This window comes from Hyaloscypha bicolor, assembly GCF_002865645.1.
Source record: "Hyaloscypha bicolor E unplaced genomic scaffold K444scaffold_53, whole genome shotgun sequence".
Taxonomy (NCBI): Eukaryota; Fungi; Ascomycota; class Leotiomycetes; order Helotiales; family Hyaloscyphaceae; genus Hyaloscypha; species Hyaloscypha bicolor.
In genome coordinates, this window is record NW_020194555.1 from 1 (window position 1) to 106,861 (window position 106,861).

The 106,861-nt window shown below is 46.1% G+C and overlaps 32 protein-coding genes across 32 annotated transcripts; 18 read left to right on the forward strand and 14 right to left on the reverse strand.

Annotated features, from left to right (window-relative positions):
* Positions 1–8,882: 8,882 nt before the first annotated feature.
* Positions 8,883–10,114, forward strand: K444DRAFT_661419 (uncharacterized protein; the record flags this gene model as incomplete). The annotated part of the gene is made up of 2 exons (XM_024886583.1): positions 8,883–9,497; positions 9,545–10,114. The coding sequence occupies 2 exons, from the start codon at positions 8,883–8,885 to the stop codon at positions 10,091–10,093; spliced, it is 1,164 nt and encodes a 387-aa protein (XP_024739076.1). The 3' UTR covers positions 10,094–10,114.
* Positions 10,115–11,030: 916 nt separating this feature from the next.
* On the forward strand, positions 11,031–11,459 carry K444DRAFT_627140 (uncharacterized protein; the record flags this gene model as incomplete). Its single annotated transcript, XM_024882765.1, has 1 exon — positions 11,031–11,459. The coding sequence occupies one exon, from the start codon at positions 11,031–11,033 to the stop codon at positions 11,457–11,459; it is 429 nt and encodes a 142-aa protein (XP_024739077.1).
* Positions 11,460–12,570: 1,111 nt separating this feature from the next.
* Positions 12,571–13,509, forward strand: K444DRAFT_716515 (uncharacterized protein; the record flags this gene model as incomplete). Its single annotated transcript, XM_024888387.1, has 2 exons — positions 12,571–13,069; positions 13,130–13,509. The coding sequence occupies 2 exons, from the start codon at positions 12,571–12,573 to the stop codon at positions 13,360–13,362; spliced, it is 732 nt and encodes a 243-aa protein (XP_024739078.1). The 3' UTR covers positions 13,363–13,509.
* Positions 13,510–13,673: 164 nt separating this feature from the next.
* Positions 13,674–15,704, reverse strand: K444DRAFT_336475 (acid protease). The gene is made up of 2 exons (XM_024871988.1): positions 15,603–15,704; positions 13,674–15,534 (listed from the first exon to the last, which is right to left on the reverse strand). The coding sequence occupies exon 2, from the start codon at positions 15,371–15,373 to the stop codon at positions 13,715–13,717; it is 1,659 nt and encodes a 552-aa protein (XP_024739079.1). The 5' UTR covers positions 15,374–15,534; positions 15,603–15,704; the 3' UTR covers positions 13,674–13,714.
* K444DRAFT_557104 (acetyl-CoA synthetase-like protein) lies at positions 15,547–18,349 on the reverse strand. Its single transcript, XM_024876769.1, has 5 exons — positions 17,085–18,349; positions 16,847–17,041; positions 16,473–16,800; positions 16,130–16,417; positions 15,547–16,081 (listed from the first exon to the last, which is right to left on the reverse strand). Exons 1-5 carry the CDS (start codon positions 18,332–18,334, stop codon positions 15,989–15,991), a joined length of 2,154 nt encoding a protein of 717 aa, XP_024739080.1. The 5' UTR covers positions 18,335–18,349; the 3' UTR covers positions 15,547–15,988.
* A 140-nt stretch (positions 18,350–18,489) lies between these two features.
* Positions 18,490–20,248, reverse strand: K444DRAFT_336481 (uncharacterized protein). Its single transcript, XM_024871989.1, has 4 exons — positions 19,768–20,248; positions 19,255–19,720; positions 19,074–19,142; positions 18,490–18,964 (listed from the first exon to the last, which is right to left on the reverse strand). Exons 1-4 carry the CDS (start codon positions 19,831–19,833, stop codon positions 18,792–18,794), a joined length of 774 nt encoding a protein of 257 aa, XP_024739081.1. The 5' UTR covers positions 19,834–20,248; the 3' UTR covers positions 18,490–18,791.
* Positions 20,249–22,040: 1,792 nt separating this feature from the next.
* K444DRAFT_661423 (uncharacterized protein) lies at positions 22,041–24,128 on the reverse strand. Its single transcript, XM_024886584.1, has 4 exons — positions 23,912–24,128; positions 23,687–23,861; positions 23,290–23,639; positions 22,041–23,231 (listed from the first exon to the last, which is right to left on the reverse strand). The coding sequence occupies exons 1-4, from the start codon at positions 24,025–24,027 to the stop codon at positions 22,193–22,195; spliced, it is 1,680 nt and encodes a 559-aa protein (XP_024739082.1). The 5' UTR covers positions 24,028–24,128; the 3' UTR covers positions 22,041–22,192.
* A 1,073-nt stretch (positions 24,129–25,201) lies between these two features.
* On the forward strand, positions 25,202–27,571 carry K444DRAFT_641633 (Cupredoxin; the record flags this gene model as incomplete). The annotated part of the gene is made up of 7 exons (XM_024884647.1): positions 25,202–25,284; positions 25,445–25,717; positions 25,771–26,654; positions 26,713–26,841; positions 26,891–26,940; positions 26,993–27,434; positions 27,549–27,571. 7 exons carry the CDS (start codon positions 25,202–25,204, stop codon positions 27,569–27,571), a joined length of 1,884 nt encoding a protein of 627 aa, XP_024739083.1.
* A 496-nt stretch (positions 27,572–28,067) lies between these two features.
* K444DRAFT_336527 (uncharacterized protein) lies at positions 28,068–29,295 on the forward strand. Its single transcript, XM_024871991.1, has 3 exons — positions 28,068–28,170; positions 28,233–28,855; positions 28,900–29,295. The coding sequence occupies exons 1-3, from the start codon at positions 28,167–28,169 to the stop codon at positions 29,128–29,130; spliced, it is 858 nt and encodes a 285-aa protein (XP_024739084.1). The 5' UTR covers positions 28,068–28,166; the 3' UTR covers positions 29,131–29,295.
* Positions 29,296–29,460: 165 nt separating this feature from the next.
* Positions 29,461–31,130, reverse strand: K444DRAFT_641635 (putative amino acid transporter; the record flags this gene model as incomplete). The annotated part of the gene is made up of 5 exons (XM_024884648.1): positions 29,461–30,299; positions 30,362–30,604; positions 30,665–30,780; positions 30,835–30,943; positions 31,001–31,130. The coding sequence occupies 5 exons, from the start codon at positions 31,128–31,130 to the stop codon at positions 29,461–29,463; spliced, it is 1,437 nt and encodes a 478-aa protein (XP_024739085.1).
* A 1,339-nt stretch (positions 31,131–32,469) lies between these two features.
* K444DRAFT_610289 (uncharacterized protein) lies at positions 32,470–33,732 on the forward strand. Its single transcript, XM_024879719.1, has one exon. It carries the CDS (start codon positions 32,562–32,564, stop codon positions 33,600–33,602), a length of 1,041 nt encoding a protein of 346 aa, XP_024739086.1. The 5' UTR covers positions 32,470–32,561; the 3' UTR covers positions 33,603–33,732.
* A 4,351-nt stretch (positions 33,733–38,083) lies between these two features.
* Positions 38,084–38,456, reverse strand: K444DRAFT_511252 (ribosomal protein S28e; the record flags this gene model as incomplete). The annotated part of the gene is made up of 3 exons (XM_024873458.1): positions 38,084–38,133; positions 38,244–38,327; positions 38,396–38,456. Coding segments are annotated over 3 exons (195 nt in total), but the record flags the coding sequence as incomplete, so codon positions are not given.
* A 290-nt stretch (positions 38,457–38,746) lies between these two features.
* K444DRAFT_585227 (HisG-domain-containing protein) lies at positions 38,747–40,672 on the forward strand. Its single transcript, XM_024877902.1, has 6 exons — positions 38,747–38,887; positions 38,957–38,999; positions 39,070–39,104; positions 39,156–39,713; positions 39,760–39,900; positions 39,951–40,672. Exons 2-6 carry the CDS (start codon positions 38,983–38,985, stop codon positions 40,181–40,183), a joined length of 984 nt encoding a protein of 327 aa, XP_024739088.1. The 5' UTR covers positions 38,747–38,887; positions 38,957–38,982; the 3' UTR covers positions 40,184–40,672.
* A 925-nt stretch (positions 40,673–41,597) lies between these two features.
* Positions 41,598–42,825, forward strand: K444DRAFT_610295 (uncharacterized protein). The gene is made up of 2 exons (XM_024879720.1): positions 41,598–41,959; positions 42,007–42,825. Exons 1-2 carry the CDS (start codon positions 41,864–41,866, stop codon positions 42,493–42,495), a joined length of 585 nt encoding a protein of 194 aa, XP_024739089.1. The 5' UTR covers positions 41,598–41,863; the 3' UTR covers positions 42,496–42,825.
* Positions 42,826–43,179: 354 nt separating this feature from the next.
* On the forward strand, positions 43,180–46,967 carry K444DRAFT_627152 (uncharacterized protein; the record flags this gene model as incomplete). The annotated part of the gene is made up of 3 exons (XM_024882766.1): positions 43,180–43,364; positions 43,427–45,588; positions 45,721–46,967. 3 exons carry the CDS (start codon positions 43,180–43,182, stop codon positions 46,965–46,967), a joined length of 3,594 nt encoding a protein of 1,197 aa, XP_024739090.1.
* Positions 46,968–48,076: 1,109 nt separating this feature from the next.
* On the forward strand, positions 48,077–50,236 carry K444DRAFT_525007 (alpha/beta-hydrolase; the record flags this gene model as incomplete). Its single annotated transcript, XM_024874405.1, has 4 exons — positions 48,077–48,205; positions 48,419–48,936; positions 48,986–49,037; positions 49,088–50,236. The coding sequence occupies 4 exons, from the start codon at positions 48,077–48,079 to the stop codon at positions 50,234–50,236; spliced, it is 1,848 nt and encodes a 615-aa protein (XP_024739091.1).
* An 89-nt stretch (positions 50,237–50,325) lies between these two features.
* K444DRAFT_661432 (uncharacterized protein) lies at positions 50,326–52,890 on the reverse strand. The gene is made up of 7 exons (XM_024886585.1): positions 52,722–52,890; positions 52,635–52,658; positions 52,012–52,573; positions 51,663–51,958; positions 51,178–51,612; positions 50,890–51,125; positions 50,326–50,841 (listed from the first exon to the last, which is right to left on the reverse strand). Exons 1-7 carry the CDS (start codon positions 52,827–52,829, stop codon positions 50,415–50,417), a joined length of 2,088 nt encoding a protein of 695 aa, XP_024739092.1. The 5' UTR covers positions 52,830–52,890; the 3' UTR covers positions 50,326–50,414.
* Positions 52,891–53,298: 408 nt separating this feature from the next.
* Positions 53,299–55,321, forward strand: K444DRAFT_716536 (ERG4/ERG24 ergosterol biosynthesis protein; the record flags this gene model as incomplete). The annotated part of the gene is made up of 4 exons (XM_024888388.1): positions 53,299–53,345; positions 53,577–54,341; positions 54,427–54,991; positions 55,049–55,321. 4 exons carry the CDS (start codon positions 53,299–53,301, stop codon positions 55,058–55,060), a joined length of 1,389 nt encoding a protein of 462 aa, XP_024739093.1. The 3' UTR covers positions 55,061–55,321.
* K444DRAFT_610298 (HET-domain-containing protein) lies at positions 55,197–57,510 on the reverse strand. Its single transcript, XM_024879721.1, has one exon. It carries the CDS (start codon positions 57,268–57,270, stop codon positions 55,459–55,461), a length of 1,812 nt encoding a protein of 603 aa, XP_024739094.1. The 5' UTR covers positions 57,271–57,510; the 3' UTR covers positions 55,197–55,458.
* A 1,047-nt stretch (positions 57,511–58,557) lies between these two features.
* Positions 58,558–59,015, forward strand: K444DRAFT_525247 (uncharacterized protein; the record flags this gene model as incomplete). Its single annotated transcript, XM_024874428.1, has 2 exons — positions 58,558–58,807; positions 58,864–59,015. The coding sequence occupies 2 exons, from the start codon at positions 58,558–58,560 to the stop codon at positions 59,013–59,015; spliced, it is 402 nt and encodes a 133-aa protein (XP_024739095.1).
* A 1,096-nt stretch (positions 59,016–60,111) lies between these two features.
* K444DRAFT_585235 (eukaryotic translation initiation factor 3 subunit B) lies at positions 60,112–62,879 on the reverse strand. Its single transcript, XM_024877903.1, has 3 exons — positions 62,331–62,879; positions 60,737–62,282; positions 60,112–60,665 (listed from the first exon to the last, which is right to left on the reverse strand). The coding sequence occupies exons 1-3, from the start codon at positions 62,597–62,599 to the stop codon at positions 60,252–60,254; spliced, it is 2,229 nt and encodes a 742-aa protein (XP_024739096.1). The 5' UTR covers positions 62,600–62,879; the 3' UTR covers positions 60,112–60,251.
* Positions 62,880–63,292: 413 nt separating this feature from the next.
* K444DRAFT_610300 (t-complex protein-like protein 1) lies at positions 63,293–65,434 on the forward strand. The gene is made up of 4 exons (XM_024879722.1): positions 63,293–63,336; positions 63,392–63,401; positions 63,449–64,872; positions 64,923–65,434. The coding sequence occupies exons 3-4, from the start codon at positions 63,475–63,477 to the stop codon at positions 64,977–64,979; spliced, it is 1,455 nt and encodes a 484-aa protein (XP_024739097.1). The 5' UTR covers positions 63,293–63,336; positions 63,392–63,401; positions 63,449–63,474; the 3' UTR covers positions 64,980–65,434.
* Positions 65,435–65,954: 520 nt separating this feature from the next.
* Positions 65,955–69,981, forward strand: K444DRAFT_585243 (uncharacterized protein). Its single transcript, XM_024877904.1, has 2 exons — positions 65,955–68,587; positions 68,637–69,981. Exons 1-2 carry the CDS (start codon positions 66,253–66,255, stop codon positions 69,779–69,781), a joined length of 3,480 nt encoding a protein of 1,159 aa, XP_024739098.1. The 5' UTR covers positions 65,955–66,252; the 3' UTR covers positions 69,782–69,981.
* An 852-nt stretch (positions 69,982–70,833) lies between these two features.
* On the forward strand, positions 70,834–71,920 carry K444DRAFT_627161 (SWIB-domain-containing protein; the record flags this gene model as incomplete). The annotated part of the gene is made up of 3 exons (XM_024882767.1): positions 70,834–70,840; positions 70,924–71,672; positions 71,732–71,920. 3 exons carry the CDS (start codon positions 70,834–70,836, stop codon positions 71,918–71,920), a joined length of 945 nt encoding a protein of 314 aa, XP_024739099.1.
* Positions 71,921–72,599: 679 nt separating this feature from the next.
* On the forward strand, positions 72,600–75,429 carry K444DRAFT_557142 (uncharacterized protein). The gene is made up of 2 exons (XM_024876770.1): positions 72,600–73,215; positions 73,269–75,429. Exons 1-2 carry the CDS (start codon positions 72,748–72,750, stop codon positions 75,282–75,284), a joined length of 2,484 nt encoding a protein of 827 aa, XP_024739100.1. The 5' UTR covers positions 72,600–72,747; the 3' UTR covers positions 75,285–75,429.
* A 1,126-nt stretch (positions 75,430–76,555) lies between these two features.
* K444DRAFT_524239 (uncharacterized protein) lies at positions 76,556–78,250 on the reverse strand (the record flags this gene model as incomplete). The annotated part of the gene is made up of 1 exon (XM_024874345.1): positions 76,556–78,250. One exon carries the CDS (start codon positions 78,248–78,250, stop codon positions 76,556–76,558), a length of 1,695 nt encoding a protein of 564 aa, XP_024739101.1.
* Positions 78,251–82,520: 4,270 nt separating this feature from the next.
* On the forward strand, positions 82,521–84,802 carry K444DRAFT_661440 (uncharacterized protein). The gene is made up of 6 exons (XM_024886586.1): positions 82,521–82,745; positions 82,821–82,834; positions 82,911–83,244; positions 83,398–83,666; positions 83,729–83,850; positions 83,907–84,802. Exons 1-6 carry the CDS (start codon positions 82,625–82,627, stop codon positions 84,721–84,723), a joined length of 1,677 nt encoding a protein of 558 aa, XP_024739102.1. The 5' UTR covers positions 82,521–82,624; the 3' UTR covers positions 84,724–84,802.
* A 6,589-nt stretch (positions 84,803–91,391) lies between these two features.
* On the forward strand, positions 91,392–93,405 carry K444DRAFT_661441 (uncharacterized protein; the record flags this gene model as incomplete). The annotated part of the gene is made up of 5 exons (XM_024886587.1): positions 91,392–91,401; positions 91,461–92,111; positions 92,184–92,449; positions 92,502–92,623; positions 92,673–93,405. The coding sequence occupies 5 exons, from the start codon at positions 91,392–91,394 to the stop codon at positions 93,403–93,405; spliced, it is 1,782 nt and encodes a 593-aa protein (XP_024739103.1).
* A 1,822-nt stretch (positions 93,406–95,227) lies between these two features.
* Positions 95,228–96,237, reverse strand: K444DRAFT_627167 (NADP-dependent alcohol dehydrogenase; the record flags this gene model as incomplete). The annotated part of the gene is made up of 3 exons (XM_024882768.1): positions 95,228–95,476; positions 95,507–95,929; positions 95,992–96,237. 3 exons carry the CDS (start codon positions 96,235–96,237, stop codon positions 95,228–95,230), a joined length of 918 nt encoding a protein of 305 aa, XP_024739104.1.
* A 520-nt stretch (positions 96,238–96,757) lies between these two features.
* On the reverse strand, positions 96,758–98,898 carry K444DRAFT_716557 (kinase-like protein). Its single transcript, XM_024888389.1, has 8 exons — positions 98,230–98,898; positions 98,137–98,181; positions 97,890–98,020; positions 97,784–97,791; positions 97,602–97,730; positions 97,484–97,545; positions 97,359–97,400; positions 96,758–97,260 (listed from the first exon to the last, which is right to left on the reverse strand). Exons 1-8 carry the CDS (start codon positions 98,844–98,846, stop codon positions 96,786–96,788), a joined length of 1,509 nt encoding a protein of 502 aa, XP_024739105.1. The 5' UTR covers positions 98,847–98,898; the 3' UTR covers positions 96,758–96,785.
* Positions 98,899–100,434: 1,536 nt separating this feature from the next.
* Positions 100,435–101,020, reverse strand: K444DRAFT_490062 (uncharacterized protein; the record flags this gene model as incomplete). Its single annotated transcript, XM_024873192.1, has 2 exons — positions 100,435–100,597; positions 100,644–101,020. Coding segments are annotated over 2 exons (540 nt in total), but the record flags the coding sequence as incomplete, so codon positions are not given.
* A 2,833-nt stretch (positions 101,021–103,853) lies between these two features.
* Positions 103,854–105,184, reverse strand: K444DRAFT_610311 (peroxisome biosynthesis protein-like protein). Its single transcript, XM_024879723.1, has one exon. It carries the CDS (start codon positions 105,150–105,152, stop codon positions 104,046–104,048), a length of 1,107 nt encoding a protein of 368 aa, XP_024739107.1. The 5' UTR covers positions 105,153–105,184; the 3' UTR covers positions 103,854–104,045.
* Positions 105,185–106,861: the final 1,677 nt, after the last annotated feature.

Genomic DNA, 106,861 nt, shown 5'->3' on the forward strand with positions numbered 1-106,861 from the left:
TTTAAAAAGCTAATATAATTTACTAATTCTTATTATTAATCTATTTCTTATTATTAAATATTATCTAAATAATTCCTATATTCTTAATACTAATTTGAAATACCTAATCTTTTTATATTTTATATTAATTTTAATATTAATTATTCTAAACTTAATAATAATATTATAAACTCTATTTATATTATTTTATAATTCTTTTTTTTATAAATTTTAATGCTTTTAGTATTACTTTTATTAATATAAATATTACTTTAAAATCCCAAATAACTAAATAGTTTTATATTATTTAAAGTTAATTCTAATAAATACTAAATAAATATAATTAGCTTTCGGAAAAGATATAGATTAGTTTTAGAAGAAGTAATATCTTATTCTAAATTATTTCTTAATTCTATTATTCTAATTTCTTTTTTATTAATACTTATTTTATATTTTTCCTAATATCTTTAATATATTTATATATCTTATCTTTTATATATTTCCTATATTATTTTCCTTTTTTTATACTATTTTTTGAATTAATAGAAATATTTCTAAATAAATAAGAAATTAGGATATACTTATATTATAAAATTTTTATTATTTTCTTTTATATTCTAATACTTTAAATATTATTACTATATCTATATTTCTATTATATTATTTTCTTATTTCTCTATTATTACTATTTAGTTTAACTTGCCTTAATTATTTCCTTAATTATATTTCCTTAGGTATATATATTTATATTCTTTTCTATAATAAAAGCCTAATTCTATATTTTATTTTCTATAATTATTTCTAATTTATAATTATATTATCTCAAATATATCTAATTATTATACCTATTTTCCCTATTATATATACTACTATTTTAGCTTTATTTTCTTATTAGAAAGAAAGAAAAACACGAATATATATAATATATTTATATAATTTAAAACTATTTCAATTTACTTTTTATTTTGGAATATATTTAAAAGAAATCCTTATAATCTCGAAAACCTTTAATTCTATAACCTATAATTATTATACTAATAATATCTTTATAATTTATTAAGAATAATAAAATGGCCAAAAAATAGATTTCTTAAGTTAGTAAAGTATAATAGCTAGTTCTTATAAGCTATAGTATTATTAAAAGCCTATAAATTAATAATATTAAAGTTTAGAATATTAAAAAAGCTTAAGTAATTATAGAAGGTCTACTAATACTAGAAAAGATAGCTATAATTACCGAATTTAATACAAATATCCTAGATAAGCTAAATAATATATATAATAAGCTCTTAAAGTAGAAAACTTTTATTAGAGATAGAACTAGACTGGGATTAACTAAAGAGGAGCTAAAGAACTACTAAGCTAATAATAGGGAATTTAAGAATATTATTAAAGGCATTTCTAAAAGCAAATAAGAGAAGCTTAATAAGATTAAGACTATAGTAAATAGTCTTAATATTAAGGGTCAGAATAAAATTATATTATATAATAAAGCTTTTGGCTAATATATTAATAATATCTATAATAATCTTAGTAAAAATATTTATAAGAAGTTATATTCTCTTTTTAAGATAAAAGCTTTAGTATATGAAGTTATTTAGTTAATTAATAAAGCTATTTTAGAGTATATTAAGGATAAAAAGTATTAGAATACTAGTATATTTACTAAATTAGATATTACTAAGATACTTAAGTATACTAAAGCTATTTCGGAATATAGAGAATTAAAGTTTAAGCTACTATTAGCTAATAACCTTAAAGCTAAATAGTATATCTTTAATACTTCCGGAATTCTAATTAAGGAAGTTTATAGTAATAAGCCTTTTCCTGCTTTCCGAAATAAGCCTAAAAAATAGGCTCCTATTATAATTTTAGTTTTAACTTAACCGGATCTAGCTAAGAAAAATAGAGCTAATTTAGTAGAGCTTAGTAAGAAAACTACTAGTAAAGCTAGTAGAACTAGTATAATTAGATAAGAAGAACCTAATAAGAATAGAAAGTAAACTGAGCCTAAGACTTCTAATAAATAATAGAGATCTAAATACTAGACCAAGTATAAAATTAGTAAACTAAAGAAAAGTAAAAAGAAATCCTCTATTCCAAAAAGAAAAATACTATCTAAGAAAACTCCTATAACTATATCTAGAACCAAGAAGCGGAAAACTAAGAGTATTAAGTCCGGAGAACTTAATAAAGATATCTATTATACCTATAAGATACTAGCTAAATAGAAGTTAATACTTACTTAATAGGATAAATATTCCTTTAAAGAGATATATAATAGTATTATAGGACTTATCTATAAGCGAGAATACTATAGGATTAATAATAGATTCCTTAAAGCTCTTTATATAGTATATATTTAGTAACTTACTAATATTCTTTCTATTAATATATAAGAGATTAAGAATACTCTAAAGCTAGTTACTAAGATCTATAAAGTTATTAAAGGCAAAAAGTATATTTCTATTACTTGAGTAAATAAGAAAATACAAGATTTCTTTTATAAGAACCAGGAAATTAAGAAATATAAATATAAATATTATATTTCTAATTAATTCCGCCCTAATCTATAGCTCTAATTCAATACTATAGTTCCTATTCCTGAGTCTAGTATTACTAATCTGGATACTAATAGCTATATTTATAAGAAGAATTACCTAAAGTAAATTAAGAAGCTTAGTATTTAAGAGCTTTTAATAAAAGAAATAGAAATACTATAGTTCTATTTCTAAAAAGATAATATATTAATATATAAAGATCTTAATAATAGTTATTTTACTTTAGCCTCTTAACTTTTAATAGTAAATCTATTAATATAGCTCGGATTTTATAAGGTATTAAGTAAGTATCCTATTTATCTAGTTATTTACTTTTAGCTAGCCTAATACTTTACTTCTAGAAATATTAATTATAATTAGTATAAAGGTAATACTAAAGATCTAGCTATTACTAAAGCTTTAAGTAGTAAATTCTATCTTAGTAAAAAATATTAGAATATTAGCTATATTTTCCTTATAGACTATAAGAAGGCTATTACCTTTAGTAAGAAATTCTTTAAAGATATTAATTACTCATCTATTTCTAATAAATTTGAGCCGGAAATAGCTAAGAAAATAGGCAAGTATTTACTAAAGGTAATAGGAGAAAAGATTTCAAATATAGTCTATTTAACTAGATAAATAAATGCCTTTAGCTAGGTAATCTATAAGTCTAGAATTATAGAAAAGTATTAATTCTCGGATAATATATAAGTTAAAGAATAGCTTAATAATAATTTACTACTTAATAAGCCTTTTACTATAGTTCCTATAAGTCTAGTTATTATTAAGAATAAAATATATAAAAATAAAGTCTTTTATAAGGTTATTAAAGCCTCTTATCTAGAGCTTTCCCCTTTTATTAAAGGTTAATTTAAGAATATAATAGATAATACGAAATTTAAAGAAGCTATTTATTTAGAATATATTAGTATAATTTATAATATAATTTACTATAATAAGCCTCCTTAATACCCTATAGTAAAGGCGGAAATTAAGTAATAATTAAAGGCGGATACTAATTAATATAGAGAACTATATTAGATTTAGTATAAGAATATAACTAAGCGGGTTCGGATTACCTTTAAGTAAGTTCGGAAATACGAAATAAGACTATTTAAGAGTAATAAGTCTTATTTTAGGTATATAGAGAAGAAGTTAGATTAACTAATAAAGGAAGATTCTAAATATTTTATTATTTTAGACTCTAAATAGGATTTTTCTATTATTTTTAGTATTTAGGGAATAAGTATAAATAAATAAGAGGTCAGATATAGTATAATAGGCCATATTTATTAAAAATTATATTATTTTGGCGGTTTTGAGATTTAGGTTATATAGTAAAGGCTATGGCCTTTTATATATAACTTGCAGAAATTATATAAGAAAGCTAGTTTTTCTATAGACTTAGAGAATAATTCTTTATAAGTATTTAATTAATTAAGCTTTTATATACTATATACTATTTATACTTTACTATTTATGCTTTTAATTTATTATTTTACTATTAAGTTATGTTTTATATTCTGGTATACTTTATATAGGTTTTTGTCTTATTATAGTTTCTCTCTCATATTATATAGTTTTAGAAAAGAATATTACCAGATACTAGAGTTCTATCTAGGGGGCTTACTATAAGAGAATACTAGCTATAACTCTATTTAATATATTTGTTTTAATTATAATAAGAAAGTTTAGGTTATAGTAATATAGAATTAGTATCGAGAATATAGCTTATTTTAGCTTTATAAAACCTTCTTAATACTAATCTATTTATTTAAATAGAACTTCCTTATATATTAGAGCTATTAGGGGCTTTATTATATAACTATATTCCGTAATAAAGTATTAATAAAAATTATAAAAGCCTAGAAAGCCTTATATTTCCTTAATTATCTTTAGTAATTATTAGTTCTTAATAATTACTATTTTATCTGAATTTACTTTAATGCCTCTAATAGAAATAATAAAGCCTAGATACTTTATATAAGTAATTTTAAGCTCTAATTTCTTAATATTTATTTAGAGGCCAATATTCTATAATTACTAAAGAATCTTTTATATATAGTCTTTATATTTTAGGAAATTATTCGAGTAAATTAGGATATTATTTAAATAAGCTATATAAAAGATATTAAGGTAATTAAAGAAAATATTATTTATATATCTCTAATATATAATAGGGCTATTAGTTAGGCTTTTCTAAAGAACTTTATACTTATAGGCCTTATATTTTATATAAAATATTATAAGTTCTTCTAATTCTGAGTCTATTTGAATCTAATAAAATACTTGCCAGATATCTAGCTTTATATAGGCCTTGGCTTGAACTAGTTATATAAAAGTTTTATAAATAAAGAAAAGAGAATAATAATTCTTTTATATTAAGTTATTTAGCTTATAATAATTAATATAGAATTAGAGAGCTCTATTAGTCTTTTTTATAAAAAGAATTAGGGATATAAAAGGAGACTAGCTTGGCTTAATAAAGCCTTATTAGAGGTTCTTTTTAAGGAAATACTTGACTTCCTATAGCTTATAAGTTAATTATTAATAAAGCAAGAAATATTCTAGGCTTTCTGGATCTTTAGAATTATTAATCTAAATCTTATAATTATATAATTAATACGAGAATAAGATATTTAATATTTCCTTTAAAAAAAATCTGTAAAATTCTTAAATTCCTTTAGTAAAACTCTTATTAGCTATTATAGCTCTATTTCTCCTGGCTATTACTTGCCCGAAATAAACTCGTTCTCTTATTATAATTTTAGCTCTTTATTAATCTCGAAAAACGATATTATAAAAAAAAGGTTCTTTTTTTTCTATAGGTTTATTTAGAAAACAGCTAGTAAGATATCTATAATATTAACTATAAGCCTTAACTAGGTCTTAGAGCTTTCCTTTAGATAATATGGCTTTAATATTCTTATTTCTAGCTTAGGAGAAACTTTTATATTCCCTAAGGCTACTTGTATTTTTCTATAATATTAAGCTTAATCTTTTTATTATATATGGCTTTCTGAGCCCGGATTAGAAAAAGAATAAGGGGATTTTCTCTTTATAAGCTAAGGTTTCTAGGACTTATTCCTGGCTATAGCTTTATTTCTTCTATTTATATCTTTTTAGTACTAGTTACTTTTCCTAGATTTCAAGTTCTTATATATAGTAATTAGGACCTTATCTTAATTCTTTTTTCTAGGCTAATTATCTAGCCAGATTAATCTTCTATTCTTATAATTAATTAGAATACTAGTACTTATAAATTATTATTATCCCAAAATTATATTATATTTATCTAGTTTTATAACTAGTATAAATACTAGAACCTTTCATTTATTAATAAAGAATATAAGCTTAATATAATAAGTAATAGATATAGCCTACTTGCTATTAAACCCTCTTATATTATAAGATAATATTAATTAAGTAAGCTTAATATCTAGAAATTATTTAATTATTCTTATAAACTTAGAATTAATAAAAGTATATTTATTTACTCTAGTATTAATAAAAGAAGAAGTCTTAATACCTAGTTTATTATTACTAATTATATAAAGAAATATAAATGCTTTATTTCTTAATAGCTAGCTTAAATTAACTTCTATTATATCTATATAATATAGCCCTAAAGAGAAGACTTTCTTTAAAAGTTCTTGTTTCCTTATTTTATATTTTTAGACGGCTTATTTATAATAAGTACTACTAGTTTAGCTACTAAGACTTGCTTTATATACTTGGTTTTAGGCTCTAGATAATTTCTAGATATATAATTAAATTTATTATAATTATAGTATTTGAGATCTAAGAATCTAGGCTTTAGAATAATAGGCTTATTTATTACTAGGATCTTAAGAGCGGGCTTTATATAAAGGGCACTTTCTAAACTTAGCTTATTTATATTTTTATTAGCTTTTTTAGATATCTAGTCTTTCTTTTTATAATAAGCTCGGATTTACTAGTTATTTATAATATAGTATTATATGAATTTTATAATATAAATAGCCGGGTTATTATAGTATATAGCTATAGCTTTTTAGAGCTTTCAGGTAAGCTTATTATTTAGATTATTCTTAAAGTCCTATAAGTTAATATTTTCGTCTATTATATATCTTAGAAATAAGATATAGAATTCCTAAAAAATCTGGCCCTTTTTTATAAATAGCTTTTTAAAGGCTTACCGAGTATTATATTTCTTATTTGGGTTACTATATAGCTTTTCTAAGTAAGTATATAGTTCTCTAATAGTCTTATATATATATTAATTATTCTGGTTTAGATAAGAAAAGATTAAATAAAAATATAGCTATTTATATAGCCAGAAATATAGATAATCTTAAAGTTCTCTATCTAGTAAGTATTAGAGTTATTATAGAGCTTATTCTTAATCTAAACTAACTAATTATTAAAAGTAATACTATTCTTAGTTATATTTTTAAAAATAGAAAAGTCAGGAAGTTTAACTAAATATCTACTTTCTAAAATAGGGGAACTAGTTATTTCTATAGGCTATATAATAAGCTTCTTAATAATAGCTTTATTTTTTTATAAGGCTTATTTAGTTTCTCTTAGCTAATTATAATAATTCTTACTATAAATAAGAATATTATATATCTTTAGAATTAGTTTAATAATCTTCTTATATAAAGCCTCTAGGCTTCGGAATAACTCTTAGAAGTCTGCCTTTAATAGGGCAGATCTCTCTTCTTTCTTGGCTCTCTTAAAAAAAAGTATCTTTCCTATTATAAGTATTAATAAAATATTCGGACTTCTTAGAAAACTTAATAAGAGGCTCTGGTTTACCTTCTAGTAATATACTAGTAGTATCTCATACTATAGCTTCTTCTAACTTGCCTAGTTATTCTAGGACTTGCTTTCTTATAAGTCTTTATTTAGTAATAAAGTTACTAGCCTATTTACTTATCTAGCTAGTCTAGGGCTTTCTTGCCTAGTTATTCTAGGGCTTTCTTTTATTCTAATATTAGTTAACTAGTACAGGAGTAGCTACGGTATATTATATCTATACTTATCGAAAACTAATTAGATAGGTATTATTTAAATTCTCTATAGAATTAAGAAGTAAATAAGCTTTAAATTATATTACGAGTATAAGATCTAAGGCCTAGAAGGCATAGTTAGACTATTTCTATTTTAATAATTCAAAGCTAAAGAAAGAAGAGGATCTCGAAGGAGCCTCGGATCTAAATAATCGCAAGCTATATACGGGCCTATATACTAGCTTAAGCTCGGGGTCACATGTAACTATTAGGTAATTACAGATACTATACTCAGATACTAAATACCTCGCTTAAGTCTAATTCCTACTAGTATTATATATTATAATAACTATAATAAGTAATAGAAAAAGAAAGAAAAAAGATAATAAAGAATCTAGAAATATAGGCTAGAAAATAAGTTCTTAAAATTAAGATAATTATTTCTTTTAAGCTTCTAATACTAATTTATAATTCCTAAAACGAATTTATAAAAAATAAGATTAAAGCTATTTAAATTAAGTACTAATTACTTTATAATAAAATAGCTAAGAAATAAGCTAAAAACCCTATAATTTTTATAGATATTTCTATTAATCTTATAATACTTATATTAGAATAAACCTATTATATAAAAGTAATATTAGTAGAATCTGGGAGGTTAGATAAGAAAATATAAATAATAAAATTAATAAAAAAAAATTAGTTTTATATTTTTTATTATCTAATTTAATAATATTATCTAATTTAATAGCTTAAAATACAGATTTTATAATATTAGAATAATAAAATATTATATCTTTAATTACTTATAAAATAGGGAATTATCTATTATATAATAATTTTGGTTTAGTACAGGCCATCCCGCTTTTGCGGGCCAACTCGCTTTCCCCGACTAAAGGGAAGGGCCCCTTTAGCGCGACGTCAAGTCCGACTATTATAAGTAATTATTTAGATATTATTAAAACTCTAAAATCTGTTAATACTTCTATTTAATACCAGCGGTAGTTGGGGGGCCTTTGGGGAGCGTGTGTGCGATTCTAAGGCTGTATCGGTTCCTTAGTAATAAACTCGGGAAATGCCAAGCGCTAAGCCAAAAAAAGATTCTGCCATCGGCACCCCTAATCGACACCAGGGGGTGGGGCGGGGGGCCGTTTTACTTTTTCCCGCAACTATTGAACGGGAAAGTTGAGGTAGCACAAGTGGCTTTGAGGCTTTCAGCTATCACTGCAATTTTTGCCTTTTCGCCGAGACACTCACCACTGCCAGAGCCTTGCGGCAAACCCTTTTTATTTAAGGCTCTGTTTCCCACGGTCGCTGGTTGGGAGACTCAATTTATGTGTACCTCCGCAGATTGACTCTCAAAAATATGGCAACTCCAAGTCATGCGCAAGAGATGTCACAGACTATTCAGACAAGAATCGAGGCGACTAGCCAGGAGATAAATCAAAATCCTCGCATGGAGGCCCCGGTTCCTTCTGTTGCCGCATTCAATGGAGGAGAGTCCGAAGAACACAGCGGGAACCCAATTAAGGATGAGAAGAGTCAACGAGCTCCCCATTATCAACCGGAAAATTCCACAGAGATCAACGAAACAGACCGGCCTATCATGTCTCAAGCTGGTGCAACACATCCTTGGGCACAGAAATCAAGCAATGGTGGCCCAGACTCAGACCCTCCAATTCCAATCTCACATGATTATTTTTCCAAGGCAACTCGCGACCAGCTTTCATCTGTTGAGATACTCTCAGAGCTATCGAGGCATCAACTTGCTGAGCTACGGCAAATGGTTGCCCTCATCGAAGTTTCGACCACCTCAAAGGTAGAATTCATTTGGGGTTCGGTCCTCCAACTTGTTGGACTCATCTTCGTTGTTGTTTTTGGGGTGTTCGCCGCGTTGGCATACATTGCTGCAGGTGTTGCGAACACACAGGCATCTGAGGCGAATCAACTTTCTCTCCTCACTTTTTGCATGTTGAATCCGGTAATAAGATTGCCTTTCCTCCTCAAAATGTGGCTAAGCCAGTTTAGAATACAACGGGGGATACTTGCGCCGCAGTTTCACAACACGGCGTAGACGCGCTCCGTGCACTTGCAGCAACCATTTTGGGCCCAACTGCAATCATCACGGCAACTTCTACGCCTTCTTCAACGTCAAGCTCAACAAGTAAGAGTTCAATATCAATAACTTTCACAAGTCCCATTACAACAAGTGCAAGTTCTTCAGCGACATTAACTCCGGCGTCAAGTCCTATAGATTCAACAAGTACGAGCTCATCCAAAATACTTGCCAGTCCCAGTGGTAATCTTACATTGGGTGTCACCCCGACTCCTTCTACTGGGAATTCTGCAACGCATTCATCCAATGATCTAAGCACACCTGCGCTGGTGGGAACCGTTGTGGGCGCAATTCTAGGCATGACGAGCATCCTTGTCTCTTGCTGCACCTTCTTCGTAAAGTTTCGGCGCATGAAAAATCACGAAAGCAGGCCAAGATTGCCCACGCCAGAGGCCGGTCAACCAGAAGGAGAGTCGGAAACTTGGAGAACTACAAGATTCAGAACGCCCCTGAATGTTTGATCTGGGTTCTCGAAGTAAAGGGAGTCTTGCGAGGAATAATTTGTCACAATGGTGGATAGAATGAGGCCCATTATTTTCTCTTGCCATATTCGAGCTTGGATCAATCCCTTTGCCTCTTCTGCAGCCAACCACATGTAACCCTTCGCCTCCTCATCCACCTTCATGTCAATTTCACTATCTTTGAGAATGAAGGCCCCAAATTGCCAGCCCCCACCTGCTTCACTGTCTGGAACAACCAGTACCAATATTTTTTTTAGAGGTTATATAGAGCCCTAGGCTCTCTAGAGGCTAAATAATAGCACTAGCGCATAGAGTCGCAGTCCACGACCTAACTCTGGCCTATAGACGATAACATCGCGCTAATGTAATTGTATGTTTGCTTTTAGACCAAAGCCTATCTAGTAGTACGTTTTCTCGGTGTGGTTAGTTGCCTCGCGCTCCTGTATTTTGGTTGCAACATATGGTCCTTTTGGTGGTGGCAATGCCGCATGCGCCACTCGTCGGCAGCAGCCGTACGCGTATCTCAATGACAGCCTTATCGTCAACACGCCTCATTCCTGTTGATTTGTCTTCCTAGTGCTTTAGTAGCTTTGCAGGCAGTATGAAATCACACAACACTGCAGCTGCACTGCCTCCACAAAATCAAATTCTAGCCCTGCCCGCACACAGCTTGCGCACAGCCCGAAGAAAGGGAAACAAATACCTCCACGATGGTGGTTTCCCAAACACATAACTGCTCACTTTCTCTCCCTACAAACATTGCCCACATTACTCCATGGCACTGCCATTCTAGTTTCACGTTTGCTGTTCAGAAACCGATATTAAACCAAACTTACACTATTTCTGTCTTCGCAGCTAATATTTGATGTAACTAATGTTTTCCTTCTATTCGCTCTTGAGCTATTTACTTATCTTATAAGGGCAACTGTGGTTTAAAATGCAGAGCGGCGACAAAGTCGAAAGGGGCAAAACTACATTAGCTCTGTATAAATACGCACCATTGTCTAGCTCGGATTTCAGACTCCTGGTTGTGGAGGGAGGAAAAGCAGATACTCCTATTATCACAAGCCTTCGAAGAACGAGTTACTTGCCAAGTCAGACAACTGGTATCCTCTCAACTATCTCCCGAATTGACCTAAATGACGAGGCTGCAATGCTTTTGGACTGGGATGCTATCTCCTATGCATGGGAAGGCCAACAACCATCAGAGACCATACTTGTTGATGGTCAAGAGCTTGGAGTTACGCCAAATGTCATGGGGATTATCAAGGATCTCCGGAAGCTAGACCAAGGGCTGTGCTATGGATTGATGCTATATGCATTAATTAAGCCGATCAAGCCGAGAAAAATTTTCAAGTCTCAATAATGAGAAGCATATAAGGTTATCAAAACGCAAAGCGTGTCGTTATTTGGCTGGGGCCAGAAACATTCTTTGGCGAAGATCGGACCGGTGCTGCCTTAGATGCAGTCTCATGGCTGCACTCTAAGATCCGAATGGGCCTAGGGGAATCCTTTACTAGCTTATCACTTGGAGAGAGGCCTCAGTTTGAGAATCTATTCGACTGCTTTAAGAGAGAAAGAAACTACGAGATCAGAGAGATACTTCCATCACTTTCTAGAAACATCTCTCAAAGACCAGCCACACCTGCTGGTTCGCCTTTTGAAACCGCTGTACAATGCCCTTGGTTCATATGGATCTGGGTTGTTCAGGAAGCAATACTGGCAAAAGTTCTTTTCGTCCAGGTCGGCTCTCGATGCGTGCTCTGGAGGGAGTTCGCAATAACTGCATTGAGATTCCTCACAAACTCTGAAGCAGACATTGCACTGAAACTTAATTCAGATGATTGTTATACTCGATACTTCCATCAACAGTATAGCGAGAGCACAAAGTCGGGAATTTCTATGATTTATCTCATAGAAACGCTGAGAAAATGGGCTCGGTGGTCAAAGTACCCAATTGCTCCTTCAGTGGTGGCTCTCATGTGCAAAAACTGCCAGGCAGTGTGAGAAATGAATAGATTAGATTAGATTAATGGCTATTAATCTAATCTAATCATGAAATATTCTCATTAGTCATATTCTATTCACGAATTGATTAAGCTCATCATGAATATGTATGAATACCTCGATTGATACACACGTGACTGGGTGGTCAGGTGATAGACTAACCTAATTAGGCAAGGATCTTGCTCTAGCACTGACTTAGCGAGCTTTTCTCTCGACTATTTAGGAGCGCTAGAGCTAGATCCTTACCTAATTAGATTAGTCTATCAGGTACTGCGGTCACGTGTGTATTAATCAAGGTATTCATGAATATTCATGATTAATTATTACGTTAATTATATTCTAATCAACTTATTCATGAATATTCATGATTAATGTGATTAATTTTTTTCGCACACTGCTGCCAGGCAACAATTCCGAATGACAAGATATATGCTGTTATCGCGCTTTTTGGACTAAAAAGCTCTTTGTCGATGGTTGGACTGAGCGCCGATTACAACTTATCTGCGCCGGAGGTTTACAAAGACTTTGTCGCCTGGTGCCTCCGACGAGAGCTAAGCTTAGGCATCTTAGCCCAACAGCGGTACAATAACGGTAAAGTCAAACCATCGCCTGATTATCCAATACTTCCTTCCTGGGCTACAGATTGGAGCGGAGTTAGCGGGTCCCTGAATTTCAACACTACGGAGACTAATCCCCTTGGTGGGAGGCTGAAGCATAGACAAAGAAATTGGGTTGATCATTGTTGCAGACGAGATGGAGATACGTTAATTGTTGGAGGTTTCACGATTGACACCATCAAGGAGCCAGCTCCCCCAAGAGTCTACTATGACCGCGACTCACAAAAGAAGTGGATTGAGTCCATACCGGAGGGCCGGGAAGAAAATTCTATATTGTTTCCCTGTGGACCACACAGTGCCGCTCAAAGCACCGCTGAGAAATTTCTAGATATGCCACATATGTGGCGAGATGGTAAGACATTATCTATTCCGAGATCAACAAAGTTTACTCGTACGCTCTTGACGGTAAAAGGTTGTCTTGCTGTTACATTTCCATATATGAATTACGAGAACAAGCCTAAAGTGTGTGCTCTATACGGTGGACGAGCCCTGTTTATTCTGCAACCAGTCCTCGGGAATACTTCTGGAACGCCACTTTACAATCTTGTCTGTGGCGACTGTCTTATTGATGGGTTTCAGAATGGCAAAGGGATTCAAATGGCGAGAAGGCTTGGCTTGCAAGAAATGGAATTTCGCATAGTGTGAGCAGTTTCTGAAAAGTATATCTGCTCCATCGCAAGATGCGACCCGCATCAAGTAATACATACATCACTGTTGCAGTAACCTAGTCATTTGGTGACATGGTCCAACATCTTCTCTTGAACACATGTTAGTTTAAAAGGATAGCAATTGCAATGATATCACAAGCATTTGTCACTATTCACAAGTACACAGCCGCAAAAGTGAATTTATATTACAGAAGATGTCTTCCTGTCTACATTTTCGAGGCCACTCACTGAAAATGGCCTGCCGCTAACCCCACAAATGCACCAGATACCTGCCCATGAAACCATCTGTTCAAGTATTTTCAAAGAATTCTCAAAATACATCAATTAACTTAAATGATGAGTCCCGCGCCAAATAACGAAGCTGCGGTGACAAGTAACCCCTGCACCAACAATCCCCTCCACCATCCACCCATGAAGTCCTTGACACTTCCAGCCGAAGCATTCTTCTTCGCAGTGCTAGTTGACCCAACGCCCTTCGCAGTCGTCGTCGCACCCGTACCCACAAGATTCGTAGCCCGGTTAGAATACGTCGTCTTGTACCCCGTCAGTGCACTGTCGCCATTCCCAGTTCCAATTGCCGTTCCGACAAAGGTGGGAACACCGCTAATGACCGTTGGCTGAGGAGCGATATCTTGCGTTGCCGTCAGAGCAGGAGTAGAAGCCACAACCGCAATAGTGCCAGGGAGGTCCTGGGTATCGGTTGCTGCGGTGATGGCTACGAGGTTGGAGCTCGTTACGTTGAAGATCGTTTGCGCAATGCCGATTTGTCGGTTATCGATATCATAGACGACGTATGCGGAGCGCAGGAACGTGTCTCCTAAGAGCAAAGGCTCGTTTGGTTGAGAGGGCGCTGAGAGACCCAGTCTGCAGATTGCGTTGCCTTTAGAGTCTGTGATGGGGTTTCCGGTCCTGAAGTTGATAAGAGGAGTGGCGAGCTGGTGGAAAGGTACTGAGATGACGGGTCCAGTTGGGCCGGCGAACTGATAGTCGAGAGTTCCTGTCATGCCACCGAGATCGCATCTTATGACCCAAGAGTAAGTTGGGTCATCCACAGCACCAAGGTAAGCTACGATCTCGCTGAGAAGGTCTTGAGGAATGATGGTGAAAGCAGTGCCGCTGTCGAGAATCACAATGTTGGGCATGTTGCTAGTCGTCAGGACAGTTGACCCCGTGCTGTCGGTCACTCCCACGGAGCTCAGGACAACTCCAAAAGAAGTGTATTGCCCTGACTGGGCGTCTGGTTGAATGTCCAGGATGCCAAGATCACCCTGGAATTTGGCCTTGTCATAGCCCCCGAACACGATGGATCCCGTAGCGGCATCCAGATCGTCCAGGTACAAGCTGTATGAACGAGTACCGACCAATCCTTGACTCTTCATAACATCCAGTAGGTTGGGGTAGGGCGTGGCGTCCATGCCCTGTGCTACTTTCGAGGCATAGAGCGCTTCATTTGTGTTGAAGCCAATGCCCATAATTCCCGTATTAACAGACACAGCCAGGGACGCAACTCCCATAGTAAGATTCTTGACCGTTTTCTGTCCGATGCTGAAAGTGTCTGCAATATAATCTCCTTCCACGCCAGAGCCTTGGGTAAAGTACTGGATCTTGAAGGTGCCTTCACTGAGGAGAGTGAGGGAAGTAGATGCAGTCTCATCAAATTCTCCTCCAGAACACGTAGATGTGGTGCCGTCGCAAGAATTTACTCCGAACATCCACACATCCGACGATCCTGTGTCGATGTCCAATGCAACCTCTTGGGGCGGGGTTCCTACACTGGCGTTGACATAGTAGAATCCGCCGCCAAGAAAGGGTACGTTTCCGAGATCCACTGTAAATGGAGCACGCTTTCCCAAACGCTCCATATCCCGCTTCCGAAGAGCCTGGGCGTGCTTCTCGTGGTTTCTGTATGTTCTGAGAGAGATTGTGCCTGGTTCGGCGAGGCACAGGCTGCCAAGGCCTAACAATACCCAGAAAACGATCGCGTGCATCGCGATTCGGGGATTGACGTACGGGGGGAAGAGACTCAAATTGTACAACCGGTTGGCGAGATCAGGTCGGAATAATGCTTTCCCCAGTTGCAAGAAGAGACTGATTTAAGGTTAAATGGGCCGTTAGGATATATGAGACGATCACTTCATCTTAAAATTTTCTGTTTGGTAGCCTGGTCAGCTGAGATATGCATGAGTAAGGCGAAGCCATCCGACAAACTGGGCCTACTTTTGTCTCATAATCAGCCCAAAGGGCGCCACTTCGCGAAACTCAGGGAGCTGAATGGACGCCAAACTGCTCGATTCGGGCCAGGCACCCAGACGAGGGAGGCTGGGGCGAACGGGGGGAGATGAGCCCAGCCAAGCACCCGCATCAACTTGTCGCTTTTTTCTGAAAACGATTGGCGGTCAATAAGAGTGCGGTATTTAAGCTTTAAAACAATTTCCCCACCTCCATGCAGAGTTGAGGCTCCGGAGGAACCGATAGGCGGCCACCTGGAGCAACTGGGTATTTAGTATTCCTTGCAAAACACGAAAAGTATTTCGGGACAAACGGTCGACTCCAATCTCCAACGATAAAAGGAACCTATAGTACGAAAGTAGTTATTCCATCGCCTACTTGTTCTTCGCGTACGCCATCTCGATGGTTTTCCGATGCCTCTCAAAAATGCCCCTCCTGTTCAGTTTCAGGGTTGCGGTGATCATGTTCTGTTTACTGTTAGCACTGAACTCGGGAAAGACGGCGCCTGGGTCTACATTTTGAGGCGTCCATTCTTCATCCGCAACCACCACACCAGCAATAATTTCGATACCCGCGAAGGAAGCTTTTCTCCCCACGGCTTGCAACTGCTTCAATACTTCTTGCTGAATTCTCTCATCATAGACCAGATCACCGATTCCGTGGCCCTGCACACCAATTGCATCAGCGAGCTTCTTCAGAGCAGGCTCAGCAGGAACGATAATGGCTATGGGATGCGTTTCTGTGATCGATGCGTAGACGCAGATGTTGGCCACCACGGTTGCTGAGCGATACACGGATTCCAGCTGTCCAAAAATCAGCACTCCCACATATCGAAAAAGGCAGGAGAAATTGAAATACCTTCTCTAAGGCAATGTACTCTCCATTCAACGTCTTCACGAGATTCTTCTTCCTATCGATAATCTTGAGATGTCCGTTTGCATCCCACTCCCCAATATCTCCCGTCTTGAACCATCCTCCCTCAAACGCAGCTTTCGTCTCTTCCTCATTTTGATAATATCCTTCCGTGATGCTAGGCCCTCGGATCCAGATTTCTCCTTGCGGTCGTGGGGTATTTGTTGCGAAGTAGCCCGCATCTGGGAAATCGACAAGCTTGATCTCAATGCACGCCGGAATGCCGCCAAGAGCATCGACCGTCCAGGCTTTGGGGTCACATAGTGCACCCATTCTGCCAGAAATTAGCGCCGGATTTGAAGGAAAGGGGGGATAAGTACGCCGCCGTCTCAGTCGATCCGTATCCGCTGACCATCGGGGTGACGGCCAAAGAGATGAACTCCTGTGTTTCCCTTGCAATGGGAGCTGCACCGTTGAAGCAGAATCTCAACCGTCCTCCCGTTGCTTCCTTGACCTTGTTAAAAACAATGGAGTCTAACAAGAAACTTCCAGGAAGTCCATTCGCCATGAGAAACCTGGCTTCATCAGAATTGCTCTCCAAAGAAAGGGGTCTCATACCTCTTCGTATAAAACGCCGACCAGAAAAGGCTCTCCACAATCCTTCCCCCTCGACTCACGTTCGCAATAATCCCCTTCTTAACAGTCTCCCAAACAGCGGGTATACCAACTAACAACGTCGGTTTCAACTCCTGGATATCACCTTTGCAATTCCTGACATTGGCTTCCGACAAGGTCCGAGGTGAGCCATAGCCCATTGTTCCACCCCAATAGATACATAAGTTCTCAAACACGAATTCAAATATGTGGGCTAGAGGGAGATATGATAGCAAACAATCACCGGGGCCTATGTACTCCCCGAAAACACTGTTTCCTCCGGCGACAGCCGCTACAACATTTGCATGCTTCAACTCCACTCCTTTTGGAGTCCCGCCGGATCCAGAAGTGTACATGATACACGCCAGATCTTCCGGCTTCGGCGGCGTTGCAGGGACAGGATTCGATTCTCCAAGTTGACGCAACTCCTCAAAACTGATGACCGTCAAATGCTCGTGAGAGTTTTTGAGGACATCTAAATCCTCCTGTCGAATCTCATGTTCGCTATCTGTGTTGTGAATGATGACTTCGATGTCCTTAGCATCTTTCAGGGTGTTGATCAAAGTCTTCAGTAACTGCGGTTCCAGGAAAATAGCCTTCGCCTTCGTGGCAAGCAGTGAATGCCGGAGTCCTTCCTCACCGAGGGTTTCGTAGGCAGTGACGATAGCCATGGATTGAGACATCGCACCGTGTGCAACGGCGAGCCAATGTGCACTCGTCGAAGCAAACATGTGCACCCTGTCCGGGGCCTCAAGACCGAGTTTCCGGAATCCAGCCCCCAGTTGCAACACCTGCGTCTCATACTCCTTGAAACTCAGATACTTATACCCGCTCAGCTCAAAATAAGTCCAGCTTTTATCGACATCCTGCACTTCTCCATTGACCATCTTCTTGACCTTCTTGGTCTCGTGATGCTTCTTGATTAAAGTCCGTGATCCTATCGCTTTCTGGTCCCCGAACTTGGAGGCTCCATGCTTCACTATGTCGTATATCGTCGCGATGCTTTCTTCGGGCCGAGAAAGCAGTTTCTTAGCATAGTTGGCATTGCGTCTAGGTATTGTCTCGCCCTCGACTTGAGGGCTGCCTGATACCTCCACGGTGAAAGGTGGCCGTTTGACCATTCGCGGCTCAAAGACCGTGGATTTGGAAGCCATGTTTGGGAAGAACAGAAACGACAAGACTAGAAGAAGAAAGGAGAAGAGGAGAATACCCATGGTAATGTAACGAACATTGTCCCTACTTGTATGTGTCAACTTCCGAGTAAATTGTTGAGAGACAGGGAGGTCAGGGTCGGGCGGGGATTGCCCCGCTTGATTATGAATTGAGAAAGGCCGAGGTTGTTAGAGGGCATTTTCCGGCCACTGCACGTGAAGCTTCAAGGGGCACAACGGGGTTTGAATTCGCCCGCAAACTAATCATTCTTCTTAAAGTTCCTCTTGTGTGGGGGAATGTATTATTTTTGAATCGTATAACACTGTACAATGTAACATCCAAGATTTCGCTGAATTAAATTGTCCCAACAGTTTCCAGTCCTTCAGAGCGCCCTACATTTCCAATTCCCAAGCAAAAGAGCACAAAGCCTGAAAATAACTAACAAGGTAACGATGACCTGTCCCAATATTATACAGAGAGCTAGCGTAATTCTCTAACGGATAACAGACAAGAGCTATCTCACTCCCCTGCAATACCTACCCCTCCTTGCCTCCCAACAATATGATCCAAAATAGCAATATGCTGCTTCAGCTTTACAACCTCCCTCTCTAGAACATCGTTTCGAGCTTCAAGTTGCTGTAGTCTTTCTTTGGCTCGGGTCATGATGAGGGATTTTGATGGTTTGGTACGTGCTGGTTGACCATGTTAGCTGGGTGGATTCCATAACTGGAAGTTGAAAGTAGAGAGTGTGGGAAGGAATTAGTTTGGGGAGGAAAGAGGTAAGGGTTCAGGGGAGCTTACAGTCGGCAGGCGTTTCAAAGAGATACAGTCCAAGCTCGGAGATTTTGTCGTTTAATCGGTCGCGATAGTCTACAGGGGATCTGTTAGCAATTTGGAATTGACTAGAAATACATCGAGGGAAGGATGAGCGGGTTTATAGAGTGGGAGGTGAAGACAAGTGTCGGCCGGAGATGGAACATACTTCTCTCCACGACAGTATGTGCCTTCCTTGCATTACTCAGCGAGGCCTCGGTCGTAGACTTGCTTCTCCGATGCGCCGGTCTCGACGTCAATTTCGGAACAGGATCGCATTTCCTTAAACTCGGGCTCCAAGAGTAATCATCTGGATCCACTTCGACCATTTCTTCATCGTCGCAGTTGCCGGCGCGATCGACTTTTTGTAATGGGGCGTTGGATGGTGGATATCGGCCATCATAAACAGGAATAATTGGCTCCACTCTAGCCGATCTTGCGTCAGATGGAAAGGTTGCATTGTTTGGACTGTTGGTTATCGATGGTAGAGATGCGGTGTAATTCGAGTGGGGAGATTCGAGTGGGGTGTATGACATTCCTGGCGGGTACCCAAGGGCTGCCGTTGTATATTGCAAAAGTGGAATATCAATAGATCTTGACATCTCCCAACCCAACGCGGAATTGCTCCATTGGTGCTGTGTGGGATTAGCAAAGCAGTAACAAACTGAGGGGCGTGACTTACATCCCAGCCAGCACCTTGAGTACCTCCGCGTGCAGGCAACGGGAAATAATTAGGTCTTGGTTCCATGTTGTACGGTCACGAATGAAAGACTGAGGTGGTGTTGTCGTAAGCTCGCCTGCTTTCGATTTGCTTCGATGCCCTCGCCTTATGGGATCCTCAGTGCTTCTCTCCTCAGCCATCTTAGCCTCCATAGCCTGCTGTCCGATTCGATTCGCTTGACAAGAAAGTTAGTTGAGGACTGGCGTTGACCCCACGGCACTAATGTGGGTCATGGGCCAAGTGTTCAGCCGCTCTTGTGCCGCCACTGGGAAGGACTGTGACGGGGACCTGCCTTGCGCAGATCTCGGAGGCGAGAGAAAAGCTTGACTAAAACATGAGAATCAACGAATGCTGGAATACCTTGCTTGGAAACGAAAGAAAGAAAGAAGAAATAGCTCGTAGCCCTGCCCAACGATCCATTCACAGTGTCCCTTAACAGCGATTGCCACGTCCCCAAGATGAAGAAACAAGATCCATAGAAAGAGCCAGACTGGAAGTGGAGGGCTGTGCCAATCGGCTCGTTCCCAACTTTGCTGAGCATTGGCTGCTGTGGGGCGTCTCGACGCTTGGCATGCGGGGTTCCCGGGTCAGCTTGTCGCCACAACTCCAGTTACTGGAGAAGGTCTTTCGGTCGGGACCCCACAACCTGTCTGACGGGACAACAGGCTACCAAGTCCAGTATCACCAACGGGAGATCGACGCGATCCTCCCTCCTGAGGGAATCCGGGACTTACTTAACGGGTAAATCCAGATTGCGCTAAATGCTGCATATCACGTCTTGGAGGACCCCGCAAGGACCCGAAAGGGTGGACAGAAGAATCGGTACTCATTTTCAATGTCCCAAGTCAACCATGGGCATTCATTTGAACTCTAGCGGTGCAGGAACTGATATTCTAGAATTTCCAACAACAACTGAAAGGAGTAGACATTAAGGTACAATATCGCATGTGTACATTGAGTGGGGAAGCATTTGCATTGCCCAGCTTGACTTGGAATGTTGCAAAGGAGGGCCGCTTTCCCGTCCATCGCGAAGCTTGTGAAAGGGAAGCCGAGAAACTCGCCATCGTCGAATTGATGGGACTGGGTGGAAGCTTGGCCTGGTGCTGAACTCAGCCGCTCCATTCGCAAATCGTGCGAGGCTTCCCAAACACGGTCCAAGAGATCCGGCTTGAGAGAGCATGAATATATTTGGTGAGGGGAACTAGGATATGACAGGTCCGCCCAAGCATAACTAGACGAAAACGGAATACTTTGACATTCCTCCGTCCCAAGCCACGAGTGCCAAGCACTTGGCGAGGTCTCGCGCACGGCGCCGCCAAGGGAAATCTTGACTTTTTGGGATTGCAAAAAAGCGCCATCGCTCGCTAGGGACTTGCATCCCATCCTTATCTCATGCGCATCCTCGTATTGAGTACTCGGAGAGCCAAGTTTGGCTGAAAGAAACAAGGAATATCTTGACACGCCGATTGGTGCCTTGCACCATAACCTGGGGACTGGACGCCAATAACTTGAGACAAGTCTAAGGGCCTGTTTTGTACGATCATATGTCTTTTAATTGCTAGTAATTACCAATAACTATTACTAGCTTTTAATACTCGATATTCAAAGCTCGTATATACTTTGTATATAGATTAAAAGTGTTTTGCAAGATATTAATTGTCACGATAAGGTGATGTTGCAGTGGTGGTAAAGAGCTTGAATTGAGCTGAAGGCTGCCTGCCAGGCTAAAAGCACTGGCTACACGCTAAGTCACGTGCAGTGGTACCACGTAACATTAATACTTAATTGTTATAAGTATTATTAATTATTAGAAAATGAAAAATAAGAAATTAATAAAGTTAAAAATGAAAAATAAATAAGTTAATAGAAATAATATTAAAACTCTTATAATTATATTAATTATTAAGTACTTATATCTTATAAATATTAGTTTTAAATATTAATAAATTATTAATATTTAAAGACATATTTAAATAAAATAAGCTTTAATTACAAATTTTAAAGCTTAGGATTTATTTATTATAAAAGTATACTATAATTAAAAAAATTACTTTTTTCTTTTATATTAAAACTAATTTTTATATAAAATATAATTTTTATAATTAAATATAATTTTTATAATTAAATATAATTTTTATAATCAAATATAATTTTTATAATCAAATATAATTTTTATAATCAAATATAAATCTTATAAAAGTAATAATTACTAGTATATAAATATATATAAAACGCTTTTATTTCTAATAGTTGAAAGCTAGTATTTGAAGGTTGAGACACAGGCCCTAAGATAAGTAAGGAAAACAGAAAGGGTAATCAAGGAATCAAGCTGAAGCGAAGTTGAAAGGCTGAATTTTTATGACGAGAATTGTTGAAACACCTAAGTCTACTTGATTGCAACTGTTGTTGATCCTCCGAACTGACTCGTGATCGTGACGCTGGTTCCTTTGCTCTTCACACTGATACTCAGGCTAAATGTTGATCCGCTTTTGGTCATCGCCGTGGCGGAAATTGGGTTGGAACCAGCAACAGCCATCGAGAGCAGTGCATTAGGGTTGTTGCTTGACGCACTGGCCGTCACCGTAATTACTCCTCTGGTGGAGCTCTGAGACGCCGAAATAATTGTTATTGTGTCTTTGGGAACCACTGAAGTGGTTGTGGCAGGAGCTGAGGTGGTTGTGGTCAGAGTAGAAGGTGGCGCTATCGTGGAAGTTGGCCTTGGTGCACAAGACGTAGTTGCGGGTGCCGAAGCACCGGGCCAAGGGCTCAGTTGTCCTACAATCACTTCACTTGCCGGAGGAGGTACTTCAAAGGATCCTGGAATGTACGGACCGGATCCTTGAGAAAGGTAAGGAATAACATCGAAGAGGTTCGGGAAAACCGGGGTCCCAAATGCTGTAAGTTCGGGAAAAGTGTATTCGAAGATGGGCTGGAAATATTGCCCTGCAGTGATGTTATTGGATGTGAGTGAGGTCCCGGTGCGGAGGCGAAAGCCCACTTGCCGTGTTGCAGGGCTGGCGTTGGTAGTGCCAAGTCGATAGACGGCTCTGCCTGTCGGAGCGACAGTCGTAGGTTGTTGCAGAACAAGGTTACGCTCAGTCACGCTTCCGGTGCAAGGGTCGACATCGACGGCAAACCATTGAATTGGTGTGGTGGGGTCAGAGGTCCATACCACCGCTCGAGTCTCCCCATTTTCGCCTCCTTGATTCGTGACAAGGCCGTAGATTGCTTCTTCACACCACAGATATGCGGGCGTTTTGCCCGGTGCGGTGAAGAACTGTAGATTGGCGTTCAGACTGTAAACTTCAAGGAGCCCGGACCCTGTCAGAGTCCCGGAAAGGTCAACATAGTCTCCAACAAGAAGAGGAGCCATCAACCGGGCATCTGGATCAGAGCTTGTAATAGTAGAAGGGTCTTTGAAGGTGCTGTTGACTGTCAGAAATAAGGATACATCTGCAGCTCTGTCGAAGACCCAGAACTTACTAAATGGATAGTGGAGCACCAGCTGAGTTCAGCGGACGATTCTTGGATGGACAGAGCAGGTCGGAACTGTCTCTAGGAATGCACATCGGAAAACCATTCTGTGCGTGGATGCTTGGATTATCCGTGTCCGCCGCCCAAAGAGGGTTTGCAGTATAGGGACGTCCGTAACGGCCAACAGGATCATTAATCACGCAATCAATGCCCCCTGAGCCTGTTGCATCGCCGTTGATTTTGAAATGGCCAGTCAAGAGATCGATTGAGGTGATGAACCCTTGGACTGTTTGGGTTGATCGCTGGGAAATGTAAACCAAGCCCGCGATGAATTGACCATTGACACGATTCCCAATCACCTAGGTCTGTTAGCACATAACTTCATGAGACGTCCACAAGAACTCGCATTTGCTTCCCATGAGATACCGCCCGGTAAATTTGCGACTCCATTTTTGAAGAGCTCTCCCCAAGCAACACTGACTGACGGAAGCGTGGCAAGAAGGTTGCTTGGAACCGTGATCATTTGGCCATCTACAATGATCGAACCCCCTGCTAAGGGACCACCTGCATTTAATGTCATGCTATCGAGCCCAAGTTAGCAGAAGGCGACCCCAACAAATTTGATACGCACCCATTGATAGTGCCAACGATGTTGAACGGCGTTGGATCATATGGAACTTGTCCTAAACCAAAAGAGACGCCGCACACGAGAGTAATCAGAACTCCCACGAAGAAGTTGATATGCATGATGAAATGTGGATCTGCCGTATACTTTGACACTTGAGGGAAGTAGCTGCTCACAACCTACAGAGGAATTGAGACAGCTTTGTATACAAGCCAAAAATGAGATTATGACGCTTTCAAAATGCCTTACCTGACAATTATAAAGAGTCAGAAAAAGATCTGTAACGTTGCCTCAGATCCATCAGCCACGAATCTGGACTGTTCACGTCACCGTGGTATGAAAGGTTGTCACGTCCAGGCCGGATCCGGATCAAGGCTTGAATGCCCGCTGTCGGCGTCTGAATATCGAGAGACTTCCCCGTACGCGCAGCTTGGCAGTCTCGTGGACGCGAGAACTCGAGACATCATGATCAATTGGGCCGTCGAAACCACCAACGACATTGTTGTTGATGGATTGTGATGGGGGGACGTGACCAAGACGTCAAAATATCGTTTATTACATAACCCAAGCTAAACCTGGAGTGGTTAGCTTCGAGGGAAAGATTTGAGTTCTGGACCACTTGGCATCATGAACAAACAACCCACCACCATTGACAGGCCCCTCAAAAGACTACTTTTAAAATCAACAGCAAGCTATTGGAACAAGTGCATGGCTGCTGCAAGCCTGCAACCTGGGAATCGTGTGAATTGCCCGGAAAACCACTCGACTGCAGACGCACTCTACCTTTCTTGGACCCACAAGGACCCCATGGAGCATCAGCCGACACCTTCCCTATCGCCACCGCAGTCGGTACGGCCTATTTTGAGATGTCAGGAACTGTGATGCCATGGGAGGAGCCGACGGACCAGAATCTCTCCGGCTGGCGAGCCTGCTAGCAATCGCCATCTCATTCTGCATGCATCGCTGGAGAGGAAAATATTTTGTCTCAAAGTCTGCAAACCTCCAGACACGGGAAATCACAGCATATTCTCCCCAGCCTGCGCACCTAGACCGGCGGCACGGCCAGGGCCAAGAATTCAGCTCGAATCTCGAGCATTTTTGTGGATCAAGCTTTCGAGAACATGACAATGGAATACGTTTAGATACGCCATGATATTGGAAGTATTCCATATGCTGTAGCTCTGGCTCCTTTGGCCGAGTATATATTTCAATTTCTCCTTACTCGACAAGTGTCTCATCAGTTCGCTCAGATATTGCGGCTTCATTCACGAGACTTCTCACTCAAACCAGCTCACCATGCTTCGTCAAGCTTCGATTCTCTGGGGTCTTGTCTTGGCGGGTACTGTAAGGGCAGGTATCAATTCCTGGGTATCGCCTGAGTACGTCAGTTGTTGATTTAACCCTGTCTCTTCATTTATGCCCAAGCTTGGCCGGCGCCTTTGCTTTCTCCCCAAGTTGTCAAAGGCTTTTGATTTTAATTGATTCATGGCTGTCGAAGCTTGGACAACACATCACGACCGATCACTGACATTTGCTCAGATACAAATACATATTCCAATTCCCTCTCCCCATACCTCCGCCTTTACCACCATCGGCAACCTATACCAATGAAACGACCGGAAAGTCTATCGACTTCTATGAACTTGATATTCGATCGTTTGAAAAGCAGGTCTATCCAAATCTGGGGACCACAACCCTTGTGGGCTATAATGGAATCGCACCTGGTCCTACCTTGTATATGACACGCGGCCGAGAGGCTGTTGTCCGATTCGTCAACAAATATGATCGGCCCTCGTCTATTCATCTTCATGGGTATGTCACCGAGTCCCTTCCTTGCGGCACGAGACTTTGCTCAAGATTAAAAGGTCTTACTCGAGAACCCCATTTGACGGATGGGCTGAAGACGTCACAGGACCGGGTCAATATAAAGACTATTATTACCCAAATGTCCAACCTGTCAGGACTTTGTGGTATCACGACCATGCAATTGGCATCACCGCCGTCAACGCATACTTCGGGCAGGCTGGCTTTTACATTCTCTCAGATTCCACCGTTCAAGACAAACTAAAACTCCCATCCGGTGATTACGATGTGCCTCTCATGCTGGCGAGTAAGCAGTTCCTTCCTAGCGGGAAACTATTATCTCCGGAGAATGAACGAGACAGCTTATTTGGTGATGTAAATACCGTCAATGGTCAGCCATGGCCATACATGAATGTCGAAAATCGAAAGTACAAATTCCGTCTAGTGGATGCATCAATCTCGAGGAGTTACAGCCTTTATCTTGTAGCTGATTCTAATCCCAAGACTCGACTTCCTTTCACAGTCGTCGGTGCTGATGCGGGTTATCTTGATCACCCAGTACCCACCACAAACCTGGTGATTGCCATGGCCGAAAGATACGAGATCGTGATCGACTTCGATAAATACAAAGGTCAAAACATGACCCTGATGAATGATCGCAACTTCCAAACAAACCCAGATTATCCGGCCACTGACAAAGTTCTTCGATTCGTGGTCGGGACAAGTACGAGCTCTTCGAATGGGAACGGGGATATTCCTAGTCTCTTGTCTGATCTTGTCATTCCAAATCCGCAGACTACAGTCGATAAGACTTTTGAATTCGGGAAAGGTAGTGGCGGCCAATGGTTGATCAATGGTATTGGATTTGAAGATGTGAAGAATCGTGTCATTGCATACCCGTCGCAAGGTAAAACCCAGCGATGGCGTCTTGTTAACAAGGGTGGCGGTAAGATTCCAAGAGTTTCTGGATAGATGTCTGAGGTCAACACTGACTCGGGTCATAGGATGGAGCCATCCAATTCATATCCATCTCATCGACTTTCAGGTAGTTGCACGGACTGGATCGGGTCGACAAGGAGTCACACCATACGAAGCAGCCGCCCTCAAAGACGTGGTCTACTTGGGTACCAATGGTAAGCTCGCAAGTCCTACCCACGAACCGCATTGCTAAAAAGAGACTAGAACAAGTTGACGTCATTGCAAACTTTGCTCCTTGGTCAGGGGTCTACATGGTAAGCCCGAAAGCTCGTGAAACTCCCCACAATGTCCTGAGAATTCATCTAGTTTCACTGCCATAACCTCGTCCACGAAGATCACGACATGATGGCCGCCTTCAACGTCTCCCAAGTCGACCTCTCCACCTACGGCTACCCCCAAAAAATCTCCTTCAACGACCCCATGGCATCCCTCTTCCGCTCAAAAACCTATACCGGGACCGACCTCTCCCAAGTAAAAGATGTCCTGCTCCCCTATTTCCAAAATCTCGACGCATATCCTGACTCTCACGAAATTGAAAAGGCGCTTGATGATTATTATAAGAACCCTCCGTCTTCTTCGAAGTCCTCGACACCGGCGAGCACTACCCCAACAACGCTTCAGACGAGTACCACGGCTACTACGGTGAAGTCTACGACGGTTGGGACTACGACGAAGAGTGAGGATAAACTGAAAACGACGACTAGTGCGAGATCGGAGGATAAGGCGAAGATGGCGACGCCGGTGACGAGTTCGTCGTGCTCTCAAGGCAAGGGGAAGAACACGTGTAAATGAAGCCCGGATAGATGAGAAGCCATGGTTCTTTGAATTTATGAAAGTTTATTGTTTCAAAATCTGCTTCCAGAACGGAAGACTTCAAGATTGTAAGATTGCATTCCACGAGTCTAGAGGGAAGGTATTCGCAACTAATATACCTTCATGATCACATGATCACATGATCCCCCCATTTTTGAATTCCAAATTTGGTAGGTCTATGCGAGCAACATCCTCCGCTCATAGCTTCAGATGATCGCCAAATTGACTCAACTGTCAAGAATATATATCTTAAAGCCGCCTCAACATTCTGTTTCAGGTCGATGATTTGGATACTCATTACGTCATGGACCTCCTACATTTGGGGTTCGCGATGGCTTCACTTTTCATCATTGCCATCTGGGTGTCTCGCCACTATCATCTCAGGTCTTTAATTCGACGGGGGCTAAAATATGAGGTACGAGACCATTATGGAATTTCGCCTTTTCCTTCATTTCGATCAATTACATAAGTCTCAACTTTTTCTCGGAAAATAAGGACCTTTTGAGCGGCAGTTCGCTGACTTCCTCAACAGATCACTCAATACTCCCCACTCGACAGCAAAGATGCCTCTATCGAGCCCTATCATATTGAGCCCCTACTAGACTTCAACTGGCGCACAACCCCACCCTTAAAATTCCGAAATTTCAAATCAAAATACCATCTAACAATGGGCAAGTCGTCCTTTCTTACCTCTCTATTACCACGCACGACCCCTCATTAACGGCCCCCACAGGCCTCACAAACACAACTTTCTCCGAACTCATCCAAATAGACTGCAACTATCTCTCCCGCCTGTCTCTCCGCAAACAGATCATACGAGATCACCAAGAGATAGCAATCCAAGCCCATCCTTCCATAACCCCCGCAGTAAACGAACTGTACACCTGGCTCGTAGGCACTTACCTGCCAACCCGGTTTCCCACCCTGTTTACTCTCTTCCCAGCCTCTCTATACAATACCGCAACATCCCTCTCCCTCGCTCTCGCGCCTCCTTCGGACCCAGTCAAAACCCTAGAAATCCTAGGTGAAAACCTGGACGAAGATTTCCTCCTCCTCCTCCCTTCTGAGGACGGAGACGGGTATAAACTCCGAGGTTACGTAACCTGCTTTCCCGCGGGCTTCAACACCCTCGAGAAATTCGGAAAGAAATTAAGGGATATCCACGCTCCTGTTCCAGGCTACAAAACCAAGTTAGAAAAGAGTATGGATCGTTTCTTTGATAGACTTGAGGTGGGGAAGGTGGTTTTGAGGAGCAATTGGAGTATTACGACGCATGAGAGGTTGTATGCTGTGGGTGGAGGGAATCATCTTTATGAAGGGGAGGTGCCGGAGGATGAGGTGGTGGATATAAATAATGTTTGTTTGCCCCTTTCCCTCAATGCTGGTCTGACGGGAAATAGACTTTCCTGAGATGTGAGCGGCAGACGTTGCATAGACTTCCAGAGAGTAGGGCACTGGTGTTTGCGTTCAAGACATATATGTATCCGATTAGAGAGATTAAGAAGGAGGGGATGGGTAAGGAGTTGGCAATGGCGATTGATGGGTTGAAGGAAGGGAGTGTGCCGGAGATGATGTTTTACAAAAGGGGGGTTGTGTGGGGGGAGGCGGTCAAGGAGTTTCTGAGGAACTGAGGTCGATGGAATATGCAGGCGTCGGAGGTACAGAGGTTGAATAGCTGGGCGTATATCCATTTTGGAGCGCAAATAGCGTCAGATTCCGGAGAGAAGAGGAGATTTGGCTTCCATTTTCAAATCCAGTTTCTGTAGTTCCTGGCCATGAGATTTTGTGATGATCCCCTTGATATATCAAGCAACACGAGTGTTGACTCAAGACTGTTTCCACCGTTCCCTCATTCGAGCTATCTGTATTACTTTCTCTAAAATATTTAATCCTCCCTTTTCTCGAACCTAGTTCAAGTAAGCGGGGTATATGTATTCCTTTCACTCTAATCCATTCATTCCTCAGATAGCCAAATTAGCACAGCTGAACGCCGGTCTCGTTCCACCGGAGTAATCCCCAATAATAGCCTCAACGGCTGCGTACAATCCCGGACCCAGCAAAAACAACCCAACCGCCATAACAAACACATGAATGACAGTCATAATCGACCTTCCAAGCCCCTTAAACAACTCCCTCTTATACATCTCCCAGTAGGCCACAGCGAAGAAGATGAATCCGAAGAACGAATCGAAAGCAGCGCCGAGAAGGGAGAGGAAATCTCCCATGCTGGGAACGACTTCGGAGAAGATGAAGGCGATGATCCAGATTCCGGCCATGACGGCGGCCCAGACGCCCCAGCCGATCACGGTGTTGCTGTGTGCGTGGTGCGACTTGCCCATAATACGGAAGTAGACGAACTTTGCGCTAACATTGGCGTAGATAACACCAATCACCAGTGTAGGCACAATTACAAAGGCAAAGGAAGCTTTTTTATAAGCCACAACTCCGAGGGAACCGAAGGCAGGGGCGGTGGAGTATTGGCCAAGGTATCTGAATCCAATCGACGGGGGAACAATGAATAGAAAGACAGAGATTCCGGTCAAAACTGCGAGGGACTTAGGAAAATCTTGGGGCCGTTCCATCTCGGAGATGAAGGTTGGGAAGAGGATTTGCGGGACCCAGAGGAAGGTGATGTTGAGGACGGCGTTCATGCAGTTCACCCATGTTGTGCCCGGGAGAGGGAAGGTGTAGGTGCGGACTAGGCCGTCGGTGGGGTAGTCGCCGTTGTAGCCGTAGAGGGGTGCGTCTTCGATGCCAGCAAAGACAAGGAAGAGGAGGATAGCTATACCCATGCAAGCAGCTGTGTTCAACTAGTGAGCAGCAAGCCTGGGGTGGATAGGGGCGAGTGTTGTATCCACTCACCTGAGAACATCGACATAAAAGAGACATGCTTCAAGGTCCTTGGCAGGGACATCACAATACCCATCAGCGTGCAAATGACTGAGAAGACAACAGTGCACTGCGAGTGATCTGATAGGGTGTTGAGGACCCTGGCTCCGGTGAGAACATGGAAACCGATTAGAAGGATGTTATTGGCCAGAAGCATGAATCCGGTCCATTCGTAGGCAATTTTGCTCTTTCCGAATACCTCGTATCCGAAGTCACCTATTTGGGGTAATGTTATCAGTCTTGTAGATAGGTGCATAGGAAATGGGATGCGCTTACAGATATCCTTGATCTGGGGGTTTTTCATGATGAATTTGTGCATAGTGATTGAGGTGATCCAGAAGAGGATGCCAGCTCCCACCATGGTTATGATGCCGGGAACCCATCCTAACACGCTATTGAGATATCTGTTAGCTTTGTATTTGAGCTTTGGACCAGTGAAAGCTTACGAGAGTGACCATGTCTGCGCCATAATAGCAAGACAGACCTGATCTCCGGCGAGGAGCCACGCGGCTTTCTGCCACGACATCGTCCGGAGCTTGATCTCATGTTTGTGGTCTATAAACAATAACTGTCAGTGAGGCTCTATGTTTAGGAATTTGCATCAATTCTCACCTTCTTGAATCAATGCAGTGAAGGAAAGATGTCCATCGGATTCATCGCCGGCCTCAAGGCCATCGACCGCGTATTCCCTCTTCTCCTTCTTGTCGACACTCTCAGCGGGGTATTCGTGAATAGCAGACATCGCTGGGGTGTGGTTGGATGGTATCAAATATTAAAGATACGAGGGATACCTTGAGGTCTGGAGAAGAAGGAAAGAAGGAAGGAAGGGTTTGCGGACCTTGCAAGTTTAATAGTAGTTGCATGCAGGGCCTTATCTAATACCAAGCAGTAACAATCCTTGGAGGGAAACCTGGATCCTGGAAGCATGCAGATCTTCTAGCGGCTCCTTGCACTTGCATTGTTGCCTCTAAACGCTGTCCTTGGCCCCGCGCCAGCCCGCCACCAGCCCGCCACACCCGCGGGGGCGGATGGCAGTCGTGTTAGGGCCGAGCCTTGTAGGCTGACTACCTCCGTATTGGTGCGATATGGTGTGCTATCTCATCATTATCACGGTCAGGCTTCATTGGCTGCTAGACCAAGTTGCTGCAGGGAGTGGAGCCGGCTGCGCCGACTTACAGGGTCTGGAGCGCCTGGAATCTGCAGTTGGGTCAGCCAAACAGGGAACTTGTGACCTATTGTACTACTAAGTTCCCAACCACCCAACTTCCGCCCCTGTCTAGTAATCCTCCATTTCCACATCACTTTCTCACCACGCTTCTCAGCTCACTGTCACCTCACTACGAAGTAGCTTACGTTTGATCACTCAAAATTTGGGAAAATGTAAAACGGCAAACCCCCGGGTGTTGATTGGGGGCTGGAGGGACCAAAGTAGAGGCGCTCGGACAGGAATACCAAAAATTTAGCTTTCTCTTTAAATTTATTTTACTTTATAAGAAAGTAACAAAAGTTAATACTTTCTTTATCTTCTTATAGCGCTATTTAAATACATATTTTATTATAAAATATTAAATAGTAATAGTTCTTTAAACTAAAAAAGTTGAAAAAGTTAAATTTTATAACTTAAAAATAAGCTTAAGAAAGCTTAGAAATTTAGCAAATAAGTCCCTAAACTAGATATAAGAGCCTTATAAGTCTTTAAAACTAGAACTTAATTAATTAATATATATATTATTTTTAGGAATTTCTTTATTATAATTTCAGAAATACTTAATTATATTATAAAGTTTATAATATACTAGCGTGTACTTATATTGAAAATCTAACTTAAGGTCTCTAAATACGCTGCCCCCCAATTGATGCCCCAATCGACACCCGGAGGGGCGGGGGGGTTCGTTTTATATATTCCCACCGTAAGGTGCAACTGAAGTGCGGACTTCTGCCTGAGGGTCTTGTCACACGACAGTCGTGATTGCTGGAGCGTCACGGGCTTCTATTGCCTGAGGATTGGTTTTGGCCTTAGCATTACCCCGCTTTTCGATATGTTGCCCACAAGCACTTCTTGATCTGCTTATCAGCTTTGACTTCAACCTCTATTCTTGCAAGGTGCTCGTTATCTTATAATCCTCTATCTGTTTAAGTGACGAAAAATCTATCTAATTCTCCTACCGCTATCATGGCATCTCCAGCAGATATTGTGGCCTCAATGAGGAGTCTAGATCTTAGTCCCTCTCCACATCTTTCAAACCCGAAGGCCGAGTTAAACAAGACGAACACGAAGGCTGCTAATTCTCAATCCAAACTCAACCCCCAGATTTTCAAAACAAATCCGATCAATGTCCCAAATAGGCCTTCAAGATCTCAATCGTCAAAGTCCCAACCGTCGAAATCTCAACCGAAGTGTCCACTGGCCTTCCCGGTATATACTCCTTTGAGGCCACTACCCAAGATCGCAGATGGGGGAAAGGCGATACAGTTTCAAGCGAGAGCTGAGCTTGGTGCCACCCCTGCATCGCCCAGGGAGATTAAGAGAAATCCACGAAACTATACCAAGAGATCGAACTCGGCTGCTATTGCAACTCAACCAGTACCCAGTGCGGCTCCCTTGTCGAGTCGGCCGCTATCGAGTCCAGTACAGCCCAAACCCCAAGCAACATCACCGCTCCAGGGATTGACTGAGGAATTCCCTCAGCAGACCTTCAGATATGTCGTTCAAGTTTCAGGGGACTCGGACAGTTTGGAGGGCATCGTCGGAGTGTATAGCGAGCTTGAGAGAGCGAATGAATGTGCAAAAGGATATGTTGGGAGGTGGGGAGTTGGGAAGAGCGAGATTGTAGATATCCAGAGCAGTTTTGGGCATAGATCCAAGGTGATGAGGAGGAGTTGGAAGAATGGGACGAGTGAGATTAGAGTTGACGGGGCGTGGGTTAAGGTCTTGCCTAAGGAATTCACAGCTCTAGAAGAAGGAGATGATAAAATGTATCTGGCAGTTGATAGGAGTGGTAGTGGGTTGTTTGTTATTGGTATTTTTTCCAAACAAGAACCCGCGGGGGAAGCATGTGAGAAATATCGAGACCAGTTGGCTTATTGCTCTGCGCTTGAGGAGAAGGAGCAATGGTTTGATGGGCAGGGGATCTTCCATTCGAAGGGGAAGATTGGTGGTAAGGGCCACCATTGGTTTGTGGTGGAGTATCCCTTAGATGGGAAGGTGAAGTGATGAGGTCCTGCAAGCCGGCTATCAGAGGTTCAAAATAATAATTGGGCATAGTTGCAGACAGATTGGCATAGATCGACCGAGACTTTTCAAAGTTCAAACGCAACCAATTTCGCTTTCTACAGGAAACATTATTTAGAGCTCTTTTCCAGCGAGCTTTAATTAATTCTTTTACTCTTAATATAACTTTCTCGAGAATTTGTGCCTGCTCAAACAAGATACAAGTTCCCCATTCATCGGTACGCTGAACTAGAATTTCCAATAGGGAGAGGCTCGCCGCATCTGTAGGAGACATTAAGAAAGAGCCTTTGCTTGATGTCATGTTCCAACTCAGGCACCCAGCCGGCCCATTTACAGCCGTTGCAGCGTTTAATGATTGGCTTGCGACGCTTAGGAGGGGTGCACCTCCGGGTCTAAATGTAGACCTAGGTCCTTGGCGTTCCGGATTACTTGATGACATCCCCATTGTCTTCACGCATGCTGATTTGCATCGCAGCAACATCTGGTATCCCAAGACGCAAATGGAATACCCCGCATTACGGCGGTCATTGATTGGCATCAATCAGGATGGTATCCAGCTTCGTAGGAGTTTTACAAAACACGTCTCACGTGTAAGTTTCCAGGAAATGATCAGTGGGAACTTGAATTCATACTAGAGTTTCTGCAGGCTTCCGAGGATACATCGCTTGGGATTATTTTTTACAGGGGGTTGGTCTTTAGGGCGGTACGACTTTTACTCTGCATAAACTTGTAGAGAGAGAAGTTTCAGGCGCGAAGAAGTCTGAGACGTATGCGAGGGCAATGTCAATTGGCTCGCTCGCTGATACGTTGCTACTCCAATTGTAAAGCTGCCTTCGCACCTTCGTCAATCTCATTGTGATGCTCCGTCCACGCCCGCCAAATTTAGTTGCGAATCGAACCTGAAACTTAACCCCCCCGATTAATTTGTTAACAGCAGCACACCCGGCTTCCCTTTAAAACTTATATCAAACGATACGTAGTTTATAAAGCTATACTCCACAAAATTGTAAAAATCTAATTGCAATTATTATAGGAGTTATTATAGAAAACGTTGATTTTCGGGCCAGATTTGTGTGTATCACGACTGACCAGGGCGCTGATCCATCCCATCTGTCAATACGAGCGGTTTGGAAATCGGGCGCTATTTGGGCTAAGCGAGGGGCCCGATTGCTTAATCGTCTACTTAAGCGAGCTCCGGTTCATAAATCCGAGGTCGGATACGAGCGAATTTTGAAAATATCATAATATTTTCAAATTAATAAATTAATAAAATTCTATTAGTAGGATCTATTAAAAATGACTTAGTTAATAATACTATTTAAGTAATTTTAGCTAAAGTCTTTTATTAGAACTATATATAATTTTAATTATAAAATAGTTTTTTAAAATATATAATTATATAAATCTTTTTATCTTTAATAGAATTTAATCTAGGTGATACTCCTCTAAGTTTCTTATAAGCATTAATGTTTTTTATTTAATTAAAATTTAGCCTTTGCTTTTTATTAGAAAGTTATATATTATTTTAAAATTAGGCCTTTTTATTAGCGAATCGGGCCCCTCGCTTAGCCCAAATAGCGCCCGATTTCCAAACCGCTCGTATTGACAGATGGGATGGATCAGCGCGTGCCCGTCTTCGGCCCGTCTTGGCATGGGGTGGTTTCGCCTGTTCGGATCGGCAGCCTCTTTCGGCGCGGCGCGGGCCCCCCCTCCGATGCCCCAAGGTCATAACAAGTAAAATGGAGGACTCCACCCACAACCAGCTGTCGTTTCGCCCATTTCCCTTCGTCACCACCATCCCAATCTTTGAAAAGGCTGTCTCTCACTACACGCTACTATTGCTACTATTGCCACTATTGCTACTATTGCTACTATTGCTACTATTGCTACTATTGCTACTATTGCAGGATGCGTCTCATCAATGTCAAAACACGAGATTTAGAGCAGCACTATGGCTGCGACATCCCGCACTATGCCATTCTCTCGCATAGGTGGGAAGATCAAGAGGTCTCATTTTATGATTGGCAACATAGCCGCGACGAAATCAAGCACAAAAAGGGATTTCTTAAGATAATCCACGCATGTGAACAAGCCGAGCGTGACAATCTCGACTATCTGTGGTGCGACACCAACTGCATCGATAAAACGAGTTCGGCTGAGCTGTCAGAGGCGATCAACTCGATGTTTTCCTGGTATCGCGACTCTCAAATCTGCTATGCTTATTTAAACGACGTGCCCCAGCTCTTTCGGTCGGATTTAGATGAGTTACAACGATATGGCCTGGATCCTTCTCCGGACTTGAATGGTATCAATGGGGCGGGGGCTTCGGCTTTCCTCCGTAGCGAATGTTACTCGAGGATGGACTCTTCAAGAGCTTTTGGCGCCTTGTAAAGTCCAATTCTATTCGCAAGAGTGGATGTATATTGCAGACAGGGCCTTACTGCAGAGTCAATATCACGGACAGCGCATATAGACTGCAACGCACTTACGGACGATCCTAAACCTCTGAGGAACTATTCAATCGCCGTCAGGATGTCATGGGCATCAGCGCGGACTACCACCGTTCTTGAAGATGAGGCATATTGCTTGCTAGGTATTTTTGATGTCCAAATGCCTCTGCTGTATGGAGAAGGTGCGAAAGCTTTCCAACGGCTGCAAAAAGAGATCATTGGACAGGGGCTCGCTGACCAGAGCCTTCTTGCGTGGTGGGAAACGCCTCAGAATCCTGATCCGCAGAAGACTTTTTTCCTCCCCGCCCTCGCACCGTCTGCAGCCGCTTTTGCCAAGAGTGGAACAGTTGAAAGGGTTGGTTCGCCGAAAATGAGCTGGACTAGCGAAGGGCTATCTACGAACGTATACATGCTGGGAACTCTAAAACCTGATTTATTCTTCGCCCTACTTGGTTGCCGAGAATCAAACTCCATGGGATGGACAGCGCAAGAAGAGGGCATATGGATTCCATTGCCACGTCGTGGAAAGTCAAACATCTTCGGGAGGATACTGTACGCCTCCAACAGAGTGATCTTGCCATGGCGAGAAGCATCGAGAGCGCTCAAAGCCACAAACTCCCTTCACCATCACTCGATAGCGAAGATCTTTACAGGATTGGTAGAACCGATATCGTGTGCTATGTGGAAATTTCAGTCTTTATTTTTCGATTTTGAAGGGAGGGAGGGTTTGTTATCCTTGTGTGTTTGAGGATCCGAGTTTCGGGCTTCTATTCCGCAGCGCCGCCGAGCGATACTTTGGGATTTTGGAGGAAATTGAGAATGCAATTCTTCGCGAGCTCTATACGCCGATTTTGAATCCGCGTGTCAAGGGAAGGGGTTCGAGAAAAGAGTGCATCTATGTTAGTTTCGAAGAAGCAAGAGCGGAGGCAGTAAAGATCCATGGTGGTGAGGGGAAGATGCTCGAGTTTGTTTTTGGGGTCCAGAGCGAGGATTATGAGGTTGATAGTCGCAACAGAGGTACTCGTCGACTGAGTTCTGCAGACGTCCTAGACGAGGATGAAAATCTTCGAGCAAATGTGAGGGGGATGCCACAGTTGGGAGATTTGGAACCGTTAGAGGATTTGCCGAAGTGCTTGGCGTTGAGAGGGTGTACCTCGTTTCCATGGTTGGATGAGAAGAGGGGCTGGACGGAGGAGGGCGTGTGGTGTAAGGGTGTATTAAGGATGCAAAGAATCGGAGGCGGTCTAGGTGGAGCGGCGTGATACAGAGAGATTGGGTTTTGGCGGAGGCGAGGGTTGCGAAGAGGGCGTGGAGAAAGGAGGAGTGCGTGTTGCATAATGAGTGTTTGGAGGCGCAGAATATTTGCGCAAATCGAGTGATACAGGAAGCGAGATGAGGTACATTGTGTAGAGGATGAGTGCCATGACTTGCAAGTGTGAAAGGACCTTGAAGACTCTAGTCTCGAGAGCGTTTTGGTTATTGCTGGAATGGATGGGAAACAGCCAGTATTTAGTGAGCTTTGAAGAGGAACCCGAAGCCTGTCAAAATGGTTCTAATTGAAAAAGGAAATTCTTTATATCCGGAGGAGAGACGCCAGGGCAGGGGATTCGGAACGAAAGCTCCTCAGGACAGAGATGCATCTTCCCCCCTCTTTCGCCCCCTGCCGCCACAGCTTGAGAAGCAGAGAGACCACTTGATCAAGCTATTCCTTGCCATTTGAAACTCAGTTCGAGAAATTCTTCCCCATTTCTTACGCCCAGGAATGCCTTAATCCACCTCCACCCTGCGAACAAGTCCGAATCCCACTCTAGCTGTACTCGAATGTCACTCACACACAGCCAACATATCGAAATATTCCCTAAAGAGCCTTGTATTGTGATGAAGTGCCTTGGCTCCCTTCAGCAAACGTCTCGTGGTACAAACAGCCCCGCAGCAAATGCTTTCACGAATCAAAGAAATCACTTCCCGCACTCCATATCCCAGTGTGCACGCCGCCTCCCCTTATCTCAATCTTCTGGCTTCACGTTCGGACTCGAGCAGGCAGAGAATGTCGTCTTCGCGGACTGTGGACCCACATATTAGCATTTCTCCTCTCTTCCTTCTAAACCGCTTGGGAAAGCAGCCATTTGCGAAATTTCAAGACGATGATGTGGAAGAAAAGCTGGAATCGTACCTGGACCCTTGACGTTGCGGATAATGCTTCGGGTGGTATCGTCCATGAACTCGACTCTGACCTGAGTGACACCTCCTCGCGAACCTGCAATCATCAGCCTCTTTCCCTTCCATTCCCCATCTCCGCCCCTCCTCGCGACCGTGAAAACGTACCAGTTCGACCCAGAACACGAGTGACCTTGACAAGCTTAACGGGGACCTTTGACGTATCCATGTTTGCGATCTGCTCCAATCAGTGTCTCCTCCTCGTTCCTGCAATATCGATGTACTGACTGTGAATGCGCGTGGATTCGAGGTGATTTCGGTGTGGTTTGGCTTGGAGTCGATGTCGTCGAAATTATGCCTCTTTTCGAGAAAAATCGTCGTGGGATTTCAGAGCTCGCTAATCCTTAGCGCAGAATTGGCCTTGCAGCACCGCTAAGACGTAACAGGCAAAGCGCAATGCTCGGGCATGACGCGGGACAAAAATTGCCAAAACGTGGGGGGAGTTCCGCAAAAGAATCTGCGGTGCACGCAAAGGGCGCAGATACATTGTGGCCCAACGCCTCGTGTGTAGTCCTCATTCGGTGATTTTGTGCATTGCGCAGTGACACCGAGGTTCCGCCTGACGCAATTTCCCTTCATCAATAGGCTGGAGAGAGGATACAGAAGGCTCCGATCGCGGGGTATATCAGCCTTCCAGAAATAGCCAACGTATTGCTGACTCGTACAAAAGAGGAGAGAGCTCAATTCTAGCGACGATGGATCTTGTGAATCAGTAAGGAGTCCATGATGCCGTCTTTTATTGCTGAAGAGTTGGAGGGAGTCACTGCTAACTGCGCTGAAAGTTTAGAGGGGAGGTTGCTCTTTGCGGTGCCGAAGAGTGAGTCAACCTTGGAAACTTGAGTTTACGCGGACTGATGGAGGAATACAGAGGGCAGACTTTTACAAGCGGCATTGAATCTGCTTGAAGGTGCAGATATCCAGTTCCGACGAGAAAATCGACTCGATATTGCGCTTGTGAAGAACCTCCCCATTGCTCTCATTTTCCTTCCCGCGGCAGATATTCCCACTTTCGTTGGCGAGGGTCGGGTTAGTCTTGGCATTACGGGACGAGATACAGTTGCTGAACATGAAGCCGGAGTTATTGCGTTGAGAAAGGAACAAGCGGAGTCTGGGAAGTCGACACCACAAGAAGATGAGGGTGGCTGTGTTGAGGTTATGGACTTGGGGTTTGGCTCCTGCAAATTACAGGTGCAGGTTCCTGAGAAGGGGCAATATGGAAAACCTTCAGATTTGATTGGGAAGAACATTGGGACGAGCTTTGTTCATTTGGCCGAGGAATATTTTGCTGCGCTGGAGGCGGAGGCGGAAGCGGAAGCCGCGAATGGGACCAAGTCGAAGAAACTAAAGACGAAAATTATTGAATTGAGTGGGAGTGTTGAGGCCGCATGCGCCCTTGGTGTTGCTGACGGAATTGTGGATCTTGTTGGTAAGTACACCTCTCCCCGTTGAAGCTCGATCACTCACATTGGCAGAATCTGGGGAAACAATGAAAGCAGCAGGGCTAAAACCCATTGATACTGTTGTCTCTAGTACCGCCGTGCTCATTAAGTCGAAGAATCCTACGAATGTTGATACTGTTGAACTGGTTGCGGCAAGAATACGAGGGGTTATTAGTAAGTTTTCTGTTCTGCATCCTAAACATTTACTTACTGACTCTCTCAAGCTGCACAAAAACACGTCCTATGCCAATACAACGTCGAGCGAACAAAGCTTGCAGCAGCGACGAAAATCACTCCAGGAAAACGAGCACCGACTGTGAACGCACTGGAAGGCGATGGCGCTTGGGTGGCTGTCAGTTCAATGGTTGAAAAGAAGAAGATTGCGACGGTTATGGATGAGCTGACGGAAGTTGGGGCGCAGGATATCTTGGTATTGGAGATAGCGAATACGAGATGATTTGACGCAATATGGGATTGCGGATACCCTATAGATCAGTGGTTGACTTTGGGATCGGACATGAACTAGATAGAAAAAAAGTCAATGGGTATGATGATGCTTTATCTGTCAGTCTTGACTTCGTTTACTAGAAGACTTTCTACCCATCGTATTTTTGTTTTCGTTCTTGCCGTCCTTATTCTTCGTCTCGACTCTTGCTTGAAGTAGCGGATTTTCAGCGATTGGTACGTGTATCAGACGCCATTGACATCGCCCTGCAAAACGGTGATGTCTCTTGCATTCTTGCTTGTTACAGAGAGGTGGCGGCTGAAGCCCCAATATTTCTATCTCCTAAGAGTTTAGCTTTCTCAAAATATCCTGACTTCGCCTCCTTTTATGAGATGACTGCTGCAGCCTCACGGCGAGGAACGCTGGCCTGGGACGAAGAATGAATGATATTGTAGCTTAGTATCAACTCCTAGATTTTAGAAAGAGCAGTTGAACTCTGTGACTCTGCTTCCCCTCCCTCTCAGCGAAAGTGAGCCAGCCTCGCAACGTCTCGCTTACGGCACAAATTCCTTTCCCTATAATATAGTTTAGAATAAGAATTTCGCCAATACTAGGTTAGATGGTGTGACGGGAGTGGTCTGTAAGGCTGTCGCGGCAGTTCTTCTTATCTTTCGATGTTGGGTCCGAGTAGTTGAGTCCATCTCTTCTGCGATGACTGGTGCGCCCACTCGATACCCGCTTTACTGGATACCAGCTGCAGACCGATCCCTGGCGGGGTGCAATGGCTTCGTGGTGAAGTCGCACTTTCTGGTCGACGGGTGAATGCAAATGAGTCCAGCACAGCCGAACAGTTCCCAGGGCGGAGGGGTTCTGAGAGAAGGACGGTCCTGGATGACGGGACATGTCTTGTTCACCACCCGAAGGGGAGTAAATTGAGGGCTCTCACAAACCGGCAGACTTTGACCATAGAGAGACTCTTGCCCATTCTGGCTTGAGTAGAACTCGTGCATCATCGTCAAGGGTTATCATTAGCCGACTGTCTAACCACCTATTTTTTTTGATATTTTTTTTTGAATAGGATTTGGACGTTTAGCGAGGGTGGAAAGGAGAACCTAACCCACTTTTCAAGCGAAGGGGGTGGCAAAAAGGATTGCAGAGAAATCGGACAAGAAGCTTTAACTTAAGTAGATTATAATTGAATTCTTAGAGACTCTAAGTTTGTCGAAAACAAATTGAGACCCGTACCGAGTTTCAAATTATAGCGCCAGGTTAAATCCAAAGCCCAAAGCCACCGCGTTGCCCTTCAGCCTTGCGTGGTGCACGCCATAAGAGAAATCTATCTTGCAAGGACCTTATGCAGCTCTCTTAAAATAACACACCAAACAAATTCTTGGTTCAAACCACGGGTAATATGCGTATTTCGACGATCGTCTCGTATCTGATACGTATCCGTACTTCTACCCCTTGCTCAGCCTTGATGACGTCCCTTGCATCTTGGCAGAAACTCTATTCCTCCGAAAAAGCCGAGGCGGCGCGGCGATCGTGGCACAGCCTCGCGAGCCACGAGTCCAAAGCAAACATATTTTACCCAAATTCCTCCGCCTCCACCGTTCGCCTCTTCTTAACTATGGTTGATCTTTTCAATCCATCCCAAGAGTCTGCGCTTCTGAGTATTTAAGAAGAAGAGACGAGATGGCATCCCAACGCTCGTCTCCAGCCCGATCCCCCGCCTTAGCATTCAGCTCCCCCATCCCGCCCGAAGCACCGAAGGAGGGTGCCGTTTCACGGGTACGTCTACTGCGTTTTCCACCAAACCTTGACTAACAATGGAATAGCTGTTAATCGCACCGCTGACATTCATCTCCTTCCTCCTCTCCCTCGCGCTCATCGACTCAAGGAACCACTCTCTACGAACACATTCACATTCCCACTCTCGTCTTCCGCCTTCTACCGTCTTTGGGCATGTGAAAGAATTCCTGCACTCCTTGGTGTACCAATCGATGCCGTCATCTCCCTACTCCTACATCAAATCACCCAATTCCCAATCCTCGTTATCCAAAGAGGGGAAAGAGAAAGAAGAGCCATGGCACTGGCACACAAAGCAACGACATATGATGAAAGCGGAGATGGACGATGCCTTTCGAGTTAGGAAATGGGTTGTTGTGTTTTTGGTTGCGTGTGCGGTGTTGGCGGTATTTGGAGTGGTGGGCGTGCTGAGGTGGGTGGGGTATATTTGGAGGAATTGGGATCAGATTGGGAAGCCTGGTCCATTACATATTAATAGAGTGACGGGGATTATGTATGGAGATTATAGGGAGGTTTAAGGGAGGATGGGGAAGAAAAGGGAGGGCTTTTGTTAAAGGGGAGTTTGATGCTGGGAGCCCAGACGATAAGGAGATTTTGATGCATATTCGGGGACTTCGGATGGGAAGGAGGGACTTGGTGTTTTTTGGAGTTTGCATAAGCTGGAAAGCTGGAAAGAAAGAACGAATATATGGATGTGTATGAATAGAAGTGTCCAGTCATAGCAGATGCTACCGAGAAAGGGGTTACGAATTCCAATATACCGGCACTCCAAGATTGCAGGTCAGCCTCTTCAGGGGATGCTACCAATACCATGGAACTGGCTTCTGATCAAAGTTGACCAGAAGAGAGGGTGTGAAGTGAACGGGTTTAACTCACAAAACTCCTAACTTAGGTTACCATGAAGTCGAATTAAGACAGCCAACAACGTTTCATAAATTTCGAGTAAAAGTCCCGAGAAACAATGGGGAAGATGTCTCACCCCAGCCCCCCTTTGTTCAGCAGGCTCAGCCGCTAATTTGCCGAGCCCAAACCTTAAAATTTAACGCGGATCGCGTGAAGCTTTTATCGTTCACTTTTCCACCGTGAACGCGACTTCCCTCCCAAGCTATCGATGCGTCCTTCAACTCCCATGAAACTTCTCCCATCGCAGTCTCGACCAGGAGAGCTTGCGATCGCACCTTCCAAACGTCATTTATAGCAAAATGGCGACCCCAATGGGCCCTCCAGTCCTTCCAGGCTACTCACTCCGCGTGCAGCTCTTCTCACCACTTGCGCATGCCTTGGGCGACAAGCCGATACGATGCTTTCGAGTTGTTACCAATCCCGAGGCTACGATACGGGAATTCTGCCAGGAAGCTTCACGGATTCATGAGATCAACTATGGAGAGTAGGTTCTGCTTCTGCGCAAGCTCCTCAAACCCCTCTGGCACCGAGTCTAACGCTCGACAGGCCACTTGCGATCAAAAAGGTGCAAGACGACCAGGAATTTGATATCACACAGAACGAGATTCTAGGACATCTCTTTACGAATACGGCTACCATCCGAGTGATTCAAGCTGCTGCGAACCCCAGCATCCGCGACTCTGTTCCTCCAACATCGGCCCTTCGATTCGATCCAAACGTAACTCGCAAGAGGGAAAGGGAGGGAAGTGTGCGACCTAATGGAACATCCCCGTCAAGTGCTTGGAAACCCAACAAGAGACAGAGGGTATCGGAACTGGATCCAGACGAACCTCTACCATCCCGAGAAAATGAACCTGAGCGGAGGAATGGTCGTGCACCAGAAGTCAAGGTCATCCCCGATTCACAAGATGAGGGACCGAGTCCTAGGCAATTCAACCCTTCACGTCAAGTAAGACAAAACCTTCCTCGAATCCCAGAGACCGCTTCTCCATCACCTCCACCAGAAGTGCAACACTCCCCAAAACTTGCGAATGGCAACGCTGACCAGCATGGCATAAAGTCCGAGAAACAGAGTCAAAATGGTGTCTCGAACCACAGTACCGAAATGCAGAACTCAAGTCCCCTCGTACAAGCTTCGGAACGAGCACAATCAAACGGTTCACAAAGAGCGAAGAGTTCGAGCTATCATATTTCGAGACCTGCGGATCGCGGAACGTCAGTCTCCACTGCAGCCACCAGCCCATCTTCTGTTGACCAGCAAACCCCCACTCAGAATGGCCTCATATCAGCGAACAAGCGCAAGAGAACTGACCCTCCACCAAAACCACGCCCAAATGCAAATCGATCGACGAATGAGGATACCATCTACGACAGCATTGTGTCAGAGGATGAGGGCGCTGCGATTCTGAGAAAGAAGAAGTCGTCGTTGAAGATGCGGAATAGTCCGAGCAATGGTCTTCCTGGAATTGATTCAATTTGGTCCAACAACACATTCAATACGCCACCCAATGGAACCCGACGCCCGGTTCGATCCCGGGAAGGTTCTTCAGCTGGCGAACTGCCTCTCACTCCAAACAGCAAAGAACGCGAAAAGAGACAACAAGAGAAAGGTGAGGCGGACGAGGCTAAGAAAGCGCGAAGAGCTGCAGCAGAAGCTGCGGAACAACGAAGACTCGAGGCGGATGAGGCGCGGCAAGCTGAAGAAGCTCGCATTGCTAAGGAAGAACGGGCGAAGAGAGAACAGCAAGAACGGCTTGAGGTCGAGGAATCCCAACGAGAAGCGGCCAAACGACAATCTGTGATTGAAAAGGCAGCTCGCTTGCAAAAGGAGTGTGAGGAGAAGAGAGAAGCCGAGGAGCGAGTTGTTAAGGAAAAGGCCGAATCAGAACGGCTTGCAAAGAAGAAAGCAGAGGCTGAGGCAAAGAAGCTGCGAGAAGAGAAAGAAACAGAACGGCAAACACAGGCTGAAGAGGCTAAGAAGCTGGGTATGGTAGAAGAGAGAAAAATGCAGGAAAAACGAGCTGCTGAAGAGGCACTAAAGAAGAACTCAGCGTCACCCGAAGAGCAGAGACAAAGGCACCATTCATCACCCATTCTTCCTAGAGCAGCTCCTTCATCCGCGGCCAAGACCCAATCATCTACACCGTATATTCCGAGTGGTCGAAAATCAGCTCTCAAGTTCTCACTATCTTCTCAAGCCGTTAGCTCATCCCCAAGCTCTCCTGAGGTATCTCGAGGCGTTGGTATTGAAGCCCAGATGCCATTGCCGTCGAAAATGAACAGAAAGGTTTCTTTCGATCTTCATGAACGCAAAGAGACAGCGATCAAACCACCAACCAGGATCTTACCTCCAACAAAATCAGCGACACCCAAAGTTTCAGTGTCAAAAGTTTCAACTCCAGCTTCGAAAGACTTGACACGGAAACTTTCACAGCAAGGATCTGGTAACCACCTCAAATCCTTTTTATCCAAGATGGCTAACCATGCTCACGTTCTAGTAGCACCAGTGAAGCACCTTAATACCCCGATCCCGGTCCCTTCCGCTTTGAGACGATCTAGTTTGGAACGGAGCATAACGCCAATTGGACGTGCTGCAGTGATACCCCCGCCCAAAGTGCAATCTCCGCAGATCACTAGAACGAAAATCACTCCTCCAACTCGTTCTGCATCACAAAAGAGTGAAACACCTGTGATCCCTCCTGAAAAGCGTATGTTTCATTCCGGTCTTGCTACACTCTTGAAAACATCTCCAATCATTGCTTGTGCCATATTTTATGTTCTGCATTGTTATTCTCGTTGCTTTTGCAAGTTGGTTGTCGACGCGGCTAACATCTAGATAGTGATTGTAATCGAGGATAGTGCTAGTTCTGATTCAGATTCTGAAGAAGATATCCCTGCCGTAGTCAGCCCTGCCAAATTAGCAAAGTCCACTTCTCTGTCATCAAAACCAACTTTACCCACCCTGGTTGCCGCTAAGACGGAACAGTCGGAAGAGGAAGAGGAAGAAGAGATTGATGAGGATGAAACACAGAGTCACAATCCTTCGACCCGTGACAGTCGGTCACCAGTCATCTACAGCCAACACACGAAGACAGAACCAGTGCCTGCTTTGCGACCTGCGCTCGAAAGCCACATCGGAAAGGACGGCGGTGACAATGAATCCTCTAAGAGCAGCTCGGAAGACTCGGAAGAAGAATTTAACGAGCCAACTCCGAAACCAAAGTCAAGGGAAGTCCCGATAAAAGATGCGGAAGGTGAAGAAAGCGAAGATTCGGAAGCTGAAGCTGAAGCCGCAAAAGCTGAAGCCCAGGACGTTGAGATGGAGGATGATGAAGAGGAAGAAACGAGCGAGGAATCTGCATCTGAGTCTGAAGGCGAAGGCACTGAAGTCCAAGTCCCCAAGTCCAGTCCTCCGATTCTCCCTGCGGCCAAGCCTGCCAAAGTATCAGCGCCAAAGCCAACTCAAACCAATAACTGTAAGGTCTCTACCACACCAGAGGAATTGAGTACTCAAGACGAGATCGATCAACAACTAACCTCTTCTGTGTATGAAGCCCGCTCGGCCATCAATTCTTCTGCAGTACCTTCCTCAAGTGCCATTAGACCGGCGTTCAAAGTGGGAGCCAGCCTGTCAGGCTTGAATTCCGCCAAACAACCACTCGGATCGAAGACCACGAAGCCTTCGACTACGACGAAGAGTTCGCAGCAACCGAAAGTCAACATGGATAATGGAAGCGAAAGCGAGGAGGAGGAGGAGGAGGAAAGCGATGAACAGAGCACATATTCTTCTGACGAAGAACCGAGGAAACCAATAGCTACCAAATTCGCAATGAAATCTCAGCCGAAAGCAAAATACTCGGACTCGTCGGACGAGGATTCCTCCGAGAACGAGGACGAGAAATCCAAGGCACAAAAGGAGCTTACGGCGATGATTGAGGGCCTGGCGAATGGCGATAGCCAGGTTAGCCTGCCGAGTCCGAAGGCGTATCGAAGCTCGACGCAGCAGGAGGTCAAAAAGTATGGGAAGAAAGGGGAGAAGAAGGTTGACAAGTATACTACTGGGTACAAGTTTTCAATGCCTAAGTGAGCTTACTTTGTATGTTTGGAGATTTGGAGCTCCTGGATATGAGCTTGGCAATGAGGGTGAAGGAATGTTCATAGATTCTGATATGAAAGCAAGGAGAGTGGGGTAAGGTTGACTTGGCTCGTGTGTACAGGGATAATTATTCAGCCTTGGATGTCGTCGGATACCAGATTCAGAATTGATGAGCTTGTTGAGGTAACTCCTTTTCTTCTTTCGCGTCTTGTGATTAGAATCCGCTTATTTCTGTGGCAAGTACTACTCCGAGCCGCAGTCAGAGTCATTCCGAACTCAGTTACCTGCTTCATGAGATGTCGAGGTTGATACTTTGCCAAGCCTCCTTGCTCCAGGCAATCATTCGCAGCAATGTTGTACATTTTAATTTACAAAGCCTTTAAGCCAATCTTTTGGCGAACTGGCCTATGCCAATTGATTTGGATGCTTACACATACTCGGCTTACGTCTCACAACAGCTCTGCTTCTCTACAGACAGGGACCTTCTTCCTCAGCCTTGCGCCAAATTGGGTTTTGCCTTTCTATTGCTTTATTCTTGCAGCTGCATGACGTCCGCACGAGGTGCAACTCAATGTTTGGTGATGCCATCATAGCTTTTGGCAGGAAACCATCCACCAAGTCATGAACTCCGAACTCCGCGAGCACAGCACTCCCTATCCCCGGCCCCTGCCTTTGGGCAGTGCGTCCCCGTGGATTCACTGACCTTCAGCAGTGGCGCAGCTTATTTCGCGGATCCATTCTGTTCATCGGTTCTTCGTTGACAAAGCCGAGGTCTTGGGGTTCTGGAGTAGAACTGAGAGAGTGTTCCTAATTGGACCGCTCGCTTCTCTGTCAGCGATGTTTGGAGTGATATATAACATTCACCTTTTCAAGACGGGTTCTGGTATGTTGTGTTCGATACTGTTCTTGGAGTTCTCTTTCCTCGTCTTTTTCCTTCCACACTCGTCTCTTTTCTCACAAATACATCTTCCCCCTCGCGACCCTTGGACGAAGTGGAAGAACTCCTCACCTGTTCTTCCATCGTCCCTTCGATTCCTGTACTAGGTGGACGATTCTTCAACTCTTTTGACAGCGCTCCTTCGATTTCCGGAGCCCCCGTTATGAAGGTCTTCTTCGGGTTCCTTCTGGCCTTGGCCGCCACAGCACTGGGTGGTTTCCCTCCGAAGCCACAAGGTGTGACTATAGTCAACTCTAAGAGAACTCCTGGTGTATCGATCACTTACAAAGAGGTATGTTCTAACGTGTCTGTGATTCTTCTGCGATCTCTTCTTTTCCAATTTTTCAGTTGGGACGAACCTCCGATGCTTGCCCGATCTCTTTGCAATTCCCATTGGGACGGCTCGGGCTCGGACTGTTTTTGATGCTTACCAAATCTCGTTTGAAATTACAATTGCGCAAGCTCTGACATTGGTACTGGTCACACGTTGACTGACCGAATCTAGACACACTTCTGCGAGACTACAGCCGGAGTCAAATCACACAGCGGCTATGTTCACCTCCCAGCCTCTGTCCTCCAACAATCATACAACAACTCCATGTTTTTCTGGTACTTCGAAGCTCGCAAGAATCCCCAAAACGCTCCCCTGATAATCTACCTCGCTGGTGGTGTTGGCGAGAGCTCAATGTTCGGTGCCACGATGATGGGCGGACCTTGCTACATCAACGACGATGCCAACAGCACCACTCTCAATCCCTGGTCCTTTAACAACGAGGCCAATGTGCTTTACATTGACCAGCCAGTACAGACCGGCTTTTCTTATGATGTACTCGTCAATGGGACCCTCGATCAAATGCAACAACCGGGTGGATACTCTGTAGCTGACTTCTCGTCTGGTGTTCCTGAGACTAATGCTACGTTCTTGGTTGGAACTTTTCCCAGCCAGATGGAGAGCCAAACTGCAAACAGTTCGGTTGATGCATCTCATGTGTTGTATCACTTTACCCAGGCTTTTGTTAATGAGTAAGCACTTTCCTCCTTTTCGAGCTTTTGCAACTAACAAAGCTGCAAGTTTCCCGAAGTACAAAACCAAAAACAAGAAGATCAATCTTTGGGCCAATTCGGTAGGTTCCCTGAGCCCTCGTCACTGATGCCGAGTTTCTGATTTATTTAGTGGGGTGGCTTCTACGGTCCTTCAACACTTGCTTATTTCGAGATACAAAATGAGCTCCTCAAAAGCATTTCCAGCAACCCCCAAAAGTACTCAATCCTCGACGTTGATACCCTCGGTCTCTTGAACGGCTGTGTTGACACCCTCATCGAGCAACCATTCTACCCTCTCTACCTGCTGAACAACACGTACCTCCCCCTCATCACGGAGCAGAACTACACCGACCGTATAGACGCATTCGCAACTCCGGGCGAGGGCTGCAAAGACCTCATCAATATGTGTCGAGGAAACGCCGCCCTCCTGGACCCTCAGTTCCTCGGCACGAACCAAATCGTCAACGACATCTGTAATATCACCTTTCTCACCTGCTTTGCGGACGTGCAAGGAGGCAGCGACATCCCGAACGCCACCGACCCCAACGCACTCCATCGCAGCGCCTTCGACATCTCGCACTTCCAGCCTGAAGCCTATCCCTACACCCACATCTCTACGTTCTTCAATCGCGAATGGGTCCAATCTTCTCTCGGCGTTCCACTGAATTTCTCTGCCTTCTCGAATGCGGTGTGGAGCTACCCCTATGGAGCCTTTGCGAAGACTGCTGACGGTATCCGTGGCAACAAGTCGAACATCGAATACCTGCTTTTGCGGGGCAAGAAAGTCGTGCTTGTATACGGCGACCGTGATTACCGCTGCAACTGGCTCGGTGCGGAAGCTATCTCCAAGTCCGTCTCCTTCCCTGGGCAAGAAAGGTTCAAGCAAAGTGGATATGCAGAGGTGGTTGTCAACAGCATTTACATCGGTGGTGTCACACGACAAGCTGAGAACCTTGCTTTCGTTCGGGTCTTTGATGCTGGGCATTACCCACATGCTTCTCAGCCTGAGACGGTGTACAGGATTCTGGAACGCAGCTTGAAGAACGTGGATGTTGCGACGGGCAATGAGAAAGCTGGTAAGGGCTGTGGATATCAGACGAAGGGTCCGGGCGACGCTTGGGGTTGGAGAAATGTCCTGCCGAAGAGTCCCGAGCCTATCTGCTCGACGTGGTATGCTGATATCACTTGTAGTGATGAGCAGTATGCTGCGTTGGAGGATGGCAGCGCGGTTGTGGAGCATGATTTGGTGGTTAGCCCTGCTGGAGCTGTTTTCAATTGAGGAATAGTTCGTTGCGGATACTGTATGGTCGAGAGAGCGTGTTAGATGCACTAGCAAAGACTGAGCAAGTAGAAATCTCATGATCAATCAGAGCAGAGTAATAATAATTCATTGAGCAGAGAGCATCGCATGGACTTGAGTAGTAAAGCCCGCCCAGATCTGAGGAGTGGTAGCCGTGCTAGAAAGTCCCAGATTGCGAGAAATCCATGTTCCAGAATCCACTAATTACTTGATTTTCCCCGAGATACGTCCCCAGGAATGCCGACATGGGGAGCAAGTCATCCTGCATACTCTCGAACCCGCCAGCTGCATCGAATTCAAGCATGGTATTGTGGTCACTTGTACCCATGAGAGGGAATGTAATGGAATCATCTTCCTGGTTATAGGATCCAAAAGAGTTCTGTGTTGACCGGACGAAGGCTGTGGCAAACCTCAGGAAGGCTTTGCAGTCTTCGTATAACTGGTTGGTTGCTACGGAAATGTTTCGCCCTGCTTCGAGTGTTTGCAGAACTTGGCTTAGAAGCTCGACGTCGCCCTGGCTGTGTGATGCGATTGAGTGGGTGAAGACGACGAGAAATGGAGTGAAGGAGGAGAAAAGTAGAACCCTAAACATTGAGTATTGTGCCTCCGGTGGAAAGGATTGGGGAACTTACCAACCAGAATATACTCGCATGCTTGGTGTTTTATTTGCAGACAATTTCGCGCAATTCTCTACGTGGCATTGCAAAGCCATCCTTGCTGCTTGATATCTTTCGGAGCTGATGTGTGTAGCAGCTGCTGGTGAAGTTTTCGCCCCGTATAAGAGCGTCAAAATATAGTAATAGAAGAAGTCAGACCAGCTGATGATGAGGTCCAAGTCGTTGCTATCTTGTGCATGTTGTGTATCAATCTATTAAAGTCAGTCCCTTGAGTACAATCACTATATGGGAAGTGGGCTTTACCCTTTTCAAGCCAACGTGCCAAGCAAAAAGACTAGAAGCCCGCTCGTCAATTATCCTCGATCTGATCTCTGGCGATTGGCGTCGAGCTCTCGCTGAGTACAGCTCATCATACATCTGGCCTTGCAACTTACAAAGCTCAATAAATGCAACCAACACCTTGTCCCAAGCGCAGAAGCTCAGGTCTCGATTGAGGACGAAGATTTCCACATCAATATCATAATCTGGGAAACTTGATGCACGGCCAAGATTGAGAGACATGATCTTGTCGATCATGTATAGCATCCAGAAGACGTGACGCTTGGCATCTGCGAGCTCAGGCGGGCCGCGGGCAACTTCGGCTTCTCTATGGTAACCTAGGCTTTGACACAGTCTGGCGCCGGTGGAGACGATGGCCCAGCAGAGTGCTGGTCGGGCATCAGCCTGTGCTTTCATTGCCTGTTTTAAGGAATGTTAGACAGATTAACGCGGGCAGAAGCATGGCTCACCCCCATCATCAAACACTGAATATTCTCTAACGTTGGTGTTACCAGACATTCGTACTCCTGAATCCCATCACAGAAGTTCTTCTCGCATAGCTTGGCGTATGCTGCACACTCCGAACTTGAGAGGTCCGGACTATTCTCTTGGCTGTAAGTATCGAGGAGATAGAATAGGAGGCCGTTGAGGAGCGTAATTTCTCCTTTTGAACATGGTCTTGTGGGAAAATAGACTTTCTTGCATAAATCCTCGAGCATCATGTGATCTCTGAAGCCATTATGCAAGATCACTGCAGGTAGTTTCACTAGTTACAGATCAGTTAAGGAAATTTGAGCTGACTAAGTCCTGGGTACTGACCTGCCGCTTTCTTTAAAGCAGCAATAACTACAGATACTGGTGGGAGTTCAACATTCTGGGTTGACAATCTCGAAGATGAGCAAGGAAAATAAAGATGATTGACCGACGACGGAACATTTTGGCCTTGCAAGCGGGACTTCAGTGATACCAAAGACGACTGTATCTCCATGTTAAATTCGGTGACATTCGCTTCTTCCGCTGAGAGCTCCGCTGAAATTGATGCTTGTGCTGACTGATTGTTGAAAGACGGTTCATTCTGGAAAATTGTGGTCGCCCCGGACGAAGCGTTGCGCTCAGTAGCCACTACATGAATCTCGAAGGGTGATTTCGGTTCCTGCTGACTCTGTTCGAGCTTTCCAAGTCTGTCTTTTATTTCGTTGAGAGTCTCCTGGATGAGGCTGAAGTGGCTTTCTTCACTAGACGAAGTGAACGCTGGTTGAGCAAGCTGGGTAGCCGGAGGCACATTCGCTGGAGTTTCCGCCGTAGTTGCAGTTGATGTGACTCCACAAGTCAAATGAGCAGTTCGACAGCTTGAGCATGGCGAGGTCTTATCACAACGAATCTGTAGAAGTGTTAGCTTCCGTACTCTGGTCGCGCGACGTGGCTGATAGACAGTCTATGACCTTTCTGATTCTGCAATTTCCGCACTATCACCCAAAGATGTACTTAATTAGCCGACTAATTTGCAACGGATCTCAAATAGTGCATACCGACTTAGGGAGAAATGAGGTGTCACGCCGGGACGGCTTGCTAACCCTGTCTCCTACCCTGGTCGCTTTAGTTCTCTCGGCGGAGCCGTTCCTGGCTGAGATGTCCATCTGGGTTATTCCTTGAAGGATGGAACATGAAAACTTTTGGATATTGGGATGAACATTTGCAAAGGTACCGGGAGTTGAGAAATTGAAGAGTTGGTTAGCGCGGATGCCGTGAGACGCGTGCCCCGCGCGGAATCCGCGAAGCGAACCCCCTATTACATAATGTGGGGCCATAGAAAATATCTACGGGCAATTTATGGCAACATCTCAGGCTCAAGAGTAGTGAGGTGTAAGCTTGTAACCTAACGAGTAAGATTCGCCTTCCCGCGGAGTGCGCGGAGCCATCATCTCAGGCGCTCAAAGCAATCCCATAATTTGCTGGGGTTTAATCGTTCAGCTTTGTGGATGGTAAGACATTGGAGGATACATATATGCATCTTGCCCCCAGAACAGAAGAATAGTAAACACTTTCTCCGCCCTCGATCTTGAGAGTCTTGGGTTCAAGTTTTCGTTCCAGGCCACATCTGTCACCATGTCTACAGGTCCTCAAGTGTGTTCCTTTTCTGGCGATCTGCGGAGGTACAGCCTTCTTCTCAAAGTTTTCTCCTAAGCTAACGAGACACTACTTGCACAAAGAAAGGAAATGATATTACTGGGCCCGAGATCTCATCTACAAGACCAGACTACATATCAAAACTCACCAACACATATTACTCGAACATACCCTCTCTCACGAAACACCTCCCTGAAGACCAGCAACCCGAACATCGAATCTGTCGTAGATGGATGGCAGCCAGGGAAAGACCCCAGAGTAGATCATTCTGGCCATTTCGAGTTCTGTGGCTCTTGGGGAACAGGTGCCATGATGGTCGGATTTCCGTTGCTGATGTATTACATGTGGATCGGTGCAACATTCTACAAAGGACACTTCCCGGCACCTACTTCCACTCAGTCTTTTGCCAGCTTCTGCAGACACCTGGCGAATTTGGTATACGAGCATGCATTTCCAACTTTGCGAGCCTGGAAGATCTACTGGTCGTTCTTCCTCGTTGAATCCGCGTTTTACTGCTTCCTCCCTGGCGTTCAAGGTTTTGGAAAGCCTCTAGATCACGAAGGAGGAAAACAGCTCAAGTACCATTGCAGTGCCGTCTGGTCTTTTTATATCACCATCCTACTCACTGCAGGTTTACATTGCACAGGACTCTTCAAGCTCTACACTATCATAGACGAATTTGGTCCGATACTCTCAGTCGCCATTCTTTCGGGGTTTCTCGTGGCGATTGTTGCATACATCTCTGCCCGGAGTCGCGATGCTCAACACAGAATGACTGGGTACTTTGTGTATGACTTTTTCATGGGATCTGAGTTGAACCCCAGAATCGGTCCCCTCGATTTCAAGATGTTTTTCATGGTTCGCATCCCGTGGTTTATTTTGTTTGCAATATCCTGTGCTACGGCCGCCAAACAGTATGAGTTTTATGGACATGTTTCTGCAGAAGTCGTGTTCTTGGTTGGAGCTCATTTCTTCTACACGAATGCATGTGCGAAGGGTGAGGAATGTATCATGACGACTTGGTTGGTCTCCTCCTTTCCGAATCTTCCTCCTTCCAAAGGAATTTAAGCAAACCGACAAGCACGAATCAAAGCTGACAAAATGAAGGGACATTTACTATGAGAAATGGGGCTTCATGCTCATCTTCTGGAACTTGGCTGGAGTCCCTTTCAGTTATTGCCACTGCACGCTTTACTTCGCCAATCACCTCGACACTTCATCAGACTGGTCCATTCCCGCGATGCGAACTCCAGCTCTGATCATTCTCTTCACATCATACCTCTTCGTATATTGGATTTGGGACACCACCGGTAGCCAAAAGAATAGGTTCAGAGCACGAGAACGTGGAAAATTTGTGCCGAGGAAAACATTTCCCCAACTCCCATGGCAAACACTTCAAAATCCTCGAATTATCACAACCAAAAATGGCGATACGATTCTTGTCGATGGCTGGTATGGATATACTCGGAAAATACACTATACTTGCGATGTCTACTTTGCGCTTTCTTGGGGCGTGGTGACTGGATTTGACAGCCCCTTTCCTTGGTTTTATCCAGTTTTCTTTACGGTAATGATCTTGCACCGAGCTCGCAGAGATATCCAGAGGTGCAGAGCAAAATATGGGGAGAGCTGGACCGAGTATGAGAAGCTTGTTCCCTACTTGTTTATGCCGGTATGTTTTACTCTCCTGCCGATTGCTCAAAATCAAGGTACTGATATGAGAAACTAGTATGTTATCTAGTTTCAACTGCAGGGGTGGGATCGACTATCGGACATTATACTTGTTTGGTAATAGGACGCGAACGTGGAAGAAGAGACAGCAAATCGCATTGAATGTTGTACGAAGCACGGCGTGGGTTGAATGAGGGGTTGTTATTAGGAAATTATGCTGCAAGACGTAAGAACTGAATAGCTGGTACTTGGAGTATCGCCATCCTTTTGAAACTATGCAACTTTAAGAGCATGACTTCTATGTCTGGCAAATAATTGTGCCGCTCAAACTTAGAGAGTTTATGGGCTAAAAGATCGCATTTCAGCAACTATAAGACAAATTCAAATCCAATTTCCAAGAATGTATTGACGTCTTGTACAACCAGATCATTCCATATGACCGAACGGCAACTGGAAATGCGATATCTCCTACAAATCTCTTATACTGTCCCACATCGTCTCGTCTTCTGGGGGCACGGGGAGGCCGAGCAGGCGCGTAAAGTCGAGTCGCATCTTATACAGACTGAGGTCTGAAGTCTCCTCCAAATATGTCGACAAAACAGATTCTACTACCTGACCTTCTTTCTCAGGATCTAGATGACTAAGGTTTATAGTTCTTGAAACAGCTCTGTGTTCACATTTTCTCGGTAACAGCGGGCTAGGAGTGTCCTGGCGGGAGAGCACAAACTCTCTAGCTTTGCGTGCAACGTGTGGAAAACCATGCGTCTTCTCTTGCGCCAGAATCTTTTCAATAGCGCGACATGTCTCGCCCTGACCCTCTGGTGTATAAATTCCAGCCCAAGGTTTAAGTTCCTTCCCAGAGTCGATGCTTTTGTTCGAAATCGATACCGGTTCAAGTCCGAATATAACGACTGGCATTGGATCGAGCCTGAAGGTGCAATCGTGCTCGTAACCTGAGATTATTTTTGGGATATTCCCTGTGGCATTGATCTCGATTATGCCTGTGAAAGCCTCATAGCCATCCGTAATGAAACTCTTGGTTGCATGATCCCAAAGGTGCAGAGGTTTCCTTTGGATTTCGCATTCTAAGAAAGGCACGTCGGCGATAAAATCAAATGAGAAACGATGCCTGAGTCGTGATCTGATTAATTGAGACTCTGCTGGACTAATAGTCTTTGGGATAGGCAGAGAAGACATTGCACTCTTCTGAACCAGAGAGGGGTGCACAAATGTATGCCCACTGAATTGGTGCCGCACATATCCATGCGCCGTCCGTGCAAGTCTGATAACAATCGTTCCTGTCAGTCCTATCACAGAATCGTAGCTTCCAGCAATGCAGTTTAAGTTCAGGAGGTACTCCCCCTCGCCATCGCTCAACATATTTCTGATTCTGAAACCTTGGTTGGTTATTGTGACTTCCGCCGGTATAATACCAGGATCTGAGATACGCTGAAGGCCACTGCACTCTCTGAACTCAGCGGGGGATTCTGCTAAGATACCCCGAAACTTTCGTCGCCGGTGAAGAGGAAGCATGCGCTCGTTTGGACAAGTCCATGCAAAAAGTGAAAGATCGTTATTCTCTCGTGAAATAGCTTCTTGGAGCCGAATGAATGCTTTCTGGCCTTCCCCGTATATCAACGGAAGATTGACGTCGAAGATGCCAAACATGCAATACGCAAGATCCTCGACCCTTGTGGTCTGCCGTGATGCAGCCCAAGACATTCGTCTTGCCACTGGAACAGCTTGTAACATGTCGCTATCGTTGAGAATTTCCGCGTCAATTCCAGTAATCTCAGTCAGATGTCCCTGCAGGGAATCATTGGTGCCGATCAGATTCCAGCCCCTGTCATAGAACTCGATCTCTTCAGGTGCAATGAGCTCTTGCAATGTCCAGCCCCGAGTGAACCATCTGCATTGGCGAAGGTAACCTCCTATCCGCCAGCTGTCGAATGAGAGAAGATCAGAGAGGAAGACAAAGCAGACATGCGATTGCTTATACCAGCGAAACATCGAATTGATGGCCTCAGTCAACTCAGCGCTGCTGCTCTTATCAATGCAACAAGTGTCAACCCAAGCATATTCGATGTTACGGTCATGGGCTAGCTGGCAGGTGCGCTCGATCTTGGAGAATCCTTGCTTCTTCCTGGCCCGCTCGAGATTCGCCATGTCTTGGAAACCGACCTCGTCATCGCCCCAAGTATGTGAAAGGATTGCATAGATGCAGGTTTCAGGGTCCTCGGTGAACTCAAGAGCTAGAGACGTTGTATTGATTAACCACATCGCCGCGCTGTCGTCTCCGATTCAGGCCGAGGAATGGCGCGCTGTGGGACTGGAAGAGAGCTGCTCCGAGACTTCTCACGGGTTGGAAAAGCAAGACAACTGGGTTGGTTTTGAAATATGGTTATCGAGTTGGGAGCCGGAAAGTATAACAGCAAAATGTTGAAGTATTCGCCTCGCTGGGAGGTCAACACCTCTGCATGCGTAGGCTGAAAACCGAGCATTGGAAGGCATGGATCTGATTGGATGGAGGTGGAATACAACATTTTCAACAAAACAGTGATCTTTCGAGCGAACTGGCTACTAGCCATGGTCTCTAGGTCTCACGGCTAGCTCGAGACAACATGGCAATGATAAGAAGAGAAGGAACGCTCGAGAGCTCGACAAATCTGCTTGCCCATAAACCATCGTCAAACACAATTCCCCGGTCCGAGGGGCTCGAAAGTGGGGCCCGGCGCGGGCAGCCTATGAGAGCTGTAGAGCATGCTGTACTACCCACCTTTTCAATATCCGAAAGAGGAATAAATAGTCGCTAAGAGAGTCCAATTGTGTTTAAAGGATGATAGGATAAATTAAGTTGAGTTGAGTTAAGCTGAGACAAATTAAAACGAAAGCGCGACTCCTTCCCTGTGGTTCCCATCCTAGGGCTGTATTCTGAGGAATAGGACTTGCTTGGAAGCTTGTAAAATCACCCCCTTCACAGTGTCCGACCGATAGCTCTTGAGAATCTTCGATGACCCTGCAAATATCTTACACTTTATGTCAGGGCAAGAAACCTGGAGTTGTAAGGCTTCATAGCGAGCTCAACCCCTCAATTTGCACGCTGTAGTCCACTTAGCGCCCCAAGCGAGTCAAAATGCCCCGTAGTCCCGTCACTTTATGCCGTGATCTGCGTACAGACCCCTCACCCAGCTTGTTTTCTTCCCCTGGAGTATTATCGAGATGCAAACGAATAAGGGCCAGTTTTCTGAAACGAGGGAAGAAGTACATTTCAATGCTAGGCGCTCACCACTGTACCTATGATGGGATAGCTTAACCCAATAGCTAGCATGCTAGAGATCGGCAGTTATTCAATGTAAGTCACCCCTCATGTTGAAAGCTCAGCGTCCTTTCATACCTACTGATATTCTCAGGTGAAAGGCAGAATTATGATCGACAGCAAAGAGTTCGTACAGTGACGACATCCGTGATCCAAAACTTGCGTTCATTCTAGATTCAAGAACTATTCGATCAGTTTTGAAGGAGCACGAAGACAAGTCCAATGATGAATTAATTATTTGCGATTTCGCGATGCCGGGATTCATGTTGTTCACCAAAAGGTGGGGACTGTTCCATATTTCAGGGCTGATGCCTGTGGATTACAACGAAGACGCCTTTGCAGGCCTCGTTCTACCTCCAAATACCAAGAAGACTTTTTCATCTCTGATCGAACTACAGAAGGAAGGCTCGCTAGAATTTGATGATATGATCGCCGGCAATGGGGAGGGCCTGATAATACTTCTACAAGGACCGCCTGGCGTGGGCAAAGCATTTACTGCAGGTCAGTCAACTCAACAAATTTTCTCTAAGAAGACTAATAAGAACAACACATATCAGAGAGCATCGGGGATTTTTCCAAACGGCCGCTCTACACACTGGGCAAACAAGATTTTGGTTGCTCTTCTCTCAATTCATATAAGTCATTGACAGCCGCGCTTGCAAGGGCATCAAAGTGGAACTCGATTGTGCTACTCGATGTAGCTAAATAAAGGGGAGTAAGGGAATCACATGAACAATAAGCAGTGGAGCCTGTCTTAAGCCGAGGGTGACCATAAGTGGCTGAGACACCTGGCTCCGCGATTGTAACAGCTGAGAGATACGGAGTATGCGAGCCTTCTTTTCCACAAAATTTTAGACCAAGTACGTACCCTATCTCCAAACAGAATTGTATTAAGGGGGCGATGAGGTCGTTCCTTTGCTAAATCTGTGAGACTGTTTTCAGCGAAGATGTGGAAGGGTTGGGAGTGTTCGGAGTAAAAAACAAACTCATGTTAATTGACATGGCTGGGGCAAGTTTTGAGTGGTACAGTGCAATAAGGATTACTTTCATTGAAACAATAAACACCAAGGCAAGGCGTTGCCCAATAGCTATCAAATGAGAACTTCCTCGTCTCCAAAACCGTCACATTGAGTTCCTCGCCCACAATCCTCTCTTAGTCAACATCCCCAAGCCTCTCCCTACCTCGCTCCCACTTCCAGCTCTCGCCTCCCCGGACACGCTGCAGACGATGCCCCCCAAACAAATAATTGTGCACCTAGGACACCACATCTTAATCTATAATATTACTTCTAGATTCTAGTAATACACGTGGCTCGATTCGAACAATAAGAGAGGTCATGAAGCACTTCCTTTAACCACATCAAAAACTCTCTCACAATCTTTCCCAATTTCGAGGGCAATGAAGCATTGATTAATAGCTGAATATCCTCCAACTTGGAGTACGATGGTATGAGGAAACTCTTCTCGATGTAGAACTCGAAAGTGAATAGAATAGAGAAGGTGAGGTCTAATGATGTGCAACAGAACCATAACTCCGAAATTCAGTATCCACTCTCCACTTCCAGGAATAGTTCAATGTACCAGAAATTCCTGGGACATTGATGCATTATTCAATAAGACCTAAAGTCTTTGGCTTAAGAGTAGTTAGAAAGAGCTGAGATAAAGTTAGGTATTAGATGAAAGGTCTTCTTGCTTCAAATGTTCAGACAAAAGCGTAATTTGAGGGTAAATACTGTAATCAGTGTATCCAGTGTGGAAATCCACGGGGGAGGCTTCGACTCACGAGTAGGAGAGGGCGAGGATATGACGAACGTGTTTGTATTGCTATGCTTTTGGATCATCTATGCATCATGTCTCTCCACGAAACAAGCTTTGAATCATCCGTGAATGCAGAAGTAAGAAACTCCAGCCCCGTTGAGCAAAAGAAAGAACTTCTACAAAGGCTTCAACCAATAATCTCCTCAGTCTCCTCAACGATCTCCTCAACAATCTCCTCAATAACCTGATCCTCTTCCTCGTCAGTCTTCTTTACCAACCCCTCGATCGGATCCAGCGGCAAGCCTCGCGCCTCCCTCTCAGTGGCGACCTCCTCCTCGATCTGCGCACGCCACGCCAACCACTCGTCTAACAATCGCCGTCTGTGCTCAACGACTGCCAGATCAGCGGACGCGCCGCGGTCGGCGTCTTCTTGGTCGAAGACTTTGCTGTACTCGCGGAGATTCTTGCGGATTTGCTTTTGTTCTTCTTTGGTGAGGAGGGGTGGGGGGCGCGGGCGCCAAAGCCACTGCTTGAATTTCTCGACGGGCTCTTCGCGCAGCTGCTCGCCTTTGAAGTCGTAGAGGTGGTAGCCGTTCTCCATCTGTTGGGTGAATTAGTATCGGGCGATGATTGGGGACTGGGGATTGAGGATTGGGGGAAAGGGGGGCTTACAGCGTGTTTCCAGATGCTCGCGCTTGTTGCGACAAATCGGCCGGTGGGGTCCCAGTCGATATCGGTTACGCCATAGTGATCAGCAGTGTTCATGAGCTGCAGGTTGGCGGTGAGGTCCTTGTCACTCTCTGGTTTCTCGCCTTCGAAATCCATGTCAAAGAACTCCATGTCGAAGCTTTGTTGCGAGTGCACGGTAGCAACGATGACGAAGCGGCCCTTTGGTGACCAGTAGATGGCGTTGCTGTTCTTCTTGTCGTAGGTTCGGATGTGCTTGAAGTTGCCCACACCTGCTCCCTTGACTTTCTCCGGGCAGTAGAATGAGACCGAGGTCTTTGGAGGAACGGCGGTAGGTGCAACGACTTCAGCGGTAGTGATGATGACGAATCTGTCTCCCTTTGGCTCCCAAGCAAAGTTGATGACGGTGTCCTTGATGGAATCGACAACTTCAACAGGAACTCCCTTCTCTCGTACACGGAAGATTTCCAGACTCGTAGCCAAAGATTTCTTTGATTTCGAGTGTCGGTCAACCTTGACGCACAGGTAATCGGCATTGGATTGCCAGTGAAGCTTTGCATCGGTAACACTGAAAAGGTTCAAGGTTCTTACGACTTCCTTTGATGGAACGCTCATCAAACCAACCTTCGCAGGATTGCTGCCAATTTCAGGAGTCCAATAACAGAATAATTGCTCGTACGTCTTGATGCCTTCTCGGTGTGGTGTTGCAGGCGCCCAGTCAAAATCCATGACGCCTTCAATCTTGATTGATGTCTTGTCCAGAAGTCCCATTCGAGGCAACTCGTAGACGGAAATCGATGCGCCTTGTGTCAAACGTGCAACATACTTATCATCTGCTGACCACTTGAATGCTGGCCAAACAATCTTTCTCTTTACAGGTTGACCTGCTTCGTCGGTGGTATTGCTTGGAAGGTCGAGATTTGCGAAGGATCGAAGTGGCTTGCCCGTCTCAATATCCCAGATAACGTAGTTCTTGCCATCATCGTCAACCGATAACATGGGATGACCCTCCTCGGGAATAACAATAGGGCGGTGGGACCAGGTAGTAAGATATTTCTCTCCGGGTGAGAAATCAACCAAGTTGACGAACGGATGTGCAAAACGCTTTTGTCTGGTCCATGATGGTCCACCCCAGAGTTGAACACCTTGCGCATGCATAGATGTCAGATATGTGCCTTGGGGAGACCATTGAACAAATGTTTCCGTCCAGTGTTGGCGATCAACAATGGGCTCAGGCGCGTCTTTTTCATTATTCCAGAAGATCTGAACTCGGTCGTCTTTGTACATCACAAATTGATCTCGGCCACGGCCACTGGGATCCGCCAACCATGACCTCAAGTGCTCCTTCTCCTCAAATGCTGGGATTGCTGGAGCTGTGTAATTCTCATCAATGCGTCCTTCTCGGCCAAATCGCTCAATGTCTGTCATCTTGTTGACTCTCAAGGTGTGCCTCTTGTCGAGGGGGACCATATCAAGTTGTTTGCACGCAGCGAGTGCCTCGGCAGCGGATGAGAACTCGACGAACGCAAACCTAAACCGGTCAGCATATAAATCTGGGGGTATGGATTGTGCTGCCTACTTCTCTGATGTACCATCTGGTCCAAGTGGCATGAATATCGAGTCCTCCTTAACCTTGCCCACAGGATCCAGCTTCCGCTTCAAGAACTTGATCAACTTCGGCTTCGTCTCCTCAGTGACTGATGGCAGTCCATCGATAACCACAAATGCATCCAAGCCTTGCTCAAGTTGGACCTCGAATCGTTCTCGCAGGTCGGAAAAGTCGAGCTCCTCATCCTCATCGTAGTCCTCGTCCTCAGGGTCTGGCAGATGGTCAAAACTCGGCGCCATGATTGCGGGTTACGCGATCGATTCGCTCCCTCTGTATTGTGCGCGTAGCTTTTTTCTCTCAATATTATTGTGGTGTCGTGGTTTCGATTGTGTGAATTTTACCCCACTTGCCTCGTTTGTGTGCGATTTCGAAGATTGTGCGCGTGCGTTTACGATCGAATCTCGAGACGAAAAGAAGGCCTGGAGAAAGAGCAGTATTGCCCTGACCAAGTAGTTGACAGTTGTGAGTCAGAGAAGGTCGTGTTGAGTCAAAGGGAGGAGTTCGATGACAGAATTCGTCCAGGACCTTTTTTCGTGGTTGTGGTTCGTCTTTAGCGATGGATGGTGGGTTGCAAAAGCGGCACTAATTTTCAAAGTTCCAAGCCAAAGTCAGACATTTCGAATCTTTATCCTATACATGTTCCTAAACTTATAGTATGTTTAAAGTCTCCATGCCTTCAAATACTTAAAACTTTAGAGTGTAATTTTAGCATATTAGATTCGTTTCTTTCAATCTAGAAAATTTTCCAAAATATTGAGGTACATTGAAAGCCACTGCCGTTTTTCGGTCGGCCGCTTTTAGCGAGATTTTTAGGCCGTGAGGCAGTCGCGAGAAAATAATCTGGAGACGCGATTTTGAGTTCCCCAAACACAACACCATGGCTTCCTTCAACCCCACGCAGATTTTTGATGATGGAACGACTGAGGAGAAGGGAGAGAACGCTCGTCTTAGCGCGTTTGTGGGAGCAATCGCTGTGGCACGTAATTCAAATCCATTCTTCAAAGACAATGCTAACTCGAAGTCTGGTGTAGGGAGACCTAGGTATGATTTTTGGAGCTCTTTGAGGCCCAACAGCTAAAAAAGTACAGTGAAATCGACACTTGGACCAAAGGGCATGGACAAGATCCTGCAGAGTGCGTCGACTGGAGAGATTATGGTTACGAACGATGGCGCCACGATCCTCAAGTCAATAGCACTCGACAACGCCGCCGCCAAAGTTCTTGTCAACATCTCAAAAGTCCAGGACGATGAGGTTGGAGATGGAACAACATCAGTCACAGTATTAGCTGCAGAGCTGTTACGAGAGGCAGAGAAGTTGGTCGATAAGAAGATCCACCCTCAGACGATCATCGAAGGCTACAGAATAGCAAGTCACGCCGCCCTGGCGGCTCTCGAGAAATCAGCGGTGGACCACAGCAAGGATGCGGAAGCCTTCAAGAAGGATCTTTTGGCTATTGCGAGGACTACTCTGAGCTCGAAGGTATTGTCACAGGATCGGAATCACTTTGCGGAGCTAGCGGCGGATGCTGTGTTGAGGATGAAGGGTTCTTCGGATCTCAGTCACATCCAGATTATCAAGAAAGCCGGTGGAAAGCTCAATGATTCATATCTCGACGAAGGATTCATTCTGGACAAGAAAATCGGCGTCAACCAGCCGAAGCGGCTAGAGAAGGCCAAGATCTTGGTTGCGAATACGGCTATGGACACAGACAAGATCAAGATCTTTGGTGCTCGGGTCAAGGTCGGATCTACTGGGAAGCTCGCAGAGCTGGAGAAGGCAGAGAAGGACAAAATGAAGGCGAAGGTGGACAAGATCAAGGCACATGGCATAAACTGCTTCATCAACCGACAACTGATCTACAACTGGCCCGAACAACTTTTCGCAGATGCAGGCATCATGTCTATCGAGCATGCGGATTTCGATGGTATTGAACGACTGGCGTTGGTGACCGGAGGCGAGATCACATCTACATTCGACCACCCAGAGCAAGTGAAGCTCGGACATTGTGATCTTATTGAAGAGGTTATCATCGGCGAGGATACCCTGATCAAGTTCTCTGGGGTGGCAGCTGGTCAGGCGTGTACTATTGTTCTCCGAGGAGCGACAGAACAGCTTCTCGACGAGGCCGAAAGATCTCTCCACGATGCTCTTGCAGTCCTGTCACAGACTGTCAAGGAGCCAAGAACGACTCTTGGAGGAGGTTGTGCTGAGATGCTGATGGCCAAGGCTGTTGAAGGAGCTGCCCTGAAGGTCGACGGAAAGAAGCAAATAGCCGTCGGGGCTTTCGCTATTGCTCTTCGCCAACTGCCAACCATCCTCGCGGACAACGCGGGCTACGACTCCAGTGACCTTGTTGCTAAGCTCCGAACAGCCATCTACGACGGTATGACGACCTACGGCTTGGATCTTCTCACCCCAGGCGGCGGCATTGCGGATATGCGAGAGCTAGGGGTCATCGAGAGCTACAAGCTCAAGAAGGCGGTCGTCTCGTCTGCTTCGGAGGCTGCAGAAGTAAGTTCCACCCCAACCAGATCGTCTCTTCATCTGCTGATCTATAATAGCTTCTCCTGAGAGTGGACAATATCATTCGCAGCGCACCACGAAAGCGTGAGAGGTGAACGTCGAACAAGCGGGGGTACGGAGTTCTCTGTATTATGATAAAGGGAAAAGTTGGGCCTTGTAACATACCATAGATCATATTGCAGACTCAATAATGAATGGAATGAATCGAGACCGTCGAGTCAAAAATCTTTTCGATGGTCGTTTGTGTAACTTTTGGAAAGGTAATACAGAGATTGGATCGGAGGAGCTCATGATCTGCGGACATGTGAGAATACAGCTGATTGGAGGCAGATCATTTTGCTTTTGTGAACGCTTGGAAGGCGGTGGGCTTGTTCAAATCGGCACATGGATGCCGGCATCAAAATCATCAATCTCTGTGGGGGCAACCGAGGTGCACAGGTGCACAGAGTTCTTACGAGATGTCGAATCGGCATGTCACAATAAGCCGACCTCCCATCCTCTACTGTGCCCAAACAATCTCGGAACTTGAGTTTCAATAAAAGGCATTGCCACAATCCGAAGGCACCTCGTAACCTCGACCTTGACCACGACCGTCTGCTTGATAAGGATTTCTGCATTCTTGGGATGTTTCGGCTAGAGGTTCCCAAGCAAAAGGCAGAGCATAGCCCCTTGCTAATCTGCAGCCTGACGGCGGTGACATGCGAGTCCAGAAGCAACACTCATCAGTCGCAGCACATCTAAACCAGCCAGTACGCTAGTACCTATGGAGCGAATAGTGATCCATATCTGTAAGCTGAGGTGTTGATGGCTCATGGCTGAAGCCGAGTGCGTGCAGCAGAAAGGGATGGATGTGAATCGTCTCCCGGCCGCAAACCCGAAGCTCGCCAGATATGTTGGGCGTGTCTGGTGACCGCACCGCAGCCGCAATTCTGGTGCAATTGTGAAAATCTCATTCGAGGAAGCAGATCCTCCACTCAGCCAAAAAAAGAATTCTGGGGTGGGAAAACCCGCAGACTTGACTTGGTCACTTGGCAGTTGACCCATCTTCAACCTTCAGGGCCCACCCTCAACCCGCCACGCCACGTTAGCTTACCCGCCCCGTCGAACTAGCCCTCGCTTGCGGGCCTCCCTTTCAATGCGCGACCACGACAAGCAGTCCTGAAACATCACTCCAACATCATCCTATATCAGAATCTTCTCCCCCGCCAGGAGACTCACTCACTTCATCGTTCGGACGATCACTACATCAACAGCATCAATTCCACCCCGCGTCGTCGCTTTCTGCGGCACTACGTCGGCAGTGGTCAACGTTCCTTTGGACAGACTCGTTCTGTCTCCCCCAAAATCCAGCAACGTTGAAGCTCCAACATGCCGCGACGGCGGCCACCGCGAGAGGCTCCCGTCATGAATAACTTCCTCCTGTTCGCAGCCGCCATTTTCCTCCTCCCTTGGCTCGTCGAAGCTCAGCAGCAGCAACGACCGGCGGTCCCGCAGCGACAGCGCGAATCTCCCCTCGAGGGCATCGACCTCGAAGCCTCGCACACTCTCGAGGCGACTAAGGTCCCCCATCAAGTCGAAACACCCCTCACACACAACCGACGAAAGAATACCCTCAGCGTCACCAACCTACCCCCAAAGAACGATGCGAGCGCCATCGCAACTTTAGCTCCGGCAGCCTCTGCCGTTGCAGCACCTTCCTCAAGACAGCCCGGGGTGTCCGGGCTAACCTCGCCGCACATTGCGCGGAGTCTTGAGGACTGGGAAGTAGAAGACTTTGTGCTTCTGGCGACCGTCGATGGAAAACTACATGCCAGGGATCGGAAGACTGGAAAGGAGAAGTGGTCATTGGAGTACCATAAGCCGATGGTGGAGACAAACCAGACCCGGAACAATCCAACACCAGTCGACGACGACTACGACCCAACATCAATTGACGATTACCTATGGATAGTGGAACCCAGTCGAGATGGGAGTATCTACATTTACAAGCCTGGCGGATCCAATCCGGGATTGGTCAACACAGGCCTTACCATGAAGAGGTTGGTCGAGGAATCCGCATATATGTCCCAGGACCCACCAATTTCATATGTCGGAGGTAAGGAAACGAATATCATCACCGTGGATGCCAACAGCGGGAAAATCCTCAACTTCTTTGGTAAGGAAGGTGCATTTCTCAACGACGAAAAATGTGTAGCTTCGAGTGGCCCTGTTGACAGCAAGGAGGAATGTCCTAAAACTTCCACCTTGACTATTGGTCGAACAGAATATTGGGTCAGGATTTCGGGAATCGATGGACATCACATTGCAACCTTGACTTTTTCAGAATGGACTCCCAACAATCACGACACCGACCTTCAACGCCAATATCGTGAAACACTCGATAAAAAGTACATTTACACAAGTCATGATGGCGGTGTCATTGGATTCGATCATAATAGAAATCGCGCCGATGAACCACACCCACTCTTCAGGCACAAGTTCACATCACCAGTGGTCAGGGTATTTGATGTAGCCAAACCGTGGAACGGGGGCAGAGATTCGGAACTGGTAGTCCTTCCGCAACCAAGTCCACCAAGCGACGAAGACGAGATAACAGCAAGCCACCGAGCTGGCAGGATCTTCCTCAATCATACCGAAAATGGTAGCTGGTATGCTCTGTCGGGCAAGTCATACCCTTTGGCGGTTCAAGGGCATATTCGACCAGCACAATGCAATCAACATGGATGGTTGCAACACCGCCCTCAGTGGGATCTGATGAATGGCCAGCAGCTCCACGAGGCTCTTGTTGGCCTGCACTCAATCGATAATGGACGATCGGAACCGTTCTTGTCTATCTCTGCTCCAGCAAATGATAACCAGACTGTTGATCCTATTATGGATCAAAGCCCTTCACTGATTGAAGAGCAGGATCTATTTCAGAGAATGCGAAAATGGCCGAGTATAGCTGCGAAATATGGTCGAGATAGTACCCAGAATCCAGTCTTCATTGTCATGCTCGTCGCGATCATATTCGCTTACCAGAAACAAATCAAGGGTTGGATGCATCGTACGGGCGAAAAATACATGAAGTTGTATTCTACTCTGGCCGAACCGAAGAGTCTTCCGGAAGCAGATGAGGTTTCCGCCGTTGCAGAAAAGGATGAGGCCAAAACCGCAGGTGTTGATGGGTCTGATGAAGAATCGGTGAAAGCTGAGAAGGCCCAAGCAGGCCCGGTCCTGGAGTCTGACACACTGGGTCTGGCCCCTTCAAAGGCCAAGACCGATACCCGTGAAGAGGAATCGCCCCCACCGGAAGGAGAGAAGAAGAAAAAAGCACACAGAGGTCGTCGTGGAGGTGTCAAGCACAAGAAGGGAAGAGCAGGATCTACAGATGGTGGTTCTCAGGATGGCAACGCTCCGAAGCCACAACCAACCATTGATGATGCAGTCAAAGATGCTCAAAACATGGGTCCACAGACGAAGCTAGAACCCGACATTATCACGATTCCTAACGATCCTCAGGAGGTGTCGGGACCAATTATTAGAATTGCTTCTCTCGAAGTCGATACCGACAAGCTCATTGGTACTGGGAGTAATGGTACCATGGTTTTCGAAGGTAAATTTGATGGCCGGGAGGTTGCCGTCAAGAGAATGCTTATTCAGTTCTTCGATATTGCTTCCCAAGAGACGAAGCTGCTGAGAGAGAGTGATGATCATCCTAATGGTATGCTCTCTAATCTGTTCCTACTTGAGTTACACTAATCATCTCATAGTCATCCGATACTTTGCTCAACAAGCCGCCGCTGGATTCCTCTACATTGCTTTGGAGTTGTGCCCTGCCTCACTCGCCGATGTCATTGACAAGCCTATCAAATATCGAGAACTCGCCCAAGCGGGAGAGAAAGACTTACCCAATGTGCTCTACCAGATCACCAATGGTCTTTCACATCTGCACGGTCTTCGAATCGTGCATCGGGATTTGAAGCCTCAAAATATTTTGGTTGCCATGGGCAAAGACGGCAAGCCTCGCCTGCTTGTATCAGATTTTGGTCTGTGTAAGAAGTTGGAAGGAGAACAATCGTCTTTCCGAGCTACTACTGCTCATGCAGCTGGTACTTCTGGCTGGCGGGCACCCGAACTCCTCCTAGACGATGATGCCAAAGACGGACAGCAAGCAGTTGTCGATGCTAGCACTGATGGAGGCTCAGGGTCTCTGGTTATCGATGCAGAACTTCTTCCCAACCGACGGGCAACTCGGGCAATCGATATCTTCTCCCTTGGTCTCGTCTTTTTCTACGTCCTCACCAAGGGTGCCCATCCGTTCGACTGTGGCGACCGCTTCATGCGTGAGGTCAACATCCGCAAGGGCTCATACGACCTGACACCTCTCGAGGTTCTCGGCGACTATGCCTACGAAGCAAAGGACCTTATTAGTTCCATGTTGGCAAGAGATCCGAAGCAAAGACCACAAGCTCACCAAGTCATGGCACATCCCTTCTTCTGGTCACCGAAGAAGCGATTGAATTTCCTCTGTGACGTCTCAGATCACTTCGAGAAAGAGAAGCGTGATCCACCCACCGCTGCTCTGACCGAGCTCGAATCCTACGCCCCCTTAGTCTGTGGCTCCGACTTCCTCAAGCCCTTGGGTAAAGAATTCGTTGAAAGCTTAGGCAAGCAACGGAAATACACTGGAACTCGCCTCTTGGATCTTCTGCGAGCATTGAGAAACAAGAAGAACCACTACGAGGATATGAGTGATAAATTGAAACAGGATGTTGGGCCGTTGCCGGATGGGTATCTTGGCTTCTGGACGAGGAGGTTCCCGAATCTGTTGATTATTTGCTGGGGCGTGGTTTATGATGTGCAGTGGGATGAGACGGATCGGTTTAGAGAGTACTATTTGCCGGCTGGCCTTTGAGCAACAAGGTCCAAGATGCGGGGTTCAAAATAGGATTCGGGTTTAAATGGGATTGGAGTGTAAAAGGATAGCGATTCTTGTATACTAATCCTTATACAGGATACAGCAAGCGTTTGCAATTCATGCGTTACTAAACTTTACACCCTGTTCTGTAAAATGTGTGGACTCCAAATTCTGAATATCAAAAACAAAAGAACGGCTCCCTGCATCTTCATCCATTCACCATTATTGTCCCAGGATCTGGGTCTAGATTTAAAGCCGCGCTAGCCGGGATAAAAGTGGCTGGAAGCGGCAGTATTCAGCCACAGTGGCTTACTTCTAACGGAACGCCGACGGAGCGGAGCGAACTTACCATGAACTACTCCCGGCTGCAACCAGTATCACTCCATAATTACAGCTGTCCACGTACCACTCGTTTCTCAATCTTCTGCCTTGCCCCCGAAACTTCTACGGCTTGATGCGCTAGCGATTCCTCCCTGCGACCAGAAAAGCCATAGCCAGCTTTGGAGCGGGTGCGGTGCTAGAGTGGGTTGCATCTGACGCAAGAGACAAAGAGCCGGCGGCTACCAGCAGCATTCAGTCGGTCAATTGAGGCCTTGGGGGCAATCAGAGGGAGACAAATTTGCCGTCCACCTTGGCAATTGAATTTGGCGGACGACGCTGCGACTTGCCGTCCTGCTTTGCTTTGTTCTGCTTGATAAGGCGAAGGCAGAAGTGGACCCCTCTTCAACAACACTCAATACATAGCCAAAGGGCAGCGGACACGCCTACTCAGCGGAAAGAGAGTAGGAAAGGAACGATTTGCTAGTGCTTTGCGCGAAAGAGGAACTGTTCTTGTTCTTTACGAGCGCTGCTCTTAAGAGGGGACTGGCGCAACCAGAGCTGGGAAGCCCAGTACCTTCTCAGCTTCGCATTCGCAGAGGAGTTACCTAGGTAGAGAGGAACAACTTTCGCCAATAGAAGGCTTTGCGCAGTTGTTGCTCTTCTGGAAGATACGTTGCAGAGGGTAGCTGAATACGATCCTGTTTACCACGAAGTTGCCTGAGCGCAAGATGTCTCGTAAGTTATCCTTTGCTATTACCTCTCTACAGAGTACCCGCAGAGAACGGCAAGCAAGAAGAGCAGTAGCTAACGAACGCCAGTCCTCCCAGCAGAACATGCGCAGTACTCTGCCATCATCGACGGTATCCTCGCCTCCTCCGACCTGCAAACCATCTCCTCCAAGCAAATCAGGAAGAGCCTCCAGCAAGAGTTGCAACATGACATCTCCGACAAGAAGGCCCGGCTTTCCTCCCCCACTTCTTCCCTCAACCAGCTAACATTAACCCAGGACGCGGTCCAAAAACTCATCCTCGAACGCTTCGATCATGCCAATAATGCAGCAGCGGAAGCAGAAGATGCCCCCCTTCCTACCATCGAATCCGCACCCCTAGCTACGAATGGTCATGTCAAAGCAGAGCTCCCCTCCCACGCCCGCGTAAAAAACGAATCCACACCTCCCTCCTTCCGGGCAATCTCCACACCCTCCGCCTCCGCCTCCGCCTCAGTCGCCAAGTCCGAGCCAGAATCCGACTCAGACAATATCGCACCCCCAAAAAAGAAGCGGAAGCAAATCTCGAAGCAAGACTCGGACGCCAAGTTAGCGGCGATGCTGCAAGCGCAAGAGAATAGTAGGGTTAGTAGATCTACGAGAGGGGCTGGGAATAAGAAAGTGGTTAAGAAAACGCCAAAGAAGCCGCGGAAGAAGAGCGAGAAGAAGGTTAAGGCCGAGGATGATTCGGATATTGAGGTGGGGAGTGATGGGGAGGTGAAGGAGAAGGTTAAGAAGGGAGGGTTCCACAAGCTTTATCATTTGAGTGCGCCGTTGGCGGATTTGGTCGGGGAACCGACTGTGAGTAATCTCAATTTGTATTCTATTAAGTTTTTGTGAAGTAAAGCTTATGGATGTAGCTCTCGCGCCCCCAAACCGTCAAGAAGATATGGGAGTACATCAAAGCGCGCGACCTGCAAGACCCGAACGACAAACGCCAGATCCGGTGCGACGAGAAGATGCAATTGGTGTTTAAGCAGGACAAGGTGCATATGTTCACCATGAACAAGATCTTGGGGAAGCAGCTTTATGATGTTGAGGAAGAGTAATGGCTTTCCAGCACCTTGCTTTGCCTCTCTTGCTTTCTTTTCTTTGCTTCGATTTTGGGGATCTGAGAATTGAGATCACGGTCATGGTGTAAGATGGGTGCATGGTTGATGGGGAACAGGGAACGAGGGGTGAATATAAAAGTGCTTCTGAAATAATTGTGGATTGTAATGGGGAGAGGCGTTGTGAAATGGGGGTTGGCTTACTTTGCTTCTGGCATGGAATTGCGGTGCTTTCTATCAGAGGGGCATGGATGGGCGGGATGGGCGGGATGGGATGAAGCAACGAGTTTTCTTTCTCTCAGCTGTTTGTAATCTAGTGGCGCATCTGAGATCGTTGCTTCTGAATCCCTTCCTTCCTTCCCTGTGTCTCTTCCTACCTGCCCTTGTCCCTTATATTCTTGACTCACACTAAGCACAGGCTGAAGCAAGGCCAATCACATCACAGCCCCTAAAACATATAATATATAAATATAATTTACAGAAAATCCTACTAGAGTGAGACGAGATAAAGAGAGAATGCCTGGAATCATGCAGCCGTGACTCCTCAGCGGCGAAGAGTCAGAAGGCTGAGCCGCCACACCTCAGTTCAGTCCCTGGTCCGAAGAATTGGTCAGCCTTGCAGCGGGGTCGATCTCGCTTCCGCACCGCATTTCATTTGCAACCACCCAACTGAAATTGCCGGCCCGCCATCGTGCTCATTCCACTTTCCACAAAACAATCACCGCTACAGAGCTCCTGGACCGCGGATTTTGACTTAACACTCACGGGGCGCTAAGTACTGCAATACAAACAAGATTCCAAGGGAAAGAAGACAAAAGGGAGAAGTAATGGCGAGCAATCAAGGTGCAGAGGCGACGGGAGGAATAGTGGGAGAAGAGAGATCGCAGAGAGGCCAGGGCCAGGGCCAGGGACAAGCACAGAGAGGAAGAGGCAGAGGGCGAGGGCGAGGCGATGGGCATATAAGTCAACGGGGCGTTTCTACCACCGAGGTGCGCAGGGGAAGAGGTGGAAGGGGAGGCCGAGGTGGGGCGAATACTGCTGCGATGAGTGCGGGGGATTTGGGCGCCAGATTCGCATCCCAGAGACCTGCTGCTGGAAGGGAAGCGGGTACCGAGAAGAAGGCCGAAGGCGGAGGGAAGAAGCCCAAGGAAGGCGAGGTCGAGGCGGAAGTCTGCTGGATTTGCGCGAGTCCGATTGTGCATGAGAGTATTGCGCCGTGTAACCATCGGACGTGCCATATTTGCTGCCTGCGGATGAGAGCGCTGTACAAGGATAAGAATTGTGCTCATTGTCGGGTATATCCCCCTTCCCTTTCTGCAGAGAAGTGAGGTGTTAATTTGGAATACAGACACCAGCACCATACGTTATCTTCTCCAACAATCCTACGAAACGGTACGAGGATTTCACGGATAGGGATATCGCGAGCACGGACGAGAACATCGGGATTCGGTATGAGAGTAATGATATTAGAGAGGATACGATTTTATTGCTGAGATACAATTGTCCCGATGACGACTGCGATGTTGCTTGTTTGGGCTGGCCGGATCTGCATCGTCATGTTAGATCAGTGCACCACAAGAAGATCTGTGATTTGTGCTCGAGACATAAGAAAGTGTTTACACACGAGCACGACCTGTTTACGGATCAGGAATTGCAGAAGCATATGCGGAAAGGAGACGACAATCCGGGAGCAGTCGATCAAACGGGATTTAAAGGACATCCATTATGTTCATTCTGTGGTTTGAGGTTCTATGGGGAGGACGAGTTGTATGTTCATTGTAGGGAGAAACACGAGCGGTGTTTTATCTGTGATCGGTTGCATGGGGGGCAGCCGCAGTATTACCTCAATTACGAGGCGCTGTACGCGCATCTAAAGAAAGACCACTTCGTGTGCGAGGAGCGAGAATGTTTGGAGAAGAAGCTGGTTGCGTTTGATTCGGAACTTGATCTGAAGGCACATCAGCTGCAGGAACATGGCAACACGTTGAGCAAGGATGTCCGGAGAGATGCAAGGGTCGTCGATATCTCGAGCTTTGATTATCGGGCTCCGTATGTTCAGGAGCGGAGAGGAGGGGGCAGTCAGAGGGAACAGAGAGAAGGGAGAGGACGAGGCAGAGGACGAGATCCAAATACGGATCCTATTCCTGCTTCCTCGGCTCAGCCTTTAAGGAGAGATGAGCAGGCTTTCCAGAGGCAGATGGCTATTCACAGCGCTCAGTCGGTTTCGACTCGGACCTTTGGAGGCCAGTTGACGCCAGCTTCTGCCCCAGCAGCAGCTCGACCACCAGCTCCGGCTGCGATGTCCGTCCCCCGCCCTTCAGCAAGCGTTGAAGCAGCAACACAAGCAGTCAACAGCCTCGACCTCTCCCAAATCGACCTCACACCACAAGAGCAAGCCCGCCATCTCAGACACAGAGACGTAATTGAGCGCGCGAGCCTGCTGCTACAAAATGACCCCATGAAAATAACTCGATTCCGGGACTCCATTTCGTCTTATAAGAACAATGCGATCTCCGCGCCGCTGCTAATAGACTCTTTCTTCGCCCTATTCACTGACACCACGTCCAGTGCACTGGGTACGTTGATAAGAGAGGTAGCAGACCTATATGATGATGCAAAGAAAGCAGATACCTTACGAACAGCATGGAACAACTGGCGCGCAATCAACGAAGATTATCCCTCCCTACCAGCAGCAAGCGATTCCTCATCTTCCTCGATTCCGTTAAACTGGGCCGTAACCTCTTCCACCCCTTCCGCCTCAGCAAATACAAACACGAACACAAAGTCAACACGAGTCCTGAAGCTGAAATCCAGCACTGCACAATCATCCCGCTCCGCCGTCTCGCAAACCCGCTCATGGGGCACCGCATCTCCACCCATATCTTCCTCGTCATTGTCGAGTTCCCTAATAAACAATAGCTACAACAATCCCTTCCCAACCCTCCCACCGCCCACATCTTCCCGTCCGCAAAACACCAGTTCAACGAAAGTATCCACCATTCCTTGGGTTCCGCAGGCTTCTTCGGCAAATAACAGCAATCCGGGGAGTGCGAGACCTACCCCGCCAACTAGTAGACCAGCGAGTACGGGACCGGTTAGAGGACGGGGAGCAGGCGGAGGGGGAGCGGAGTTCCCGGCGCTGCCGCCAGCTGCTAAACCGCAAAGCACGATCTTCGGGTACGGGAGGGGCATGGTGAGACGTGATGGTCTTGGTGGAGGAGGAGCAAGCGTGGCTAGTGCATGGGGGAACGGTGGGGCTAGCACACCGTCTGTCGAGGGGGGTGAGCAAGTGGAGGAGGAGGCAGGGAAGGGCAAGAAGAAGGGGAATAAAGGGAAGAAGCAGGTTTTGATGAATTGGGGGTGATGTGACATGACTTTATGGGTTACAGTTACGCCGTAAATAGAGAACCTTCCGGGTCGAAAGCGGAGCTAGTTGGGCGGCATAGTCAAGGTGCATATAGAGAAAAAGCGCTTAGTCGTACCGAATAAAGTACTATAGAACCTCTCGAGTAGCTTGACTCTGTCCAGGCTGTACTGTTGCGGCAAATACGCCTCTTTGACTAGGAAACCTTTTAATGCACAATGGACTCAAATGTCCCATATTGTTTTCGTACATTAGGGTTCGTCTGGGATTTACCTTAGATGCTGAATCACTCTTAGATTTTCATCTGTTAGATCTTGGTCTCTAGACTCATTCTTCACTCTGGAAATCTTTCTAAGACGTCTCTTTAATGTCCTGAAGTATTTGTTACATTAGGATTTGTGCTTGGTAGTTGAGAGTGAAATCGTGGAAGTTAGGTTTCTGCTCTAAATGAATTGGGGGGATTGCGGGACTAAAGTGAGATAGGTATACGCATGAAGAGCATTTTCATTAGATCGTGGGATGAATATTATATTAATTTAGTATTGGGACGAAAAAAAATTTCATCTTAATAGCCAGGAATGCTCTGGATAGCATTATATATATTCTGATAGGAATAAGTGAATCAGCATTTGCAATTATTTAAGGCTTTGGTATATGCTGTCTAAGTCTTGTGTTTAATTGTACTTGATATTGGAGGAAGTTTGTGCTTGAGGCCGATGGTGTTTGAAGCATGTCACTTCGTGCTAACTCTCTGATATCAAGTCTTCTAGAGCCATCGACTCCTAATTTCGAACAAGGCCCTGCATAAACTTCTCGTATGACTTTCACCCTGCCCGTAGACCCCTCCTCCACCTTCACTTATCCCCCCGTGGCTCTCCCATGAAGCTGCGTCCGTATCTTACATCCCCAGGCTGCACGTTCGCAGTCCAGATAGCCTCATTTCCTGCCTTCGTAAAATCAGATTGTGACCCGTAGAGTCGATCCAATGTCTTTGCATGCAGGATGTTGCCCCATTTTGATTGTGCGTACCAATTCGCAGTGCCAGAGGCGGAGACTTTGGCTGTAGCGAGGAGAAGAGGTAGGAGATGGTGGGTTATGAGCAAATACGGGAGAGCGCCCTTGACCGCACCGTTCAGGCAAGAGGGTGGTATCATAATCGACGCCAAACTGCAACGCCACGTTATGAACAAGCAGTACTATGCAATTCTATGCAGACATCTAATAGCTCCTAAACTCCTCATCACTATCGTCATAACCAACATGCAATCGGTTCAAAGAGCAATCCCACTCTCCCACCATCGTCGTCCCTTATATAACCCAACTCCAATATGCTGCCAGCACCACCAGCTGTCCCCTTCATCACCATATCCTAATCCTCTCAAGATACTGATCGGAATCGGCTCATAAAGCCAGATCCCACCGCGAGCAAAGTCGTCTGTTAACCAGTACCCCGTCTCGAAGAGCCAGCCTATGGTGAATAGTAAATTCCCAGCCTTCCTTACGGACTTTGGCAACCTCTTGATATGATGATGGAAGATGGAGCAGAGAGTGCTTTGAATAAGGATCCCAAGTGCTTGCAGTATGAAAAATATAGTGGCGTGTGTAGGGTGTGTTTCCGGGAGCTGGGAAATAGATCCACCAGAGTGCAGAAACCCCGAGATCCCGAACGCAAAGAAGATAGCTGAGATCTTTGCCGTTGTGGATTTAGGGGAGAAGTATCCCTCTCGGATGAAGTAATTTGTTGGCGCAGAAAAGGCAAAGCGAAAGGTCTGGTGCCACCAACTCCCCCACAGCCCATTGAGACCTTTGGTCAAGATATTGGAGAAAGAGCCCCATGTTGAGGGGTAGTACCAGGATTCAGCACGGAGACCGAAGACGCGGGGGCCGAAAAGGAGCGAAATTAAGAGAGGGGCGATGTAAAAGACCATTTCGAGGGAGATGATGATTGGGATGGAGGATATGAGTTGGCGTAGGAAGCGGAGGGCCATGGGTGAGAGGCCTTGGAGGTGTGGAGGCAAGGCGTAGGCGTTGGGGCCGAAGGTATAGTAGGGGTCGGTTTTCATGACGACTTTTAGCATGTCGAGAGCGAGGTAGCCGAGTATGAAGCGTGGGACTCGAGAGAAGAACAGTTCGCGGCGGGTGTTGAATCTGCGGAGGCCGATGGAGGAGACTCCTGTCCAGGAGGCAGCGTCGATATTCTCTCCCAATTGTGTTTTGACGTGTGGAGGGAGAGCGGGGAGAGGTGGGATTGCCCAGTTCCAGCCTGGCCCTCTGAAGTTGACCAGGAGGTCGATGACCCAGGGGAAGCGTTCTCGGAGGGTGGAAGGGTAGGATTGCCAGTAATATTCCACGCCCGCCTCCCCTCCGCTGGCAGATATCGAAGCTAAGGCGTTGGCAGCCTCCTTCGCTGAGATATGCCCATTGCCTTGCTCTTCTTTGGCATGTCCGTTTGCTTGTGTCCTCTTTCTGATCTCCGCATCTCCATTCTGAACCGAAATTCCAGAGCGGTTTCCCATATTGCCCCCAGCACTTCCATTCGTCACTCCATTGTGTTCAATTTTCGGAGCGACCTTCCTCCTCTGAACTCTCTTCGCATCCCGCTGTGGATTCATCCACACCAGCCAAGTGAAAGCCCACACCACACCCCAAGCACTTATCAGTCCCGTTGCAAAGCCCGTCGCCATACTCACACTTGTCGCATCCTCCAATGTCTTCCACTGCCAGGCACAAATCACCGCTAGCACTACCCATCTTGCCTCATAGATAACCCGATTGTTCGTGTGCGGAATGAGGAGGTAGATAACGAGGAGGAACATGCCGTACAGATGGTATGGCAACACAAACGGTCGGAGAGAGCCTTCTGCAATGCGGGCGTTGAAGGCCGTCCGGTAAGCAGCCATCACCTCTCTCGAGGAGGGCGCCGGGCCCGTCGCGGTGAGGTGTGGGAAGAGCCTTTCCTGCGGCATGGTTGCGAGTTGTCCTTCAGATGGACTATGGGAGAGGAAGTAGAATCGGAGAAAGGGAGGACAAGAGCTTGTCCTCCATGGCAGGCGCGACGGGAACGGTGGACTGGTGGTGTTTTGGTGAGGTAGGGCTGACTGGTGTGCTGTCCGGGTCCAAGGCAGGAAAATAAAGAAATGGAAGACGCGTTGCAGCTGATGACGTCAGAATCTAATTTTATTTGAGACAGAAGGTTCAAACCGCTATCAACAATTGAGTTTCGTTGTAATTCGAACATCTTGAGAGTCTTTATTTGTCTTTTTATGTTCCTGTCGTACCATGTGTAACTTGCAATACCGAGGTGGTAAAGACGAAAAATCGAGACTTGCATCAAAAGTGGCACGACTCGCATCGGACCACCCACCCTACTCCCTGTAAACCAGTGTTCTGCATCCCACCATTACGGTTCAAGCTAGATTGAGATCTACACCGATCGAGCATTTCTCTGCAGCCGAGTCTTTGGCTTGTTTCTATTACTAATCGCCCTCAATTTCAAAACTGGTGGTTGCCTGGTCACTTTGCCTCCCCTTGCTCGTTTCACGCTTCCGATATGTGCTTCTCAGTCACAGCTATCAGATCCCGTGTATATGAAAGCAAGTGCCTTATTTCTTTCCTATCTACGCAGATTCGCCTGTTGCAAAAGTGCAATGCCTGCAAACAGTAACAACGGCCGGTGAATAATCAATACAAACCTGAAGATCAGCTCCCTTGTATCTTCAGCTCAGGGGCAAGGGCCCTGAACCTCTTCTGCTAATCAGTTCTCTCTGCTTTCAATTCTAATCCAATAATATCAAGTATTCAAGAGGAAGATGGATGATCTCAGCTCGGGAGCCAGCGTCCTCGCCGTCGTTACCAATGCAGTCCAGCTTGCAGACAACATCAAAGCATTCAAGCAATCTCTTGAAGAGATTAAGACTACTCTTCTACTTGCCTGGCAATCTTCACCGGACCGGAATAAGTGGCGCTTAATTCGATCATATTTGTTAACTTTGCTAAGTTCTTCACTTCATTAATGTCTCTACGAATACAGACAAATGCTAGTCAGCGTCACAGAAAATGTTGCTTCTCCACTTTTGCAACCTACCAGCCCAACAGCCCACACATCTACAATAACATCAATATCGCTTCAGTCCGCCCTCGAGACCAGCATGAGAAAGGTGATCCCGGACGTACTCAACAATTTGTCACAAGAAAATAGCTTCTCCATGGGAATAGACTCGTGGGGACACGTCAAGAGTTATCATAAGCCCGGACAGAAGTCAGTGTCGATTCGAGATCCACACCGGATGAGCAGGACACCAATCGCGAAGTCTGTGGAGGCAAAAAGTACGATCTTCGGTTCGGTTCGGCTGCATACCTGATGATGCAGGATTGAACGGAAAACGCTACGAGGATGTACAAACAGAACCGCAGAGAAGGAAGAAATTGTATCCTGAGTCACAGTCAGATCGGCACCATGGGTAGCCGCAGCAGGTCTCAAATACGGCGTCCACATGACGAGTACGTCCTAGAAGCACACTCTTCAAACATTGAGACCCGTACCAAAAGATGCCGAGATATTCAAGAATGTCCAGCGGGACAATGAGGAGGCTGTGTGGGAGCTGATTAGCGACAGGAAAGCATCGATCTAGGATATGAATGATGAGGAGAGAACCCGCCTGATGGTATGTTCGGACTTCCCGCCCAAACATAGGAATGCTCACAGAGACTACGGCGCTAGATCACAGCCGCTACCTGATATAGGGCTCTGCAGACGCCTTCTCGAAGCAAGCTCAGATCCAAACCTCACGGATAATTGGAACTGGTGAGAGCTTCCTCCTTGGTATACTTGTCCTAACGTCGCTCACTCGATCAGAACTCCACTCGGAATGCAAATCCATTTCTGGGAGAAGCCCTCTATCGACGCTGTTCGATTCTGGCTCGGTGTAATGGATATCGATGAGTGAGAACTGCTGCACATACTTTGAGATTTTGCCATCTCCGCTCGAAAGGCTGACATCTTCGGCAGGATGGTGTCGTCTTTCGTCTGGCTCTGGAATCTCCTTCAGCTGAAACCCGACATAGAGAGATACGAAGCTCTAGTGTATCACATGTCATACCGCGCCCTACCAGTTGAGAATAAAATCGACAATGGCTTTCTCGCATACGTCGTAGACCTGTTTTGCGATAAGCTCGACTCGATTCCCGACGAAGGGAGATATACCGCCCTGTTCCTGTGCATCCAAATGGAACTCTATCCCTCTGCTCTGCTCTGCTCTTGACCGAAAAAGGGGCGGACTTACATGATTCAGGCTATGACCACGAGGTGCTTCCTCGGTCGAATAATCACCGGCACACTATGACGAGTCAGTTCCTACATACAATCGCCTCCCGCTCTCTGCTGACATCTGCGCGGTTCATCAAGTGGCGTGAGCTGCTCGTTAAGGCAGGAATCAACGTGGCAAAGTTCGCAAAGGCGGCCGCTCAGGAAAACCTCTTGGTGGACGGTGGGTGGAGTGAGCGTGCTTTAGGAGAGGTTTTCCAGCTCGATATTAAGGGTCCGCGGGAAAACTTTTTCCGCAATATGATTCAGACTCGGATTGTGGTTGTTATTTTGGTGGTGGCTGTCGGTATCTGGTTGAGGTCTCTTGGATGGAGATTGAGCGGGTCAGGAAGGACAAGGACTTCGCCGCAATGGAGAACGAGAGAGATGTTGAGTGGATTTGTGTGAAGTGTTGGCACAGATACAGAATAACTTCTCGCTGATTCCGGGAGGCTGACCAAGGGAGTTTTGCACGCTGCGGGGGAGGACTCCCACTTTCTGCTGTCATTTTGAAGACTTCGGGTCCAGGACTGCGAGTTCGTATGTTCTCCTATGGGAGTGCGCGTGAGGCTTTTGCGTGGTGAAAGAGATGAAAATTCCCAAGATCTGCTTCATTTCAAAGTTTGAAAATCTTTAAAGTTTCGATGATTTGAGGTTAGGACTGACGGCTCGTACATTCTCCAATGGGTGTGTGCGGAAGACATTTGATGAGAATTCCCACTTCTTGTCATAATACGTTGAGGACGTTGGTGTGGCTAAGTCTGAGGGGCAGGGGCCGGGTAGGCACTCGACATCTTCAAATATTTGGTATGCACAAGGCGGGAACAGAAGTTTGGCTGACAACGAACCAGCATGGCATCAGCGCATTCGAGCAGGTGCAAGTTGTGATGTCAAATCTGGCAGGGCCATGCGTTATCCAATGGGGGATCTTCTATTGTGTTGCGGCTCACTAGTTCAGCCTTTCAGGGATCTGAGGAGAAGTCAGGTCAGGCATTCTCCCTTTCTTCCCGTAACGCCCACAGGTACCTCGGCGTCTCGTTATCGAATAGGAGGCGGCAATCAATTCCCCGCCTTGTTTGGAGAAGTAAATGAGGAGCATGGGCTCGTATATGGCTATTGTGGCGGAGCCTTCCCACCTTCTGCGCTCTGTTTAAAGTTGTGGTGCCAAATCTTGTGGGGCTTCCCGTTATCCAACGCGAGATCTTTTGCCGTATTAACGGGGGTTGAGTTTCAGGGATCTGAGGAATATTCCAAGTCTCTGCGTTCCGTTTAAAGTTGTGGGGTCCAGATTTGTCCCAGCCTCTTATCCTGCATCTGGAAGATGCTGTGCCGCTTGAGATTCAGGGATCTGGTGAGTGTTTCCTGCTCTCCGCCTTCCTTTTGTAGCTGTGGGGCCCAAGCATACTCAGATCTACTCCGCTTCTGGCGTCCTATCCAATGGGGTACGATTTCGTATTTGAGTAGAGGGGGAGAGCGGGACCAGATCACGTTCGGCTCCACGAGACGAAGTTCCTCAGCCCTACAGGGCCCCTTTCTCGCTTGTCGTATAGCAACCATTACCAGTCCAGCATTATCGCCCTTCCCGTCTACTGGGCAATACCCCTGAACGTCACGGCCCAGAACCAATTCCGGGAATCCGCCGCCTTATCACTGCAACTGGCTCGGCGGAATTATATTCTCAACGGTCAAACACTGTTCTATTCCAGTGATCGTTATCTATTTCAAGGCTAAGTCATTCTTTAAATACCCAGGTACAAAGGTTGTGATTGTTCAGCTGCAGCTTAGGTAAGAACGTGGCTGGTTTCTTTTCCTGGCACCACCTTGAAGCGCTCTTGGCAGCGAATCATTGGCTAGGCCTATATGCAGGTTATTAACAGAACGCAGACTACCTGCCCGGCTGAGAATTCTGCAAAGTAGATAACAGGATCGTGGGCGCTCCTGTTTTGGGTCATTGCTGGCTTATTTGGTCTTGTGGAGTTTTGTCAGGCAAACGGCTCTTGTGCAACATACAGTCAATGTGGGGTTTTATCTTCGACTCATGCGCAAGTTACATCCTCCCCACCGAGGAAGAGGAAAAGCCGGTGACGCTACGAAAAAGCCGCTCGGAACAGAGCTCGTTCCGGTAACGCAACTTGAATGGGTTGAAGAAGATCCAAACTGTAAGTGTTCAATTTTCTCAATTGGCTCTAAATTACCATGTAGCGTCGGCTAACAGAACTTTCGATTATTTGCAGCTGGCTCCCGGTTGGTGCGTTACACTATTTCCACAAGCCTCGAAGAAATAATTCTCTCAAGCAAGAGATGCTAATACGCACTGCCTGTAGGGCCTGCAATTCGTGGCCGAGACAGGTGTTTCTAGACCGCATGGCAGCTTCCGCGACCTGATCCGCTCAAAAGCGAGACGGAAGGGAAAGAAGCAAGGAGAAGATGCCCAGGCTGCATTGAAGAGCTCCAATAGTTGCTTTGCAAGTAGCATGGATACGGATTCAGAAAGATCCAGAACGACAACTCCGACGTCAAGTGGTCTTGTCACTCCGAAAACTCCGCTAAAGACTCCGCAGGCACTCTTATGGCCTGGACTTGAAAATAGTCTGATCGATCCTTTCTTAACATTACCTATTAGCGAGATTGGAGGAACACAGTTTCTGATACATAATTGTAAGTTCCGTCTTTCAGCCGGAGTACTATCCCTCATGAACGGTCCTCTTCGGCTGTGGCGTTCACAAGCCCATTTGAATGAATTTCATCCGAAAGCTGGTGGCTTTCTTCTCACAACTTTCGGGGTTGTCCAACTTTCTAACATCCTCACAGACTTCTCTATCTTCAAATCGAGTTATGCACCACTCTTCCGAAAGGAAGACCTCTTAAGCTTCGCCCTATCTGATGCCGCCTCACTTCATGCATTACTCGTCCATTCAGCACTGAATCTACGAGGGATAGAACAGCTTAAGCAAGATCCGGACATGTTATACCATCAAGGCGAGACTATACGCTTGATCAATGACCGGCTTAGAGATCCTGAGCAGCAAGTTGCTTCCGATGCGACTATCTTCACTGTTGCAAACATGACACATCTAGAGGTTTGTTTCCTCAGCCATCATCTTCACCTAAGTTGCGAAAGCTGACTTTTCGTTTATTAAAGATCTTATCAGGAGAATTAAATGGTATCAAGATTCATATGGACGGACTAGAAGCACTCGTCAAGAGTAGAGGTGGTATACAGGGTCTAGAATCTCACCCATTGACGAGGAAAGTCACAATGTGGTGAGCAAGCAAATATGTCTCTACCCTTGAAGACACAGTACTGAAATCGCATATAGGACAGATACAGTAGCGGCCGTTGCACTCGATGCCCCGCCGCGCTTCACACTCATGGAGCTCTGGCCTCCCTCACCACCACCACCCGAACCCAGTTACAGCCCCATCGCCCACTGCTACAAAACCAAACTATCCGAAGTGACCGGCCTCCCCTCACTCACCGAAGAAACAATTTCCACCCACCTCGCCCTGCGTGCCATTACAGCACTAAAAGACACCATCTGCTTCTGCCCCAACGCTTCGCAGGGGCCACTAGACTTCGAAACCAGCGCCCATACAATCGAGTCCCTCGAACGTCGCTGTCTCTCCATCATTCAATCCCCGCTGCTTGAACCATACTCCCTCACCCCCATTCACACCATCTACTCCCTCTTCGGCCGCGCCTCCTTGATCCACATCATGATCTTCATGCGGGAATCCGCTCGTCGCCTCCCCTTCGCTCGCATCCTCTCAAACCGAATCCGAGATTCCTTAGAAGGTGTCGATCTAAGTGTATTTCAGATCCAGTATCCAGAGTTACTGATGTGGGTGTTGGTTATGGGGGGTCTTGGGGGCGCGGGGACGGAAAATCAGATGTGGTTTGCAGGACTGCTGGCGCGGGCTGCGAGAGCGGTGGGCGTGGTGGGAGTGAGTGACGTGGAAATGGTGTGTAGGGAGTGGCTTTGGACGAGGCTGTATGCGGATGAGGTTACTGAGGGATTTTGGGCAGATTTTGAGGTTGCGCAGGGGATGGAGAGCGCTACAGAAGAGGGAGAGGGAGATTGGAAGGGAATGGAGCTTGATGAGGGCCCGTTTGAGTATAGATTTTCCGCACGATAGGTTTAGAAAGCGTGATTGTATTGCATTGTACCATGAGGTGTCTAGATATCCAATTGAAAAATGTTTCGTCTGAGCGGCGGGTTGCAGTAAGTTACCCTGTTACCCCATTGCCAGAATCCAGTTATCACTTTACTAATAACGCCGCAGTAACTAAGTCACCATTCCAACTCTCTCCCTTGACGAGAAGCTTCGGAAAACATAACGTTTTGAATGCCAACTCCTCTAACCTTAAGAATCACAAGAGATATTTGTATGAAACTGTTGTTCCCCCCTACAGGAGAAGATAACGTCTAAAAGTCGGTGCAGTTTGGTCGACACGAACTGGTTCTGCCATGCCAATAGTCGAACATGGAGAATAAACCGAGGCGTTGGTGATGCCCTAAAGCTAAAGGAAGAGAAGGGCGGAAAAGAGGCGTCCGGAGAACCGAAAATAATTACGGAAGGCTTGTTGGAATGTTGGCGTCGCAGTGGAGTGGCACAATCGGTCTTCAGTTTTCGGTTGATGCCATATGAGCTGATTCGAATCCTTCTCAGACATATATCAACGTCCAATATCTGCTAAAAGTTAGCACCAGAAACAACAAGTCACGAAAAAGAAACAGTCTGAAGAGACGGGGAGCTTACACGGGTCTCCGGGTTGTGGAGGTGATGGAGTGGGAGGTGGCTTGGGTGGATTCTGTGGCATATTTGGGAAAGTGCTTGGAATACTAGAAGTCGAACTGGGGTCCGGGACACTTTAAGACAGTACAGATCGAAGAGCGGTCGGATATGGAGGTATGCCAAAACGAAGAAAGTGTAAAGAGGCCCTCGGGGTGGCGAGTCTGACTGCAGTGGCAAATTCGTAAGAGAAATAAGAGGATCAGTGCACCAGAGCGAGTCCATGACAAGACTCTTAGTGAAACTTTGCAGAGATGGCAAAGACTGAAAGTCAGCGAGAGAAAGGGCCTGTGAAAGCTAACTTATGTCTAGCTTTGGCATTTTTGGTGTGCGCGCACACTTGCTTTTTGACGACGTGCACGCATGCTGCACGCACCAACATTCTATCATGGAATCGATGAGGACAGGAAGAAGGAACTAGGAAACTTAGGACCACAGTTTGATCATCGACAAGATCCTATGTAAAGATTTCTAGTAATATTGTGCTCGGCTCGCAGGTACGTGACGGCGCCGCCTGAGTGACCTATCTTGGCAAGTCAAGGTGAGAAACATTCGTTTGCTCCTTGCTTACCGCTCTTGGTCTTCTGGAGTCTGGAGATGTCATCGTTTACGAGAGGAACGCATTGAAGTCAGCCAGAGCTAGCACCTGCAGATAGTCGCTTGGGAGGGCTTTGCCTGTTTTTAATTTACTTTCATCAACTTCTTTCTAATCACGGCAAACAGATTGGTTATGCGCCTGCTTTTAACTCCGTGTGCACTGGAAGTGTAAATGCACGCTATTCTACTTTGGGAGCTCCACCCGGGGGAGGTTTTCTTTCCATTGGTTCGGTCGGTGTTGAGCTTATCAGCAATTGCTGCTCATCTGTCAAAGTCAAGGGTGGTGCCCGGAGCCGCTTTCTGAGGCGACTGCGCCCTTTCTAGGGGTGGGGGCGGCATACAGTATGTAAGGATTTTGGAACACTAATAATATTTATGTAAATTTATGAGGTTTAGACCAATATTATATAACAAATAGAGCTATTTTTAGGAGGGGGATTCGATTCGCAAAAATTCGCAAAAATTTTTAGATAGAAAATACGATTTGATCTAGTTCGTCGAATACGAATTATTCGACTATTCGAGCGGAGCCCACTGATTCGCTGAGCCTCCACGGACTGGGACGGGCGTTGCCAGCACTATTAGAAATTAGACCAAGACAACGTTAAGGGCCGAAGGTCACGGCAGACTCGTTCTTTATATTTGTTTAAAAGGATGGCAAGTTGATTCCCTTTTGGAAGGTCGCGCAGAGCTAGTTATTTATGGTTACCACGTAGGTAAGGCTAGACGCCTATGATTTTGCTCACTGATTTCTTGCCTGTTGCTAATCTTCCTTTCCTCGCCTTTATTGCGATGGAAGCTACTCTTTCTTCCGAAACCCTCCTTCCATTCGTTCTGTCATCGGCGTTCTACGAATTTTGATTCTTCTTTCTCGGCATAACCTCTTCCTGATTTAAATATCAAGAGTAATTCAACTCGACGGGGAAGGTTGACTGACATTAATAGTTGGAAGCGATTGCGGGTTGTGTGACAAATACCAATCCAACGGGCTCTCGATCTTCGGTGTCTTCGACCTTCGTACCCTCTTTCGAATGCCGCCAACTCGGGCATTACGACAAGCATTCTTTATACATTTGCCCTTGCGCCATTGAAACGGTAGCCCGGGAGAAACTTTTGAAACACCATGTTGGCAGCATTTGATTTCTTCTATTTCAATCAACCGCTGTTTGCAGCCTGCGATGTCAACGAATGAACCACACAATGCAATATTGACAGGCCCCAACACAACCTCAGCTAACGAGTTGGTGATAAGCATTGATGAGTTTCTCGGGAATGGTCTGGACAAGGAGGAGTGGAAGAACGTCCTTGAAGCCATGGGATGGGAACACAACACCAATATACGGATACGATTGTCCACCAGGAGTTTGAATATTACATACCTGAAATCAAACGGCGGTTGGCAGAGCCAAACATTGCTCAAGACTTAAGCAAAAGAAATCCTCGCACGAAAATTTTCAAGCGAATCAGGGGCTAGAAATGGGTCAAGGGAGCTCCTGACGAGAAAGCAGAACGGAGACGGAATCGGATGCTGCATGTCACAGTTGCCTAGTAAGTCCCTGCTTCGTTCTCTGTTTAGTCAACAGAGGGATATTTTTGGCTAACCGCTGCGCCTTAAGACCTCGCGTTTTTCAGGTTAAGATCAAGGGATATTTCGACGGAACAGCTTCCGTATCTCATCTATCTGGCTCAAAATTCGATGGCGGCTCCACCGGAAACCCGTCAACTCCAGGCGGAACTTGGGAAGCCTTCTACTGTCGGACATCGGTTTCAACAGCAGCTCTAAACAACCGCTATGGGTATGGAGAAATGGTACCCAATTGATGTCATCCAAATGCGTCTTTCTAGAATTCTCACATCCGCAATCCTGTGTATACTTTTGGTAACAATGGCACTTCCCCTGAGCTCAACGCCAATGGCCAGCTCCTGTGGACTCCCACACGGGCAAAGGGGATGCAGCATATGCCTATCGACAGACAGAAGCTACTGCTCGGTCTTTCCCATTCACTGAGGCCGGTACCCAGGACTCATTGGACTGCCTTCATCTGCCGTCGGGAATTTCTGGGCCTCAAGAGTCTCCAAGTTCCCTCGTTCAGGAAGATGCCACAACTGGTGCGTCTTCCGTTGTTAGACTTCTTTCTTGGGCCCTGTTCCTTACTAACTCCTGTTTTGTCTCACAAGTTGCAAGCTAGGCCGATCGTGGTGATAACGAATGAAAACAGGGCGGGAGGCGATAACCTTCGATGTCCCGTACGAAAGCGGGCTTAACCCTACTGTTTTGCCGCTGCAACCCTAGCCTTCGGCGAGTTTCGATCCAGCAAACAGGTTGAGAGTAGCTCAACAAGGCTACTATCAACGCCATTTTGAGTCTAACCTCCACGGAGCTGTTGCCCAATCAGTTCCTGGCGGATCTGCACACCACAGTAGCTGAACTCATTTTCTTCCAAAGAAAATATCAGTAAGCAGGGAATGCATATTCTTCTTCCACAGTTAATTCAAATTATACATCGCCATTCCATTCTGGTCCCGATGCTACTCACGAGCCTCTGACCAAGAACCACGAGATTTTAATCCATCAACCGATTGACAACCACTCATCACCTGTGAACGATACAGTAATGGAAAATGGAGATATATAAGGCGAGACAGTGACATTACTCAAACTAGTCTAGGAGCAGAGAGAGCAACTCAGAGTGCGCGATGCCGAAAATCTCGAATTGAGGGATAGCATCAAGCAACTGTAGGCCTTACAGATTTCAAATAAACTGCAGATTGAAAGAATTGATCAAAATAATAAACTCGCGGATCAGCCTCTTTAGCAAGCCATTGAGGCCTGTCCAACTCAAACCTTGAGACGACATTCCCGCTCGGACCAAGCTTATGCTCTCAGCCTGAGCCGACCGAACCTGTCCTCAAAGGCCATCTCCGGAGATGGAGCATATAAGGTATCTTCTAGCGTAACATACAGTCGGAACAAGAGTGCGTTGTCTTCCTCCGCCGGGACGGAGCCGGAAGCTGAGCCCTACTATCGCTTAAGCTGTCCCCTACTATCAATCAGCGCAAATATCTTTGTATTTTCTATAGTAGTAATTAGCTTCTTGCATATGCTCGACCTTAAGATATAATAAATGCCTAATTTACTAAAGGAATACTACCCCTCTCTTCTGTCTAACTCCTTCCTCCTCGACCTCCACCTAACGGCCCGCCAGGCATGCTCCTAGCATATGCTCGGCATATACTAGTCCTAGCTAGCAGGGCCTTCACGCTCTAATATATCCCAATGCGGGGGCTCTCACCGCCCCCTAATCCCCGGGACTAACCCGAATCCTAAACCCCTAGCCCTAAGCCCCCTCGCAAGCTCGGGAATAACACCAACCCTCCCAGCTCGCGCATAAGGAGAGCGTATGCTGAAATATAGTAGGGGACAGCTTGGGCGATAGTAGGGATCAGCTAAAACCCTGCCGGGACGGCCACTACCTCAATTCCGGCAGCTGGAAACCCCGAAGAGGCCAGAAGGCGGATTGGTGAATTGGAAGGCAAAGTGCAGTGCATAGTAAAGACCCCGATGGACAATCCAAATACCAACTATGGTGCGAGGCTTGACGAGATGAATCCAAACTGCGGACGGCGAAGGAGAACGAAGACTTCGTGGGACGTGACTCTGGAATCGTGTTGGGTGACAGTTCGAGAACATCACTTACCCACTGAGATCCAATATTTCGCCTCTCTGATACCGAATGAGTAACACGAACAGAGTTGTAATCTGGTTTGGATTAGTTGTCTGTGGATTAACACTCTCTAGGATGGACGGGAGGGCGACGTCTTAGCATGTGGGTTCCTGTACTGGTTCTGAAGCTAAACAACGAATTTTGAAGTAGCCATCCTTCTTCCTAAATTGGCACAAACGACTTGATGGGTTGATCAAGTTTTGGAGGTATATTCACTGACCAGGGCTGGGTACCGGTCTTCCATATTCCTCACAAGAACCTGAATTCGTATCATTTTTTCGATTCCTTCAAGGTCGTATAGTGTGTTGTATATCTCTTAAACCATTTCACTATTTTTTGAAGGTACCTCGGTTAGTAGAACATGGTTTCGTGTGAGAAAAATTTCGTAGAAGTTCCGAAAAGCCTAGAAATGGGGGTTTGGGGGGTTGGGGGTCACGTATAGCTATTCGCTAAAATAGGGGCCTCGCATCAAATCCTGGCGAGCCTAAGGCCACCCTACCCTCTCAGGTATCTTCGATCCAATTAAAAACGGCCTGCGCAGGAGGCCTCTTCTGAGAAAGGTGTCGCGAGAAAGTTTTGCCGTTTTTGCCGTTTTGGGACAACGCACCAAACTCGAATAATACCGATAATAACGGATCATAACTGCAACTCTCTTGATTAAAAGACTCTAAGCCCTTCATTGTTCTCCTTTAAACTACTTCAGAATTTTCCAAATTTCAATGAATAATGGACATATATACATACCTCTTCTTCCTTTTCGCCTCCCAAGGTCCACTTGACAGTCAACTCGAGAATCGGGAAGGGACGAAGCACCGATTCCTGGAAGTCGGCATGGAAATTCAAGACTCTACATGCGCTGGATTACAACGACTGTGGACCTAAATGTCAGTTCTCAAACAGGCAATCGCCTCTTCAGCGGCGACCAGGCAACGCTGAACCAGGCTCAAAACGAAGAGATCCAGTTGGGGTTGCGATACCTTTCTCATTCCAATTCCCATTGGATATCTAGAGATCGATGGCGATTGAATTTGGGGGGGGGGATAACCTTTCAGCCTTTCGGCATTGCGGTGATCAGTAATCGCAAACCTCGGGCCTCTTCAACCTACTGAAGCATATAGCTGACAAAAAGACTTGCTGTTTGTCTGATCTCAAGCAATGGGTATGCAAATGGATATCTGCCACAGGGAAACCCCATTTACCCGGCAAACTGTGGTCGAATTATCAACAGCTTTCCCTTGACAAATCATCAGCTGCGACGCCCGACACCAGATCCAAACCACGCTAGACAGACTTGCCTGGTACTAGATACGAGTTATGGTAGAAGAAGCTCACCAAAGCCAACATCCAGTGGTATACTCAACTCAGGGAGAGGTTTTACCGATCCGAAGGGGGGCGGATGCGCGAACCTCGTTCCGGACTAGAGGCTGCAGTATGCTGAAGTAAGCCACAAGTTACCCATTCTCGAATTGCCTTCTCCAACGACAATGTACCTCCACAGGATTGAAATCCGAGGAAACAATATCAGCATGCAATAGAATGGTATCGTGCTTTCTGACCTGTAATAATAACAGCATCCACCGTACCGAAAGGCAACTTCAGCTTTAAAAAGAGGAGTCTGGGGATTGAGGTTATAACTTATGACCTTCGTGAACATTACTCTCATGGAAAGCTAGAATATCCAGATCAATCATGTCTCAAAGTAAGTCTAGGTTTCTTTTATAGAGGTTATTGCATGGACTAAACAGGGATCGTGTCTAGCTCCAAAAGTCTTGAAGAAAGATGCTTCCCTTAAGGAACTGTCCAAAGGGCTAAGGTCAAGCCCCGAAAACGAGAATGCCGAACAGCCAAGTTTCACAATACCACAATTCATCAACATTACAAATTCTACGGCTCTGGGTGAGTCTGCTCGGACTCAAGTTCGGGCACAAGTCATGAGAGACTATCACCGGAGACGAGTTCAAAGAGCAACCCAGAGCGAGAACCCAATTCAAGACCCTCCACCGAGGCCACCGAGTGCGAAAGCCCAAACGAATAAATTCAGATTTGGAAGAGAAAAAGGTCTTCGACCGTGGGTGCCTGTCAAAGGACCTCCAGGAAAACGAAAACATGCAGGAAGCGGTCGAGGGAAGGCATTGAATCCATACAGGTCTCATGAAGTTCCAAGCGCTTCCTCGGTTAATGGGGGTCAACTTTCCCTGGACTCCACTGTACCTGATCCAGAGTTTGCATCCATGTCCTTCAGTGAAACTGGACCCCCTACAGCTTCTGCTGACAAGTGGCTGTCAAGTCTCGATTTCGCAATACAAACGTCGATTCTTTATCACTCACCTGGGACTGGACTCCTGGACCCGTTTGCTGCAACTTCACTACTTATCACCCCAAGAACACAAGTCCTCATTCATCACTACTGTAAGTTAGACTAGATACTCGCCCTATTTGCCAACTTGAGGTTGATGGTTTGCTTATTTGGCTATTCAACAGTCAGCGATCGCCTCCAATCAGCTTGGCTCATGATGCCTATGAGGAAGATGCTCTTCTCTCTTGCTATTAACGATGCAGCAATGTTTCACTCGTTCCTATGCCATTACGCCGGAAGTTACAATGTGCATTTTCGGACCGGAAACAGGGATGAGGCTCTGTATCATGCCAGCGAAGCGGCAAAGATTGTTAACGAAAGGCTTGCGGACCCGAATCAGGCTTTGACCAATGAGACAGTTGCTACAGTCGCCAATATGGCGGCATTCGAGGTGAGCCTTGTTTAAAGTTCTGGTTTCCATTCGCTGACCCACCTTCACAAAGTCCTCGAATGGATCCGTCGATAGCATGTTGGTTCATGTGGATGGCTTGGAGAGGATGGTTCAAATGCGGGGCGGTATTCAATCTGGTGGATTTCCTATGATAGTCCAACGGATGATTGCATGGTATGTGATAGATTTTCTTCAAAAAATGAGTCTCTAACCCAGCTTCAAGGACGGATTACCACGCAGCAACCGCAATGCTCAAGAGACCTCGCTTCCCCCCTCTCAATATCCCAGAAACAGAGAAGCCCGAAGAATTTTTCTATCCATCCATATCCAACCCCAGTGACCCGTCGAGGTTTCGCCAGGGTGATTCAACAGAGAGAGGCATGCAGGACCATAGTCTTCAGCGATTACTAGCCGGCGTGCGAGACTTATCGAAGATACTCAAAGGGCTTCGAAAACTTACCAATCTACCAGAAGACAACATCTGGTACAGCGATAAGATTTATTACCTCCAGCGTAACATTATTGAGGTCGTGTATTGCCCGAACACTCCCAGGCCTGTGGATCGTTTATGTGCGATGGCTGCGCTCATGTACTGCGGGCATTGTCTCCGCGACGTGCCATTTACTTTCCAGGTCATTGCCAGATCGGTCACTCGATTGAAAGCCGCAATTGTCGAGTATGAAGAAAACCTTTCTTCTGACGCCGATGGAGAGGCGAAAAGGGTGATGTTCTGGATTCTAGGTTTCGGCGGTGTGGCCGCGGAGGGTAAACTTGAGCGAGATTGGTTTGTGGCCAAATTCAGGGCACTTTGTGATGAATTGAATATCAATGACTGGGAGGCGGCCAACGGAGTTCTGAAGGACGTTCTGTGGCAGGCTGAATTGGACGATGCTGCAACTAAACTATGGCTGGAGGCTACCCTGGGCGATTTCTCAAACTTACCACTCGACTCCTAGTGCTCAAAATTTTGGGCTTCTACAATGATGTGGTGTGGTCTCTGAAGTCGCCGACTTACATGGGCTTTTTCAAATTTTAACGAGTTTCAATGGACCATGAGCTTTCATTGCGCCTGCAGGCAAGACAACATCGCCAAGATACATTTGAGGGAGCAATGTCACAACGCAAGATTGCAAGCAGGACATTTTGTGCGGAAATGACGGCCAGGCCGAGTTCATGTTGCGAAATGCGTCGTTCATGCATATCGGAGACCACGAGGGAAATCAGCCGCCTCCTTTGCTTTGTGTAACACAACGGGCCACGAAACGACTGCCGCGCTCTCTCAAAGAGATAAAGTCCTACATGAAATCGCCAATATACCCTTGAATCGAGACTAGCATTCCCCATAGCCACTTGCTCCATTGTTATCCAAACCCCGAAAGCCTAGAGCTAGATAGTAGAAGCCGGCAATTTGTCATATTGCAGGACTTGCTTGTCAGCCATTGTCTCGGGATCGCAGAATATAAGTGGAATCTGTGTTTAGCTGTGTGGGCGGCTGCGTTGCTTTCCCGGGGAACTAACTGCTCTTAAATGTGCTCGTCAACCCTCCCAGGGCGGATTATTCTGAATAATCTGCGCCCCTTCGCCAAACTGCGTAGAAAAAGGTATCTCAATTTTGTTCTAGTTTCTTCATCGACTGTGAGCTCAGCTACAGTTCAACCAGTTCAGCCGGCAGTCAATCGTCTCGTCGTTGATCTGTGAATTATCCGGGAGTTTCGTTTTTGCTTGATGAACCCCAAACCTTTCCAATTCAAGCTAGAATGCCACTCTGAAGTTAACCTTCTTGGGGAAATGGAGCGCGAATCCTGAACACGCTATTTTCCCCTTATTTTTGGCAACAAGAAGGCGAGCAAGACCGTCGTAATCAAGAATTTATTTTCTTCTCTTGGGCACATATTCGGTCCTCTGCAATCGACTTTCGAACACCTCTATTTCCGGGCCGGGGGGAAATGGCTCGAAACTCGCGAGAAGCTGGGCGGGTTAAGGTTTGTTTGGAACTGGCTGGTCGTGGCTTTGTTTTTGGTCATCCCGATCGTGATAATTGCCACAAAATTCCAACATATCAGTAGCCAGAGTGTCTCAGCACTTGGACTAGCAATTTGGCTCGAACTGTCTTGGGTCGCGGTGTGGATAACACATCTGGTTTCATAGGCCTTCGGTTGGCTTTTTGAACGGCTGTGCCAAAAGGACATCTTCGATATTGAAAACTATGATTGTCTCGCCAGGAAACTCAAGTTCCCTTTACTGTTTGTGCTCTGGTCCATTAGCTCTTGGGCATTTGTACCCCATATGTGTTCCTATACACATCAACACTGTACAGGCCATTGGCTTACCGTTTTCGAAAGAGTCTTCGCTGCAACAATTGTCGTTTCCGTAGTCTGGTTCAGCAAAGCCTTGCTGCTCAAATTTCTCTACATAGACCGCTATGCAAACCACGGGAGAAAAGCAGGATGTTCTTGAGCAGGGGCTTCACAGCATCCCCTTTTCGGCGATACCCCCACATAATCATGAGAAAACATACTCGAACACGGATACGCCGAATTTGAGTTGATGAGTGCGAATGCTTAGCGCTTATGCTATTTGCTTTAATGCCAGTACTCGAAGCTCCAAATCGAGCGTACTTATATTATGGCAGCTAAATAGGGGCAGAAATACATACGTGGGAAACGATTTAGAGTATAAAGCTCTAGATCAGCACTTCAAGAGAATGCAAACTTCGGAGTTAAGATATACTAACATTTGAATATTCCTGCGTATCTCTAAAATCATTTGTTCTACCTTTCAAGCTTTAGCAAGCAGGACCCGCCTGTATCTCATTGTACCCTTCTCCAATTTGTCCAATGCGTCCTCAATCCCCTCTCCCGTAAGTGGAAATTTCTCAGAAACAGGCTTGATGTTATGTAGCGCCATAAATACCAACAACTTATCATAAGCATCATGCTGTCCATTCGTCGAATAAACATTATTGATACTCTTCATAAAAAACGGCATATGAGGCACCGAAAGCTTGCTCGCCATATCACTGGGAATCTACAGTGGGAAAACAGTCGCTTTGCCAACCAAGATCGGTGTGAACAATTCCCAAGGAATGTGAACGTTGGTGCAAACGAGCAATTTGTCGAGTTGTCTTGCAACCTTGAGACGTTCTCCTACAGGGAGATTCGTATTGACGAAGTGATGTGCTCCAAGTGTCAAAGAATCGGCTTTCTTGCTCTCGGTTGCAGAGAATGCTGTAACTTCACACTCCATTTTGTTTGCGAACTGGATGGCAAAATGACCAAGCCCACCGATCCCGACTATGCCAACGTGATCCGTTGGCTTGAGATCGTAACCAATTAGGTCATTCCAAACAGTCCATCCGCCACATAGGAGTGGTGCTGCATCTTCAGATTTCATCTCGTCTGGAATCCTGTACACGAAACGGAAATCCCAGACACCACCGGTGGAGAAAGAGCCTTGATCAAAGCCTGTCTGACCGTATCGCTTAGGCAAGCGTTCACACATTGCTATGTAGCCTGTTTGGCAGGAAGGGAGGTGCCACGAACCCATCCCCATGCGACTCTATCTCCGACTTTGTGGTTTGTCACTTCAGGACCAACTTGAGTGATCACACCAGCTCCTTCGTGCCCCATTCCAATCTCTTCATGATGGCAATGGACACCCGTTCCGCAGACGCCCGAGTGTGTGGTCTTTACGAAAACTTGATGGCCAGTGAGTGCTGGTCCGGTAACTGTCTTAGCAACGACAGGGCCACTGAGAGTGCCGGTCCAAGTCTTGAAGCTGAGCGACATATCAGATCTATGTCGAGTTTAAATTTCCGAGGAGAGGAATGTTGATTAGAAGCTAGCAGAGAAGCTGCTGGAGATTAGGAAGAGCAGAGATGATGGAGGTGAAATTCGGAGAGAGGTCTTTGACTTCATTTTATATACTTCTACGTCTGGAATAAGTGAGGCAAATGGGAATATAGGTGGCAAAGCGCAGAATTTTGTCATCCGCCCCAAGGTATGCATTGGCAAGATGTGGAGAAAACATTGCTCGATAATTGGAAGAGTAATCACAATCCAGGTCTTCCTTGAACTCGTGAGCGCCAAATGATAAACCCAATTGTACCACATGCGGGGCAAATACGCAAAAGTGGGTGTACAATAGGGAAAAGGAAAGTTAGTTGTGGATGACAGCATGAGCCCTTGTAATTCCCATTTTATCCCAATCGGGAGAATGTAAGCCGATAAAGGGACAAATCAGCCTCCAATTTCCCTGTCCAATCACTTGGAAAGATGTGGGGCACCTTTCTGCCTCTGTACTGTATTCCTTAAGAGAATCTTCAATATCAAGGCCGTCATCGTGCGTTTCGGAGTGGATTTCGCCGAGCTTGAGGCTGTGGAGTCTGTTGAGCTTGTTGAGATCGTTGCTTTTTATGGAGGCCACAATATCCGCCATGTTCATGAAGGCCTGCATTCTCGCATGATTTTCCAGTTTTCTTCACTACTCCCCGACAGTATGGGCGACCATCTGCACGTCCAGGCGGTGGTGGCTCAAAATCCATCCAAAGATCTGGAATAGGATCAACCTGCAATGCGTCCAGGAAACCACTTCGTACTCTGGTTTTCAAGTCTTCGAGCCCTGGTCTGTGTTGTGGTACCTCGTACAGACACTCCTGGACCAGATCTGTTAATTGGCGGCTATAATACCGAGACTGACCGTGTAAAGGGAGGCCAAAAGTCCTGCCTTTCGGTATGTCCCTATTCAAGTTCCATGATGGCGTGAAAGGCACTTTTGGGTCTGGTGCACCATGCGTGAGGAGGACTAACTGGCTATCAGAAAATAGGAGTCAGTAGGTGTTTGAAGGAGAGCCTAGTGCAGCACTTAAGGTTCTGCAGAAAAAGGAATAGTTTGTCCCTCAGCTACTTACTACAAGATGCAGCCGATTCCCCATACATTTGTTGCGTAGCTACTGTTGTCTTGTCAGTACCGTGTGGTTACGGAAACTAAGAAACGCAAGGAGGCTCTGTGAACAGAATGAACAGGAATGCTTACTATTTTCCTGCAATGTTGCTGTTCTTGTAATTACGAAATTCCCATTCCTCTGTGAATTGCTCCTGGACGACAAGTTAGAAGAAGCTTTACCATACATGAGGACTTCCAATGCACGTACCGGTACAAAGTAGCCCGGGGTACCATTATCTCTGAACAGAAGTATTTGAGGCCACACGATATCGTCGTGTTGGGCATCGCCATTTAGCAAGAAATTCCAATCAAATTCTGCCAATCCGAAATCTCCAATCTGAATAATGTATTAACCCTCAATTTGTTATACTCTCCTATCAAGTGACTAACCTTGCAAACTGGAGTAGCAAAATGTGAAAATCTATCGTCGCTCAAGAAAACTACTAGGTGTGAGGGCAGATTCCAGGTGGCCATGTCGTTGGATCATGTTACTCACTATTACCAGGCTTCATGTCGAAGTGGATTATAGGATCCCAATTTCTCCGGTCTCTGCGAGAAGGTTCATAAGTAGGACTCGGATAGGATAACTCATATCCAGTTTCCATGACGCTGATCCCATCGACCAAACTACTGCGAATTAGCACAATATTATTTTGAGGAAAAGTGACCTCTATGTAGCCGAGAAGTTGAAACATGGCGATTTGGGAGCTTGAGGTATGGGGAAAAGAAATAGGTTTGCTTACCATTCGAAAATTTTCCAGAGAGTAGTCTCCTTAAATGGTCGCCCTCTGCATAGAATGAGCTAGCTGCTCCCAAAAGCTTTACCCCCCACTTACAGTTTCTGAAACCTTTCTATCAGTTGACGCACATCGCCCAACGGGCAATACTCCAAAATAAGTCTCTTCACTTTCCCTTTCCAATCTGGATGAAGATTTTCGGCTTGAGGGTCAACAGTGCGTCCCCTGATGAGGCAATGATTAATATGCTGCGATTTCGTTTTGGTGAGTTCCCTATGGATATTGTTATCACTATTCATGTGACGGGCAGCGTCACCGGTAGCTTCTTTCACAGCCACCTGACGATATTTTTGGTTCTGATCCCCTGCTGGACCATCATACTGCCACAAGGCAACCATGCCCAAGCCACCCTTACCCAAGAACTTCTTCCCAGTCCAATACCCAGGACCTCCAGCGAAAGCGGTGTTCTCGGCATTCTCCAGATCGGGAATTGTGGAAGCCAGGAAATCTTTCTGCAGCTGTGTGAGGGCGACAGCTGCTTTGGGTGGCGGAGGAGCTGGCCACGGATTCAAAGCTGGTTCGGCAGGTTGGTAGGGAGCAGGCTGTTGATAATCCTGAGCTCGCCAGTGAGCTTGTAATTCTTGATCGCTCCATTTTGGTTGCCCGCGGTACTCGCGAAATTCGTTGGCGACTCTTTGATTCGCCAAATTCGCCATTCTGATCGGTGAGATACGAAAATAGATTTAATGTAACGATGCGAAGAAATCGTGATAGCTTAGCCCCCTTATAGTGTTTTGGACCTTGTGCGGGATTTTGTTGATGAGGGAGTGATCACAATCGAATGCGAAAACTAACAGCAGGTTCTCCTTTCGTCGCTTCCGCATTCGGCAAACTCAAAACAAAGAAGAAAGAATGCATTTGTCCTCCACGTACAAGTGTATTGAAAACGACATCACCAAACATAAAGGAATGAAACTAGATGTATCTGAAACCATTTTTGATACCTGAGATGGCATCACCTTGCGAATACAAAGAAAATGCGAACAGCTTGGGAGAAAAGTCTCAATTTAACGTGCTTCTATTTGACCACGGTTCGCGAGGAAAGCCGGAAGGTATCTTTAAAGGTATTTGTTTCAATCTTGCTTGAGAATGCTACCCCCGGTGCTCAGTGCAATAAATGTCCATCCCCTCCACCGTCGTCTTAAAGTTTCTCTTACACTGGGTATCGTCATCATATAAATACCGGCACCTCTGTCTGATGGCGATTCTTCGCCTCCTCTTAGGCTGAGCTTGTTGTGCCTCATCCTCCCTAGCTCGTTTTCTCCCAGCTCTTTGCGCTTGCCTTCGCGCAGTCTTTTGAGCCTGCGTTGGGCCACCTGGAGGAATTGGGTTGAAAGAGGGGACGGGTTCAGCCGGAAGGAAATCCACCCAAGGCTCTGGATCAGGGTTGGCGGACAGAGCTGATTCAGAACCAAAGCCCACATTTTCTTTGAGTTCTGATATCGAAGGCCGGTTGGATGGCAGCTCGTAGAGGCATTCCTGGACTAGGTCCAGCAAGAGTTTACTGTATTGCAATTGATACGTTGGGAGATCAGTTCCGTATGTTATTCCTAGCGCTGGGCGTCCACGTAGGTTGTCTTGCGGCATGAAAGGGTCTCTGTGATCTGGAGGCATTCTGCTCATTGTAATGAGCTGGTACTGGATGACAGGGGAGTCAGCATGTTCTTATCCCAGAATCTTTAAGGATTACGACTGAGTAAACCGAGCAAACCAAAACTCTTCTGGAGCGTGTTAGGAGTGCGGGGGCAATATTAGGACGGCGTGTTTCAGAAAACGAGAACAAAGATTAAAGGAGTCCCGTTGCCCTTACCATCATGCAACCCACTCCCCAGATGTTGGTACTTTGGTACATTCCCGCGATGTCGACAGCTGGCCGCAGCTGGCGCCAGTCATCGTAATCCCAACGTTCTGTGAATTGTTCCTGGTTAAAAATCAGCTTCCGACTCACGATACTTGGTGTGGGATTGATACCGGTGCGAAATAACCTTCTGTTCCCCGCTTCCTCTTGCTCTCGTAATAATCGAGCCACTCCTGGGTTCTCTGCCCCAGCCTCCTCCATTGCGGTTGTCCAATTTCCGACGCGAGTCCAAAGTCAGAGATCTGAAGCTCATCAGCACTTGCTCAATATATCTGTATGCCAGTAAATACCTTGCAGAGAGGGTGAACAGGGTGAATTGATCGTTTGTCAGACAGAAGAACTATTCAATGTTAAGACAGATCCATGGGTTCGAAGGAGGGTTGCGTACTGTTGGCCGGCTTTAGATCAAAGTGAACAATTTCTTCTTTGGACCTCAATTGTGGGGTGTAGAACTCGTTTGTGACCCCGTCTGGTACAAGCTCGTTGCCGTAGTCCAAAACGCTTATCCCGTCAAGGAGACAGTCAAATAATCTCCAGATGGTTAACTCACTGAAGGGAGCAGCACTAAACATATATGCGATTAGCAAGGGATCACATGAGGGAATGGCTTGCTTGCAGTTTAATGCGTCTATCAAGAAGGTCATATAAAGACCCCAGAGAGCAGTACTCAAGGAAGATTCGCCGAACCACGTTATCCCACCGCCCCAGTGGGAGGGTTTCGTTTGCTCCGACGGGTCCTGGATTGTGGAGTAAATGTACGATATGCGGAGAGCCGCTCTGTCTGAGTTTCGTAAGGGTATCAGCTTCTCGATGTAGATCGTAAAAAGATGGGTTTCTTAGGGTCGTCTTTAGTTCTTTTACAGCAATTTGACGAAAGCCTCCAGGTACATCGGCGTTGGGATCGGGATCACTGTACTCCCATAGTCCTACCCTGGCACTGAAACCTTCCCCCAGGAACTTTATACCTTGCCAAAGAGGAGTCTGCATAAGATCTCCCTGCATCTGAGGCATTGGGTTCCTATCTAGGAAGGCCCGACGTACAATGCTGTCATCTCGTGCTAGGGGCCGATCGAGAGGTTGCCCAGGACCCAAGTCACGATCCTCCGGAGCGGCACCTTGGGGCGCTGGCCCAGCTGGCTGCGGATAATTTTGAAGCCTGTAGAAGGCTTGGACCTGTTGCTCATCTAATGGTATATAATTGTCGGGATCCGGATATCTGTACCTTGCCCAGAAATTGACATCTGCAGTGATTCTGGTAATATTTGGCGCTGCCATTTTGGCTTGAGTGAGGTGGAAACACGTAGGGCGGAGTCTTCGAAAGTAGAGCTAGGGAACTGGTACAACGCGTACTATTTCTCAAAGATTTGTGCTGGCAACACTCACTGGTGGCCGCTTTACCTCTTCCTTTGTCCACATTTTTGAATAGGTCGAGTCATTGACTAAGACAAAGAAAATCGACGACGCATGCGGAGTGAGAACAATGGAATTGAACCGAAGTTTCTGGTAAAGAGGTATGGAAATCTAAAACAAATGCTTTCCGGGGCGGGTTTGCGAATCCGAATCACCTCATGTGAAAACTTATATAATGTGAGAAATAATTCAATATCGCAGCTACAATAACTCCTCGATATGAAGAAAGAAGTACATTATAATATACAACTATTATAAAGATAAGGTTAGTTAATATAACTAGAAGAATAATTAAGACTTAGGTATATATCTTATAACTAATTATAAAATTGACTTTATATTCTAAGTTCTTTAATAATCAAGAACATAATATTCAACTAAGACTAGTAGTTCTTGATTATAATTAAGAAGAAGAAGAATATAGAAAATAGTGCGGGAAATCAAATAAGGACGCGCACGTAGCAGGCATTTGAATGCAGCTCATCGGAATTTTCTTTGGTCATGTCCACGCGCCTGATCTTCTCACATTTCTTCAAGTTTATCCGACATGTTATTTTGATCCGCTCGCCCCGCCAATCGTAACAGCAGCCATATTCGTATTACCGCTGTGATGGGTTGCCCATACCTTGAGCGCCGTGATGACAGCCATGAACGTCAAGTGCTGCCTCAGTACTCCCGACTGCCCACTACCGCACAGCTCCAGCTTCAAAATGTGTTTCAAATTGGAGGCATTTGCCCGCTTGAGAAGCGCCAAAGTCACTCCTTCGTTTGCTTTTGGGGATGAGGAGCATCCTTGGCTGCTGTCGCTGCTTCGGCAATGCCTGCAGAGTGAGTATCGTTGGAGGCAGTAGAGATTGGGGCAAGTCTGAACCCGTTGACCTTGCTCTTCTCGTCACGTTTCTTGATTTCCGCTACGCGGAGCTCACACTATGCCTCTTCTCGCTAACTGTAATGGCGAAATGACATGCCACGTCATGGCGTGTTGTAGTCCTGCCTTATATGATCTCCGTCGCCATGTCCTCGTGCTTCAGTTGGTTCTCCCGAGGCTCCAGTGCAGGCAATAAGATGATGCTCCTGTTGTTTAAAGTGCGGAATCACTTGGCTCGGGGCCGGCTGCGGCGAGGAGAGGATCCTTCTTACTATTGCCATCGTAGAGGAGAAGCTCATCAGGCATTGCCCCGTGTAGCTTCTTCCTGCTAAAGCCGGTGTGCATCGCGACGACATATAGGCGGTCTTCCCCGTTCTCGCCGCAGATGTGGAAGGTTGTGAGTGACTTCTACTGGTAGTAGGCAATCATGACCAATGAGAACGGGCGGCAGGGAGATAATTCTGGAGCGGTTTCATAATCTGATGGAGGCCAATGCTACTGAGAATTAGAGGGGGCATCTTCTGAGGTCACATGGGTTTCTGAACAACATCCTTGGACAGGTTTGGAAGGCTTGCTTGACCTCGATCATCCGTCTCAATTTCTTTCTTAAACTTGAGAAGTGTGATTTTCTGTGAGTAGGTGACAAATGTTATGAAGATTTTTTCATGGGACACGGGTTGTCAAAACGGCAGAAGGCAAATTGCAAGAACTCGGCGGCTGGACTCCCATCAAGATTCTAATAAAAGAATTGCCGTGTGCCGTTCTTGGCGAAGTGGTGTAGTCTGCAAGTATGCCTAACGTTGAATAAGAGAAAAGGCTCAATGTTCAGCTCTGAAAGACAACCAACAATATTCAGGTTAAGATCGGGTTCGGAAGGTTTTAACATTCTTTTGAAATTTGATTGTAGAGCACGGATTGAAGAAAAAAAGGTCGCAGACGTTATATTTTGTCTGTCGTATAGGTTTTGCAAAAGCATGAATTCATAGAGGTTGTCAAGGACACAGGTCACGATACTGTGGTTCGGCAACCGCAAGATCTTCCAGCTTTGGTCGCTTATAATTTTGAAGCCTATAGTATGCTTGCATTTCTTGAGGAGTCAAGTCCACATGGTTGTCGGGATCTGGGTCTCTATACTTTGCCCACACTAGTTAACATCTGCTGTGATTTGGGCACTATCGTTGGCTGCCATGTTGAACGATTGAGTTGTAGAAACCACAGACCATAAAATGAAGTATAATGTGCGGAGTGTTAGAGAGTAAATGTGTGTCGCAACACTCGTTGCTTTGTCCGTGTTTTCGGTCGGTTTCCGACACGAAGAAAACCAAATCCGCATTCGGGACGAAAACAATGCTATTGAATCGACGTTCGCAGCACAAAAGAATGCAATATGAGACACCGGTTCCGAAAGGTGAACCGTGACTTCAACGGCTTCCTTTGAGTAACAGCTACTGCCATTACTCGTATAACATAGTTCCAGATAATTTCAATCTGGAAGGGTTCAAGCACATTCATCAAGGTCTGCTTTTGAGAGTGTCCCTCGAAATGCTGTACGTTCAAATTCCCAGCCTTAAGCTAGAGGTATCGCAATGTACGAGATTTTGTGATATCTTCTGGCGATGTAGGGGGTGTACGCCGAGATTCGATAGGGGCTCTTACAATAAGATCGCTTCATGGAAACGACCTGGCGTCCCAAGTTTGCATTTTCCATTCCCCTTCCCATCAAGCACGCAGAGGCAAAACATGCTGCATCGCCACCGCCCTCCTACAAAGAGGACACTCCGGCTTCTCCCTCACCCAATCCCCAACGCACTCCCAGCAAAAGACGTGCCCACAACTAACTACACTCGGATCTTTCAGCTCCTCTAGACATAACGTACATTTCCTATTCTGTCCTTTGATCCACGGCATCACGCGTTCAATTCTTAAATCATATCTCGGTTTCTTTAATACTTCTGTATGTGTAGTTTTACCCACTTCTATGCTGTTGTGTTGGATGCCTCCGGACTCCAACAAAATTTCGGGTGAGGTGGTCGGAGCATCGAGCGAAATCTCGATCCCGCCTTCCAGCATTGCGGAGGAGCCTTCGAGGAGAGACGGATTGGCGATCGTAGGTGTATTTATGGTATTTTGCAGGTGCAACCAACTTTGAACACTCATTTGCAGTACAAGCAGCACACCGAGCACTTCATACCCAACCCTCGCCTCGCTCGGCGCAATCCTTTTTGTGAAAATATATCGTAGCCCCCATATCCGTTTCGACAACTGGTAGTACGCGCCCGAGAAATAGAAGATCGTTAATGTAAGCGCGTGGATTGGCGATGGAGACGTGATTGTGGATAGGTGAGTGAGGAGGTAGGATTGCAATTTAAAGCTTGTTGAACTCTGTTGTTTGTTCTTCACCATTCGTCGGAGGTTCGATTCTAGTTTTGCTCTTATGCGTGATCGAAAGCCGGGGAGGATTTTGGTGAGAGAATAAGGGAGGAGGATGCTGGTTAGGATGTATCCTGCTCTCCGGTCGATCGTAGGAAGTTTGAGCGTGTCGTCTTCGATTTGGATGATGTCGCAGTATTCTTCTCCCAGTGTGCGATTCCCGATGAATGTGGTCAAGCCGAGATACAAAAGCTCGGAAAAGGTTCGCGCTTCTGAGGTATACGTGTGCAGGAATCGTGCGCCATACAGACGACGAAGAGGGTTGGAGAGATGGTTAAGGAGTACTCCTTCGAAGTAGGAGTCTTTCTGATGCGCACGGATGATGTCTGGTGCTGCGGCGAAGGGATAGTTATATGTGGGCTTCTCTGCCGCTTTCTCAGAGACGTGGTCTGCCATGTCGAGGGTATTCCCAGCGATCGCTGTTCGTGGAAGATAGCTTGTTGTCGGCATACGAGATCAGGGCCGCTTCGCTAAAATTAAAGCCTGGCGGCCCTACGCAAGCTTCGGGGCCAGTCTTTAATTTTGCCCTGATCTCGATTCGAGATTAATTAGATGCCTCAGGCACTTATTTAAGGGATATCAGCTTTACTGACTTTAAATTCACTTTGAAAATTCACTTTTTGAAGGCTAAAAATTTTCCAGGTAAGCTAAATAAGGTAGGTTTTAATTTCGAATTCCAAAGCTTCTTTCCTTTAATAAATATATATATACATACGTATACGTAAGTCAACCCCCATACCCGCTACGGGCCTGCCCCTGGCCTGTAACGCTCCTTACGGTCCGTAGAATGTCTTCTCTACCATCTGCTGCCGCCGCCGCTACTACTGCTATTACTGCTACTATGGCAGTAAGCTTTGCTACTGGCCTGCCGCCGCCGCCCGCCCCTCCCGCCCCGCCCTACCCGTACCATGGCCTCCCTCTCCCTCCTCGCCGTCCGCCGTATGCCTGTCTTGCGGCCCGGCCGTACTACCAACCCCGCCCGGCCTGCTAACCTGGAGGCTAAGCTTGGCTAATTCGTTAGTTAAGTTCACCCTGCCGGGTATATATATTATACTAGCGGGTCGGGTATATAGACGGTATATGTGATTATAGCTGGTTTTTTTGGTAGAAGCTATACTAACTATTATTATGGCAGTAAGGGTGCCCGCTACTCCTTCCGTAAGTACTTTTATATAATATTTTACGGACCGTAACTAATTTAATAGATACTTATAGGTATTACTCCTGCCGGCCCTGCCCCCGCTAATCCTTCCTCGCTTTCCCGGGTCGCTACCGGTAGTCGTATAAGTAACCAGGTCGCTCCTGGCAACTTATCTTTATATATATATACCCGCTACGGATTATTACGGACCGTAACTAATATATAAATAGCCCGCTATACCGCCGCCGCCCGCCGCCGCCGCCTACTTACTTCCTTTTAGAAAGTACGCCGTTTTGCTAAGCTCTATAGGGAGCTAGTAGCTCTTTATAAAGAGGAGGCGGAGATACTAGAGGAGGAGGAGGAGACGGATTATTCGGTACTAGAGACAGAGGATGGGGAGGAGTAAGGGGAAGAGGGGAGGAAGAAGGAGAGAGGGAGAGAGAGAGAGAGAGAGGGAGAGAGAGAGAGAGTTATAAATCCTATAAAGGATTACCTAGGAGAGGTATATACTTTTAATACCTAATAGTATGGTATTCTCGGTCCGTTTGAGCCCTAAAATATTTAAAGTAATAATCGCAAGTTACTTATAGATAGATACGGATACTTATAGATAGTTACGGATAGTTATAGACCCCTAAACCCCTTAATCCGACCCATAAGGCTACCCGGTACCCGTAAGGTACCCGTAAGAGATAAAGTACTAAAGTAAATTAGCTAAGACCTTAGGATAAGTTATATTAAGTATTCTAGACAGGTTCTTATATAGTAAAAGGATACTTAAGCCTTCTATAAATAATATACGGGAAACCCCTATATAAAACTGCCCGTAAGCAAATACGGGCATCTATAGATCTAAACTAATAGTATAAAAGAACTAACCTTATAACTTATTAATAGTTATTATAAAGTATAAACGGACCGGGAACTACTTCTAGGAAAGGGTAATCCCCAGGCTAGTATCTAT

Excerpts from the sequence above, each read along its gene's own strand:
- K444DRAFT_610298 (XM_024879721.1), bottom strand. The coding sequence starts at position 57,270 with ATGTGGTTAATCAATACAACGTCTCTAGCTCTTGAGTTCACCGAGGAC.
- K444DRAFT_557104 (XM_024876769.1), bottom strand. The coding sequence starts at position 18,334 with ATGGGTATTCTCCTCTTCTCCTTTCTTCTTCTAGTCTTGTCGTTTCTG. Across the intron at positions 16,801-16,846 it reads GGATCGACTGAGACGGCGGC|AATGGGTGCACTATGTGACC; the intron begins GTACTTATCCCC and ends AATTTCTGGCAG. Across the intron at positions 16,418-16,472 it reads AGTACATTGCCTTAGAGAAG|CTGGAATCCGTGTATCGCTC; the intron begins GTATTTCAATTT and ends ATTTTTGGACAG.
- K444DRAFT_610311 (XM_024879723.1), bottom strand. The coding sequence starts at position 105,152 with ATGGCAGACCACGTCTCTGAGAAAGCGGCAGAGAAGCCCACATATAAC.
- K444DRAFT_557142 (XM_024876770.1), top strand. The coding sequence starts at position 72,748 with ATGGCGAGCAATCAAGGTGCAGAGGCGACGGGAGGAATAGTGGGAGAA. Across the intron at positions 73,216-73,268 it reads AGAATTGTGCTCATTGTCGG|ACACCAGCACCATACGTTAT; the intron begins GTATATCCCCCT and ends TTTGGAATACAG.
- K444DRAFT_661432 (XM_024886585.1), bottom strand. The coding sequence starts at position 52,829 with ATGGACATCTCAGCCAGGAACGGCTCCGCCGAGAGAACTAAAGCGACC. Across the intron at positions 52,659-52,721 it reads CCTCATTTCTCCCTAAGTCG|TGCGGAAATTGCAGAATCAG; the intron begins GTATGCACTATT and ends TTTGGGTGATAG. Across the intron at positions 51,613-51,662 it reads TTCAGTGTTTGATGATGGGG|GCAATGAAAGCACAGGCTGA; the intron begins GTGAGCCATGCT and ends TCCTTAAAACAG.
- K444DRAFT_585243 (XM_024877904.1), top strand. The coding sequence starts at position 66,253 with ATGCCGCGACGGCGGCCACCGCGAGAGGCTCCCGTCATGAATAACTTC. Across the intron at positions 68,588-68,636 it reads GAGTGATGATCATCCTAATG|TCATCCGATACTTTGCTCAA; the intron begins GTATGCTCTCTA and ends ATCATCTCATAG.
- K444DRAFT_610295 (XM_024879720.1), top strand. The coding sequence starts at position 41,864 with ATGGCATCCCAACGCTCGTCTCCAGCCCGATCCCCCGCCTTAGCATTC. Across the intron at positions 41,960-42,006 it reads AGGAGGGTGCCGTTTCACGG|CTGTTAATCGCACCGCTGAC; the intron begins GTACGTCTACTG and ends ACAATGGAATAG.
- K444DRAFT_661440 (XM_024886586.1), top strand. The coding sequence starts at position 82,625 with ATGCGCAAGTTACATCCTCCCCACCGAGGAAGAGGAAAAGCCGGTGAC. Across the intron at positions 83,245-83,397 it reads ACAGTTTCTGATACATAATT|ACTTCTCTATCTTCAAATCG; the intron begins GTAAGTTCCGTC and ends ACATCCTCACAG. Across the intron at positions 83,851-83,906 it reads ACGAGGAAAGTCACAATGTG|GACAGATACAGTAGCGGCCG; the intron begins GTGAGCAAGCAA and ends AATCGCATATAG.
- K444DRAFT_336475 (XM_024871988.1), bottom strand. The coding sequence starts at position 15,373 with ATGCACGCGATCGTTTTCTGGGTATTGTTAGGCCTTGGCAGCCTGTGC.
- K444DRAFT_585227 (XM_024877902.1), top strand. Across the intron at positions 39,105-39,155 it reads GCTCTTTGCGGTGCCGAAGA|AGGGCAGACTTTTACAAGCG; the intron begins GTGAGTCAACCT and ends GGAGGAATACAG. Across the intron at positions 39,714-39,759 it reads CGGAATTGTGGATCTTGTTG|AATCTGGGGAAACAATGAAA; the intron begins GTAAGTACACCT and ends TCACATTGGCAG.
- K444DRAFT_336527 (XM_024871991.1), top strand. Across the intron at positions 28,856-28,899 it reads AGGTGGTGGATATAAATAAT|ACTTTCCTGAGATGTGAGCG; the intron begins GTTTGTTTGCCC and ends GACGGGAAATAG.
- K444DRAFT_585235 (XM_024877903.1), bottom strand. The coding sequence starts at position 62,599 with ATGGCGCCGAGTTTTGACCATCTGCCAGACCCTGAGGACGAGGACTAC. Across the intron at positions 62,283-62,330 it reads CCAGATGGTACATCAGAGAA|GTTTGCGTTCGTCGAGTTCT; the intron begins GTAGGCAGCACA and ends TGACCGGTTTAG. Across the intron at positions 60,666-60,736 it reads CGAGCATCTGGAAACACGCT|ATGGAGAACGGCTACCACCT; the intron begins GTAAGCCCCCCT and ends TTCACCCAACAG.
- K444DRAFT_336481 (XM_024871989.1), bottom strand. The coding sequence starts at position 19,833 with ATGGAACCAAGACCTAATTATTTCCCGTTGCCTGCACGCGGAGGTACT. Across the intron at positions 19,721-19,767 it reads CTCAAGGTGCTGGCTGGGAT|CACCAATGGAGCAATTCCGC; the intron begins GTAAGTCACGCC and ends AATCCCACACAG. Across the intron at positions 18,965-19,073 it reads CTTTGAAACGCCTGCCGACT|CACGTACCAAACCATCAAAA; the intron begins GTAAGCTCCCCT and ends ATGGTCAACCAG.
- K444DRAFT_610289 (XM_024879719.1), top strand. The coding sequence starts at position 32,562 with ATGGCATCTCCAGCAGATATTGTGGCCTCAATGAGGAGTCTAGATCTT.
- K444DRAFT_610300 (XM_024879722.1), top strand. The coding sequence starts at position 63,475 with ATGGACAAGATCCTGCAGAGTGCGTCGACTGGAGAGATTATGGTTACG. Across the intron at positions 64,873-64,922 it reads CTGCTTCGGAGGCTGCAGAA|CTTCTCCTGAGAGTGGACAA; the intron begins GTAAGTTCCACC and ends GATCTATAATAG.
- K444DRAFT_661423 (XM_024886584.1), bottom strand. The coding sequence starts at position 24,027 with ATGCATATCAACTTCTTCGTGGGAGTTCTGATTACTCTCGTGTGCGGC. Across the intron at positions 23,862-23,911 it reads ATCGTTGGCACTATCAATGG|CATGACATTAAATGCAGGTG; the intron begins GTGCGTATCAAA and ends TGGGCTCGATAG. Across the intron at positions 23,232-23,289 it reads GGTGCTCCACTATCCATTTA|CACCTTCAAAGACCCTTCTA; the intron begins GTAAGTTCTGGG and ends GACAGTCAACAG.
- K444DRAFT_716557 (XM_024888389.1), bottom strand. The coding sequence starts at position 98,846 with ATGGCGAATTTGGCGAATCAAAGAGTCGCCAACGAATTTCGCGAGTAC. Across the intron at positions 98,021-98,136 it reads CTCTGGAAAATTTTCGAATG|TTTGGTCGATGGGATCAGCG; the intron begins GTAAGCAAACCT and ends AATTCGCAGTAG. Across the intron at positions 97,261-97,358 it reads GGAATCGGCTGCATCTTGTA|CCAGTTAGTCCTCCTCACGC; the intron begins GTAAGTAGCTGA and ends ATTTTCTGATAG.